Source organism: Neoarius graeffei, chromosome 2 (assembly GCF_027579695.1).
Source record: "Neoarius graeffei isolate fNeoGra1 chromosome 2, fNeoGra1.pri, whole genome shotgun sequence".
In the NCBI taxonomy this organism is placed as follows: domain Eukaryota; kingdom Metazoa; phylum Chordata; class Actinopteri; order Siluriformes; family Ariidae; genus Neoarius; species Neoarius graeffei.
Genome location: NC_083570.1, coordinates 101,697,464 through 101,841,642, shown reverse-complemented (window position 1 = coordinate 101,841,642; position 144,179 = coordinate 101,697,464).

Below are 144,179 nucleotides of genomic sequence, written 5' to 3'. Positions count from 1 at the left end.
GCTGATAACACTTAAACGCTCAAGGACTGATGTCAGTAGTACTTTTTGTAAGGAACAACTTACAAAAAGTACTAATGTGGTCTAACGTGGTCATCAATGTTATGTAAAAATGAAAAAAAAATTGTTTATGTTCCCAATATGTTCAATTAGTAGTGGTTTGCAAGAGTCATTTCAATATGAAAAAGTGACAAAGGTTAAGGTTTGGATTGGAGGAAGGTTTTTTCCATTACTAGCAACTTTTATTCATCTAAAATCATATTTAATCCAAACACATCATCCTCATCCATTCCAATCTGTACATTACCTGAGGTTTGGTGCAGCTACTCCCCCCCACACACACTGTCACTCTGAGTTACATGTCAATCCTGAGGTCGAGATGCTGACCTCTTCTGCTCCTCGGACTCGCCTGATCCATCCTGATGCCCTATGTCTGGCTGGAGTCTCATCACATTGCCCCTGTAGAGGACGGCCCCATATGGACATTCAAAAGTCCCTCTTGGAAGATGCTCTGGACACTTATAGTAATGCTTTTATGGCTGAGGACTACAGTTGACTTACTGACTTTAGAACTGCAGTTGTCATGAACAGTTTTGCACTCAAGTTTCCATCAATGAACAGTTTATAACATCAACAAAGCAGACTTCATGTTAAAACTGTTAAAATGTTATAATCACGCTGCCTGTTATCACCCAAATGAGGATGAGTTCCCTTTTGAGTCTGGTTCCTCTCGAGGTTTCTTCCTCATGTCGTCTGAGGGAGTTTTTCCTTGCCATCATCGCCACAGGCTTGCTCAGTGGGGATAGACTAGGGATAAAGTTAGCTCATGTTTAAAGTCACAAAAATTCTGTAAAGCTGTTTTGTGACAATATCTATTGTTAAAAGCGCTATAAAAATAAACTTGACTTTTACCCTTTATCTTTTAACCTATAGCTAGAATTTATGTCTAGAATTCACATTATGTGCCTTAACAAGGCTTAATGATAATTGGGATTTTATTATCAAGTGTTCATACATCATTATTCATATGGGTGGTGGAAGTTTGTCTCAGTGGGCCTCTGTGCAAGCATTACACTTGAGTCCTACTCACGTTGCCTTTCCATTTAAAGTATTTTCATATGCATACTACTGTACCTTGACCACAAGCTGGCCTAGTGGTTAGCATGTCTGCCTCTTGACTGGAAGATCATGAGTTCTACTCGCGGTCAGGTCATACCAAAGACCTTTATCAAAATGGTACCTACTGCCATCTGCTGAGGCATGCTGCAATACAGATGTGAGTAGGGAGCCAAACTCTCATGGTTACCAGAGGACTAGCCTCCCACTGTAATCCTAGCTATGTAACAAGCAAGAGGCTGTGGGCTACTGAAACAGAGATCGGCACTGCCCAATGCACCTCAAGGGCCTGGTTAGTATAGGGACAGGAGACTGCCTGGGAAGACCAGGTCCTGGCATGGGAAGGGACTTTGAACTACCATACCTTTTTAATATTTTGTAAACTGGTAGCCCAGTAACACTGTCTACATCTGTACAATATCCAACATTATTATATATACACAGGACACTTTTTCAATGGAATAAAAACATGTATTCTCTTCTTGTGGGTTCCATTCATCTGGTTTGATAGCATGCAATATTGTTAGCATATTGCTTATCCTACATGTATTACATCCCTCTACCTAATGGAGAATGAGCATTGAATATGGTTTACGATATTGCATGGTTGTCAAGACAACATGACGTCACACATCAGAAATGTAAAACTTCTGTGCTAGTCAGTGACTGTGACAATTTGTAAATAAACATGGCCACCAGATTTGCTTCATTAAATACGGAAGAAGTTGAGAGAATTTTGAAAGAGAAAGATGTGTTGAACACTCAGAAGGAATGTGTATGAATAACAAATAATATTGGCTGGCTTTTTTTCATGGTATATCAGATATATTCCATTCAGCTACTCGTCTTAGACTCATTCAGTATCATGCTAGCTGAATGGAATATATCTGATATACCACGAAAAAAAGTCAGCCAATATTATTTAAATATCACAGCCAAGCAGAAAATAAGCATGGGTGCTAAGCAAGAAGCCACTGACCTAGACACACATAATGCAAACGTTTTATAATTCACACCCGCTGCACTATTTTGGCACATTTTAGAACATTGTGACCTTACTCATCTCATCTCATTATCTCTAGCTGCTTTATCCTGTTCTACAGGGTAAATGCAACTATCAACAAATATTTATGACTAAATCTTGCTTATCTCAAAGAACACAGGGTGCATGTGAAATGGGAAAAATGCTGCCTCAGGACACACCGGGGCATCAAGGACCATTCAAAATCGAACTCTTGTCTAACATGCCTTCAAACTGCCTCCACTTTTGAAAGCCACTTCAAATTATCTTTGATGCTGCCTATTACCCATAAATCTATCCAAGAGCTCCTTTAAGCAACTGGAAAAAATAAAAAGAATGGCAGATCAGACTTCACAGAAAACTGATTCTGTACACACAGGTTTTGGGGCTTTTTTTACCCAGATATTTTAAATGTTTCCAAGAAATAAACATTGTGCTCTCTTATAACCCTGTGACTGTAACCAAATACATTTATTTGATATGATCTGTAAGGCATCGGTTAGCCAACTAGCTAACTCATTGGATAGTTGCATGGTGTGCTGACGTCACGTTACCATAAATGCTATCCTAAATGGTCATTTGAAATGAATGTCCTGAGAAGATGCTTTCAGTTGAAAGTCCTGCCTTATGAGATACCGGTCTATTATGGCATCAAGGCAACAAAGCAACAATGTTCTGTTTCAAAAGCAGCCACAGTATTACTTACCTTATCTAACTCTTTAATTTACTCTAATATAAATAATGGAGTTTCAATACATGAAAATAAGATCAATACATCTTTACATTTAGCAGACGCTCTTATCCAGAGCAACATGCAACATACCCAGAGCAACCTGGGGAGCAGTTGGGGGTTCGGTGCCTTGCTCAAGGGCATTTGAGCCATTCCTGATGGTCCAGAGAGTAGAACTGGCAACTTTTTGGTCCCAAAGATACTTCGCTAACCATTAGGCCATGGCTTAACCCCTAAACTGCAGCTGTTTGCTATGCAATTATCTGTTGCATTAAAAGTACTATGCTATTAGCTTTTTGCTAACTTGGTTATAATCGTTTACCCAGAATTAATTGTCTGTGCTTTACCATATCCACTTCTTTTTTTCCCCACTTTCTTTGATTTTCAACTGCATTTTTATCATTGAAATACTTTTGCCAATTATTCTGACAGCATGCTGCACTTGTAGAAATGAATACCTATAAGCAAAGTACAGTGTTTATACCTATAAACAAAGTATTTGGATTGACCCCTTGCAATGTAAATTATGTGATCAAATTAGACATGGTGTATTGTGCTAATTTCCCTCTATAAAATCAGGGATTATCTTTTGACATTCCACATCATCAGCACAAAATAATTCAACATGTAATATTTCATGAATAAAACATTTTCAGTTGTATGTAAATTTGCTATGCATTAGTGATGTGAGACGGTGTTGGTGCTTTTGCTGAAGTGTCCTCATAGAGCTTCCAGCTGGGGCAGCACATGGTAGTCATCATGCTTCAGCTAAGACCACTTGGAACTCATTCGCCTCAGGTGCATGAGTGTTTCTTCTTATTGTTTGTGTGTCTGTGGTGAGAATATTATGTTCTCAGTGCCCTGGTGCAGAGGCTAGGTTTAAGTGAAACCTTGGAAACCGGTATTAAAGAGTCATTCAGACATCTGCTCCATTTGTTTAATAGTTAAAACCAAAGAAAATCCAAAAAATATACTCTGCAAGTGCCCTGATACAGTGCCTTGCAAAAGTATTCATCCCCCTTGGTGTTTGTCTTGTTTTGTTGCATTACAAGCTGGAATTAAAATGGATTTTGGGGGGTTAGCACCATTTGATTTACACAACATGCCTACCAATTTAAAGGTGCACATTGTTTTTTTTTTTTGGTTGTTTTTTTGTCACAAACAATAATTAAGATGAAAAAAAAACAGAAATCTGGAGTGTGCATAAGTATTCACCACCACCCCCTAAAGTCAATATTTTATAGAGCCATCTTTTGCTACAATTACAGCTGCAAGTCTCTTGGGGTATGTCTCTATTAGCTTAGCACATCTAGCCACTGGGATTTTTGCCCATTCCTCAAAGCAAAACTGCTCCAACTCCTTCAAGTTAGATGGGTTGCGTTGGTGTACAGCAATCTTCAAGTTATGCCACAGGTTCTCAATTGGATTGAGGTCTGGGCTTTGACTAGGCCATTCCAAGACATTTAAATGTTTCCCTTTAAACCACTCCAGTGTAGCTTTATCAGTATGTTTAGGGTCATTGTTCTGCTAGACAGTGAACCTTCGTCCCAGTCTCAAACCTCTGGCTGACTCAAACAGGCTTACCTCCAGAATTGCCCTGTATTTAGTGCTATCCAGCTTTCCTTCAGTCCTGACCAGCTTTTCTGTCCCTGCAGATGAAAAACATCCCCACAGCATGATGCTGCCACCACCATGCTTCATTGTAGTGATGGTGTTCTCAGGGTGTTGGGTTTGCGCCACACATGGCATTTCCCATGAAGGCCAAAAAGTTCAATTTTGTCTCATTTGACCAGAGAATCTTTTTCCATGTGTTTGGGGAGTCTGCCACACGCTGTTGGGCAAAATCCAAATGTGATTTTTTTTTTTTAAAGAAGTGACTATTTTCTGGCCACTCTTCCACAAAGCCCCACTCTGGCTTAAAATGGTCCTATGGACTGATACTCCCATCTCCACTGTGAATCTTTGCAGCTCCCTCAGCATTATTGTTGGTGTCTTTGTTGCATCTCTGATTAATGCCCTCCTTGCCTGGTCTGTGAGTTTTGGTGGGTGGCCTTCTTGTCAGGTTTGTAGTGGTGCCATATTCTTTCCATTTTGCTATAATGGATTTAATGGTGTTCCCTAGGATATTCAAAGTTTGGGATATTTTTTATGACCCAACCCTGATCTATACTTCTCCACAACTTTGTCTCTGACTTGTTTGGAGTGCTACTTGGTTTCCATGTTGCTTGCTTAGTAGTGCTGCAGAGTTAGGGTCCTTCCAGAACAGGTTGATTTATACAGATCACGTGACACTTTGATTGTACACAGGTGGATCTTAATCAACTAATTATGTGACTTATGAAGGGAATTGGTTGGACCAGCTCTTATTTACGGGTTTCATATGAAAGGGGGTGAATATTTATGCACACTCCAGATTTCTTTTTTTTTTTATCTCAATTATTGTTTATGTCACAGTAAATAAATAAATAAATAAAATTTAAAAAATTGCACCTTTAAAGTTGTAGGCATGTTGTGTAAATCAAATGCTGCTAACTCCCAAAAATCCATTTTAATTCCCGCTTGTAATGCAACAAAACAGGACAAACACCAAGGGGGATGAATACTTTTGCAAGGCACTGTATGCCCTTCACATACATTTTAAATAAAAATAAAACTTTATAACAATAATTTACCCATTTTAAAATTTACAATATTGCTAAGAATAGGCTTCCCTGGGCACGGACATTTGCACTGAAACCGGATATTCGCTTGTGACGTAACTTTACACACTAGCACACTGTTTACCTTAGTAACGGCTGATTAGTAAAAATCTAATCAGAAATTTTCTGTAACCATGTGATTTTTACTGGCAACAAAATACACATCAACAGACTTCACTTTTATGAAGTGTAAATCTAACTCAGCTACTTAATGCATACGCAGTACTGATACAGATACTATTAAACAATGGCTGTTGTCATAGAACAGACACGATTCTTGCCATCTAAAAAGATCACTATTCTCAGTGAATAAAAACAAACAAAAACATGTTGCATAAAATACAAGGAAAATTTTATTTTTTTGAAAAAAAAAAAAAACCACTGTGAGTAGCCAGTGATGGAGTGTTTATGGGTGGCAAAACAGCTGCCCACTGCTCTGGGTATGTGTCTGCTCACTTCTGTGTGTGCATGTTCACTGCTTCAGATGGGTTAAAGAAGAGCCTAATTTCCTCTCGGGGATTAATAAGGTATACAGTGCCGCTAGGGCCTGGGATTGAGATATCTTATGTATGTAACCTTGGCCAAGTGCATTTGACAGATTGCATTATTACAGTAATGGAATAGTCTGAATTATCGCCCACCTTACTGCCTTTCTTTTCTTCCTGTTTCTGTAATCTTTTCACACATGAAGCATTCCACTGTGAAGTTGTCTTCGCAAAGCACCTTGTGCTTGCCGAAATGAAATTTGTCCACAGTGCAACCGGTGCTGATGAAATGCAGCCATTTTGGCGCTTGTAATAGACGCTTATAAAAGCAATATCCTTTGTACAGTAGGCTTGGGGAAGTAATGGCCTAATGGTTAGAGAAGCAACTTTGGGACCAAAAGGTTGTTGGTTTGATTCCTTGGACCAGTAGGACTGGGTGAAGTGCTCTTGAGTAATGTGCCTATCCCCCCAACTGCTCTAGCAAGAGAGGAGGTGCACCTTGTGTCTGATTAACCAATGAAAAACTGATGATGTGGTTATTGTTTTGGGCAAGGAACCCAGCCATTACAAATAAATAAAGGATTGGGGATTGCAGAAAACAGTTTCCCTTTGTAATAATTGGGCTTATTTTTACACCCAATCGCTTGACACTGGGGCATCTTCAGGGTTATTTACAACAATATAGAAGCGATGTATCCACTCAATCTAACCCTATCCCAGCTGACTATGGGCAAGAGGTGGGGTACACCCTGGACAAGTTGCCAGGTCATTGCAGGGCTAACAAATAGAGAGAAACAACCATTCACACTTACGGTCAGTTTAGAGCCACCAATTAGCCTAACTTGCATGTCTTTGGACTGTGGGGGAAATCAGAACACCCAGAGGAAACCCACTCAGACACAGGGAGAACGTACAAACTCCATACAGAAAGGCCCCTGTCAGCCACTGGGCTTGAACCCAGGACCTTCTTGCTGTGAAATGACTGTACTAACCACCATGCTGCCCTCTTTTAGAATTTTGCCCCAAAAATTCTACCTTGGCCTCATCATAACACATTTTGCCACAGGGTTTGTAGCATTTAGCAGATGCTCTTATCCAGAGTGACATACAACATACCTAGAGCAGTCTGGGGAGCAGTTGAGGGTTAGGTGCATTGCACAAGGGTATTTCAGCCATTCCTGCTGGTCCAGGGAATTGAATCAGTGACCATTTGGGCCCCAAGCTGCTTCTCTAACCATTAGGCCATGGCTTCCCCCACAGCTTGGATGTCTTTTCTTGAGAAAGGGCTTCTGTTTAGCCACCCTACCCCACAATCCAGATGTGTGATGAATACAGGAAACTGTTGTCACGTGCAGAGAATGAATATCTGGTATCAGTACTTACCAGATATTCCTGCAGCTCCTTTAATGTCCCCGTAGATCTGTTGGCAGCCTCGCTGATCAGTTTTCTTCTTGTTGTCCTTTTGGAAGGACGTCCTGTTCTTCATACATGTCAACCTTTGGACAATCAAACCTGTATAACCAACCTCCAAAATCCGTATTTCCCTTATAAAATCCATATAAGATGCAAATTAAAATAATTTACCTAAAATTTGAATGATAATTAACAATGATATATCCAAGTTACTTTTTATTCAATATTAATAACAATAAACCTTCAGAATGAATACAAAGTTCCAATGTTCAACAAAAACACAAAGTGTCACTCTAATGTTCTGAATTGTACTCCATGACAGCTTTTTTTAGCAGTCTGCACCAATACTCACTAGGCTGCATGTCACAGCAAGTGTCTGTGTTGATCTTGCCGGAGTGCCCATTCAGAATCTTTTCAGTCGCTAGTGAAAGTCGCTCAGGTGGAAATACGCGTTTCAAACAAAATACTTCCCGGTTGGCGGGATTCTCGCAATGTGGTGTGCGCATGATCAAAAGTGGAACGAAGTCTCGCTACCACAAGATAACGTGTGATTTCATAAGACTCTTTACTGGCTGTTTGTGCTTTCTGTGGTGTACAGTACATTTGTAAATGTTATGCGCTCTTTTATCATCGTGGGATTTGATTATCCCAGCGGGCACAAGACCTCTAAACAACATCTAATAAACGTCTAACTTAAACCTCTAAAAGTTGTCTAGTAAACGTCTACCATGGAATTCTAGTATACGTTTAGGACTAGACGTCTAATATACGTCTAAGTTTAGTCCTCTATTAAACCTCTAAGTTTGGTCGTCTAATATACATCTACGATTTACTTGTTTTAGACATCTAAATATGAACGTTGCTTAGTCGTCTAATTCAGGCTTAAAATATCTCATTAAATAGCAAATGAAACAGAACGACAGGTTAAAGTAACAGTATTTTATTTATACTCCTAATCAAAGAATCAAAAGCCAACCTTACATAAAACATACATACAAGCTATCATTACATAGCAATATATCAAATATTTCAGTGCTTCAAACATACATACAAGCTATCATTACATAGCAATATATCAAATATTTCAGGAAAGCACCAATTCCTCACTAAATCAGTCTCTAAAAAATAAAGTACAAATTTTATATAATTTTAATTAGTTTTACATGTAGATCTACACTTTAATACAAGGTCTTATGTAATTTTTTTAAACAAGAAAGTAGATCTAGTTACTGTATACATGTAGATTCTATGTATTCACAAGCAAAAACACAACTTAATACAAAAATATGGAGTTTAGTAATGGCAACTTTTTTCTCTGTCAAGTAGTCAACTAAATACTAAGCTTAATATGTGTTTTGAGACTGAAGGTTGTTTACCTGTATTATTCTTGGATTTGCTGGATTCTTCTTCTTGTAATTTTCTTTGGTGTATTTCAATTTCTGCACTCACGTGTGTTTGCCTGCATTTCCGCTCATGCGCTGTAAGTGACGTAGTTATTAGATATGTTTTCGACGTCTTTTAGCCATCTCCTATGCAACCTCTATGCAACGTTTATGGATAGTCGTCTGTGTGGCGTCGAGTAAATAACTATAGACGTTTAGACACTGTTTAGATGAGCATTAGAGGAATATTCGACGTCTAGGTGCCGGCTGGGATAGCTCTAAATAAATATTGAAGTTTTTTTGAAAGAATCCGTATAACTTTATTTGTACGCCCGTATACTACGTTTATTGAATCAAATCTGTATAAAATACGGACATTCCGTATAGGTTGACATGTATGTGTTCTTGGTAATGCCACTGTGGTGCCCCACAGTGGCATTACCAAGGTTTGTCCACTTCTCAACGATGGCTTCAAGGTGTTCCAGAGTACAGCTAATGTATTTTTGACAGTGAGATCCAGTACTTGCTTTGTAAAAGTGTTGCAGACCTCAGCAGTCAGATGAAACCAATAAAATCCCACAGAAATAGTTAGGAAGCCATGGCTTAATGGTTAGAAAAGCAGTTTTAGGACCAAAAGATCACTGGTTTGAATCCCTGGACCTATATAAATGGCTGAAGTGCCCTTAAGCAAAGCACCTAGCTGCTGCTCTGGGTATGTTATACATCATTTTGGGTAAGAGTATCTAATGGCCCTTTTCCACTACCCTTTTTCAGCTTGCTTCAGCTCACTTCAGCTCACTTCAGGCCGACACGGCTCACGTTTCGACTACCAAAAAACAGCACGACTCGGCTCGCTTCAGCCCTGCTTAGCCCCTAAAACTCGCACCGTTTTGGAGTGGGGCTGAAGCGAGCCAAACCGAGCCGAATGGGGCTGGGGGCGTGAGCAGACACTCCCCTGTGCACTGATTGGTGAGGAGGAGTGTCCTCACATGCCCACACACGCCCCGCGAGCACGCTGGGATCTGTAAACACCGCAAACCCGGAAGAAGAATAATTACGAATTACGAGAATTTCTGAAGCCTTATGCGCCTCGCCTCATCTATACGCTCTTGCCAGTATCTGTTGGCGTTGTCGGTGACAACAAGCCACAGCACCAAGACCAGCAACACTAATGACTCCATGTCCTCCATGTTTATTGCTTACTATTCGGGTTGTGAGACTACCGCTTAAAAGATCACTGATGTCACTGTTTGCGCCGCTTAACGACATCACGTGACGTCCACCCACTTTCGCTAACTCCACCCAATGTGTCCACCCACTTCCAGCCAGCATGGTTCAGCGCGGTTGTAGTCGAAATGCAACTCCAACAGCCCCACTCAGCTCGACTCAGCCCGACACGGCTCAGCCGCGTTTGTAGTGGAAAAGCGGCATAAATGCCATTAAAGCTAGATGGCCTTTTGATTTCATAAAATTGGTGAAATTTAGTTCCCTCTGAAATGTATTCATTGTGATATATGTTTATTTCTGTGATATCTCACAAAATATCAAGCCATTCTGTGGCCGGGAAGTTATTTAATTTGAGGGGATTCCCTAGCAAGTAATGTGCATGAAATTGCTCACTTCACGCAGTCAAGCAGACAGAAGAAGTCCGTGTGCACATGCGCTGGTTTACCACCTTCTTCTTTTGGGTTTTATGACAACTAGCATCCACAACGTTGCATTACTGCTATCTACAGGTTGACCTTTGACTGTGCACTGACAGTTCCATCATTCTGTCGCTAAACAAACAGCTGATCACACCGAGGTGCTCACTGACAGCCAGTATTTATTAGTTTGGTCCTGCGTTTCCTTTCCTTCACAAAGTAATGTCTTTTCTTCTCACTTTACTGTAGTCGGTCTTCCACATTTCATTTACACACTCACATCCTCTGTTCTCCTCTCCTGTTTCACATTTGTATCCCACAATGCTTTGCACGAATGGGTAAAGCCCACCATGTGATGCATAATGTAGTATCTTGAATTGAGTTATGGTGAAGCAGGAAAAAATAGTGGAGAATTTAGAGCTACGTGGCCCAAAATTCATTAGTTGTTCTATTAAGGGAAAAAAATGAATAAAATTGGAAGTCTGTGATTCAAATTCAGTAGCTTTCAGTCCACTAAACAAAAATAATTGGGTGTCAGGAAAATTCTTTTTATGACTTACACTTGAAAAATCTGAAAGGTGGTCTACCTTTAATGTAATGATTTTTTTGGGTGGTTAATCAGTATCAACAGGTATATGAACATGACTTTGAAAGTGCTTGGTTAATTCTGTGGACAGTCACATACACCATTCAAAAAGAGTGTGCACACTGATACAGCCAGCTTATTTTATTTTTTCCCATTTTCTTTTCCCTGTAAAACATATTTGTTGCTAAATCACATCAAAGGTGCAAAAAGATCTGCTGTGAGTTATCTTGGTTTCTTTCTTTTTCATTACAAAAAGCTGCAATCATAACAGGGGTGTGTAGGTGTGTAGTTGATAAGGCACAGCTTCAAACATCATTAGATCTGTTTAAGCAAGGGCTTTGGCATTTTTATTCTGCTATTTAAACACATTCTATATTAAACCTGTTTAATTAGATCACCTGACAGCAAATCACAGGTGTATGCTCGTGTTCCATGTATGAGGTCCTGCGTCAAGAGAACATCACCAGTACACCTCCAAGAATGTCAGCAGCTTTAATTAATTTATCACACTGAGAAATGAATAAAAATGAATGTTTGAAAGTGAGGCTCACAAAAGCAGTACGTTGGAAGATTTAGTGCTTGGAAAATAAAAAGATTTTTATGCACACATGCACATACACCAGTACATCTGAGGTATAGGAGTTGATTAAATCATGTTTTAGCTTTATAACTAACCTCACATACTGCACATCTGATTGGACAGTACATTACTCAGCCTTAGCCATGACTCAAGACTGTGTATTTTGCTATGTGGTCTTACAGAGCTTGGAAAAGGTGTTTGTTTTTTTGGGGGGAGCTGCAAAATAATGAAAGCTGTACTCAGAATTGCAGCTAACATGAGACTCTGCAAACTAATTAACTCAACTCTTCAAATTATTGTCTTAAACAATGGTTCACTTTGCTTAAGTACTCACTTTCACAGGTCTGCTTTTGTTAAGTTGAAGTTTTTGAAACTGAACACAAAGATTAAAGAAAGATAGAAGTTTATTGGTGTTCTATTGATGATATGTTATAAAACCATGACTTTTGTCTTTAAAGGGATAGTTCGGGATTTTTGACATGAATCTGTATGGCATCCCCATCAATAGTATTGTGCAAACACACTGACTTCCCACCGACAGCATCCTGTGAGTCCAGTTCTTGTCTAGTTTTGGTCCAGACGAAAGTAGTCCGGCATGTTTGTTGGGGTCACGAAAGTAAAACGTTTTTCTTCTCAAAACAGTATGTGTTCAAAAGAGTGATATATTTGCATCACAAAACCGTTGCCAAATAAAAAGTCAGAAATCGAAATCGCTTGGCACTATTTTCTCTCCCTTCTTATCACTGCGCGCTGCCGCCAGGTGACAGCCACGGCTGTTTCATTCATTGTTTACTGCTAGCAAAGTTAGCGACAACAACATGTCTGACTACGACAGCGACGTTGAAAACATTGACTTCATCTCACAGCCAAAGGGATATCTTTATGAACCCGAATATACAGATGAAGAAATTCGCCAGATGGAGTTAGAACGGGCAGAGAGAGAAAGGGTGGACAGAGAAGTGGAAGAAGGTGAAGCTGACTTTGTTCAAGCATACAGGTAAGTTTGGATAAACTTCTGAGCCGTAGGTTGATCACATTTGTCCCTAAACAAATATGAACACCTCTTAGAGAAGCATGAATAATGCAATGCTTAACCTGTCCTTTGGGAAAACAAAAGCAATTTCGCAAATGTACAAGAAAAACTTTACTTTGCCCAACAAAACACAAAAAAATAGTGATCATAGCAATAGCAATAATTTCAGACTGTTTGTATACGTATAAAGTTGAAAATGTGTAAATACAATCTTCTTTTTTTCTTTTAGGGGACCTTGAAGTGTTCCACAGCTCTATGCTGAAGTACGCAGAGAAGAGGCACCACTTCACATATGTCACAATGCAGGCAAGGCTCCAACTCAGTGTTATTGACCACAACCTCAATGTTGGCCGTCAGCATGACCTTACTCAGTCTGGTAAGTATGAAAGACACACACACAGATATATATATATATATATATGTATACATTACACCTTTTGTCATGCCACTGGATAAATCAGCACTTTTCAAACTAGGAGTTACCAGACAAAAATCATAATATCCCTCTGTCAAACCACTGGACTTTGAAAGGGCTAAAACCAACATTACAGTAAATATATAGTATAAATATATAATTGTGTAGTATATATATATATATATATGGCGGCACGGTGGTGTAGTGGTTAGCACTGTCGCCTCACAGCAAGAAGGTCCTGGGTTCGAGCCCCGGGGCCGGCGAGGGCCTTTCTGTGTGGAGTTTGCATGTTCTCCCCGTGTCCGCGTGGGTTTCCTCCGGGTGCTCCGGTTTCCCCCACAGTCCAAAGACATGCAGGTTAGGTTAACTGGTGACTCTAAATTGACCGTAGGTGTGAATGTGAGTGTGAATGGTTGTCTGTGTCTATGTGTCAGCCCTGTGATGACCTGGCGACTTGTCCAGGGTGTACCCCGCCTTTCGCCCGTAGTCAGCTGGGATAGGCTCCAGCTTGCCTGCGACCCTGTAGAAGGATAAAGCGGCTAGAGATAATGTGATGTGTGTGATATATATATATGGTATATGTAGTATACTATAGTGTATGTAGTATAAATATATAATTGTTTTTCCTGAGAATTTTGTCGTATTCAGATTTATGACTTTCATCTTAGTATTTTGCTTTTGTATTTTAGAGTTACTGCTTTATTTATGTAGTCATTCCTCAATTCACAGGCCACACAAACCACAGTGATTCAATTTCATACCAAAGTAATGAACATGAACATGAACCATCCTCATCATTCTTGTGTCCCGTCCCTCTCCTCATTCCCAGGAAAAGAAAAGTACAATGTTATTCACGCCAAACAATCTAACCAGTGGATTGTAAGGAAGCTGTATGAGCCAACAACTCAGGATTTCCGCAAAGAATTGGTGGAACAGGTCATTCAACGGCGACTTGACAAGAATGTCAGACTTGGAGATCCAGTGTTCCACATCCATCCTCCAGTCACAATACCAGCCAACATTGCTCCCACTCCAAAGCCAAACAAGGATGATTTGGTTACAGAACATGTGTCACGTTTTCCAAAAAAACAATAAAGTTGTTGGTGTCTGAGACTGAAAAAGCCCTGTTTGTGGTTGCTTACCTTTACCAAGCATTTTTCAGGCCATGCTGCTTTTTGTATAACTATGTGTAAACGTAATAGTAATAACCATAACATCTGATGTCTTTGTGAACATAGTTTTATTGAACAGGACAGAAATCTGTTTCTATTTTGTATGTTCGATGTTGTTTCAAATAATTTTCCATAGAAAGGGTAAATGTAACAATGTAGAAAATGTACAGTAAAACTTTACAATTTTAAAGATCTAAAACAATTGCAGTGCATCCACTGACTCTTTGAACCCTGCATATTGTCCATTTGGTGATGGATATGTTCTTCTTATTAGCTCCACCACACAGGAAGGAAGAACTCTCCTGTTGCCGGGACCAAGCTTCTCTCCTTTCAGGGCCCATTCTAATACAATGCGATAGGCAATCAGCCTGTACTGTCTGAAATAGAAAACAACATAACATAAATAAGCAACTTTTTGCCAGGAATGTATGCATCAACATATCTGGCTATGGCAGAATTTGGTTGCTGGTGGCATTTTATATACATATATATATTATAAGTACACTGCTGGGACATAGGGGCGTAACCTTTGGGCCCACCCTAAAATAATTTGCATTAGGTAATTGTTTGGGACAGAAGGCTTTATTGTGCAGACAAAAGAAGGTGCTAAATGCTGGGGGCAGGAGGAGACGGGGAGTCTGATAGCTTGATCCTGTGAGGACAGGAGATCATGCCAATTGCTGGGGGCTGCCATTTAGGCCAAGACATTTATTCCTGAGCACAGTAGGATACAGACATGTTGAGGCTCAGGTCTTATAAAGCTCTGATACAAATATGAAGTTCTAAGAACAAAAATAACTTGGGAATACACAATAATAACACATGAATCACCATTAAAAATGTTATGTAAAAGATTATCATTATTACTCATATTCCTTCAATGTCTGATGTGTACACCCATTTGTTGTAGTCTTGTATGACCTGGACTATACTAACTAAAGCATACAGTATGCCAGAATAAGTCATTGCTTGATCATGTGTACAGTTTACAAGGTTATAAACATTTAACTAACAAAACACCTGTAGGCTACAACATGTAAAAAAGGAGTCAACACTTACTCTGAAGACAACTGACCATCGGGTACAGCTGGCCTGGGACGCTTCTTCCAGTTAATTTTAGGAATGTGGAAAAACGTCTGCAAGACACCAACATTCAGGAGTGCAGGGAAGTCAGTGTGGTTTGTGATGCAGACAGCAGCTGGCACGCTGGCCTCCTCGTCAATTGAAAGGTCTTGCATCTGTGGCATGATGAGATCCCATTCGTGGCAGCAGTAGCACTCCACCTCTGTCTGCATTACTTCACATTTGGAACAAGTACACCACCATTTGTCGGTCACCCGGTGTCTCGCGGCTCCAGCTTCACCTTCTTCCACTTCTCTGTCCACCCTTTCTCTCTCTGCCCGTTCTAACTCCATCTGGCGAATTTCTTCATCTGTATATTCGGGTTCATAAAGATATCCCTTTGGCTGTGAGATGAAGTCAATGTTTTCAACGTCGCTGTCGTAGTCAGACATGTTGTCGCTAACTTTGCTAGCAGTAAACAATGAATGAAACAGCCGTGGCTGTCACCTGGCAGCAGCGCGCAGTGATAAGAAGGGAGAGAAAATAGTGCCAAGCGATTTCGAGGTCTGACTTTTTATTTGGCAACGGTTTTGTGATGCAAATATATCACTCTTTTGAACACATACTGTTTTGAGACGAAAAACGTTTTACTTTCGTGACCCCAACAAACTTGCCGGACTACTTTCGTCTGGACCAAAACTGGACAAGAACTGGACTCACAGGATGCTCTCAGGGGTAAGTCAGTGTGTTTGCACGACACTATTGATGGGGATGCCATACAGATTCATGTCAAAAATCCCGAACTATCCCTTTAACTTATAAATATCGAATGTGTCAAATTTATTGGTAGCCTTGATGCACCAAATTGTTGGAATGGAAAATAAAAATTGCTTACCAAGTCATGTGCAAACACATCATCCATAGTTTATATTATAGAAGAATTGTGTAATATATGGGTCATTGTGGGTGGCACGGTGGTGTAGTGGTTAGCGCTGTCGCCTCACAGCAAGAAGGTCCAGCTTCGAGCCCCGTGGCTGGCAAGGGCCTTTCTGTGCGGAGTTTGCATGTTCTCCCCATGTCTGCATGGGTTTCCTCCGGGTGCTCCGGTTTCCCCCACAGTCCAAAGACATGCAGGTTAGGTTAACTGGTGACTCTAAATTGGCCGTAGGTGTGAATGGTTGTCTGTGTCTATGTGTTGGCCTTGTCCAGGGTGTACCCTGCCTTTCGCCCATAGTCAGATGGGATAGGCTCCAGCTTGCCTGCGACCCTGTAGAACAGGATAAAGCGGCTACAGATAATGAGATGGGTCACTGTAGAATTCCGAGTACATTTCATGTCTCCAAGATAAACTTATTTTCCAAAAACAAGATCTTTATTGAATCAGTTTTGACCAATAATGCAAATGACAGACTTTCACCAACAGCAATGCTTGATGTACAACCCCGATTCCAAAAAAGTTGAGACAAAGTACAAATTGTAAATAAAAACAGAATGCAATGATGTGGAAGTTTCAAAATTCCATATTTTATTCAGAATAGAACATAGATGACATATCAAATGTTTAAACTGAGACAATGCATAATTTAAAGAGAAAAATTAGGTGATTTTAAATTTCATGACAACACATCTCAAAAAAGTTGGGACAAGGCCATGTTTACCACTGTGAGACATCCCCTTTTCTCTTTACAACAGTCTATAAAGGTCTGGGGACTGAGGAGACAAGTTGCTCAAGTTTACGGATAGGAATGTTAACCCATTCTTGTCTAATGTAGGATTCTAGTTGCTTAACTGTCTTAGGTGTTTTTTTGTCGTATCTTCTGTTTTATGATGCGCCAAATGTTTTCTATGGGTGAAAGATCTGGACTGCAGGCTGGCCAGTTCAGTACCCAGATCCTTCTTCTATGCAGCAATGATGCTGTAATTGATGCAATATGTGGTTTGGCATTGTCATGTTGGAAAATGCAAGGTCTTCCCTGAAAGAGACATCGTCTGGATGGGAGCATATGTTGCTCTAGAACCTGGATATACCTTTCAGCATTGATGGTGTCTTTCCAGATGTGTAAGCTGCCCATGTCACGCGCACTAATGCAACCCCATACCATCAGAGATGCAGGCTTCTGAACTGAGCGCTGATAACAACTCGGGTCGTCCTTCTCCTCTTTAGACTGAATGACACAGTGTCACTGATTTCCATGAAGAACTTCAAATTTTGATTCATCTAACCACAGAACAGTTTTCCACTTTGCCACAGTCCATTTTAAATGAGCCTTGGCCCAGAGAAGATGTCTGTGCTTCTGGATCATGTTTAGATACGGCTTCTTATTTGAACTATAGAGCTTTAGCTGGCAATGGCGGATGGCACGGTGAATTGTGTTCACAGATAACGTTCTCTGGAAATATTCCTGAGCCAATTTTGTGATTTCCAATACAGAAGCATGCCTGCATGTGATGCAGTGCCGTCTAAGGGCCCGAAGATCACGGGCACCCAGTATGGTTTTCCGGCCTTGACCCTTAAGCACAGAGATTCTTCCAGATTCTCTGAATCTTTTGATGATATTATGCACTGTAGATGATGATATGTTCAAACTCTTTGCAATTTTACACTGTCGAACTCCTTTCTGATATTGCTCCACTATTTGTCAGCACAGAATTAGGGGGATTGGTGATCCTCTTCCCATCTTTACTTCTGAGAGCCGCTGCCACTCCAAGATGCTCTTTTTATACCCAGTCATGTTAATTACCTATTGCCAATTGACCTAATGAGTTGCAATTTGGTCCTCCAGCTATTCCTTTTTTGTACCTTTAACTTTTCCAGCCTCTTATTGCCCCTGTCCCAACTTTGAGATGTGTTGCTGTCATGAAATTTCAAATATATTGAATACAATATCAGTTTTTGAGATTTTTAAATTATTGCATTCCGTTTTTATTTACAATTTGTACTTTGTCCCAACTTTTTTGGAATCGGGGTTGTACATTTTAGACCCAATTTATCCATAAAACATTAACTAAATGCCTCCCCCCACATTATCAGCTGTCTTCGACTTCTGATTCATACATTCAACTTGAATAAACATGGAGATTCAGTCTAACAATCTGTTTGAGGCTTATTCTATTAACTTATAAAATCAATTGCATAGGAAGTCTATTTTCTATATTATGTGAAATTTCAGTCATAAAAAAATTATCTGTCTGGAGTTTGTCAACTCTGTTATAAAACCACATAAAATCCACAAAGACTTAATAAGCATGACACCTGCACCAAGAGATGTCACTTCCTCCAGCAGGAAACTTCAGAAATGCAGCAAGGTATATTCTGTTTCTTCTCTCATTAATTAAAAAAAAATGTTGAGGATTTTACACCAACAGTAGATTAATTATTTGTCAAATCTGTTCGTGATATTGGAGTAAATCTCATTTAAAGACCCCCCCCCCACACACACACACACACACACACTGATTAAAATCCATAAAATTCTGTTTTTATACATGCCGTGTGGTAGCTAGTTTGAGAGACACAAAATGGTTGGGGGGGGGATCATGGATTCTTTTAATGGATTGCCCAGTTTGATGACAGTTGACAATGACTAACAGTCAACACTTGAACTGTACCCGCAATTATAGAATGGGCCATATGTACAATCTTTATATAAGTAACAAGGGGCACAGTATTGAAAAATGAGTGAATATAATGAAAGATATGGAGCATTTTATATCTAGCCTGGTTTTGCTTGGAGGACAGAATGAACTCTGAGAGAATGTTAAATGCAAATAAATACACACAAAAAGGCACAAAATCCATCTGAAAGGTGTTCATTTGAAATTAGTCTTAAACGAAGCATCCATCTGTTTCTCATTACGCACCAAGTAAACAATTTTAGAAGTTCATTTACAAGCACCCAGTAATAAAATCTGCACTCAATGAATTTATTCAGCCTATTAGAACATAAATCATCTACTGCCCCATCACACAAAGTGTCCCTCAAGGATTAATCTCCACTCCTTTCCTTTTCATAATATATCAGGTTGTGTGCAAGAGTTTGGGCACCCTGATCAAATTATATACAGTGGATATAAGAAGTCTACACATCCCTGAAAAAGTGGCAGGTTTTTGTAAAGCAAAAGAATGGCAAAAATAAAGTCATATCTTTCCCCATTTTAATGTGAAAAATTGTGAAAAACAAACTTTCTAGGAAAAAAAATCCAAAAACTTACAATAACCTAGTTACACACCCATAAACACCTTTTGATTTTAATACACTAATCAGTCTTTATGGATAAGAGTCTATCAGCACATTTTGACTTGTCAATACTTTCCCAGTCTTTCTTGCAGAAAAACATTCTAGATCCATGAAATTATCAGTGCATCTCTGGGGCAGATCCCAAAGGACTAGAGACCAGAAGTTTAAGCTGTGACACATGGAAAGTGGGGTGAATACATCACATGGTAAGTGGTAATGCCAGTCTGAGGGAACATGGATTAATTACCTTGCTGATGAGGAAGGGTCCTAGGCATCTGGGGGCCAGCTTATGGGAGACTGTTCTGAGTGGCAGATGGCACGTGGAGAGCATGACTCGCTGCCCCACCCAGTAGGTGGGGGCCTTAGAGCGGTGTTTGTCGGCCTGCCTTTTGGATGCTAGGGCAGAGAGAATGAGTCTTCTCCTGGCCAATGCCCACGTCCTCCTGTAGCAGCATATGAAGGTCTGGGCTGAGGGTATGGCAACCTCCTCCTCTTGGTTGGGGAAGAGTGGTGGTGTTAAAAGCTGTCTTCCACTCATTCCCCTCCCTGATCCTGACAAGTTGGTAGGTGTTGCGAGAGTCCAACTTGGTGAATATCTTGGCTCCCTGGAGTAGTTCAAAGGCTGTAGTCATGAGCGGTAGGGGTAGAGGTGCTTGACTGTGATGGCGTTGAGACCTCAATAGTCAATGCAGGGGCGGAGCAACTTGTCCTTTTCCATGAAGAATCCCACCCCTGCTGGGGAGGAGGAAGGGTGGATAATCCCAGCTGCCAGAGACTCGGAGATGTACTTCTCCATGGCTTGCCTTTCAATGGGAGAAAGAGAGTAGAGTTGCCCTTTGGGTGGCACCATCCCAGGCAGAAGGTCAATTCCACAGTCATAGGGTCTGTGAGGAGAGACTCACAGACTGCTTGGGTCTTGCTGAAAACAAGTCCAGGTATTCCGGAGGCATGTGAGAGATCGGGAAACTCGCTGGCTGAAGGCTGCAGTGGTTTGGTGGGAGGCAGAGTGGAGTTCAGGCAGGAAGCCAGGCAGGAATGGCTCCAGCCTCGGATGGTATTATAGGCCCAGTTTAGGTGAGGGTTGTGCTGCATTAACCAGGGTAATCCTAGGATGATGGGAATTTAATGCCTTAATGGCATTGGACAAGCTATGCAGGAACGTGTCGACCTGGGCGCTCTCGTTCCAACCGCACGATACCACCAACATGCGGAACACGATAGCGTAGTCCGAGGTAGACTGGGACCCCTGCCGCAGCTCCATGAGCTCTCTAGCAACCTCCCGGCCAGACAGAGAGCAGTCTAAAGTTCACCTCATCTCCTCTGAGAAACTTTTGAAACAGGAACAAAAGGGTACTTCGGTGTCCCACACCGCTGTTCCCCACTCTCTGGCCTTGCCAGTGAGGAGCGTGATTATATATGCTACCTGGGAGCATTCTGTGGGGAAGGCCAGAGGTCGCAGCTCTAGGATCAAAGAGCATTGAGATAAGAATGATCTGCAAGTACCTGGTTCTCCATCGTAGGGCTGAGGCACTGGAAGTCTGGATTTGCGGAGAAAAGCAGTGGCAGGAGCTGAAGTAGGAGATGGCTGGGCAGGGGTAGGCATGGTTTGATAGCACTGCATCTGTGTGGTGAGGAGGTTGAGTGAGTTGGACAGGGTGGCGAGGTTCTGGGTGATCTGCTGGAGGTCTTGTTGATGGGTCCTGAGGAGAGTCCCTTGCTGCTGGATGGCCGTTCTCAGACAGGTGAGTTCCGCTGGATCCATGTTGGCCAGAACATACTGTTAGGGGTGGTGGAGGTGTGGTGAGATAAGGATTCACAAGCAGAACACAGACAGTAATCCAATAAATAAGGCGATTTAATCCAGGGAAAAGGGCATGGCAAAAAGGTGAACAAAAAAATGGCAAAAATAGTCCAGGTAAAAAGACAAACTTGAAAAATCATGAGACAGGCAAGGACAAAAACGCTAGAGCAAAAAAAACATAAACAAGAAAAAATCCTTAGTGCAAAAACCATGAACTAGAAAAATAGCTTGAGCAAAAAAAAAAAAAAACCTTGAACCACAATAGAGACAGAGAAACAGCTAGAATAGCTAAACAAGACATTCTGGCAAAGTCAGAGTCTGAGAACGGTGTATTTATAGGCAGCAGTGAAAACCAGTTAGTGAATACGGGTGGGACAGAATTCCCGTCCCGGATCGGCGCTGACGTGAGAGATCCGTAATCTCTGGAGTGGATGTCTGGGGTGGAGCATGACATGGAAAGATTGATTAGATTAGATTAGATTAGATTAGATTAGATTAGATTAGATTAGATTAGATTAGATTAGATTAGATTAGATTAGATTAGATTAGATTAGATAAAACTTTATTGATCCCTTTGGGAGGGTTCCCTCAGGGAAATTAAGATTGGGGAGGGTTGTGTCAGGAAGGGCATCAGGTGTAAAAATCTATTCCAAAAAAGCAAGGGGGTTGAAAATCAATTGGGGCTTTGCCCTGTATTCTTCTCCTGTCACAAACTACGCGACAAATTAATTGGCAGGATCAGAGTCTGGAAAAGATGGATTTTTGTCTTGATGGTACTGTTGGCTTTTTTCCATAAGCACCACTTGAGCGAAGTGAATGCAGCTGTTGCCTGCCCAATTCTGCCAATTTGGTGGCAGAAGCTACTTTCTTCTTCTGGAACAGTGACCCCAGTTCACTTCATCACTTCACTAGTTTATGTCAGATGCCAATTTGCATGAAGAAAAGTCACAAACCAGTCTGTATGGGTTTTGGTGGAGTTCACAAACTCTTCAAGCATCTCTTACAGTCCGCTCAATGTGAACTTCTACCCTATAAACAACAGGTCTTCCAGCACAGCATATTTCATTCACCACTCAGAGCCACAAAGCTACACAGCAGGATTGATTTTCATTTCATTCACAAAAATGGCAGGATTTCATTCAGTCTTCCTGAAGTGCAGTGTGTCACAGTACACACTCGTATGTTGTATTTCTGTATGTTGTTCAGAAACAAGTGAATGTGTACGAAAGGTCAAAAAACATCCATCTATCCATCCTTGCATCCATCCATTATCTACACCTCTTATCCATCAGGGTCACAGGCGAAGCTGGAGCCAATCTTCTCAAGTGAGAGGTGGGGTACTTTACACCCTGGGCAGGTTACCAATCAATCATAGGGCTAACATAGAGACGAACAACCATTCACACTCACATTTACACCTCTCATCTCATCTCATTATCTGTAGCCGCTTTATCCTGTTCTACAGGGTCGCAGGCAAACTGGAGCCTATCCCAGCTGACTACGGGCGAAAGGCGGGGTACACCCTGGACAAGTCGCCAGGTCATCGCAGGGCTGACACATAGACACAGACAACCATTCACACTCACATTCACACCTACGGTCAATTTAGAGTCACCAGTTAACCTAACCTGCATGTCTTTGGACTGTGGGGGAAACCGGAGCACCCGGAGGAAACCCACGCGGACATGGGGAGAACATGCAAACTCCACATTTACACCTATGGGCAATTTAATGTAGTCAAAAAACATAATAAAGATAACTAGAAAAGCACTCGGAGAGTGCAGACCTCCGCCAAGCAGCTCATTTCACCACATATTGAGACTTACACCTAAAATCAAATCAAATCAAGTTTATTTGTATAGCGCTTTTAACAATAAACATTGTCGCAAAGCAGCTTTACAGAATTTGAACGACTTAAAACATGAGCTAATTTTATCCCTAATCTATCCCCAATGAGCAAGCCTGTGGCGACGGTGGCAAGGAAAAACTCCCTCAGATGACATGAGGAAGAAACCTCGAGAGGAACCAGACTCAAAAGGGAACCCATCCTCATTTGGGCAACAACAGACAGCCTGACTATAATATTAACAGTTTTAACAGGTATAACCCTCAACTGTCCTCATGGGGCCGTCCTTCACAGGAGCGGTGCGATAAAACTCCGACCAGACACAGGGCACCAGGATGGATCAAGCAGGTCCGAGGGGCAGAAGAGGCCAGCATCTCAATCCCAGGATCAACATGTAACTCAGAGGGACAGATTGGGGGGGGGGGGGGGGGGGGGGGGAGAGAGAGAAAGAAAACACAGGTTGTTAGGTATGCCCTAAAAATGACAAGTATTAAATCTGTGTGGTAGGCTCGCAGAGACAAGAGTCTTTACATCAGGCATAACACACAACAATGGCATGTTAAAATGAGATACTAATTCTCACATACGAGATATTGTGTCATACGTGTGAGATAAAAAGTCAGAAAAATTATGGCTGTCTCTGTCTGAAGCACAGCGAGCTGCAGCAGTCTCTGGTTCAGCTTCAGCGCACATCTGTCTCATATGCTCAGCACTCTGTTTTCTCCTTTGCTCTGCTGATCTAGACTTGGAGCGAGGCATGGCTGAATAGACCACTGAACAAGTTTTCTACTCAAGGCTTCCTCGAGCAAGTTTTCTACTCAAGGCTTCCTGTTGCAATGTTTTCCTCTGGTAATGGCGATAAGCTGTGAATGAAGATGGCTGTAAATCGCTGATGAAGACTTTCTGCCCAAATGTTCTTGTTGTGTTGTCTTCTAGTAACTGCTTAGCTGTGAATGAAGAAAGCTCCCAGTGCTGTCCTTTATATATCATTGTGAGATGCTGATATCAGCACTGATATCACCATCTATATTCAGCAGTATATTTAGGATAATAAAAATAGGTATCAAATTTTTCATTGTAATGAGTTTCGTTGTTACATCAGTATACTTGTATCACTATTACTTCAAAAGTTATTCGCAAGACAATGATATTTCCATAATGGCGGTTTGCTTCTGGATCTAGCTCCATAGCTATTGAAGATACATCAAATCCGTTGACATACTACTCAGCAGAGTCTTGGCTACAATTTGGTGTTGGTTGCATGTCTGTATCTTCATTTGTTACCTAACAGCATTAAAAATTCTAATGACCCACTCATTTTTGTGTGTTCTGGATCATTGTATCCAGAATTTTGTCTGGATCCGGATCAAACTTTGATACTTTATAGAGCTCATGGAGATCCTTTCATGTATTTTTTCACCAAACACTCTGGTCATTTGTTATGGAGTTATATGCACAAATTCCAAAAATGGGCCTATCTCGCAATGATAAAGAATCCTTTAAAAAAATCCGGGATCCAGAAGGTGATCCGGATCACCGCCAAAATTTAATGGATTGTTACTTGTTCCCAGTCACACCTCTGGAAAAAAATTCAGAGCAATCCGTTCATAACTTTTTCCTTAATGTTGCTAACAGACAAACCAACCAACAAACAAACCAGCGCTACCGAAAACATAACCTCCTTGGCGGAGTTAATTATTGTGTAGGTATGCATGCATAACATGGTGAGGATTGTTTTGGTGACCCATTGGGGATAATTTTTGTGTTCTTCTTGCTGAGGCAGTAGTGCTGTTTGCCAAAGTATAGATAATAACTACTGAGTGATTACTTAGAGAAGAGTGGATAATAGCAGAAAAAAAAGAAAAGCAAATGCTTGAATGATTTGTGTATGTTCTTTCCTTTTACTGAAAGACCATTTATAAATTAATTGGCAGGATCAGAGTCTGGAAAAGATGGATTTTGGTCTTGATGGTGCTGTTGGCTTTTTTCCATAAGCACCACTTGAGCAAAGTGAATGCTGCTGTTGCCTGCCCAATTCTGCCAATTTGGTGGCAGAAGCTACTTTCTTCTTCTGGAACAGTGACCCCAGTTCACTTCATCACTTCACTAGTTTATGTCAGATGCCAATTTGCATGAAGAAAAGTCACAAACCAGTCTGTATGGGTTTTGGTGGATTTCACCAATGCTTGAATGATTTGTGTGTGTATGTCCTTTCCTTTTACTGAAAGACCATTTACACAAACAGAGGATTAGTGTAAAGTTAGTCATCTTGAAATGGATGACGGAAGTAAGGTTTTGGACAGTAATCAAAGCAATTCTGAGTCTATAGAAATTAAACACCATTTGTGTTTGCTACTTCATACAGTCCACCATTTTGGTTTCTTTTGGTTCATGCTTCTAAAGTTTAAGTAAAATGAATTTAATTACTACTAAAAATGACCAAGAATTTCTCTAGGTAAATATATTTAACAGTTATTCCACAAAATTGAGTCGTACATGAGCTGATAGCTGATGAGGCACATAGTGCCAAGTTGGCTATAAGCCATGTACAATGAGATTGAGTGGAATAACTTTTATTCTATCCATGTTCACTGGATTTTGAGAAACTGAACATTTTAATTTTTGCAAATTTGATAAATAAAAACTTTATACAAAACATCCGATAAAATCATTTCCACTCGGGCAGACATCTTAAAAACCTATCGATGGCTGCACAAATTTACTTTAGTGTTGTCTTTTTGTTGAAAGTGCCATCTTGCTGTTGTGCTGAGGTATAGAATAGCTTTAGACATTTATTTAATTCTTCCATGGATATTTCAGTTCTGTAATTTTCAAATTTCTTTGAGCTTTTGAACCAGTCTAAAAAATTTCAACAAATTTTAATGCTTAAAGATGAAGAATGTAAACAAACTGGCGAAATGACAGCAGCAATCTGTGAAAAATGCAATAATAATTATTGAAAAATAAAAAAGATACATTCTTACCATCAAATACCTTCGTTCCATATTTTGCTGCTTTTTTGTATTTTGGGGGGGTTTGTTTTCAAGTAGAGTTTTTATTTCATCCTCAGTCGGTTCAGCAACACACTTTGCCATTTTGTTTTTCTCTATTCACGCTATAAGAGCTGATATCCTAGTAGTAGAGTAGCCAATCAGAGCATGTGATTGCTCATATCCAATGAATGTGGATAGGTTTATTCTGAGCATTGCTTTGGGCTACTACTTCTACAAAAGTAGAAGAGGTCAAAACATAGAAACAGAGAAAATGTAAACCTTCCTTCATACAATTATTAATTTTCCTTCCACTTGTCCAGGTGGAGGTCATGGTGGCCACAGGCTGAGAAGGTCAATACAGACTTATCCCAGCCTGAGATTTCAGCTCCTCCTGAGGGATCTCCAGATGTTCCCAAATCAAGTGTGAGAGCTAATCTCTCTAGCAGGTCCAGAATCTTCCCCAGGTTCACCCTGTCCAGTGGGACACGCCTGATTCAGGAGTCTAGTAGGGACTGGATGGCTGTGAATGGAAATAGACTGCTGTCTATGTGATTTTTTTTTCTTTTGGGAAAGGGCTGTTGTAGCTATAATATTCTCTCTCTGTCATTCCCACTGGTTTGATTTCATCTAATCTCATCTCATGGAGTTTATTGATGGTTAATGTATATCAGTATTTTGGCAATATTATAACATTGTTCTACTTTTGAGCCAGAGATATCAATACTCTGTTTTCTAGGGCAGGAACTTGAGACAGCAGGGGCAGCAAGCACCAGGGCAGCTGACAAGCATCATGTGCTCATGTTTTTGTTTTTCCTCTAGTCTTTGTCCACCCATGTCCTGTCATTGGTTTGTTATCTGACTGTGTTCATATGCTTTATGTTAGTCTTTGATTAGTGTGTTGATGTATGCCCTGTTGTCTCATCTCATCTCATCTCATCTCATCTCATCTCATCTCATCTCATTATCTCTAGCCGCTTTATCCTGTTCTACAGGGTCACAGGCAAGCTGGAGCCTATCCCAGCTGACTACGGGCAAAAGGCGGGGTACACCCTGGACAAGTCGCCAGGTCATCACAGGGCTGACACATAGACATGCAGGTTAGGTTAACTGGTGACTCTAAATTGACCGTGAGTGTGAATGGTTGTCTGTGTCTATGTGTCAGCCCTGTTGTTTCAATTTTTCAATATTGTTTTCTTTCGTATTTTTTTAATACTGGGTGCAGTCATGGCCTGAAGGTTAGCAAAGCTGCCTTGGAACCAAAGGGTTGCTGGTTCAATTCCCTGAACCATCAGGAAAAATGTGAGGGGAGCTGAGTGAATGAGCAGCACTTTCCCCTCCCTCTGTATCATGGCCAATGTGCCCATGAGCAAAGCACCTAACCCCCAGCTGCTCTCTGGGTGCTGTAGCATAGCTGCCCACTGCTCTGGGTATGTGTGTGTGCTCACTGCTCACTTGTATGCATGCATGTGTTCACTGTTTCAGATGGGTTAAATGCAGAGGAGGAATTTCAATGTGCTTGAGTGTACATGACAAAAATAAAGGCTTCTTCTTCTTAACTTTAAGTTCAAGTCCGAGCTTTGTTTTCTTCTTTCCCAGTTTGTTGTTTTTCTTGTCGGTTTTGACTCATGGATTTCCTGCCTATGTTTTTTGAATGTGGAGCTCATGAAATGTACAACTATAAAAGGTATAAGGAACAGATCTTTATGAGGTATAGGGAGGAGGAATTACAATAACATTCTATTGATAATATAAGTGTATATATGTGGGTATGGGTACATATATATATATATATATATATATATATATATATATATATATATATATATATATATATATATATATGCATAATTGTATAAAATATATAAGCATAATATGCATAATTATGATATGGGTGTCTGTGTACATATGGATGTGTATAATTATAGGTATGTGAATATGTATGTACTGTATATATGTATTGTATGCATAACATAAGTATTTGTATATATGATTTGATTTGGTCAATATTATACCATGTTGGTATGTTTTTTTTTGTTTTGTTTTGTTGATTTTGCTTTCTTTTGTATATATAGTTTATTATGGTGGAAAGTGATGTTTGATTAATGGTGGTATAGAGGGTTAGGATTTGATAAGTTATTTACTTCTTCCTAATCCTTTCCGAACATTATTATGTTACTGCCTTGTGGCTACGCTATTCTGTTTGTTTATGACGATGTTTTGATGATTACATTTTTTATTTTTATTTTTTGTTGTTTTTATAACTTCTTTACTGTTCGGAATCAATCAATCAATCCCCACTATGGACTCTATGCCTCATCCCATTATTCAGCATAGGGGAGAGTGGGGTAAGATGAGCCACTTTTTACATTTTTCATCATAACTACATGTTAAAGCCATTTTTGCTTCCAGTCTACACACCATACCAAATTTCAAAGTGTACTGTTACTATCTGAGCAAAAAACAATTGATAAGCTCTTATGGTTAGAGTGATATTACCTCTTGAAAAAAAAATGTCAAGTGGCTCAACTTACCCCATGCACGGGGTAAGATGAGCCACTGTGTGGGGTAAATTGAGCCAACACAAAACATGTTAGGTTAACAAAGTAAACAACTTTTATTATTAGAAATGCAATCAATGAATCAAGTCAAGTCAATCAAGTGGGGGATAGGGCCGTTGCATAGAGAAGGGGAGAGGAAGAGAGAGGTGATAGAACGAGATGGGATAGGGAGGGATAGATAGATGGATAGAGAGAGAGAGATATGCGTAGATAGATAGAAAGAGGGATGGTTAGAGAGGGAATGAGAGATATACTATATTATAGAAATTACTAAAACAGTAGAACAGTGCCAAAAGAATCTTATTTCTTTCAGTAGGTTAAAACATTGCTAAAACATGCAGCAATCATTCCATCAATCATTCAATCATTTCATCATTATTCAATGTTCCAAGCGTTCAAATGGCAAGGGAACACCATTTGCCTCTCCCTCCGTGCTGTCCCCCCAACAGTAAAGGGGCGGGGCAATTTTTTCACAATATCCTGTCTTGACAGGACAGCCTCATCTTTCTCTTTGAAGACAAAGGTTGGCTTTCTTGCAGAGCCATGCCATGACCGGCTTCTTTTGAGAAATCTTGCCTCTATTTCGAAGACATCCAATTTGATTATCTGGCCAATGAAGAAATGCACTTTCTTCTTCCCCGTGTATTTTGCCACAACATAATCCCCCACATCTAACAACTGGTCTTCCTCATCTGATGTCATATATATATATATATATATATATCACATCACATCACATCACATTATCTCTAGCCGCTTTATCCTTCTACAGGGTCGCAGGCAAGCTGGAGCCTATCCCAGCTGACTACGGGCGAAAGGCGGGGTACACCCTGGACAAGTCGCCAGGTCATCACAGGGCTGACACATAGACACAGACAACCATTCACACTCACATTCACACCTACGGTCAATTTAGAGTCACCAGTTAACCTAACCTGCATGTCTTTGGACTGTGGGGGAAACCGGAGCACCCGGAGGAAACCCACGCGGACACGGGGAGAACATGCAAACTCCACACAGAAAGGCCCTCGCCGGCCCCGGGGCTCGAACCCAGGACCTTCTTGCTGTGAGGCGACAGCGCTAACCACTACACCACCGTGCCGCCCTCTATATATATATATATATATATATATATATATATATATGTTGTTGTCATATATGACCAGTAAATGTGAAAACTTAAGTGTCATCCATATTGGGTAAGCTCAGCCATCAATGGGGTAAGTTGAGCCAGTGTCTCAACTTGCCCCACATCTAATGGCTCATCTTACCCCATGGCCACCATTTTGTAGAAAAATGCTAATAAAGGGGATTAGGCTAATCAAAATTATTTTTATTAGCATTCATATCATAGCTTAGAAAGCCACTAACTTAACCCTAATGTGTCTAAATATTATTCTACTTTTGTCTTCTCTAAATCATCTTCACTGTGGACAAACATGGAATTGACTTAGAAAGCACAAAAACACATTTTTATAAATATGTCCCTCACCTAGTTTGACATGTGGTGCTCCTCTCCACAAGTGTAAGTAAATGGTCCCGGCCCCCTTTGAATGTGGTCACATGGTCACAATTGTTTACTGTTTCTTAGAAACAGGGGGTGGCTCATCTTACCCCCTGGCTCATCTTACCCCGCTCTCCCCTACAACAGAATGATAATGAGTAACAACTTAATAGGCGTTACACACAGAGAATGAACGGATGAATAAACAGCATCTAAGTTCAGTGGTGCCAGTTTGATGTCTGTTAAACAGATTTTTGCCTTGATTTGGATTTCAGTAAGAGGAAATGTTTATTCCGAGAAAATGAGGAAAACTTAGCAGAACTGAGTCAGCACCCTAGGAAGCCATAATGATGGAATAAAAAAGATGATAATAGCTCTTGCGCTCTCCTGAATGTCTGAAGTCATGACTCATAAACACGCACACACACACACACAAATACACAACATATTTGTGTGATAACATGCTAAAAAGTATAAGTTCACCCAAGTAGCAAAACAGTGGAAGGAAATTAGCCACTTACCTTGAAAAACAATCTTAAAACCCACTTAGTTTCCTGTCTATGGACCAAGAACAGCTCTCTTAATCAGACTGAGTATTTTTTTTTTTTTCAATTTTAAAGCAAGTACAAGCAGAGAAAGCTGTAAGATTTACATATTTGTTCATGGCATTTAGTAGACACTTTTATGTAGATAGGACTAGTGTTTGCCTTTGTACGTCATGATGATGCAGATGTTTCCTTACTGTAAACTCATTTAGAGTCATTTAAAAGCCCAAAATACACTTTAACCCAATATAAAAATATTTAACAATTATTTCATGAAATTGAGTTGTACTTGAGCTGATAGCCGACGAGGTGCGGCGAGCAGAGTCAGCTATAAACCATATATGACGAGATTGAGTGGAATAACTGTTTTATTCTATCCACATTCACTGGATTTTGAGAACCAGACCATTTTTATTTTTCTCATCTCATCTCATTATCTCTAGCCGCTTTATCCTGTCCTACAGGGTCGCAGGCAAGCTGGAGCCTATCCCAGCTGACTACGGGCAAAAGGCGGGGTACACCCTAGACATGTCGCCAGGTCATCACAGGGCTGACACATAGACACAGACAACCATTCACACTCACATTCACACCTACGGTCAATTTAGAGTCACCAGTTAACCTAACCTGCATGTCTTTGGACTGTGGGGGAAACCGGAGCACCCGGAGGAAACCCACGCGGACACGGGGAGAACATGCACACTCCGCACAGAAAGGCCCTCGCCGGCCACGGGGCTCGAACCCGGACCTTCTTGCTGTGAGGCGACAGCGCTAACCACTACACCACCGTGCCGCCCATTTTTATTTTTTGCAAATTTGATAAATAAAAACTTTACATAAAACATCCAAGAAAATAATTTCCGCTTAGAATGTAAACAAATCGGCGAAATGACAGTAGCAATTTGTGAAAAATGTGATAATAATAAATCTTGAAAAATTAAAAAAGATATATTCTTACCATCAAATACTTTTATTCCATATTTTGTTACTTTTTTTGTATTTTGGGGGGGTTTTGTTTTCGAGTTGAGTTTTTATTTTGTCCTCGGTTGGTTCAGCAACATGCTCTGCCATTTTCTTCTTCTTCAGGGTTTTTTTGTGGTTGGCAAACCAACTTCAAGGTGCATTACTGCCACCAACTGGGCTGGAGTGTGGAACAGGAGCTATTGAGGAGGGAAAAAAACTAAACTATATTCTTTTAGCTATTTCGGTTTCTTTTAAATGCTTGATGATAAAGTGATATCTGACTTGATGCAGTCGGCCATTTTGTTGTTCTCTACTCATGGTATATGAGCTGATATCTTAGTAGCAGAATAGCCAATCAGAGTGTATGATTGCTCATATCCAGTGAATGTGGATAGAATAAAAAATATATATACATATAGCTCACAGACAACACAAATGTAAATTTCCAAAGGTCTGTCTGCATTAAAATAAATTAAAGACTGTCCTTTCCTTAAATTATAATTTCTTTCTTAACATATACAGGCTTATGTGTACACTATGTCTATCCGTTATGAATCACATCTTCCTGTTTCTCTCTAAATCAAATGGTGTGTGTTGAGTGATGATAGGTTTGACCATTGTATGGATGATTGCAGGTTTGTATAGACAGTCTATCATCTCTGACATCTTTCTAAATATCTTCAGCTGTGTAGCATTTGCTGTGCAGCATTGAGGCTTGATAAAAGACACGTTGCAATTATCTGCGTATATGTGTTTGTTTCCGAATACTCCAAAAGGTCTCACCTTGGATATGTGCACCCATGTAAGCTGATGGTTAATCATGTGATGAATGAAAACATATAATAACCGCAATGTGAGCATGTGAGTCAAAACACTGTAGCACTGTAGCTGAAATTCAGTGGCTTTGTTTTTATGTCCTGAGGTATGCAGGGAATTAATTTCTTTGAAACCAATGCTTCATTTTAGATTAATCAGAATGAGAGAGAGAGAGAGAGAGAGAGAGAGAGAGAGAGAGAGATAAAACGGGACTCTCAGAAGAATTCATGATGAATCTTCTTATTTGAAATGGACAACAAAAGTGTATCACAAATCTCATCTACATACCCAAAGGCTAAGATAGACTTCTTTTGGTTGTATCTGTTGTCCATTTCTTTCTTTCTTTTTTAAAAATTGTTTTCATTTGTATTGTGCTTTTTTCCCCTTTCAGCAAAACAGTTTTTGTGTTTTTCTTTGCTTTTAAAGTGCCAAGGTAATCCCAGGAGCTTTTAACGAAAACCTGCACAATTCGAAAAGAGCACTTCCGAGGACCATCAATATGCACAACAAATGATTCGTCTTTCTTTCCATCCACTACCTTATTAAATTCATGCGACACAGTTTCATTTATAATGAAATCATGAACTCAGTCAAACTTCAGAATAAATTTGAATGATGGCACAGAGCAGCCTTGACCTCCTTCCCTGCATCCATTACAGCAGGAAATACCAGTGCATACAGAATGCTGTTGGGGGAATCCAGGCCAGGGGGTGCGACAGTATCAGAGAGATTGTTTCTGTTATTCAGGATTTGCTGAATGCCCACTAGCATCACCCTGACCCCCTGTTCACATCATCACATCGCAAGATAAGCACAATGCAACAGAAAATCACGCTGCAAGCAGAATACATACGGTGATGTGTCTTGAGGCTTCAGGTCAGATACATAACTGACAAAGAAATAAACACAACACAGGAATTAATCTGCTTTAAGGCCTGGTCCCATAATACCAATAACTATAATGATAACTATAAATAAATCTATCCCCTGCAGTTTATGTGGTTGGTGGTCACACCAGACTGATAACGATCCCTATAGCCCAGGCCTGGGTTTATCCGTATCGTTGAGATTGCTTCTGGAACGATTTTTTTCCAGGCCTGGACCTGATCCCATAAAACATAAAACAATCAGGTAATTGTTTACATGTGACGCTATCTGAGCACATGCTATTTTCCCCAGGCATCTTTGTACATCCTTGTTGCACAGGGTGCATCAGTTGCCCCCTAAAAATGAAAAGTTCCTCCGATCATGATGCATTTTTGTTTTTATGTTCCTTTTGGTAAGAAAACACACTGGGTGAAATATTTTGACAAAATTCAAAAGTTTAATGGTGGCACCAGGAGCTCAAAGTTATGGAAAAAGCTGCTATTTTATGACTTTTATGACAAAATTTCGATCACTTTTCATGAAACATTATGGCACCTTATAGAGTATACCAAATATCTTAGATACACATTTTAACCATTCTTTGGTAGAACGACTTGTGTGCTTAGGGTCGTTGTCTTGCTGCATGACCCACCTTCTCTTGAGATTCAGTTCATGGACAGATGTCCTGACATTTTCCTTTAGAATTTGCTGGTATAATTCAGAATTCATTGTTCCATCAATGATGGCAAGCTGTCCTGGCCCAGATGCAGCAAAACAGGCCCAAACCATGATACTACCACCACCATGTTTCACAGATGGGATAAGGTTCTTATGCTGGAATGCAGTGTTTTCCTTTCTCCAAACATAATGCTTCTCATTTAAACCAAAAAGTTCTATTTTGGTCTCATCCATTCACAAAACATATTTCCAACAGCCTTCTGGCTTGTCCACGTGATCTTTAGCAAACTGCAGATGAGCAGCAATGTTCTTTTTGGAGAACAGTGGCTTTCTCCTTGCAATCCTGCCATGCACACCATTGTTGTTCAGTGTTCTCCTGATGGTGGACTCATGAACATTAACATTAGCCAATGTGAGAGAGGCCTTCAGTTGCTTAGAAGTTACCCTGGGGTCCTTTGTGACCTCGCTGACTATTACACACCTTGCTCTTGGAGTGATCTTTGTTGGTCGACCACTCCTGGGGAGGGTAACAATGGTCTTGAATTTCCTCCATTTGTACACAATCTGTCTGACTGTGAATTGGTGGAGTCCAAACTCTTTAGAGATGGTTTTGTAAACTTTTCCAGCCTGATGAGCATCAACAATGCTTTTTCTGAGGTCCTCAGAAATCTCCTTTGTTCATGCCATGATACACTTCCACAAATGTGTGTTGTGAAGATCAGACTTTGATAGATCCCTGTTCTTTAAATAAAACAGGGTGCCCACTCACACCTGATTGTCATCCCATTGATTGAAAACACCTGACTCTAATTTCACCTTCAAATTAACTGCTAATCCTAGAGGTTCACATACTTTTGCCACTCACAGATATGTAATATTGGATCATTTTCCTCAATAAATAAATGACCAAGTATAATATTTTTGTCTCATTTGTTTAACTGGGTTCTCTTTATCTACTTTTAGGACTTCTGTGAAAATCTGATGATGTTTTCAGTGATATTTATGCAGAAATATCGAAACTTCTAAAGGGTTCACAAACTTTCAAGCACCACTGTATGCTGTGCAACAAACCACAAATCACAGCATTTGATAGCAGCTGTGTATTGCAGATGTGTGATTTACTGTGCCCATACTCAGCAGACTGCATGTTCCAGTTGAAATAGAGATAGAGAAATGCATGGGGTCCATTTTTATCATGTTTCTCCTAAATTAGTCCATTTGCTACTAAATTTACTAAAAGACATGGTGAGGATGTACTTCATGAAAAACGTTTCCTGCTGGTTCCTCATTATGTCTCATCTTGTCTCACAAAAGGCTGTGATGCACAAACCTTTCTCTGCAGAGAGTGATCTCCTCATCGTACTGGCACACTGCACGGCTTGATCCTTCAACACTGCTGCAATAAAAATGCACTTTCACGACTGGAAGCGCTTCATCAAATGCTATGAATTAGTCTGTGTTTCTTAAAGCAGATTCAGAGCTTTGAAGGGTTCCCTGGGATTCTGCAAATCAAAATGAAGATCGTCATTCATGTATCATCATCCTGCAGTTATATTACAAAGCTTACACACACAGACATGATTTACTGATGAATCCTCCACATTAGGAAGAGTGACTAACTAAATAAGCTGAAATTAAATCTAACACTAAACTGGGTCTGACAGCAGGAGCAGGGTTGGAGTCATTGGAGGGTTTGAACCTTGATTCAAATCCAGGTGATCAATCAGCTGAAATTTCACTGAGAATCCAGTCTGTGTTTGGTTCCCGTCCCATCTCAGTACAAAACCTGAATAAATAAACAATCCATTAAACAAAAGAGGGTTTTTTTTGTTTGTTTGTTTCTCAAAGGCATTCAGGAGTGAAAGAAAAGTGAAAGAAAGGAGATAGCTTCCCAATCTACAAATGCCAAAAAGACAACAGAAAGCTTTCTAAACAACCTGAAAATGTCAAGGGAAATCCTGAAAGAAAAAAAAGACAGATTGAAGAAAATAAATGCACTTTATGGTATTTAAAATATACAGAAAGAATGCTCTAAATGTACTAAAAAAGCTATATAGTGAACTAAAACACGAAAGCATTAAATATCGTATATTCATCTAAAAAAGTTGCAAGTAAATGTTCATATATATATAGTGTGTGTGTGTGTGTGTGTGTGTGTGTGTGTAAAATTTTTATGAAATAAAATATACATTATAGGGTACATACAGTATATAACTACATACTTTCTGCAAGCTATACTTAAATCTCAAATTTAGTTTAATTTAACAAAAATACACAATTCAATTATATTTTTAGCAAAATTAATTAATGCATTTTAAAACTTTTTTACACATTATTATACACAAATGTTTGTCTTCAGTGATCGCTATAATATTTTATCTAACATAAAATATGAGTTGTTTTTAATTACAAAGTACTTCACACAATAATTTTGCATAGATTTGATAGTTTCAAGACTTTGTGGAGCATATGCATATATTACAGTACTGTGCAAAAGTCTTAGGCAAATTTAAGAAATGCTGTAGACCAAAAATTACTTAAAAATAATGAAATTAAATGTTTCAACATAAAAAAAAATACGATAAACAGCAGTACACAATAATAAATAAAACAAAGTAGTTGAAAAAAACCCAGTAGTCTCAGGTCCAGTGAGTGCAGTTTTATAAGGAAATGATCTGTAGGTTTTACTGAGCATCTTACAGAACCAGCCACAGTTCTTCTGGACACTTTGACTGTCACACTCACTTCGTCATTTTTCACCAAAACCCAGTAGCCTTCATTATGTTTTCTTTTTTAATCTGAAAAGTGCTCTCTTATGTAATATGCTGCTCAGATACATTTTTTTTTTTCTGTAACATTTAATTTTATGCTGGAAAATGAATGTTTGGACTCTAAAATATTTTTGTACTGACTCAATAATGTAGAAGTTATCAAATAGAAATCTATAATAAAGTGTGTATGAAAAAATAGGGTGCCTAAGACTTTTGCACAGTACTGTATATATAGGATATTACATGGTTGTGTGAAAATATGAAGCTTATCTTCAAGTGGTGAATATATTCATGAGTGAGCGTGTTTTTCAACATCTGTCCATCCATTATCTGTAACCACTTATCCTGTGCAGGGTCGTGGGCAAGCTGGAACCTATCCCAGCTGACTATGGGCAAGAGGCAGGGTACACCCTGGACAAGTCACCAGGTCATCACAGGGCTGACACATAGAGACAAACAACCATTCACACTTACACCTACAGTTAATTTAGAGCCACCAATTAGACTAACCTGCATGTCTTTGGACTGTGGGGAAAACTGGAGCACCCAGAGGAAACCCATGCAGACATGGGGAGAACATGCAAACTCCACACAGAAAGGCCCCCATCGGCCACTGGGCTTGAACCCAGAACCTTCTTGCTGTGAGGCAACAGTGCTAATCATGACACCATTGTTCTGCATTATTATTATTATTATTATTATTATTATTATTATTATTATTATCACAACTTCTACTGTTCCTGTTTAGGGGGAAAATCCCGCCTAATTTTGACATCTTCTGTCCTTGAAAATGACTAATACCGCATATACCTCCAGGCCCTGTATAGATCTCCAGATGAAAGGAAGTACACAAGAAATGCTGAAAATAATTCTCCTCTGGAACTCAAGATAAGCTCCATCAGAAAGGTATGACGCATACATACTCATATGTACACAAACAGGATGCTATCAGCTCCTATATATATCTCTCTCTCACCCCATTGCTCTCTACAGTTCAATTGTTTAGTATAATAATAACTTTATGTAGTGTTGCTGCCTCACAGCCCTCCTTTCCCCCCTTTTCCTCCAGTTTCCTTCCACCTCCCAAACAGCTGCCAGTCAGTGAACCCTTTGAAATTTTCTAAATTTCTGCGTAAATATGACCTAAAACTTCAGGTTTTCACACAAGTCCTAAAAGTAGATAAAGAGAACCCAGTTAAACAAAAGAGAAAAACATATTATTTTTGGTCATTTATTTATTGCATATCTGTGAGTGACAAAAGTATGTGAACCTTTGCTTTCAGTACACAGCAAAATCTCCAGTGTTGAATTAACACCCAGAGTGTTTATATAGGTCCAACTGGATACAAATTAACTCTGAAAGTGTTAATTCAACACTGAGGAATTTGCTGTGTATCTGGTGTGACCCCCTTGTGCAGCAATAACTGCAACTAAACATTTCTGGTAACTGCTGATCAGTCCTGCACACCAGCTTGGAGGAATTTTAGCCCGTTCCTCTGTACAGAACAGCTTCAACTCTGGGATGTTGACGGGTTTCCTCATATGAACTGCTCGCTTCAGGTCCTTCCACAACATTTTGATTGGATTAAGGTCAGGACTTTGACTTGGCCATTCCAAAACATTAACTTTATTCTTCTTTAACCATTCTTTGGTAGAACGACTTGTGTGCTTAGGGTCGTTGTCTTGCTGCATGACCCACCTTCTCTTGAGATTCAGTTCATGGACAGATGTCCTGACATTTCCCTTTAGAATTCGCTGGTATAATTCAGAATTCATTGTTCCATCAATGATGGCAAGCTGTCCTGGCCCAGATGCAGTAAAACAGGCCCAAACCATGATACTACCACTGCCATGTTTCACAGATGGGATAAGATTCTTATGCTGGAATACAGTGTTTTCCTATCTCCAAACATAACGATTCTCATTTAAACCAAAAAGTTCTATTTTGGTCTCATCCATCCACAAAACATTTTTTCCAACAGCCTTCTGGCTTGTCCACATGATCTTTAGCAAACTGCAGATGAGCAGCAATGTTCTTTTTGGAGAACAGTGGCTTTTTCCTTGCAACCCTGCCATGCACACCATTGTTGTTCAGTGTTCTCCTGATGGTGGACTCATGAACATTAACATTAGCCAATGAGAGAGAGGCCTTCAGTTGCTTAGAAGTTACCCTGGGGTCCTTTGTGACCTCGCTGACTATTACACACCTTGCTCTTGGAGTGATCTTTGTTGGTCAACCGCTCCTGGAGAGGGTAACAATGGTCTTGAATATCCTCCATTTGTATACAATCTGTCTGACTGTGGATTGGTGGAGTCCAAACTCTTTAGAGATGGTTTTGTAACCTTTTCTAGCCTGATGAGCATCAACAATGCTTTTTCTGAGGTCCTCAGAAATCTCTTTTGTTCATGCCATGATACACTTCCACAAACATGTGTTGTGAAGATCAGACTTTGATAGATCATTGTTGTTTAAATAAATCAGGGTGCCCACTCACACCTGATTGTCATCCCATTGATTGAAAACACCTGACTCTAATTTCACCTTCAAACTCACTGCTAATCCTAGAGGTTCACATACTTTTGCCACTCACAGATATGTAATATTTGATCATTTTCCTCAATAAATAAATGACCAAGTATAATATTTTTGTCTCATTTGTTTAACTGGGTTCTCTTTATCTACTTTTAGGACTTGTGTGAAAATCTGATGATGTTTTAGGTCATATTTATGCAGAAATATAGAAAATTCTAAAGGGTTCGCAAACTTTCAAGCAACACTGTACATGTCCCGAACTAATCTGAATCAAGATTTCATAATTTATTACTAATTTGTTTATAATCTGTACATATGTGTCCAGAAGTCAAGCTAAATGAAGTTGTGGAATTTGATAATTCTTCTATGATGAGTTTTGGATCTCAAAATGCAGTATGAACTATTTTGAGAAGCTTTCTTGTTGTATTTTACATAATTTTGAGAAACATTAATAAATTAATGGTCTCAATTGTCTTCAGATGGAACACAAAAATCTTGAATAAATGTAATACCTGCCCTTTGGTGGTTTATTTGTGCATGAAATCATTGTTCACGATGTAGCTTTAAGGCTAAACAAATCACACTGAGGAAAAAGTTATCTATTTTTTATAGATATTGTTCCGTAATTTAATCTTTTATGTCGAAATGTCTTATGCATATTCATGAAAGTAAACCTGCACCTAGGCAAGACAAGGTCTGTTATACTGCTCATATTAAATACATCGCTCTCTATAGACCTTTAGTAAATCAGTGTGGTATCAATATCGCATGCATTTTTACACACACAAGCCTTTAGAAATTCACAGTCCTCATGTGATTACTGGAACATTTCTGCTTTTAACACTTGCCAAAATCCTTGATTATAAAAACATATTTTGCTCATAACTGTATAGAAGCAGTGTATAGATTCTGATCACTGGTCTTTGCCTTTCATAAAATGCTCAAATTTACCATGAACATTGCATCTTTGTATTTTTCATAGCCATAATAAATAACTGTAATTATTGACTGTCCACATTCACTGGATATGAGCAATCATGCTCTGAATGGCTACTCTACTACTAGGCTGTCAGCTCATATACTGTGAGTAAAGAAAAACAAAATGGTGGAGTGTGTTGCTGAAGCAACCAAGGATGAAATGAAAAGTCTACTCAAAAACAAAACCCCAAAAATTGGTATCAAGTATTTAAAAGAAACATATTTTCCCCCAAATATCTCCTGTTCCACACTCCAGCCAAGTTGGTGGCAGTAATGCACCTTTAAGTTGGTTTGAGAACCACCAAAAAACCCTAAAGACAAAGAAAATCCCACCAAAATTAAAAATAATTATAATAATAAAATAATAAAAGTATTTGATGGTAAGAACGTATCATTTTTTATTTTTCCAGAATTATCATTGCAGCATTTTTCACAAATTGCTCCTGTCATTTCGCCAGTTTGTTTACATTCTAAGCAGAAATGATTTTGTCAGATGTTTTGTATAAAGTTTTTATTTATCGAATTTGCAAAAAATAAAAATGCTGTGCTCCTCAAAATCCAGTGAATGTGGATAGAATAAAACAGTTATTCCACTCAATCTTGTCGTGCATGGCTTATAGCCAACTTGGTGCTCCATGCCTCGTCGGTTATCAGCTCATGTACGACTCAATTTTGTGGAAAAACTTTTAAATCTATTTGTGTAAATTACCACTTTTTAAGAATTATTAGTTTGGCTCTTTTTAAAATATTAGTGCATTTTCCATACCATGGATGCTAATGTGCTAACTGTTAACATGCACCATTATGACCCTGCCTGATGTCCAAACTGTCTAAGCCAGCTTTAGAGGTGGCCAATTATTGTTTTTTCTCTGCTCTGCCAGACTAATTACTTGTAAATGAACAGAATCAGATATTTTAATAAAGTGTAAAATGTTTGGGCAGATGACTAACACTGATGTTCTTCTATCACATGCTGTACAAATAATGAATTCCCTCTGGTTCACAGACTTTCATGAAAATTCAACATTAAAAAAAAAAGGAGACAGCATCCCACTCCATCCCCTCAGCTACAAATTAAAATCCATTTTACATCCAAGAGTAGCCAAAGGTGATGGAATAAACCCAGAATTTATTATTATTATTATTATTATTATTATTATTATTATTAATTAAGGCTAATTTTTCTTGTACAATATGTGTGGAGTGAGGAGCAGTATTAAGCCCAGCACCACTACTTTACAACAATAATAAATACATAACTATGACACTATAAATTAATAACATCCTCCATATAAAATCCATGATTTATATTATTTTTTGCTGTTTACATGAAGAACATCATAGGAGACAGCAATAGCAATACTTGTTTTCAACAAGCCTGGGGCTGGGATTATGTATGTCCATGTGATGAGTCTGCTTCTTCGGTGGTGTGGTACAAAGGTTAGACTGGGGAGGATCTCCATATCAATGTCCCACAATTTTCGGAGGAATTTCACGAAACTTGGCAGGATTCTTTGTTATATGTCGGTAATATCTCATCTCATCTCATCTCATTATCTCTAGCCGCTTTATCCTTCTACAGGGTCGCAGGCAAGCTGGAGCCTATCCCAGCTGACTACAGGCGAAAGGCGGGGTACACCCTGGACAAGTCGCCAGGTCATCACAGGGCTGACACATAGACACAGACAACCATTCACACTCACATTCACACCTACGGTCAATTTAGAGCCACCAGTTAACCTAACCTGCATGTCTTTGGACTGTGGGGGAAACCGGAGCACCCAGAGGAAACCCACGCGGACACGGGGAGAACATGCAAACTCCGCACAGAAAGGCCCTCGCCGGCCCCGGGGCTCGAACCCAGGACCTTCTTGCTGTGAGGCGACAGCGCTAACCACTACACCACCGTGCCGCCCCCTGTCGGTAATATGCATATTGCAATTTCGTTCAATTCAGTGACATTTTACCAGAGTTATGGCATAGTTGCCAGCGGTGGATAGTGTACTCTCAGAGCACGCTTGTTTGTTGTTGTTGTTGCTGTGGGAAGGGTCCCGAGCAGTAAGGCAACGAGAGACTGAAGCTACACAGTTTTTTGACCTCTTTCAGGATATCTCTCTGCAGATTATAAAACTTAATTTGCAAATGAAGATTTGTTTTGTATTACCCTTTTTGAGTAGAAGTAAACTGGTTAACTTTTATGCGTGGTCCTGTGGTATTTAATTCACTTTTTTTGGATGTGAATAAAGATACAGTGGAAACCTACATCATGATTAATGTGGATCTGCACCTTCCATATATCAAGAGGATATATTCACAGGCATACAGCCTCACACATCCAGACAAAAACCATTAATCTGTGCAGATATTATCAAAGGCATTTAACAATGCGATTAAATCTGCACTGACATAGATGTCCAGTTATTTAAACATTGTAAAACAAAGCCTCTGGAAAAAAAAATGTACTGATGAGTGTACGTGCAAAATTGGCTTTCATCCTTTGTATAGTACCAGTCAAAAGTTTGTACACCCCTACTCATTTATAGGTTTTTCTGTATTTTGACTCTTTTCTATATTGTAGAACATACTGAAGACATCAATATTAGGAAACATATGGAACATGTATGGAATTATGTGGTAAATAAAGAAGTGTTTAAAAAATATGTTTCATATTTTGGATTCTTCAATGTAGCCACTGTTTACCTTGATGACACTTTGCACACTATTGGTATTAACTTAAGTGTCAGTAATAGCGCATAAAACCTAAGTTCAGAGCGGCCTCCAAACATGGCCGCTATGGACTACAATTCCCAAGCACCACAGTGCCCCTCCTCTCCAGAGTACTAGATCACACCCAGTTCCCATTTCTCAATAATCATCTCCTCTATATAAACACTACTGCATGTTGGCCTAGTGGTTAGCATGTCCACATCTCGACCGTGAGACTGCGAGTTCAATCTGTGACAGATTGGTGGCTTGCCCAGGGTGTACACTGCCTCTTACCCAAAGTCAGCTGGAATTGGCTCCAGCTTCCTCCTGATGTATAAGCAGTATAAATGAGACTATCAATGACAGTGTAGCTCACTCCGGCCCTGTCTAGGATAATATACTTCTCATTCACTCCACTCTTTCTCATACAATACATAACTCATCTCTCAGCACTCTATCGTATGCCTTCTCCAGGTCTACAAACACATAATGTAGCTTTCTCTGGCTTTCTCTGTACTTCTCTATTAATGTTCTTAAAGAAAAAATTGCATCCGACGTGCTCTTCCTTGGCATAAACCCATACTGCTGTTCACAGATTGCTACCTCTCTTCTCAATATCACCTCCAATACCCTTTCCTATAGCTTCATGGTGTGGCTCATCAATTTTATTCCTCTGTAATTACTGCAGCTCTGTACATCTCCCTTATTCTTGTATATTGGGACTAGCACACTCTTTCTCCATTCATTTGGCATTTTCTCATTCTCTAGGATCTTATTAAACAATCTCGTTAAGAACTCCACAGCCATCTCACCCAAACATCTCCAAGCCTCAATCGGGATACCATCTGATCCGACTGCTTTCCCAGTCTTCATTCTTTTCATGGCTGCCCTCACCTCATCCTTACTAACCAACTCTGCTTCCTGATTTGCTGTCTCCAACGAATCTGACCTTTTCTCTCTTGGAGTCTCCTCATTTAATAAATCCTCAAAGTACTCTTTCCACCTTCTTAATACACTCTCTTTGTCAGCACATTTCCATTTACATCTTTCATCACTCTTACCTACTGTACATCCCTTGCTTCCCTGTTTCTCTGCCTAGCTAGTCTGTACATGTCTTTCTCTCCTTCTTTGGTCTCCAGTCTTTCGTACAACTCCTGGTATGCATCTGCTTTCGCAATCTGCTTCTTTTATCCCATCTTCTATCTCCATTTTAAACAACTTGTCTGAATTATTTTAAATGTATATTTTTTAGTCTTATTTATTACTGTGTTTTAGTATTGTGGCTATATTATGTTTTTGCTGTATTGTTGTGTGTCTTGTCTTGTCTGCTGGCTGCACAAATAATTGCCCTTTGGGGACAATAAAGTTACCTTTGACCTTTGGCTACCACTCTTTTTGCCTTCTGTCTCATCTCTCTGTATAACCACCTGCTTTCCTCGTCTCTTTGATCATCCCAATTCTTCTTTGCTAGCCTCTTCTCTTTTATAATTTCCTGCACTTCTTTGTTCCACCACCATGTCTCCTTGTCTTCCTTCCTCCTTCCCGATGACCACCCTAGTACCTTCCTTGCTGCCTCTCTTACTAGTATAGAAGTAGTATCCCAATCTTCTGGCAGACTTCCATGACCACTCAATGCTTGTCTCATTTCTTCCCTAAACTCCTTCTGTTAGGGTTTTGCTGGGATTCGAACCTGGTTCGTTGGTGTGATAATCCAGCAAACCCCCACTAGGCCACCAGGGGGATGACTCAAATGCAGAGGCGTAAGTAGAAAAAGTATCCAAAGGTTTATTAATACTATATACACTATATACAGGGCAAAACAAAGAGTATAATCCAATACTGGGAAGACAAAGGGAAAAATAAAATATCAACAGTTCAAAGTCCAAAAAGGAAAAGGCAAAAATGCAAAAGCTCAGAAGATCACAAAAAATAAAAATATCCAAAAGGTACAAAACAAAAGCCAAAAAACCAGAAAAGCAAAGTACAAAACAAAGAACACGGTACAGAGGAACCTGGAGATAAACATAACAGCACAAAGACTCCGTGACAAGAGGACTGAACTCAGGGGTATAAATACACAAACTAATTAAGGACACAGGTGAAGATAATTAGGACTAAACAGGCAATTAACAAAAACACAAAACACAGGAACAGTGGCGGCCTCTAGAGGCCAAAATAAACATGACACGAAAAGGAAATAACAGCGGCCTCTAGAGGCCAAAACAGTCCTAGTCCTAACACCTTCTGATGATCAACCTCTTTTAGTTTCCACCACTTAATCTTCGGTTCCACTATTTCATGCTTCCTCTTTTTCACTTTCAAGCTCATCCTGCACACGACCACTCGATGTTGTCTAGCTACACTCTCCCCTGCCATCACTTTACAGTCTCCAAACTCCTTCAGGTTACCCCTTCTGCAGAGTATGTAGTCCACCTGTGTAGATCTTCCTCCACTCTTAAACATCAACCTGTGCTGCTTGTTCTTCTCGAAGTATGTATTGACTATTGCCAAATTCATCCTCTTTGAAAAATCAACCACCATTTGCCCTTCCACATTTCTCTCTCTTACACCATATCTGCCCATCATGCCCTCATCTCCTCTGTTTCCCTCGCCAACATGTCCATTGAAATCTGCTCCTATCAGCACGCGCTCCTCCCTCAGTATACTTTCTACCACTTCATCCATCTTTTCCCAGAAAGACTCTTTCTCTTCATTCTCACATCCAACCTGTGGGGCATACACAGCAAATTCCTCAGTGTTGAATTAACACCCAAAGTGTTTATATTGGTCCAATTAGACCAATATAAACACTCTGGGTGTTAATTCAACATTGGGGAATTTGCTGTGTATGCACACACAACATTGATTACCACTCCTTGAATCTCCAACTTCATGGACACGCCTGCCCCCTCTCTTTCTCCTTCTCCGTTTTGGTGCAACAGTAGCACATTTTCCACTGGCACCCTGTTGACCAACAGTACAGGAGGCGATCATTGTTAACCCGGGCCCCGACCGATCCGGTATGGTATTTCTCTTTTCATTCCACATGTTAGATTCAGCACAGTTTTACGCCGGATGCCCTTCCTGATGCAACCCTCTCCAATTTATTCGGGCTTGGGCCCGGGACCAAGAGTATGCTTATGCACCCCCAGTGGCTGGATTAGTCCATAACTTCAACTTCATTCAATGCTTAATTACAATCATTAATGAAGTCCATAACTTCATTAATGATTGTAATTAAGCAAATCTGGGTAGAAGTTATATGCACCCTAGGTACCCCTACCTTCAAGCCAGAAAGAATCAAAATTGGTGAAGAATTAATGAAGAAGAAGCGATTTGTATGGAAACTCCTCATTAGGGCTTAATTACTCCATATCTTCATTATTAATTGAAATTATGTAAATTTGGGTAGAAGCTATATGCATCCCAGGCAGACCTACCTTCCTGCCAAAAAGAATAAAAATCAGTAAAGAATTGAGAGAGAAGAAGTGATTTTCATGAAATGTGGATGATGTCGGAAGGACGATGGACAGACGATGGACAACACATGATGGTATTAAAAAATTTAAGATTGTTACTGGCCATTTGCATGAGATTTTTAAAGAAATATTCACTTGCAAAAAATTTCCGTTCACTTGCAAAAAATGTTCAAACATTATTTCCAGTGTTCTCTGTGCTTGTAAGGAATGTCATAGTGAGATGTCTTGTAGAGAAGATACAGAGAAGGTTGAGATCCCTCTGGAATGGTGTGGTATATAAGGTGGTCATTACTGCCTTCCATGGATATAATGCATAGACAAATGTCTAACTCCTCAGATAAAGCCAGGATCTCCACATGATCACATTCCATCACAGTGACTTGTACTTCCTGAGTACAGTAAACCTTTAAATCTGAGCTTCCACAAAGTTCTGGAAGAAATTGGCATGGTTATGTAGGTGTGCCAAAGTGAGCAGCCTCAGGTACTGGACCATGCTGTCTGAGTTAGTCTGGTCATTAAAAAGGCTTAACAAAGTCTCTTCACAGGCATCTGTTTCAAGTCACTTCAGTACACTGTTAAAAGTGTTAAATAATTCTTTAAAAGCACTTTCTGTGGGCTGGATGAACTAATAATGGATGACTGGACTCCTTATCTGTCCAAAGAACTCCTGAGGAACTTTTTCTATGATTTGACTTTTTTACTAACTTAATCTCTAAGCTGAGCCTATGGTGACACAGCACATAGGACTGCCATCTCACAGCTCCAGGGTCCCCGGTTTGATCCTGAGCTCAAATGTGTACATGGGTTTCCTCTGGCTTCCAAACACAAACCAGTAGATGAACTGGCTACTCAAATTTGCCCCTTGGTGTGAATGTGTATGGGCATGGAGCCATGGTCCCATCCAGGGTGTATTCCTGCCTCACATTCAGTGTTCCTGGTATAGCATCCAGATCCATCACAATCATGACCAGGCTAAAGAGGCTATTGAATATGAATATAGGAACTAACAATTCTGAAAAATTCATAAATAAATAAGTGATTAAGGTAAAGTAATACCAAGGAATTGAATAAAGGAGGGAAATGTACACTGTAAACCCGAATAAGTTGAGTTTACTTAAAAAAATTGAGGAAAGTGGTTGCCTTAAAAAAAATAAGTAATTATTAATGATTGAATTGAGTACCTTAAACTTACAATCTTCTGGTAAGTTTAAGGTATTCAATTCAATCATTAATAATTACTTATTTTTTTAAGGCAACCACTTTCCTCAATTTTTTAAAGTAAACTCAACTTATTCGGGTTTACAGTGTAAGTGTATACTTAAAAAGTGTTTATTTGATAGCGTTTCCAATATGTTTACAACAGAGATTGCAATGCAGGCATACAGGAAACTAGTAGCAACAGGGGAACAGTAAACACCTGACAAATATAAGGTAAAGGAGACAGAATGACAAAAAAGTGCAGACATCCTGATGAGCATATTTACACTCCAAGAAGTTTGGCCAAAGAGGTGCATGGTGATGACATTGTATAAATCCGTGCACTAACTGACTGAACTGCAGTACTGAAATTTCTTTAAGACTGCAAACATGGAGTAGTAATTCAGGAACTAATGCTGCCCATGCACTTGAACTTTTTTTCCTTCTTGTTGCCCAGGGCAACTGATGCAAGTCAGTATTTTAGCCAAAGATGTCATCTATGGTTACTCACTCAGCCCAAATCTGCTCTCGCATAACAAATATATAGACATAGATTTTTTTTCTTTCTTCAGGAATAATTTTTTTTTAGTTTTCTAATGTATACGCTCTGTATACATACAAACTTAAACATATACTCAACTCTCAGTTAAATGTTCTCACTGCTTTTGATAAATGGTATACAATGGCTAATAATATGCTAATTACAGCTGAATGAGTGTGATAGAGCTCTGACGTATAGCAGTATTCAGAAAAATACAGTGAGAGTGAGGAACAGTTTGTGGCTCTGCTAAGAACACTTCAATTATGCTAACTTATGCACTTATGCTAATCTTAATGCTAATACACTGAGATTTGCGTAACATTAACATTCTTTTCCCTACATCATTACTGAGAGCTTTGACTTGGCCAACTGTACATTCAGAATAGAACAGAAGTTTATACGTAATACTACTTTGTTCATATGTATGACCTGGAAAAAAAATTAAAAACTTTCAGATGATGACTTTTTGACGTTTTGTACAATAAATAGCTCAGACTTTTTTTTCTGAACTGAAATATGTCCATCTTCTAATACATTACATTACATTACATTACATGGCATTTAGCAGATGCTCTTATCCAGTGCAATGCACAATAACTGCAAAAGTCAGGTGCACAAAGTGCCGAACTTCTAGACAAGCAAGTTCTAGTGCCAACTGAACAAGTGACAGAATAACGCTTATTGTAATATTTTGTTGAAGTACCAACAATCAGCAACCAGCCAGGGAAAAACAATTCAACCATACAAGTGAACTAACAAAGTACAACTAAATAGAGAAAAACAGAGCTCAAACAGCTAACCCCAGGCTAGGCAGTACACAGCCTGAAGAGGTGAGTCTTCAGTCTGTGCCTGAAGGTGGTCAGGGAGTCAGCAGTTCAGACCTCAGTGGGAAGGTCATTCCACCAACGGGGAACCAGGACAGACAGCAGTCTTGAGTGGGCTGGGTAGGAGTGGAAAGGACAAGGTGACCAGCAGTTGCGGAGCATATGGATCTGTCTGACATGTAGGGGCGGAGCAGACTCTGGAGGTATGCTGGCCCTAACCCCTTGACAGTCTAGCAAGCTAGCACCAATGTCTTAAATTTGATTCGAGCTGCAATAGGTAGCCAGTGCTACCAGTGCAGTAAGCAAGCAGAGGAGTGACATAGGAAGAATGAGGGAGGTTGTAGACCAGGTGGGCTGTAGCATTCTGGATGAGCAAGGATGTATATCAATCAGAAGTTCTGGTGTTTTAAAATCTTGTTAACCCCAAAAGTGAAAAGGGAAATGTGCAGTCCAACTGCAGCACTTTAAGGTGACACCTTCATAATGTAAATTTTATAATCCTCCCATTACTAGCATGATGTTTTTGCAATTTTCAGTTTAATTCTCCTCATCTCATCTCATTATCTCTAGCCGCTTTATCCTGTTCTACAGGGTCGCAGGCAAGCTGGAGCCTATCCCAGCTGACTACGGGCAAAAGGCGGGGTACACCCTGGACAAGTCGCCAGGTCATCACAGGGCCGACACATAGACACAGACAACCATTCACACTCACATTCACACCTACGGTCAATTTAGAGTCACCAGTTAACCTAACCTGCATGTCTTTGGACTGTGGGGGAAACCGGAGCACCCGGAGGAAACCCATACGGACACGGGGAGAACATGCAAACTCCACACAGAAAGGCCCTCGCCGGCCACGGGGCTCGAACCCAGACCTTTTTGCTGTGAGGCGACAGCGCTAACCACTACACCACCGTGCCGCCCAGTTTAACTCTCCTAAATATGTTATTTTCTATGCCTAGTAACATTGTTAATAGCCCAAGATTGGTTCGACTGAATTGTCCCTTTTATAAAAAAATTAAATAATACCACCATCATCATCACCACTACTACTACTACTACGCTTGACAGCACACTGCTGCACTGATGAACCTCCCATACATTTGTATGGCAGAACAGCATGTTTTTGTTTGGCCTTTAAAGATGTTTAAAAGTGTTTAATCTTCATAAAACTAGTGTTGATTCAAGAATAAAGAACATACAGTGGTGCTTGAAAGTTTGTGAACCCTTTAGAATTTTCTATATTTCTGCATAAATATGACCTAAAACATCATCAGATTTTCACACAAGTCCTAAAAGTAGATAAAGAGAACCCAGTTAAACAAATGAGACAAAAATATTATACTTGGTCATTTATTTATTGAGGAAAATGATCCAATATTACATATCTGTGAGTGGCAAAAGTATGTGAACCTCTAGGATTAGCAGTTAATTTGAAGGTGAGATTAGAGTCAGGTGTTTTCAATCAATGAGATGACAATCAGGTGTAAGTGGGCACCCTGTTTCGTTTAAAGAACAGGAATCTATCAAAGTCTGATCTTCACAACACATTTGTGGAAGTGTATCATGGCATGAACAAAGGAGATTTCCGAGGACCTCAGAAAAAGTGTTGTTGATGACATGTTGTTGACATTTTTGAAAGTGAATATACTGTATATAGAGCCCCCATGGGGGCCTCTAAATAAATAAATAATAAATACACAGCCACTACGTTTGCACAAGCCAGTGCATCCTTAGTGTCAGTCCCAAGCCTGGATAGACCGAGGAGGGCTGTGTCAGGAAAGGCATCCAGTGTAAAAATCTGTGCCAAATCCAATATACATTTCATAAATTGGGTAAGATGATCTGCTGTGTTGACCCCTAATGAGAGCAGCTGAAAGAAGATGATTGCATAGTGATTTTATTTAGCATATTTCCACACCCTCTTCCTGAAATAAATTCCTGATGATGTCGCTGGGGTAGGGTTAGGATTTATACCCTTTCATTTTCCTTAATTCATGCCAAGCTGAACAAAAATCAACCATATTGCCCTTCCTATTCATGAAGTCAGACTAAAAAAATGGCTTGCCAATAAACATCTGCATGAAATTAGTGTTTTCATCACATACCTTTATGCAACCTGACAAAACAAAATAAGAATGTGGCAGGGCATGACCCATAATGAAATGATTACCTTTAAGAGTTGAACAAATAATGTTCATTATGGGGGACTTTAATCATTGCAACCCAAACAGCGCACTATCTGGGTTTCAGCAATATGTTAAAAACAACACTCGAAAGGACAGATTACTGGACAAGTGTTTTGGTAATATAGAGAATGCATACGTTGCTAAAATCAGGCCTCCGCTCTCAAACTCTGATCATAACATCATTCAATTAATCCCCGTGTTTAAACCAGCTATTAAAAAAGGCAAACCAATCATTAAAACAGTCAGTGTGTGGGCGGACTCATATAAAGAGGAACTGAGTGGTTGTTTCTTTGCAACGGATTGGGACGTCTTCCACCAGGAGAATGACTTAGACTATAAAGTGGACGTGATTACGGATTACATCAATTTTTGCGTCGAGACGGTGATGCCGAAGAAAACCATAAAAGTTTACCGCAATAATAAAAAGACTATGTTACCCCAGACATTAAGGACTGCATTAAGCATAAACAACGTGCCTTTCGGAATAATGACGCATTAGAACTAAGGAGCACCCAAAAAGAACTGAAATGGAAACTAAGGGAGGCACGGGAACAATATAGACTAAAGATCAAAGAAACTTTCCTAACAAAGGACACAAAAAAGCTGTGGGACTGTATAAAGGACATGACAAACCTAAATAATAGGGCAATGACACTTAATGTGTGTAATGAAAAGGAGCATGTCAATGAGTTAAATTTATTTTATAAAAGGTTTGATATTGTGGATGATGGGAACAGGGCAGTTAGCCTATCATGTAACGTCAATGCTAACAAAATAGTTATTGGCACTTCTGCTGTTGTGAAGGCATTCAGGGTTTTGCGTACGAGGAAAGCAAGTGGGCCAGATGAGGTTTCTCCATTAATCCTTCATGATTTTGCTCATGAACTTGCACCAGCTTGGGGCCCACTGTTCCAGCTCTCTGCAGACACATATTGTATACCCTCAGGTTGGAAGAAAGCAGTAATAATTCCTGTACCTAAGAAATGTTGTCCACGTGAGAATAATGACTTTAGACCTGTTGCGTTAACATCAGTGGTAATGAAGTCATTTGAGCGTATAATGCTGGGTGAGTTAAGAGCACAGGTCCAACATCTCCTTGACCCCTATCAGTTCACTTACAAAGATAGGAGAAGCACTGACGATGCCTTATGCACTACATCTCACCTCATACTCAAACACCTAGAAAACACAAGGGCATATGCTAGATTACTTTTTATGGATTTTAGTTCTGCATTTAATACAATTGTGCCTCAAATTCTTTTAGAGAAGTTACAACGAATGGAAGTCAGCCCTGTAAGGATAAAATGGTACCATGCATTTCTCACTGACAGAACACAACAAGTCAAAATTAATTCTACACTCTCTGACACACTGACAATCAACACTGGAGTCCCACAAGGTTGCGTGAGTTCTCCTCTGTTATTCACTTTATACACTAATGAATGTAGAAGTCACTACACAAACAATTACATTAAGTTTTCAGATGACAGAGTTATTCTTAGTCTGTTGACACAGGATTCTGATGCATCTGTCTATCAGTCAGAAATAGACAAGGTTGTGTTGTGGTGTGAGTCAAATAACTTGGTTTTAAATGTGAGCAAAACAAAAGAAATCATCTTTGACCCCAGATTCATAGGTAACCATAATTTGGTGACACTAAAAGGGGGGGGGGGGGGCAGTGGAGCAGGTATCCACATATAAATATTTAGGTGTTTTATTTGACTCTCAACTAAAATGGTGCCAGCATGTTGACTTTTTATGTTCAAGGATCAGTCAGCGTCTTCATTTTCTGAGGAGGTTGAGAGTGTTTGGCATTGAGAAAGATATTATGATGGCCTTCTATAGGGCTTCCATTGAATCCATCATTAGATACGGCATCATAATATGGTTTGGGAACCTGTCTGTTAAACTGAAAGCTCAATTGCATACCCTTATTAAGAGAGCTGGGAAAATAATGGGCATGCCCCCTCCCACATCATTGCAAGCTTTATTTGATGAAGCAGTAAGGAGACAGGGACTGAAAATATCAGGGGATGAGGAACATATTTTGCATGGCGAATATGAAATGCTACCCTCAGGAAGGAGATATAGGCTCCCAAACTGTAAAACAAATAGGTTCAAACTCTCAATGGTTCCTTGGTCAATTAAACTATTTAATAGAAGGTTTTAGTGTGGTGTGAGTGATAGTGTGTGTGTGGGGGGGTAGTATTTTTAGGTTGTGGTGTAATTTTATGCAATCATTTTGTTTTATGTGTAATATTTATTATTATAATGATATCTCTCTGAGCAATGTCTGTGCTAAGTAGCTCAGGGAAATGGTTGCGTGCAATACCTATGGACTACAATACAAGGGGCTGTCTGTTTTTGGGGGGTGTGGAGGCAGATGAACTAGGCTGTATCTATGTTTGCATGTTACTTGTTTAGTATGCTACATTTATGTTATATGTTTCTGTAAAATCACACTCTTGTTTGCCCAAAACAAATTTCTCTCAAGTAGAGATAATAAAGGCTTATCATCATCATCATCAATGTGATGTTTAAATTTGATCCCAGCTCTCTTAACCATGGAACATATGCCTTTAATTTGCTGCCACAATTACATGGTGTTCATCATGGAGATTCACTGAGCTATAAGAATGATAAAAAAAAAATTGTGGTCTGTAGGTTCTATCACTTATCAAAGAAAGTCAACAAAAAACAAGAAAATGTTCAAAACAATTGTTATATATATTAAATTCTTAAAGTAAAAAAAGGATGCATTAGTATTGGATTTGGTAATGTCCAGAGGTGGACAAAGTACCCCAGTTTATTACTTAAGTCAAAGTACAGATCCCACTGGTTAAATGTTACTCCAATAAAAGTGAAAGTTGTACGGTCAAATTTTTACTTAAGTTAAAGTACTTAAGTACTTGCTTTTAAAAATACTTAAGTATTAAAAGTACATTTTCTGTCAACGCACTGTTGTATTATTGCCATAATGCTTACAAAACCTAATGCCTCTAAAGCAACTGACTGGATTTACTGACTAGCTTGTAGAACCTGTAGAGCTGAAGCTCCATCTGACATGCTAGCAAACTCTTTTCAAAGTCAAAATCATATCGGGTAGCTAATGTCACTAGAAAAGAAAGATTTCTACATTCTGTTTATTTGGCAAGCTTATGCTAAAGTTAACATTATTCATGTTAGCGTAACTCTGTTTTTACATGCTAACTAAGAGTGTCCAAGTTAACTAGCTATGTGCTATCGTTAGCCATGGACAAGGCTGTAGCAACTTGGCAAGCAAATCCATAGAAAATAATATGACTAACCAGACTGCATAGCTACTGCAACATTATTGCTAGCTCTAAAAGCACAGGCAACTTCATTGCAAGCTTGGAATAAAATGTTTACATATCTCAATATGCTTCTGCAGGTTGGACGGCGAGTTTTTGTTGGCTGTGATGTGGTTCATTTTTGTCAAACTAAGCAAACATTTAAAATGAAACAAACAAATCTTTATTCCTTTCTGAAACCTGAAACATGGGTTCTAGGTATAGCCATGAGTGCGTGCATTCCCCAGAAGAACTGCCTCCTTCCCTTCTGCCATCAACTGATCATGTTCAAATAATACTGCTGAGAAATTGAACTTGATTTTATACAGTCTATGGACATGACCCTAGTGATTACTGATCGGCTGTCTCATTGTCACCTGTGAAAAAAAAACAATCACATTTTATAAAAGAAAACAAAAAACATCCACTTTCAAAGCTGCTTCCTAGTATCGAGTAACAAGGACCTTGATATAGAAATGTAGTGGAGTGAAAAGTACGATATTTGTCTTTCAAAATGTGGCAAAGCAGTAAGGGAGGGGAGGTTGAGTCCCCAACATATACAGTAGCCCAACTACGCCACCCCAGAGAACAGTTATAGATCAACTCCCCAGGGACCATCAGAAACGAACTCCCAAATGAACACCCACACAAGTTCAAATGCACTAGACAGTAGACGTGAATTCCATAAACTAAATGAATGTATTGACAATAAAACAAGGGAAAAGGGAAGGGGAGGAGCCTATTAAGAAGAAAGGTCTGACGACTCACAGTTAGGCAAAATACGAAATTAGTTATTAATTTATATATATATATATATATACAGGGAGTGCAGAATTATTAGGCAAATGAGTATGTTGACCACATTACCCTCTCTATGCATGTTGGCCTACTCCAAGCTGCATAGGCTTGAAAGCCTCCTACCAATTAAGCATACCAGGTGATGTGCATCTCTGTAATGAAAAGGGGTGTGGTCTAATGACATCAACACCCTATATCAGGTGTGCAAAATTATTAGGCAACTTCCTTTCCTTTGGCAAAATGGGTCAGAAGAGGGATTTGACGGACTCAGAAAAGTCAAAAATAGTGACATATATTGCAAAAGGATGGAGCACTCTTAAAATTGCCCAGCTTTTGAAGCATGACCATTGAACAATCAAGCGCTTCATTCAAAATAGTCAACAGGGTCGCAAGAAGCGCGTTGAAAAAAAAAGGCGCAAACTAACTGCCCGTGAACTGAGGAAAGTCAAGCGTGAAGCTGCCAAGATGCCACTCGCCACCAGTTTTGCCATATTTCAGAGCTGCAACATCACTGGAGTGTCAAAAAGCACAAGGTGTGCAATACTCAGGGACACGGCCAAGGTAACAAAGGCTGAAAAACGACCACCACTGAACAAGACACACAAGATGAAACGTCAAGACTGGGCCAAGAAGTATCACAAGACTGATTTTTCTAAGGTCTTATGGACAGATGAAATAAGAGTGAGTCTTGATGGGTCAGATGGATGGGCTCGTGGCTGGATCAGCAAAGGGCAGAGAGCTCCAGTCCGACTCAGACGCCAGCAAGGTGGAGGTGGGGTACTAGTATGGGCTGGTATCATCAAAGATGAGCTTGTGGGACCTTTTCGGGTTGAGGATGGCGTCAAGCTCAACTCCCAGTCCTATTGTCAGTTTTTGGAAGACACCTTCTTCAAGCAGTGGTACAGGAAGAAGTCAGCATCCTTCAAGAAAAACATGATTTTCATGCAGGACAATGCTCCATCACACGCATCCAAGTACTCCACAGCATGGCTGGCCAGAAAGGGTCTAAAGGAAGAAAGATTAATGACGTGGCCTCCTTGTTCACCTGATCTGAACCCCATAGAAAACCTGTGGTCCCTCATCAAATGTGAGATCTACAAGGAGGGGAAACAGTACACATCTCTGAACAGTGTCTGGGAGGCTGTGGTTGCTGCTGCACGCAATGTTGATCGCAAACAGATCAAAACACTGACCGAATCCATGGATGGCAGGCTCTTGAGTGTCCTTGTAAAGAAAGGCGGCTATATTAGTCACTGATTTGTTTTTTTTTTTTTGAATGCCAGCAATGTATATTAGTGAATGTTGAGTTGTTATATTGGTTTCCCTGGTGAAAATAAATGAGTGAAATGGGTATATGTTTGTTTTTTGTTAAGTTGCCTAATAATTATGCACAGTTATAGTCACCTGCACACACAGATATCCTCCTAAGATAGCTAAAACTAAGAAAGCCCTACTCCAACTTCCAAAAATACTCAGCTTTGATATTTATGAGTCTTTTGGGTTCATCAAGAACATAGTTGTTTTTCAATGATAAAACTAATCCTCAAAAATACAACTTGCCTAATAATTCTGCACTCCCTGTATATATATATATATATATATATATATATATATATATATATATATATATATATAGCCACTATTAAAAACATCAACAGGACTCGATGAGTGGGAATATGCAGTGGAAATGGGCTCCACAAAACCAATAGATGCGGCTAGGCGGGGCTTACCTGAAGGGGGCAGTCTATCCACCGGCGTGGGCCTACCCCAAAATCACACCACTCGTGCAAGCACGCAATAAAGTGATTTCTGTGAAATGACACACACGCACAGGAGCACAACACTCAGTAGCACAGCACACCATGAATGCAGTAATCCGGACCCACCACCAGGGGCCTACCGCCTCCTTTTTGGATCACCCACACCTGCCAATCAAAGAACCAGAAAGGACAGATAAAAGACTCCACTCTGAACTAATTTTCTTCTACATGACCACCACTGTCAATCATGACATCATTCTTTGTTACCCCTGGTTACAGCTTCACAACCCACTAATCTCATGGCAAAACAAGGAAATTCTCCAGTGGTCCCCCATCTGTTTTTAGAACTGTCTCTCACATCCCCAACTCCATCTTTCCTCTACCTCAGTTGAAAGTCCACAACCTGATTCCATGGAGAATGTTCCAGAGTGTTACCTGGACCTGAGAGAGGTCTTTAGCAAGGGGAAAGCCTGTGGGCTACTGCCGCATCAGCCTTATGATCGTGCCATCAATCTTCTACCAGGCACATCACTTCCACGTGGTCGCATCTATCCCCTTTCTCAAAAGGAACACTCTGCCATGAAAGAGTACATCCAAGAAGCCCTCAAACAGGGTTACATATGTCCATCTAAGTCACCAGCATCAGCGGATTTCTTCTTTGTGGAAAAACGAGGTGGTGGCCTCCGACCCTGCATAGACTATAGAGAACTTAATCAAGTCTCTGTCAAATATACCTATCCTCTTCCTCTTGCCCCATCTGCCCAAGAACAATTTTGATCCACTAAGATCTTCTCCAAGCTCGACCTATGCAGTGCCTACAACCTGATCAGAATCAGGAAGGGCGATGAATGGAAGACCACCTTCAGCACAACCGCCGGCCATTTTGAGTACAGGGTAATGCCCTATGGCCTTTATTCAGCACCAAATGTGTTCCAGTGCTTGATTGGCGACGTGCTATGGGACATGCTAGGCAAGTTTGTGATCGTGTATATCGACGATATCCTGACTTACTCTCCCAATGAGAAAAGTCGCCTGGAACATGTCAGAGCCATCCTCCAGCATCTATTAGTCAATCACCTCTCTCTATGTGAAAGCAGAGAAGTGTGAATTTCATCAGAATCGAATCTCTTTTTTGGGCTACGTCATCAGTGCAGAAGGAGTCAGCATAGGTTCCTCCAAGGTATCTGCAGTCACATCCTGGCCAGTACCCACATCCATAAAGGAGCTTCAACATTTCATAGGCTTTGCCAACTTCTACCATGGCTTTATTAGAGGCTTCAACACAATTGCTGCTTCCCTCACAGCCCTGCTCATGAAGGAACCCAAACATCTCCACTGGAACCCTGCAGCGGAAGAAATCTTTAATCACCTCAAGAACACCTTCTCCTCCGCCCTGGTCCTACAACACCCTAACCCAACCAAGCCATTCACGGTCAAAGTAGATGCCGCTGATACAGGAGTAGAAGTCTTGTCCCAATGCTTTGGCGAGAGACACAAGCTTCACTCAGTGGCTTTTTTCTCTAAGAAACTTACGGTACCTCTGCAGAAAGGAATTATGATGTCAGGAACAGAGGACTGCTCATCATCAAACTCGCTCTCAAAGAGTGCAAACACTGGCTGGAGGGAGCCATGCACCCATCTGTGATACTGACCGATCATAATAACCTTGAATATCTCAAGAAGACCAAAAGATTTAACCCATACCAAGCCAGATGGGCACTCTTCACATGTTTTAATGTCACAATCTCATTCCACCCAGGGTCAAAAAATACCAATGAACTCACAGCCATGGACAAGCCCAATCAGTCTTCCGCCTGGCCTCCTTTATGTCCCGAAGCACCTCCGAGGGCAACTCATCACCTGGGCTCACACATCTCCCACCACACTGTAAAAAAAAATAGTTGAGAATACTTGAAATTTCAAGGCAACAGTCTGCATTAAGAATTTTATGTTTTGCCAATGATGTGCCCATGATAATCCAAACTATGATAAAACTGTTATCTTTATTAAGAATTCTTAATTAAGTCAATTTTCAATTCCTCATTCTGCCAACATAGATTTCTCTTTTTGCTGAACAGTGGCATTCACAGTAGTGCAAAAAGGCAATCACAATTTTTTTTTTTAGATTTTTTCACCTCTATTTGGATAGGACAGCATAGAGACAGGAAATGAGCGGGAGAGACGGGGAGGGATCAGGAAATGACCTCAGGTCGGAACCAAACCCAGGTCCCCGGATTTATGATATGGCGCCTTATCCACCTGAGCCACGACGCCCCCGAGGTTATCATAATTTATCATAATTTATCATTAAACCATACATGCCTTTTTTCATTGTTCTACACAATTACAAAAATTTTTAAAACCCACATCGTGGGTATGGCGTCGTGGCTCAGGTGGATAAGGCGCCATACCATAAATCCGGGGACCCAGGTTTGATTCCGACCTAAGGTCATTTCCTGTCTCTACACTGTCCTATCCAAATAAAGGTGAAAAAAAGCCCCCCACAAAAGTCTGATAACCTCAATTGCCTTTTTGTACTACTGTGAATGCCACTGTTCAGCAAAAAGAGAAATCTATGTTGGCAGAATGAGGAATTGAAAATTGACTTAATTAAGAATTCTTAATAAAGATAACAGTTTTATCATAGTTTGGATTATCATGGGCACATCATTGGCAAAACATAAAATTCTTAATGCAGACTGTTGCCTTGAAATTTCAAGTATTCTCAACTATTCTTTTTTTACAGTGCATGGAACATCCTGGCAGCCAACGAACTCATCAAATGCTTAGCAACAAATACTAGTGGGAGAACATACTCACTGAAATTAACCAGTTCATCACCTCCTGCTCTGAGTGTCCCCAGGTGAAAGTCCCATGAAACCCTCCCGCTGGTAAGCTTTGTCCTCTCCTGGTATCTCAAAGACCCTGGTCCCATCTAGCCATCGAGTTCATCACAGACCTACCTCCCTCCCAGGGCAACACCACCATCATTGTGCCAATTGACAAATTTTACAAAGCTCTGAAACTCATTCCATTACCCGGCATTCCCATGGCACTCCAAACAGCTGAATTACTCTTCCAACAGGTGTTCAGGTACTTTGGCATCCCTGAGGACATAGTCAGCGACCGGGGTCCCTAGTTCATCTTACGCTTATGGACCTGTTTTATGGAACGGATAGGAGTTTAAGTGAGTCTCACATCTGGGTATCGTCCCCAATCTAACAGCCAAATGGAATGGGCCAACCAAGAAATCGGATGCTTTTTAAGAATCTTCTGAATGAGGAACCAGGGGGACTGGTCTCAATTCCTTCCATGGGCCGAGTATGCACAGAACTCACTCAAACACTCCGTTATGCAGCTAATACCCTTTCAGTGCGTGATGTTCGTCATTCGTATTCGAATAGGACCAAGACTTCTGATCACTGGGGGTTGGGATGGGTACGAAGATGGCTGATGAGACCAATCTTGGCTGAGAAATGTCTGTCGCAATGAGGGCAGGGAATCCTTGGTGTCTGGCCAGGTTGACAGGTAGCGCTTTGTCTCTCTTTCCTCCTCATGCGGCTCTGCTCTTTGTCGCGGATGCATTTGTTTTTGAAGGCTGTTACTCCCGAGCTGACAAGCGAACGCCACGCAGACCGGTTCTCAGCACACCTTTCCCACGAAGAATTCGGGATCAAGCAGTGTTTGAGGGCTACTTTCAGGGTGTCTTTGTAATGCATCTTTGGACGCCCCAGTGAGTGCTTGCCTGTTGACAATTCGCCATATAGCAGTCTTTTCGGGAGGCGACTGTCATCCATGCGACGGACATGACCAGCCCAACGGAGCTGAGAGCGTAGGAGGATGGCATGGATGCTCTCAGACTCAGCACGCTTAAGAACTTCGGTATCGGGCACTTTGTCCTGCCACTTGACGCGGAGCAATGCTCTTAGACACCTCAGGTGGAAAGCATTGAGCTGTTTGGCATGTCGGCTGTAGACGGTCCATGTCTCACATGCATAGAGCAAAGATGGTAACACAACTGCTCGGTACACTTTGAGCTTAGTTTCCAGGCTGAGCCCACGACGCTCCCACACATTCTGCTTCAGGCGGCCAAACGCTGTGCTTGCTCTAGCTATTCTGTAGGCCACCTCTTCATCAATGTTAGCTGAGCGCGAGAGAGTGCTTCCAAGGTAGACAAACTTTTCTGAGACTGCTAATCTCTCGCCATTGACTTTGATGTTTGGTTCAGTGTAGGGTGAGCCTGGTGCTGGTTGGTAAAGGACTTCAGTCTTCTTGGAGGATATTGTGAGGCCAAAGTCATCAGAGGCTTTGGAGAAGAGATTCATGCTCTGCTGCATGTCGTGATGGGTACTGGCATTCAGTGCGCAGCCATCAGCAAACAAGAAATCACGGGCTGTGTCATGACATACTTTAGTCTTTGCCTGCAGTCTACGGAGGTTGAATAGGTTGCCGTCAGTGCGGAAATGGAAGCCAATACCAATATCACCATCTCTGAAGGCGTCAGATAGCATTGCGGAGAACACCATGCTAAAGAGAGTAGGAGCTAACACGCAGCCCTGTTTCACGCCATTGGAGACAGGAAAGGGCTGCGAGTATTCACCATCATCTCGTACCCTTGCGTTCATGCCGTCGTGGAATTGCCGAACCATCGCAATGAACTTAGCTGGACAGCCAAACTTGGCCATGATCTTCCATAGACCCTCATGGCAGACAGTGTCAAAGGCTTTTGTTAGGTCCACAAAGGTAGTATAAAGTCCAACGTTCTGTTCCTGACATTTTTCCTGGAGTTGTCGGGCTGCAAAGATCATGTCGGTGGTACCGCGGCCTTCATGGAAACCGCACTGGCTTTCTGGAAGTAAGCCACGTTCCAGATGTGCATTGAGGTGATTGAGCATGATCCTGGCCAGGATTTTCCCCGCAATGACAAGCAAGGAAATGCCACGGTGATTATCGCACGATTTTCTATCCCCTTTGCGCTTGTACTGGTGGATGATAGAGGCGTCTTTTTGCTCCTGCGGCAGTTTTTCCTGAGTCCACATGGTGTTAAACAGACTAGTGAGGCTCTGCGTCAGTTTGGAACAGCCACAGGCATAGATTTCTGCAGGGATAGAGTCAGCACTAGGTGCCTTGCCGCTGGAGAGACACTTAATGGCATTTGTGACTTCTTCTACAGTTGGTGGATCAGCCAGTGACTCATCAATTGGAATCTGAAGCAGTCATTCAATGGCTTCTTCATTGATGTTCGAGGGGCGGTTAAGGACATTTTCGAAGTGTTCCGCCCAACGCTCAAGAATTTTCTCCTTGTCCGAGATCAGTGTGTTTCCGTCTGCGCTGAGGAGAGGGGGCGAGCTGGATGAGGTTGGACCGTAGACAGTCTTGAGGGCACTATAGAAGTTCTTCATATCTTTTTTGTCGGCGAATGCCTGGATAGAATCGGCTTGTTGACTGTACCAGTCGTCTTGCATGCGCCAGAGCTCAGTCTGAACTGTGTTTTTGGCCGCGCGAAAGGCATCCCTTTTAGAGACAGATGTTGGATCATCAAGGAGTGCACGATGGAGTTTCCGCTTCTCTTCGAGAAGTGACTGGATGCGAGTGTTGTTTTCATCGAACCAGTCCCGGTGTTTGCGGACTGATTGGCCTAAGACATTAGAGGCTGCATCATAGAGAGAGTCGCGGAGGCTGGCCCATTCAGCTTCCACATCGGCATTGGGGCTGACGTTGGGGGGTGGTAACTTCTCTTGCGGCACATCAACGAGCTGTTGTTTCACCGAGTTGTTCTTGAGCTTCGTGACGTTCAGACGTTTTGGTACTTTGATGCCTTGAGGCCTCCTAGGTTGAGTAATGCGGAGGTTCAACTTGGAGATTAGCAAGCGGTGGTCTGTCCAGCATTCCGCGCCACACATGGTCTTCGTGACTCTGACGTCCTGCCTGTCCTGTTGTCTGATAATGACGTAGTCAAGTAAATGCCAGTGCTTGGAGCGAGGGTGCATCCAGGACGTCTTGTTGCGGTTAGGCAGGCGAAAGACCGTGTTGGTTATGAGGAGATCATTCGCGGCGCACATCTCAAGCAGGAGTAGGCCATTGCTGTTGCATTTGCCAATACCGTGGTGCCCCAGTACTCCCTCCCAAACTGTGTGGTCTTTCCCAACTCGGGCATTGAAGTCACCAAGGATGATGAGATTATCAGTACGCAGCACTGCTGCAATGGCATCCTTCAGATCTTCGTAGAATCTCTCTTTCACCTCGTCAGGATTTGTCATAGTGGGGGCATAGGCACTTATCAATGTGGCACATTTCTTCTTCGAAAGGGGGAGGCGGGCTGTCATCAGCCGGTCATTGATCCCTTTTGGGCGAGCAGCCAGCTTCTGGAGCAGGTTGGACTGGATGGCAAAGCCAACTCCTGCCTCTCGTCGTTCGTTCTGACTTCGTCCGATCCAGAAGAAAGTGTAGCCAGCAGACTCCTCTGTCAGTTCTCCTTCCTCAGCTAGACGTGTCTCACTGAGGGCTGCGATGTGCACATTATAGCGAGCAAGCTCACTGGCGATGAGGGCGGTTAGTCTCTCTGGTCTGTTTGTGCCGGCACAATCAAGAAGGGTTCGGACATTCCATGCGCCCAGGGTGACAGCTGTCACCGTAGGTGTTTTGGTTCTCTTCTTTGTCTTCTTACCGCTGGTATGGGACCCCCGCCAGCCGCGGCATGCTGGCCAGGGAGAGGTGAGACAGGCAATTTTTGGGGCACCTTTTCTAGCCCCTTCCCCAGGCTAGGGGGGAAGCAGTGCTGTCCTAAAAAGGGCTGCTTCGTCGCTCAGGTGGCTGCCGAATTCCAGTGCTGTCTCATTCGCTGGAAAGCGACCCTACGGCCTGAGCCGCCTGACGTGTAAATTTGTGACTACGACTGCCAGTGAGTCCACACCTGTCGCTTCACCACTCGTCTATCGTCGTAGGACTTGGAGGATGTGAAAACATATGAAGTCTTGGCTTGCGCGTGAATTGGATTAAAGTGAGGGAGACATGCGCTGAATCAGCCTCACTCTCTTGTCTTGGTACGCCGGATCCAGTGGCAAGACAGAGTCAAGACGGCTGGGGACGTAGCAGGATGCAGGCGCTGCCGGAAGCAGGCAACTATGCCAAACAACTGCCTTCGGGGCACCACTCCGGTTTTTCTGTCAGGGTTGACTCCCTTAGCCTTTGGCTTTTCCGGGCCACCCACAAGGCAGTGGGGCTAGATGTCGATAGCTGGGGCTGAGACAGGATAGTACTGGGCTACAGCTTACCAGTAGCAGGTGATTACCTGACCTGACATCCACTTTCAGTGCGTACTTGGCTACCAACCACCCCATTCCTCTGGGACCATGCACCGGCACAGGTACAAGCAGTGGAGGACTGGTTCTCTCATAGCCAAGCCATATGGGAGAAGGTACATCAATGCATAGAGATCGTTAACACCAAATACAAGGAATACACAGATGATAAACACAGAAGCAACAACCCAGATTTCTCTCCAGGTGACAGAGTATGGGTCTCCACAAGGAATCTCAGGGAGCCCAACACTTGTCAGAAGCTACAGGCATGCTACATCAGCCCATTTAAAGTACTTCGGCATATCAGCGACGTCTCATACAGGTTAGAACTCCCCCCTCACAGCCAGATATCCCCCACATTTCATGTTTCCTGTCTGAAACCTGCAATTCTGGGGCCTCTTGCTGAGAATACTCCAGTCCAAGAGCACCCACCACTAAGCCTACAGTAGAAGGTGAGCCCATCTACCAGATAAACAGAATACTTGATTCCAGATGCAGAAAAGGTCAAGTAGAGTATCTGGTAGACTGGGATGGCTATGGACCTGAGGAATAAAGCTGGGTGGGAGCCAAGGACATTCTGGACCCTCTGCTAAAGCAAAAGTTTCATGCACAACACCCTGATAAACCTGCACCTGGGGAAAAGGGCGCCCCAGGAAGAATTTGGCTCCCAGGGGGAGCTTCTTGGGGGGGTTCTGTCAGTAAAGGCATTGAGAATGACAGTGCTAGTCAAACTACAAACATGGCCACTCAGAACTACAATGCCCAAAGAGCATAGCTCCCTATGTCACCGGCTTATTGAAATCAGCTGTCGTTCATTCACAACTCATCAGCCACACTACTTAAGCCTCTCCCTCACACACCTTCAGTGCACAGAAAGAGACAATGCACTGGAATTCTATTAACACAGTACCAATCCATAGTCCTAGTACTTTCTTCTGTCTCCTAGTTCTAATTTATTTTGGTCAATTTCCTCTGACTGCACATTTCTGTCCTGTGATCACAAGTTTACCATAATTTTCCCCTTTTACTGCTCATACTGCCCACATTGAGATATATACAAACCCTCTCTGATGTCCAGAAGTCACATGGCTTCATTAACATCAATGAAACTCTAATGAAAGATGAAACTTCAATCATCACTGCACACACTGAAGGACACCACATCACAAACCACCATGTTTTCATACTAGAGCGTTAGGTAAAGAACCCCTGATTTTTTTTTCCCAACAAGGACATCCTTGCTTAAGAAAACCATTTGGTCTTCTCCATAGCCTCTGACATTATCACAGTGTTCATCTGGGCATTGCAATGCCTGCTGTGTGCAAGAAGCTGATTGGAAGTAAACAGTTTTTGAAGGAGACTTGATTGCTTCCCTTAGCTGGAGATGAAATTGCTTTGGAGAATGTGTAAGTGGGAGAAAGTGGGTGTGTATTTTCTGACAGAGAGAATGCCATCAGTTCAACACTGTAGAGTTAATTCAGCACTCAGGGCATTAGTTAACACTGTGGTAGTTAATGAAGGTGTTTGTTTCAACAATTCTGGAATTAAAGTCCCCAAAAAATGGCTTATTGGCTGTACTTAGATTCTGTATGTTGATATATTTCCTTCTGAAACCAGACGTCAGAGTGACGTTGTGTTGAAGTTCTTGATTTATTTGCATAACAGCTATTATTTGATCCATATTCACTAGATATGAGCAATCATGTGCTCTGACTGACTACTCAACTACTAGGCTAACAGATCATATACCATGAGTAGAGAAAAACAAAATGGTGGCATGTGTTGCTGAACCAACCAAGGACGAAATAAAAACTCTCGAAAACAAAACCCCAAAAAATACAAAATTCAGGGTGCCCACTCACACCTGATTGTCATCCCATTGATTGAAAACACCTGACTCTAATTTCACCTTCAAATTAACTGCTAATCCTAGAGGTTCATATACTTTTGCCATGCACAGTAATACTGGATCATTTTCCTCAATAAATAAATGACCAAGTATAATATTTTTGTCTCATTTGTTTAACTGGGTTCTCTTTATGTACTTTTAGGACTTGTGTGAAAATCTGATGATGTTTTAGGTCATATTTATGCAGAAATATAGAAAATTCTAAAGGGTTCACAAACTTTCAAGCACCACTGTAAACCAAAAATTACATTATTTAAAAAAAATATGAAAAAATTAATATGCACTGGATGTGAAATGTCTGAGTGAAACATACAATGAGAGTAAATAAATATTTGGACAATTTTTACTATCCATCCATCCATTATCTGTAGCTGTTTATCGTATGCAGGGTCACAGGCAAGCTGAAGCCTATCCCAGCTAACTATGGGCAAAAGGCGGGGTACACCCTGGACAAGTTGACAGATCATCACAGGGCTGACACATAGAGACAAACAACCATTCACACTCACATTCACACCTATGGTCAATTTAGAGCCTCCAATTAGCCTAACCTGCGTGTCTTTGGACTGTGGGGGAAACCAGAGCACCTGGAGGAAACCCACACAGACATGGGGAGAACCTACAAACTCCACACAGAAAGGCTCTTATTGGCCACTGGGCTCAAATCCAGAACCTTCTTGCTGTGAGGAAACAGTGTTAACCACGACACCACCGTGCCACCCTGTGGTGGGTGTATGTGTTTGTGTGTGCATTTTTTTTTGCATAAATGACTTTTTGTTGTTATTTACTATCAGTTCAGTGTGTATATCTGCTTCATATTGACAAACTCATTATGCTTTGTAAATTTTGTCAAAAAAATAATGCATTAATTTAAAAAAAAAATCAAAGTCCTTCCCATGCCACAAGGCACATTGGGTGGTGCCGATCTCCATTTCTATAGCCCTCGGCTTCTCGCCTATTACAGTGTTTTGCGAAAGTATTTATCCCCTTTTGTGTTTGTGTCGTGGGGGTGATGGTATTATGTGTATTGTACTGTTGTGATTATTTATGTGTTTGTTATCATTTAATGGGGGCTGAGCAAAGTGAGAATGACACTGGACTTGATACAAATGTTATTTGTGGCAGTTGGACTGACGAATGCGACAATGTGGGGGGAGGTTGAGAAACTGTGCTTAATGTTACAGGTGCCACTGTGATTGGAGTCTCCGTTGAGACGTTGCAAAGCATAATAAGCCGCAGCTGTGAGCACTTATGGCAGGGGAGTCCAAACTGATCCATAAAGGGCCGTGTGGCTGCAGGTTTTTCATTCCAGCCATGCAGCAGCACACCTGACATGGCTCATTCAATCAACTGAACTGTCTTCACACGTCAAATACTTGCAGCCACACCCACCCTTGATTAAAGGGTGGGTGTGTCAGTTGATTGAATAAGCCAAATCAGGTGTGCTGCTGCATGGCTGGAATGAAAACCTGCAGCCACACAGCCCTTTATGGATCAGTTTGGACACCCCTGACTTACGGCCACTTTCGGTGCGGGGCTACGGATTGGCTGGAGCCATAATCAGCGCATGGATAAAATGGCTCATTAAACTGCAACGCAGGTCATTCTTTTCTTTGTCCCGGACTGCCGCAACACAGAGGGTGGTACCGGATCCCCGCTTGCCAGAACTGCCAACGCCGAAATTTTCTGCTCTGCCGCAACCAGGAAGGGACCGCTCCATGCTGGTTTGCCGAGGAGGAGAGGCTACGTGTAGACGACGAAAGGAATGATTATCCTGCGCACTTTAATTAAATTAAAGGAACGGTGAATTCCAGCTGTTTACTGAGCGAGTGTGCTTAACCTTTGTGCTGCGAAGTACTCAGACAATTGTTTATTCCTGACAGATACTGTGGTGGCAGCGGCGACTGGATTGGGAGTTCTGGGTCTCGGGAGCAGCGTCATCGCGCTGAGCGGCCGTACATGTGACGGGTGGTACAACGCGGCCGTCAACTTAAGAGTCAGCCTTGCCATTGAACTGAATGCCGGTTCTCGGTTTGCATTACCAACAACTCTGGGCGGAAAGACTGAGTATTGCTATCTAGGACTGGGTGGGTCTTTGTGGGGGATTATCGAGGTTTTTTTCCCTTGGGGTGATTTTTTTTCTTTTTTTCGGTCAGAAGGGGTTCCGACCGAACGGACATTTTTTTCTTTTACATTTTTTCCTTTTCCATTTTTTTTTTTTAATTTGACTTTTAGGGTCCTGCGTCTACTCGCCGGGGCCTGGGTTTGGGGGTAGTGCAAACAGTCTGTTGGCAGGCCTGAGTGGGTTACTGAACACGTGTGGAGTGCTACTGGTTTGACCTTTTTTCTTCTGCTTGGCCTTTTATATGGGGGGGGGATTTTCTGTGTATTTGCCTGCATTTCATAACTAAGATTGCTGTGTATTGATGTGTGCATCTACTTGTCTTGGTTGCTGTGTATTTGGTGTGCATTGCTCCACTGCTTGAAGTGCTGTGTATTTATCTGTGTGTATTTGGTGTGCATTGCTCCACTGCTTGAAGTGCTGTGTATTTGCCAGTGTATTTCCCCACTGTATTGGATTGCTGTGCATCTGTTGACTAATTGGGACTGCTGTGCATTTGTCACTGTTTTTTTTTTAAGGTTTTTGCTGTGCCAAACAACTGCTGTAGCTTACTACCTCTTTTTTCAGCCCATATGGTGGCAAGACTGAATTTTACAAGTAAAACATTGTAAGTTTTATCTGAATGATTGCTTCTGTGTAGTGGTATGTGTCTTGGGATTTCTAGCCTGGTGTGTGCCTGCGTTAGGTGACACTACTTTTGGTGTAGTCAGCAGGATCCCAAGACCTCCCACAACATGGAACAAGCCACTGGGTCAAATAACAGTACGGGCAAACGTTTAGACCAGAGGCAAGTACAGTGAATGCAGTAATGATGCCATGGTTCATGGGGGGACCCTGGATTCCTAAGTTTAGTGGGTGTGGCAGCGGGGGCGTGGTCAAGCGCCGGTCTGTGACAGGAGGGCGGAGTCAGGGAAGGTAAGTGACAGAATCACTTCACCTGAGATCAATTAACCTGTGTTTGTGTGTCTTCCCAGCAACCACGCCCTATATAAGGAGAGAGAGAACAGAGGAAGGGAGCTCTCTCCTGCACCAGATGCCTTGTGTGTGTGTGTGTGTCTGGGTGTATGTGTGCTTAACCTGAAAAGGGAACACAATAAATAGCTTTTTTTGAACCCAGTTCTGTCCTGCCGTACTTCTGTGCTCCACCCACCTGCTCTGACCTCTACAGTGGTGCCGAAACCCGGGACTGGAGCACAGCAGCCCCATGGAGTCCTCCCCGTTTGCTGAACTGGTCCACGCCCTTGCCACGGCCCAGCAAAGCCAGCACCAGGCGCTACTCACCCTCCGAAAGGAGCAAGAAGAGCGGTTCGAGGCCCTGGTGTTGGCCCAACAAGAAGATCGACAGGCGTTCCGGCACCTCCTCGCGTCGGCGGGGTCCACCAGCGCTCCTGCCGCGGGCCCGTCTCCCCTCACTGTCACCAAGATGGGCCCGCAGGATGACCCCGAGGCGTTCATCACGCTCTTTGAGCAAGTCGCCGAAGCCTCGGGGTGGCCGATGGAGCAGCGCGCGGCGCGCCTCCTCCCCCTGCTCACGGGAGAAGCACAGCTGGCCGCGCTACAGCTCCCCGCCGACTGCCGGCTGGCCTACGCGGACCTCCGCCGGGCCGTCCTCCAGCGCGTGGGGCGCACTCCAGAACAGCAGCGCCAGCGCTTCCGCGCGCTGCGCTTGGAGGAAGTCGGCCGGCCGTTCGCGTTTGGCCAGCAGCTCCGGGACGCCTGCTGGCGGTGGCTGAGGGCCAACAACCGCGACGCCGAAGGAATCCTCGACCAGGTGGCGCTGGAACAGTTCGTCGCTCGCTTACCAGCAGGAACGGCGGAGTGGGTCCGGTGCCACCGCCCGGCGTCGTTGGATCAAGCAGTCGAGCTGGCGGAGGACCATCTGGCGGCTGTCCCGGCGGCAGGACAGCAGATGACATCATCTCCTCTCTCTCTCTCCCCCTCCTCCTGTGTCCCGTCCTCGCCCCATTCCCCCACCGCGGAGGCGGGGGCCGGCTCCTCCCCAGCCGGCCCGGCGCACCCGCGGTGCCCTCCCGTTTCTCCCTTCTGTGTCTGTCTCTCCCCCACCTCAGGTGAGTGAGCCCCAGATCACCGGTGCAGAGGGAAAGCCCGGGCCGGTTTGCTGGCGCTGCGGGGAGCCGGATCACCTTCAACAGCAGTGCACAGCAATGGAAGTGGGCGCGGTGGTTCGGATCCCCGACGCGCCAGAGGCCGCCCTCGATCGGGCCGGAGCGTATCGCATACCGGTGAGTATCCAAGGGGCTACATATCAGGCGTTGGTGGATTCTGGTTGTAATCAGACCTCAATTCGCCAAAGCCTGGTTCAAAACGAGGCATTGGGGGGAGCACAAGAGGTGAAGGTTTTGTGTGTGCACGGGGATGTTCACCGCTACCCTTTGGTGTCGGTCCACATTATTTTCAGAGGGGAAAAATTTATAGTGAAGGCGGCGGTTAATCCCCGCCTTACCCACTCTTTAATTTTGGGGACGGATTGGCCGGGATTTCGGGGTTTAATGACGCGCCTAGTAGAGAGTGGGTCCTGCCAGTTGACAGGGGGAGGTCCCGGTGTCGCTTTGGCGGGAGCAGCTGTCACAGAGCCGTCTACGTCATCTCCGCGTCAGAGCGAGGAGCCGCCGGCTCCTCCTCTCTCTATTGGGGAATCCCTCGCGGATTTCCCATTAGAGCAATCGCGAGACGAGACTCTGCGGCATGCGTTTGACCAAGTGAGAGTAATCGATGGTCAAACGCTCCCGCCGAACGCCACCCTGTCCTTCCCTTACTTCGCGATTTTGAAGGATAGATTATACAGAGTGACGCAGGACACTCAAACTAAAGAGCGAGTCACGCAGCTTTTGATTCCAAAGAGCCGCCGGGAATTGGTATTCCAGGCGGCTCACTTTAATCCCATGGCTGGACACTTGGGGCAGGATAAAACACTAGCCCGAATAATGGCCCGATTCTATTGGCCGGGGATTCGCGGCGATGTCCGTAGGTGGTGTACGGCATGCCGCGAATGCCAGTTAGTAAATCCAGCGGCCATTCCAAAAGCGCCTTTGCGCCCTCTACCGTTAATCGAGACCCCGTTTGAGAGAATTGGGATGGATCTCGTCGGGCCATTAGATCGGTCAGCACGAGGGTACCGCTTTATATTAGTTCTAGTGGACTATGCAACGCGATACCCGGAAGCAGTGCCTCTGCGCAATATCTCAGCACGCAGTATTGCAGAGGCACTCTTCCGCGTCATCTCCCGAGTTGGAATCCCGAAAGAGATTCTGACTGACCAAGGCACTACGTTTATGTCACGAACACTGCGCGAACTGTATGGGTTATTGGGGATAAAGCCGATCCGCACCAGCGTGTATCACCCACAAACGGACGGTTTAGTGGAACGGTTCAACCGCACCCTCAAAAATATTATTAAGAAATTCGTAAGTGAGGACGCACGTAATTGGGACAAGTGGCTCGAACCCTTGCTGTTCTCAGTGCGAGAGGTCCCCCAAGCCTCCACGGGGTTCTCCCCGTTCGAATTATTATATGGGCGTAAGCCGCGTGGCATCTTGGACGTGCTGCGGGAAAATTGGGAGGAGGGACCTTCACAAAGTAAGAACGAAATTCAGTACGTTATGGACCTGCGCGCAAAACTCCACACGCTCACCCACCTAACTCAGGAGAATTTGCGGCAGGCCCAGGAACGGCAAGCCCGCCTGTACAACAAGGGTACGCGCCTTAGAGAGTTCACACCGGGAGATAAAGTACTCGTACTGTTGCCCACGTCGAGCTCCAAATTGATCGCCAAGTGGCAAGGGCCCTTTGAGGTCACACGGCGAGTCGGGGACGTCGACTATGAGGTGAGGCGAACAGACAGGGGTGGGGCGCTACAGATCTACCACCTCAATCTGCTAAAACTCTGGAACGAGGAGGTCCCCGTGGCGTTGGTGTCGGCAGTTCCGGAGAAGGCGGAGCTGGGGCCGGAGGTTCAAAAAGGGACATTGGCATCACATACCCCTCCGGTCCCCTGTGGAGACCACCTCTCCCCGACCCAACTCACGGAGGTCGCCCAGTTGCAGGCCGAGTTTTCGGATGTGTTCTCGCCCCTGCCCGGTCGCACTAACCTCATAGAACACCACATAGAGACGCCCCCGGGGGTGGTAGTGCGTAGCCGCCCTTACAGGCTACCCGAACACAAAAAAAAAGGTGGTTCGGGAGGAACTTCAGGCCATGCTCGAAATGGGCATCGTCGAGGAGTCCCACAGCGACTGGAGCAGCCCGGTGGTCTTGGTTCCCAAGGCGGACGGCTCGGTCCGGTTCTGTGTGGACTATAGAAAAGTCAACGCGGTGTCTAAATTCGACGCGTACCCAATGCCTCGTATTGATGAGCTGCTCGATCGACTAGGCACAGCTCGTTTTTACTCGACACTGGATTTGACGAAGGGATATTGGCAGATCCCCTTGACTCCATTATCCCGGGAGAAAACGGCCTTTTCCACACCGTTCGGCTTACACCAGTTCGTCACACTTCCGTTTGGGCTGTTTGGGGCGCCCGCTACGTTTCAGCGGCTGATGGACAGGGTCCTCCGGCCCCACGCCACCTATGCGGCCGCGTACTTGGACGATATTATCATTTATAGTAATGACTGGCAGCGGCACCTGCAACACCTGAGGGCCGTCCTTAGGTCGCTGAGGCGGGCGGGACTCACTGCCAACCCAAAGAAGTGTGCAATTGGGCGGGTGGAAGTACGGTATCTGGGCTTCCACTTGGGCAACGGGCAGGTGCGTCCCCAAATTAATAAGACAGCAGCGATTGCGGCCTGCCCGAGGCCCAAGACCAAAAAGGGGGTGAGACAGTTCCTGGGGCTGGCTGGCTATTATCGTAGGTTTATACCTAATTATTCGGACGTCACCAGCCCGCTGACTGACCTCACTAAAAAGGGGGCGCCAGATCCGGTCCAGTGGACGGAGCAGTGTCAGCGGGCTTTCTCTGAAGTAAAGGCTGCACTGTGTGGGGGGCCACTTTTACACTCCCCTGACTTCTCTCTCCCTTTTACGTTACAGACGGATGCGTCGGACAGAGGGCTGGGGGCCGTTTTGTCCCAGCAGGTGGAGGGGGAGGACCGCCCGGTCCTGTACATCAGTCGGAAGCTGTCAGTGCGTGAGGGGCGCTACAGCACGATTGAGAAGGAGTGCCTGGCAATCAAGTGGGCGGTCCTCGCCCTCCGTTACTACCTGCTGGGGCGCCCTTTCACCCTCTGTTCGGACCACGCGCCCCTCCAGTGGCTCCACCGCATGAAGGATGCCAACGCGCGGATCACCCGTTGGTATCTGGCACTCCAACCCTTCAACTTCAAGGTGGTCCACAGGCCGGGGGCGCAGATGGTCGTGGCGGACTTCCTCTCCCGTCAAGGGGGGGGGGAGTCGGCTGCAGGCCGGACGGGTGCCCGGCCTGAGTCGGGCGGTGGGGGTATGTGGCAGCGGGGGCGTGGTCAAGCGCCGGTCTGTGACAGGAGGGCGGAGTCAGGGAAGGTAAGTGACAGAATCACTTCACCTGAGATCAATTAACCTGTGTTTGTGTGTCTTCCCAGCAACCACGCCCTATATAAGGAGAGAGAGAACAGAGGAAGGGAGCTCTCTCCTGCACCAGATGCCTTGTGTGTGTGTGTGTCTGGGTGTATGTGTGCTTAACCTGAAAAGGGAACACAATAAATAGCTTTTTTTGAACCCAGTTCTGTCCTGCCGTACTTCTGTGCTCCACCCACCTGCTCTGACCTCTACAGTGGGAAAGGAGGGTCAACTGTATTTGAGGAATGGCATGGACAGATGGAAGTATTCCTGAGAGCACAAGGCCTGAGCGGACAACAACGGGTGGACTTTATCGTGAGCGCCTTAGAAGGTGAGATGAAGCAAGTAATTCAACTAGTGGCACCCACTGATAGAGACACTGATGTTAAGGTATTTGATGTTTTAAAGGGCTTGTATGGTCGTACTGTGTCTGTTGCTCAATTAAGAGCCCAGTTTTTCCAGTGCCGGCAGGGCACCGAAGAGGGATTGGGGGCCTTCACTCTTTGCCTCCGTGAACTACATCATCAGTGGCGAACAGTAGATCCAGGCCCAGCAGAGGGGGATGACGAGATGTTGCGGGCCCAGTTCTCTATGGGGCTTCGACCTAGCCCAGCTCAACAGGAGCTACAGTGCCAGCTACGAAGGAGGCCAGATATGACATTTGCCGACACCTGCAAGGAGGCCAAAGCTCTGGAGAAAGAGATGGGCCTAGGGGACGTTCAGGTCTGCCAAGCCCACATCTTGGAGCCAGCTCCTCCGGCTGCGGCACAGAACTTAAGCTGGCAGTAGTGGAAAGACTCCTTGAAGGCGGAACTTCAGAAAGAGCTCAAAGACCAAGTGGCTGCTCTAGGCAAAACCCTATCCGACGACCTACGAAACTTTAGCCGGAGGGCCAACCCACCTATAAGGGAACGTCATAACCCAGCTGCCACTGCACCTCCATCTAGACCACGCTCCAGCAGAGGTGCTCAGGGGGAGTCTCAGCCCTACCGGTGGGATGCTCAGGGGAGACCAATCTGCCGGGACTGCGGGGAGTCTGGCCATATCCAGCGGTTCTGCCCCCGACGCCAACGCCCAGAGTCTTCGGATTTTTAGCACCCTCGGTCGCTGTGGGGCGAGCCACCGAGGAGGCCACAATGACCACCACAGTGAAGAAGCCCTCCATGGTAGGAGAATGCCCTGAAGTCGAGGTTAGTGTTAGAGGTAAAAGAATTCCCTGTATCTTAGATACGGGATCTCAAGTTACTTTATTTAGTCATAGTTTTTTCCGGAAGCATTTCTGTACAGATGAACTGCGTGATGCAGGGGAGGTTCCATGGCTGACTTTGAAGGCCGCAAATGGGCTAAGCATCCTGTATGTGGGGTATACTGTGCTAGATTTTGAAGTGGGGGGAGTACAGATTTTAGACAAAGGGGTGGTGATTGTGAAAGATTCATGTCTGGGGGCAGACTGTGGGATATTGGGAATGAACATTAGTGCTGATTGTTGGGCACAGGTCTTCCAGGGGACCCATCCAGGGGAGGCAGTGTTTAGATCCACCATCAGCCTGAGGGCAGGGGCCACCTGGACCGAAGCTTTTGCAGCCTGCAGATGGGCGTTGACAACCGCACCGGGGCTTTTACTCCAAGGTGTTGCAAAGCTGGAGCCCCAGCCACCGGTGATACTTTCCCCTGAAATGGAGGTGATGTTGTGGACGCAAGTTCCTCAAGGTAAAGATCTGGCTGACTGTTTAGTGATGGTGGAGGATTTAGACAATGGGGACAATGAGTGGCGGGTGGCCCGAACTCTCAGTTGGCTGCGCCAGGGAAGACTGGCTATTCATCTGTGTAACCCTAATCCTTTTCCTGTTCAGCTACCCCAGGGCCGTCCGTTGGCAACTGTGGTTCAGTTGGCAGCTGATGAAGTGCATGGGCAGAGTGAGCTGGTGCTGACTAGCCCTGAGCCGGCAGTAGTGGAAGTGGCGGTGCAACCCATCCAGGTTGAGGAAGCGGAACACCATCCAGTGTTGGCACTACAAGGGGAAGGCCTCACTGGAGACCAACAAGACAGGTTGACTGCTATGCTGCGAAGGTGGGCCCCTGTGTTTTCTGCAAATGAGGATGACTTTGGGCATACCAAGGCAGATCTACACCAAATCCCCACTGGGAGTGCACCACTAGTACGGGAGCGCCATCGGCCCGTCCCACCGAGCTTGTACCCTGAGCTGCGTGCGCTGTTGCAGGGCATGTTGGAGAAGGGTGTTGTGAAGGAGAGTCCAAGTCCGTGGGCTGCTCCTGTTGTGCTGGTACGGAAGAAGGATGGCTCCTGGCGCTTCTGTGTGGACTACCGTAAATTGAATGCTGTAACACACAAGGATGCCTACCCTCTCCCCCATATAAAGGAGTCACTCACCACTTTGAAGAAGGCGACATGGTACTCCACCCTGGATCTGGCATGCGGGTATTGGCAGGTCGAGGTGGACCCTCAGGATCAAGAAAAGACAGCATTTGCCACCCCACTAGGGTTGTACCAGTTTGAGAGAATGCCCTTTGGCCTATGCAATGCCCCTGCCACATTCCAGCATCTCATGCACCATTGCCTAGGTAACCAAGTAAATGATTTCTTGTTGGTTTACCTTGATGATGTAATTGTGTTCTCTCCCTGTTTCGACAGCCACTTGTCTCACCTGGAACAGGTCTTTGAATGCCTTAAGTCCCATGGCCTCAAGCTTCAGCCACAGAAGTATTGCCTGTTTTGGCAGGAGGTGTGCTACCTCAGGCATATAGTCAGCAGGCGTGGGGTGGCTACGGATCCGGAGAAGACCGCAGCAATACAGGACTGGCCGGCCCCCAAGACTGTGAAGCAAGTGCGGTCATTTCTGGGCTTTGCTGGCTACTACAGGCAGTTCATCCCTGGGTTTGCAAACATAGCCGCCCCTCTACATCGCCTCCTTGAGGGCACAGCTGGAGTTAAGTCCACCCCCGTTCAGTGGGGGGACTCCTGCCAGGCGGCCTTCGACCAACTGAAGGGAGCATTGCTGGAGGCCCCAATCCTTGCATATGCAGATTTCAGTGTGCCGTTCCGGGTCTACGTCGATGCGAGTCTGGAGGGGCTGGGAGCAGTCCTATCTCAAGTCCAGGATGGTCAAGAACGTGTGATTGCCTATGCGAGCCATAGCCTGCATCCAGCCGAGCGAAATGATCACAACTACAGCTCGTTTAAGCTGGAACTGCTGAGGCTTAAATGGGCAATCACCGAGAAGTTTAAGGACTACCTTTGGGGGGCAGAGATAGAGGTGTTTATGGACAATAATCCCCTGGTCCACCTGGCGACAGCAAACCTAGGCGCCACTGAACAGAGGTGGGTGGCACAGCTTGCCAATTACCGTTACACGATCAAGTACTGCCCTGGGTCGAGAAATGGGAATGCAGATGGCCTGTCCCACTGGCCCGGGGAGGCAGAGGTGTGCGCTGTCCAGGCCACCTCTAGACTAGTATCGTGAGAGGATGCCACTGAACCATCTGAGCCCAGTCCTGAGGTTGTTGGGCCAGAGTTGCTCCTGACAGACTGATGGAGGAGAGCACAACAAGCAGATCCTTTCCTCCATCAGCTGTGTGCATGGAAGGAACAACGGGCCAGCCCTACAAAGGAAGTGCATTTTACCTTGTCCCGTCCAATGCAGAAGCTGCTGGCTGAGTGGGAGGAGATTGAGATCCAGCATGGCATTCTGGTGCGCTGGGTGAAGGAGCCAGACTCCGGCATGGAAGCCTGCCAAATCCTCGTGCCCACTGCAGAAGCCAAGGAGGTGTGGCGACAGTATCATCAGGCCTCCAGACATGTCAGCAGTGAACGGACCCTGGGGCTCCTACGACGGACGTTCTTTTGGGTTGGGATGGCCACCAAATGCAGCACTTGGGCACAGGATTGTGTTGGGTGTGCTCTGAGCAAAGTCAGACCAGAGGTGAGGGCTCCCTTGCAGTCCATCCAGACTACCTATCCCTTCGAAGTAGTCGGGCTTGACTATTTGTCCTTAGGGAGGCCAGCAGACACCTACCCCTACATCCTGGTGATCACAGACCTGTTCTCTCGATACGCTGTTGCTGTGCCCACTCGTGACCAGACCGCCCAGACGACTGTTAAGGCCCTATGGGGCTCCTTCATACAAACATTTGGCTGCACTGAATGAATTCTTTCTGATCGAGGGGGAGCGTTTGAGTCAGAGCTGATGCAGCAGCTGTGTGCCCTGTATGGGTGTGTCAAGAGCCGGACCACCCCATACCATCCCCAGGGCAACAGGGCTGTTGAACGCTTTAATCAGACACTCCTCTCCTTGTTGAGCTCCCTGCCAGCTGAAGAGCAAGCCCAGTGGCCTTCTAAGTTGCCTGTACTAGTGCAAGTATATAATAACACCATTCACAGTGCTACAGGACTAACCCCTTACTTTGTAGTGTTTGGCAGGCATGCTCGGCTTCCAGTAGATCTGTGCATGGATGGTCGGCCCCCACAAGAACGTACCACCCTGGAAGGGTGGGTTCAGCGCCACCATCAGACGCTGACTATGGCCTATCGGCAAGTCCAAGCCTACACCCAACAGAGACAGGCCTGGGACCAGACCCACTACAATGCCAGGGCTAGGGCCACGGCACTGCTTCCAGGGGAGCGGGTGCTCATTTGGAACTTTCGGCGTCGTGCCCGGGGCAAACTGGAGCCAAGGTGGGTCCCCTCCCCATTTGTGGTTCTTACACAGGTGCGGCCTGGACAACCAGTTTATCAGATATGGCCAGAGGGTAAGGAGGGACCCATATGGACCATGCATCGAAACAACCTGAGACCCTGCCCTGCTGGACTGCAAGCTCCAATGGACCCTCCAGCTAGAGTAGAATCAGAGACGCTCAATACAGGGATTACGATGCCAGTTTGATGGCCAGTAGTGGCAGTGCTTGCGCCTGTGCCTATGCCCATGCCCCCCTCAAGGACTGAATCTGAGGAATCTACAGCTACTGAGATGGCTCCTGAGCCCCCTCCGGTATCCCAGGGGAATGAGGTTAGTGAAGGGTCTTTGCCTCTGGTCAGATGGTCGCAACGGTCCAATTTTGGGTTGCCCCCACATAGGTATGGGGATTGAGGGGTCGAGGGCGACCACCGATTTAGTGGGGGGGGGGGAATTATGTCATGGGGGTGATGGTATTATGTGTATTGTACTGTTGTGATTATTTATGTGTTTGTTATCATTTAATGGGGGCTGAGCAAAGTGAGAATGACACTGGACTTGATACTAATGTTATTTGTGGCAGTTGGACTGACGAATGGGACAATGTGGGGGGAGGTTGAGAAACTGCTTAATGTTATAGGTGCCACTGTGATTGGAGTCTCCGTCGAGACATTGCACAGCATAATAAGCCGCAGCTGTGAGCACTTATGGCCACTTTCGGTGCGGGGCTACGGATTTGCTGGAGCCATAATCAGTGTGTGGATAAAATGGCTCATTAAACTGCAACACAGGTTGTTCTTTTCTTTGTCCCAGACTGCCGCAACACAGAGGGTGGTACCGGATCCCCGCTCACCAGAACTGCCAACGCCGAAATTTTCTGCTCTGCCGCAACCAGGAAGGGACCGCTCCATGCTGGTTTGCCGAGGAGGAGAGGCTACGTGTAGACGACGAAAGGAATGATTATCCTGCGCACTTTAATTAAATTAAAGGAATGGTGAATTCCAGCTGTTTACTGAGGGAGTGTGTTTAACCTTTGTGCTGCGAAGTACTCAGACAATTGTTTATTCCTGACAGATACTGTGGTGGCAGCGGCGACTGGATTGGGAGTTCCGGGTCTCGGGAGCAGCGTCATCGTGCTGAGCGGCCGTACGTGCGACGGGTGGTACAACGCGGCCGTAAACTTAAGAGTCAGCCTTGCCATTGAACTGAATGCTGGTTCTCGGTTTGCATTACCAACAACTCTGGGTGGAAAGACTGAGTATTGCTATCTAGGACTGGGTGGGTCTTTGTGGGGGATTATCGAGGTTTTTTTCCCTTGGGGTGATTTTTTTTTTCTTTTTTTCAGTCGGAAGGGGTTCCGACCGAACGGACATTTTTTTCTTTTACATTTTTTCCTTTTCCATTTTTTTTTAATTTGACTTTTAGGGTCCTGCGTCTACTCGCCTGGGTTTGGGGGTAGTGCAAACAGTCTGTTGGCAGGCCTGAGTGGGTTACTGAACACGTGTGGAGTGCTACTGGTTTGACCTTTTTTCTTCTGCTTGGCCTTTTATATGGGGGGGATTTTCTGTGTATTTGCCTGAATTTCCTAACTAAGATTGCTGTGTATTGATGTGTGCATCTACTTGTCTTGGTTGCTGTGTATTTGGTGTGCATTGCTCCACTGCTTGAAGTGCTGTGTATTTACCTGTGTGTATTTGGTGTGCATTGCTCCACTGCTTGAAGTGCTGTGTATTTGCCAGTGTATTTCCCCACTGTATTGGATTGCTGTGCATATGTTGACTAATTGGAACTGCTGTGCATTTGTCACTGTTTTTTTTTTAAGGTTTTTGCTGTGCCAAACAATTGCTGTAGCTTACTACCTCTTTTTTCAGCCTGTATGGTGGCAAGACTGAATTTTACAAGTAAAACATTGTAATTTTTATCTGAATGATTGCTTCTGTGTAGTGGTGTGTGTCTTGGGATTTCTAGCCTGGTGTGTGCCTGCATTAGGTGACATTTGTCCTGTTTTTTTTTGTTTGTTTTGTTTTGTTTTGGGGGGGGGTTGCATTACAAGTTGTAATTAAAATGGATTTTTTGGAGGGTTAGCACCATTTGATTTACAGAACATGCCTACCACTTTAAAGGTACAAGTATTTTTTTTTTTTATTGTGACACAAACAATAATTAACATGAAAAAAACAGAAACCTGGAGTGTGCATAGGTATTCACCCCCTTTCGTATGAAACCCCTAAATAAGAGCTGGTCCAACCAATTCACTTCATAAGTCACATAATTACAGTTAGGTCCATATATATTTGGACACTGACACAAATTTTGTTTTTTTTTACCTGTTTACTGAAACATATTCAAGTTATAGTTATATAATGGACATGGACATAAAGTCCAGACTTTCAGCTTTCATTTGAGGGTATCCACATTAAAATTGGATGAAGGGTTTAGGAGTTTCAGCTCCTTGACATGTGCCACCCTGTTTTTAAAGGGACCAAAAGTAATTGGATAATTGACTCAAAGGCTATTTCATGGGCAGGTGTGGGCAATTCTTTCGTTATGTCATTCTCAATTAAGCAGATAAAAGGCCTGGAGTTGATTTGAGGTGTGGTGCTTGCATTTGGAAGATTTTGCTGTGAAGAAAACATGTGGTCAAAGGAGCTCTCCATGCAGGTGAAACAAGCCATCCTTAAGCTGTGAGAACAGAAAAAACCCATCCGAGAAATTGCTACAATATTAGGAGTGGCAAAATCTACAGTTTGGTACATCCTGAGAAAGAAAGAAAGCACTGGTGAACTCATCAATGCAAAAAGACCTGGACACTCACAGAAGACAACAATAGTGGATGATCACAGAATAATTTCCATGGTGAAGAGAAACCCCTTCACAACAGCCAACCAAGTGAACAACACTCTCCAGGAGGTAGGCGTATCAATATCCAAATCTACCATAAAGAGAAGACTGCATGAAAGTAAATACAGAGGGTTCACTGCACGGTGCAAGCCACTCATAAGCCTCAAGAATAAAAAGGCGAGATTGGACTTTGCTAAAAAAACATCTAAAAAAGCCAGCACAGTTCTGGAAGAACATTCTTTGGACAGATGAAACCAAGATCAACCTCTACCAGAATGATGGAAAGAAAAAAGTATGGCGAAGGCGTGGTACAGCTCATGATCCAAAGCATACCACATCGTCTGTAAAACACGGCGGAGGCAGTGTGATGGCTTGGGCATGCATGGCTGCCAGTGGCACTGGGTCACTAGTGTTTATTGATGATGTGACACAGGACAGAAGCAGCTGGATGAATTCTGAGGTATTCAGAGACATACTGTGTGCTCAAATCCAGCCAAACTGATTGGTCGGCGTTTCATAATACAGATGGACAATGACCCAGAACATAAAGCCAAAGCAACCCAGGAGTTTATTAAAGCAAAGAAGTGGAATATTCTTGAATGGCCAAGTCAGTCACCTGATCTCAACCCAATTGAGCATGCATTTCACTTGTTAAAGACTAAACTTCAGACAGAAAGGCCCACAAACAAACAGCAACTGAAAACCGCTGTAGTAAAGGCCTGGCAGAGCATTAAAAAGAAGGAAACACAGCGTCTGGTGATGTCCATGAGTTCAAGACTTCAGGCAGTTATTGCCAACAAAGGGTTTACAACCAAGTATTAGAAATGAACATTTTATTTACAATTATTTAATTTGTCCAATTACTTTTGAACCCCTGAAATGAAGGGATTGTGTTTAAAAAATGCTTTAGTTCCTCACATCTTTATGCAATCATTTTGTTCAACCCACTGAATTAAAGCTGAAAGTCTGAACTTCAACTGCATCTGAATTGTTTTGTTCACAATTCATTGTGGTAATGTACAGAACCAAAATTAGAAAAATGTTGCCTCTGTCCAAATATTTATGGACCTAACTGTAGTTGATTAAGATCCACCTGTGTGCAATCAAAGTGTCACATGATCTGTCACATGATGTCTGTATAAATCAACCTGTTCTGGAAGGACCCTGACTCTGCAAGCTACTAAGCAAGCAACATGAAAATCAAGGAGCACTCCAAACAGGTCAGAGACAACGTTGTGGAGAAGCATGGATCAGGGTTGGATTTTTAAAAATATCCCAAACTTTGAATATCCCAGGGAGCACCATTAAATCCATTATAGCAAAATGGAAAGAATATGGCACCACTACAAACCTGACAAGACAAGACTGCCGACCAAAACTCACAGACTGGGCAAGGAGGGCATTAATTAGAGATGCAACAAAGACACCAATGATAACACTGAAGGACCTGCAAAGATCCACAGCAGAGATGGGAGTATCTGTCCATAGGGCCACTTTAAGCCATACACTCCACAGAGCGGGGCTTTATGGAAGAGTGGCCAGAAAAAAAAGCCATTGGTTAATAAAACACATTTGGAGTGTGTCCAACAGCATTTGGCAGACTCCCCAAAATCAGGGAACAAGATTCTCTGGTCTAATGAGATTAAAATTGATCTTTTTGGCCATCATGGGAAATGCCATGTGTGGCACAAACCCAACACCCTGACAACACCATTCCTACAGTGAAGCATGGTGGTGGCAGTGTTATGCTGTGGGGCTATTTTTCATTTGCAGGGACAGGAAAGCTGGTCAGGACTGAAGGAAAGATGGAGGGCACTAAATACAGGGCAATTCTGGAGGAAAACCTGTTTGAGTCAGCCAGAGGTTTGAGACTGGGATGAAGGTTCACATTCTAGCAGGAAAATGACCCTAAGCATACTGCTAAAGCTACACTGGAGTGGTTTAAAGGAAAACATTTACATGTCTTGGAATGGCCTAATCAAAGCCCAGACCTCAATCCAATTGAGAATATGTGGCATAACTTGAAGAGTGCTGTACACCAATGCAACCCATCTAACTTGAAGGAGTTGGAGCATTTTTGCCTTGAGGAATGGGCAAAAATCCCAGTGACTAGATGTGCTAAGCTAATACAGCCATACCCCAAGAGACTTGCAGCTGTAATTGCAGCAAAAGGTGGCTTTACAAAGTATTTACTTTGGGGTGTGAATACCTATGCACACTCCAGATTTCTGGGCTTTTTTTGTTTGTTTGTTTGTTTGTTTTTTTATCTTAATTATTGTCTGTGTCACAATAAAAAAAAATAATAATAATTTGTACCTTTAAAGTTGTAGGCATGTTGTGTAAATCAAATGGTGCTAACCACCCAAAAATCCATTTTAATTCCAGCTTGTAATGCGACAAAACAGGACAAACACCAAGGGGGATGAATACTTTTGCAAGACACTGTACATAGCTAGGGTCATGGTAGGGGGGTGGCATGTTGGTGTAGTGGTTAGCACTGTTGCCTCACAGCAAGAAGGTTCTGTGTTTGAGCCCAGTGGCTGACAGGGGCCTTCCTGTGTGGAGTTTGTATGTTCTCCCCGTGTCTGCGTAGGTTTCCTCCAGGTGCTCCAGTTTCCCCCACAGTCCAAAGACATGCAGGTTAGGCTTAATTAGTGACTCTAAATTGACCATAGGTGTGAATGTGAGTGTGAATGGTTGTTTGTCTCTATGTGTCAGCCCTGCGATGACCTGGCGACTTGTCCAGGGTGTACCCCGCTTTTCGCCCATAGTCAGCTGGGATAGGTTCCAGCTTGCCCGCAAACTTGCACAGGATAAGCGGTTATGGATAATGGATGGATGGTTATGGTAGGGGGCTGGTTCTCTTGTAACAGCGAGAGTTTGTTGGCCTAGTGGGTAGTGTGTCCACCTCTCAACTGGTAGAGTGTGAGTTCTACTTGCAGTTGGGTTATACCAAATACCTTCATAAGAATTGTACTGTACGTCCTGGCAATTGGAGAGGCAGATGTGAGTAGGGAATCAAACTCTCACAGATGTATTCATAAGCATCAAGAAAGATATGTTTAAAAAATTATATTGGTCAGGAAAAAATATTCAGGCAGCACAAATTAGTGGAGTTTTGCAAACATGTTGGTAATCACAGCTCTGAGATGGCTATGATAAGAATTAAGTTGCTTTTTGCAGTATTATGGTTCAATTTTGGTCCATTCCTCTTGGCAACTCATCTTCAATTCCAGAAGGTTATGAGTATCTGCCTGATGAACTCACAGTTTCAAAATCCTCCATAAATTATCAATGATATTCAAGTCAGGACATTGGCTCGGCCATGCAAGGCATTCTTCAGTAATCATGGCCATATGTTTCCCCAGATCCATTTTCTTGGCTGATGAAATTAAACTTTCCTCTAATATATCCCACTACATTACTCCATTCATGTTTCCTTCTATGGCATGTAATACCCCAGTATCAATTGCAGAGAACTAAATTCAGTTCAATTCAAAATACAGGACTTTATTCATCTCCAAAGGGGCAATTCAAGGCAAATAAGTAAGCAAACAAAATGAACAGAAATTTCATCTACACATACAAAAACAAGACAAAAATACTGACAATCTAAAAAATAGGTACCCTATGGGTACATGTGGCTACTGCTTATAAATAAAATAGTTTTCTGATCCCATGTCCATACAGTTAATATAGCATACATACATGTTCTCAGTTATACTTGCCTCATCTCTTGGAAGCATCACCAAGCTGTGAGTAGCATCAGGGCTTGTAGTATTTTGGTTATCAATTTTGTTTACTGTGTTTTGTTCAAAAAATGAAACTATATCTATTTTCAAAGCAGTAAGAAAGGACTTGTTCATGAATTGTCTTATAAGCATTATTTAGCACTAATGAGCACATTTTGTTTCACAAGTGTAAAGACTCTAAAATTAAAAAAAGAATAAATTAAAAATTAAAGCAAATAGCAGAAGTTTGATATTGGCTTTTCAATATATCTGCTAAAAAAAAAAACTTACAAAACCTTTCATTTGACCTTTCAGAAGGACCAAACAAAAGCTGTGATAATCAAAAGGTCAATTTTCCTAAAATAAACACCACTTGCTTGATATCGAATCAGTAGCCTTGGCGAACCACGGGGTGAATTTTGTTTATCTTTTTATCTGCCGATTATCTTCTGCTACCACGAAGTTATAACGAGGTTTCTCTTATTTCATTTCTGGTTCTGATTGGTTCCGAAGTTTATCAAGAAGTAAAACGGGTAATCAAACTTGATCAGGATAAGTGCTGATTGGTTACGAAGTTTCGCTATTGCTACACTCATTCTTACATTCTTACAACATGATGACATCATTCTTGTGTACCTTTGATAATGCGAGATCAACTGTTTGTATTGCGAGATCAGGATTTGCCGTTCTGGTGACTGTAATGCTTATACAAATGCACAGTGTGCTATTGTTACACTCATTTTTACATTCTTACCACATGATGACATCGTGGCTACTGCCTCACTTCACTTCTATGAGGCAGTAACTACAAAAATACAAACTTAGAAATTACAAAAAAAAAAACCAAGTATGTCACATTAGAAGAGATTGGATAAAATTAAAATGAAGTTAAAGTGCAAGTGCCTTCATCAAGATAAACTGACCAATCTTTTGCACTGTTACTGTTCACCAGTCTGATGGCTTCTGGAATAAGTCCCATATCGTGATACCCCATGCTTCACTGTGGGTATAGTGTTCTTGGGATCATAGATCAGGTGCCATTTATTTTTGTATTATTTACTATTTACTGTTTGATCTCAAATGCATTAAGAAGGCAAGAAACTTGTCCACTAATTATCTTTTGACAAGGCACACCTGTTAATTGAAAAGCATTCCAGGTGACTACCTCATGAAGCTGGTTAAGATAATGCCAATAGTGTGCAAAGCATCATCAAGGTAAATGCTGGATATTTTGAAGAATCTAAAATATGAAGCAATTTTTTTTCACTTATGTTTGTTTACCACATAATTCCATATATGTTCCAGATGTTATTTCATAGTTTTGATGTCTACAGTATTGTTCTACAATGTAGAAAATAGTCAAAATAGAGAAAAACCTGTGAATGAGGAGGTATGGCAGTGATTGGTTCAGCTGGCAGTAATTCTTTTAACCCTAACTGAGGCAGTGAGTAGCTTCTCATTTCTTAAACAAACATGTCAGAAGAGGTATCCTTTGGTCAGGAAAAGCATGTTACTGTGTTTCAGAAGGTCAGGTTATTGGCCTGCATCAAGCAAAGAAAACAACTAAGGAGATTACTGAAATGAGTGGAATTGGGATAAGAACTGCCCAACGCATTATTAAAACCTGGAAGGATAGTGATGAGGCGGCACGGTGGTGTTGTGGTTAGCACTGTCACCACACAGCAAGGAGGTCCTGAGTTTGAGCCCAGCGGCCAACGAGGGCCTTTCTATGTGAAGTTGGCATGTTCTCCCCGTGTCTGCATGGGTTTCCACTGGGTGCTCCGGTTTCCCCCACAGTCAAAAGGCATGCAGGTTAGGCTAATTGGTGGCTCTAAATTGACTGTAGGTGTGAGTGTGAGTGTGAATGGTTGTTTGTCTCTGTGTCAGCCCTGCGATGACCTGGTGATTTGTCCAGGGTGTACCCCACCTCTCACCCATAGTCAACTGGGATAGGCTCCAGCTTGCCTACGACCCTATAGAACAGGATAGGCGGCTACAGATAATGGATGGATGGATGGATGGATGGATGGATGGATGGATGGATGGATGGATGGATGGAGGACAGTGATGAACCATCAATTTCATGAAAGAAATGTGGTTGGAAAAAATCTTGACTGACCATGATCAGAGATCACTTAAATGCTTGGTGAAGTCAAATCGTAAAAAAATCGACAGTAGAACTCATGGCTGTGTTTAATAGTAAAATTAAGTGTATTTCCACACTCACAATATGATGAGAACTCACAGGATTGGGGCTAAACAGCTGTGTGTCCATAAGAAAACCACTTGGTAGTGAAACTAATCAGGAGAAAAGGCTTCAATTTGCTAGGGAGAATAAAGATTGGACTCTGCAGCAATGGAAAAAGGTCATGTGGTTTGATAAGTCCAGATTGACCCTATTTCTGAGTGATGGGTGTGTCAGGGTAAGAAGGGAAGCACATGAAGTGATGGAGTCATCATACATAGTGGCCACTGTATGAGCCTCTGGAGGCAGTGTTATGATCTGGGGTTGCTTCAGTTGGTCAGGTCAAGATTCAGCAACATTATGGGGCAATAAAATGAAGTCAGATGATGACCTGAATGTACTGAATGACCAGGTTATCATCACATCAATGGATTTTTTTCCCCTGGTGGCATGGGCATAAAATTAGGGCTCAGATTGTGAAAGAGTGGTTCAGGAAGCATGAGGAATCATTTTCACACATGAATTGGCCACCACAGAGTCCAGACCTTAACCCAATTGAAAGTCTTTGGGATGCTGGAGAAGACGTTACAGAATGGTTTGACTCTCCTGTTGCAAAGTCAAGATCTCAGCAAAAAATGAACACAACTCTGGACGGAAATAAATATTGTGACATTGCATAAAGTTTTTCAAACAATGCCATGGTGAATCCATGCCATAATCAAAGCTCAAGGCAGTCCAATGAAATATTACAGCTGCAGTTACTCTCATTTTAAAGAAGCCTGATTTAGATCCAACCTCTCTGTCTAATTATGGATCTCCAACCTCCCCTTTTTATAAAAAATACTGGAAAGAGTGGTTGCTTCACAACTTCATTCCTTTCTCAATGAAAACTATCTGTATGAGCTCTTTCAATCTGGTTTCCACACACATCACAGTACAGAGACTGCTCTCCTGTGAGTGGTAAATTACCTCCTCCTGTCTGCTGATAATGGTTCACTTAACATTCTCATTCTCTTTGACTTATCTGCTGCATTTGACACCATCAATCATGACAGACTCATCTCCCATCTGTCAGATATTGGTATCACAAACATAGCCCTTCAATGGTTTCAGTCCTACCTCACCAACAGATGACAGTTTGTCACACTGGGTTTACATAAGTCCTCCTATTACTCATGGTGTCCCCCAGGGGTCTGTTCTTGGGCCCTCCTTTTCCATATATACATCCTGCCCCTTGGCCAAATTATTCGTAACCATGGTCTTAACTTCCATTGCTACGCTGATGACATCCAATTATATCTCACTACATCCTCCCCCACTGACCCCCCTCCCAGTTCCCTCAATTACTGTCTATCAGACCTAAAGTTGTGGATGCAAAATAATTTTCTAAGACTTAACACAGATAAAACAGAAATCATGCTTATCGGCCCCAAATCTTCATTGTCCAAATCCTCCAGTTTCAGTCTTAACATCAACAGTGCACTTGTTAAATCTTCACCTATTGTTAGAAACCTTGGAATATTGCTTGACCCCTCACTCAGCTTTGATCCCCACATTAAATCCCTCACCAAGACTGCTTTCTTCCACCTCCGGAACATTGCCCGCCTTCTCCCCTTTCTTTCCACCAGTGATATTCAAACATTGGTCCACTCCTTCATTATGTCCTGCCTAGATTATTGTAAGTCAAGTCAACTTTATTGTCAAATATGCTATACATGCTCGACATACAGCACAGATGAAATATCAGTCCTCTCTGACCCACGGTGCAAACAGGCAATGCAATAAATAAAAATAGAATAATTGAAAAAAACAAACAATATAAACAGTATAAACACTCTAGATAAGATCTAGACATAGACTAAACACTCAAACAATATAAACAGTATAAATAAACAGTATAAACACTAGATAAGAACAAGACGTGGACTAAACACTCAGACAAAATAAACAGTGTAAACACTAGATAAGAACTACACACAGACTAAACACTCAAACAGACAGTATAAACAGTATAAACACTCTAGATATGAACTAGGCGTAGACTAAACACTCATATATATATATATATATATATATATATATATATATATATATATATATATATATATATATATATATATACACACACACACACACACACACACACACACACACACAAATTGGTTCAAATAACCAAACAGTCAAGGGCACTTGAGGTATAGCAGGTAAACATGAAACATGAAATAAGCAGTATAAACAAACTAGCAACTGTTAAGATGAGGTAGTGCTGAATAGTGCAAATGAGCGAGGTAAAATGAGATGTGCGGTCCCTGAGTTCAGTGTGTTAATTAACTCCCTTCTTATTGGCCTCCCTACTAAATCCCTTCAAATATTACAATACATTCAGAACTCTGCAACGAGACTCCTCACCCATACCAAACCATCTGCTCATATCACCCCCATTCTTTCTCAGCTTCACTGGCTACCTCCCAGCAAACACAAAAACATTTATATAACGTTGTATAAACGTTTGGCTAACGTTTCAGAAACGTTACAAAATAATGTTTATAAAACGAAAATTTGTGGACAATTTTTTCGTTTTACAAACGTTTGAAAAACATTCTGGAAACCATCATACAACATTCTGGAAATGTTTCAGAAACGGTTTTTAAAACATTGTATAAACGTTTCTTAAAACCATTTAAAAACAATAGTAAAACGTTTCTTTAATGTTTTAGAAACGTTATTAGAAACATGTTAATACCTGTTAAACTTATAATATAACAACACATTTTTGTTATTGCACTTAAGTTTATTTCATTCCTCTTTGCAAGTTCAACAAAACCGATTTGAGAGCAGAGTTTTTTTACATAGACAATATTCACATTTACATATAAAGCCCTCATGAACAGCAAAAATGATAAAGACACTAGTATTAAAAATTTATCTAAATTTATTAAAGAAGCCTTGCTACTAAGAACCAAAACATTAAAGTTAACGCAATCATAGCAAATGCGCAAAATCAGTTAAAAGTTGAAATAAGCAACAACAGCAACACGCTCAAAATGGCACTACTTCTGGTCCCTGCGCCTGCACAAAGACGTAGGTCGCGCAGGCACAGGGAACCAGTGAGCAAAATGCCAGGGCCAAAAGGGCGTGTATTTTAGCAAATATAAAACGACGAATGGTCGTCTATCCAAATTATTCAAACCATACTTGATAATTACGAGACTAGAGCCACACATTTAATGATTTATCTATCTATCTAGATCTACATCTAAAAAATATTTAGCTAGATCGAAGGGGTTTTTTTTCAACGTTTATTAAACGTTTATACAACCACTTATTTTCCATAAAATTATTCCCATGTTTTTTGATACTTTTTAAAAACATGTCATCATGTAGTGTTTATAATCACACAATTAATTGTAGAAATTTTAATATTATCTGTTTTAGCCAGAAGTCTCCGAATATGTATAACGTTTCATAAACGTTTCATAAACGTTTAATAAAACCTAACCTTAATGCAACCCAAATGAAACGTTTTATAAACGTTTTGTGTTTGCTGGGCTGTTCTATCCAGAATTAAATATAAAATCATACTACTCACCTTCAAAGCTCTCCATAACCTTGCTCCTTCTTACATCTGTGATCTCCTGACCCCTTATACTCCATCCCGCTTTCTCAGATCCTCTAGCTATAATCTCCTTGCTGTTCCTTGCACTAGACTCTCTACCCTGGGTGGCAGGTCCTTCAGTGCCATGGCCCCCAAGCTCTGGAATTCCCTTCCTCAATCTGTCTGTGACTGATCTTCTCTTCCTTTCTTCAAATCTCATCTCAAAACCTTTCTGTTTCATGAACATTTCTCCACCAGTGCATAAACTCACTACTCTTTAGCAACTCTTTGTTTTTGTTTTCTCTGACCTACAGAGAAAAGCGACCTTGAGTTTGAGAAAGGCACTATATAAATGTAACTTATTATTATTATTACTTTGCAACTACTTTTTTTTGGCCAAGCAGTGTATTTTTTAAAATATAGCATATGTTTAAGTTTTTACAAAGCCAAAAAACATGATGTTGAGGTTGTGTTTAAAAGTTTAGGTTTTCTTAAAGATCAGGTGCTTCTCTTGAGTCGCACTGTGTTTGCTCTCCAAGCTGTATGAGTGCTTGTTTGTGCTCAGCAATGAGATCTGACTGTTCTTTCAGCACTGTTGGGGTTAATTCAGCACTGCGTGTTTTGTTCTGCAGGTTGGTAATCTCCTGATTCTCGCTGATCCTCACTCTCTTTCAGGTCTTTTATGTGAGCCAGGTGAAAAGATTGGCAGCTTTTGCATTAAACTATCTGAAAAGTGTGTTCCCCGTGAGTCAGAACTCAAATGGCCTTGAGACACACACACACATACACACACACACACAGACCACATGCTTCCGGTGATTTCCTTTGAAAAATGATAATCAAGGTTATTTCCTACAAAGACCTCTTTTATTTCAAGAACACTGACATCAAAAAGTTTGAGTATCTGAGAGTTAGAGAGAGAGTAAATTCTTCCTGTTCTCCATCAGTGAAAGTGGGACAACCAACACACACACACACACACGTGTCACACATGGCATGAATGGTGCTGCAGAGTAGATGGAAAAGTTGAAAGGAAAGTCAATCATATTCAGGTTCTTTGTGATGTTTATTACATTACAGGCATTTAGCAGATACTCTTATCCAGAGCAACATACATTATACCCAGAGCAGCCTGGGGAGCAGTTGGGGGTTAGGTGCTTTGCTCAAGGGCACTTCAGCCATTCCTGTTGGTCCAGGGAATCAAACCAACAACCTGTTGGTCCCAAAGGGGTTCTCTAACCATTAGGCCAGGCACTAGACTTTAGATGTAGAATTCAGTTCAGTGGAGACGGTGTGTTTCCACTCAACATGTGCGAAACATCAATTCATTAGCAGATAAAGTCTATTTAATAAGTATTAGCTGAAGTGCTGAATAGGTGCAAAGTGTCATTTATTGGTGCTGAATTCAATCCGGTACATGCCCATCCTCACTCTGAACCAAATTCAGTCAGAGAAATATCCACTCATGAACAATTTCATCAGGAACATCTGTACATCTCTACATTCATGCAGTTATTCAATTGGGTAACAAGGGCAGCAAGGAAATTCATAAAGTCATGCAGATACGACTTAAAGAGCTTCACTTCATGTTTAGATCAAACATTAGAATGGGATGAAAATGTGAGTGATGTGGCATGGTTGTTGGTTTGAATATTTCAGAAACTGCTGATCTCCTGGGATTTTCACACACAACTGAATGGTGCGAAAAACAAAAAACATCCAGCAAGCAGCAGTTCAGTGGGCAGAAATGCCTAGTTGATAAGAGTTCAGAGGAGAATGATCAGATTATTTCAAGCTGACAGCAACTCATATACAGTGGTGCTTGAAGGTTTGTGAACCCTTTAGAATTTTCTATATTTCTGCATAAATATGACCTAAAACATCAATCAATCAATCAATCAATCAAAATGATCTAATATTAGATATCTGTGAGTGGCAAAAGTATGTGAACCTTTGCTTTCAGTATCTGGTGTGACCCCCTTGTGCAGCAATAACTGCAACTAAACGCTTCCGGTAACTGTCGATCAGTCCTGCACACCGGCTTGGAGGAATTTTAGCCCATTCCTCCGTACAGAACAGCTTCAACTCTGGGATGTTGGTGGGTTTCCTCACATGAACTGCTCGCTTCAGGTCCTTCCACAACATTTCCATTGGATTAAGGTCAGGACATTGGCTTGGCCATTCCAAAACATTAACTTTATTCTTCTTTAACCATTCTTTGGTAGAATGACTTGTGTGCTTAGGGTCGTTGTCGTGCTGCATGACCCACCTTCTCTTGAGATTCAGTTCATGGACAGATGTCCTGACATTTTCCTTTAGAATTCACTGGTATAATTCAGAATTCATTGTTCCATCAATGATGGCAAGCCGTCCTGGCCCAGATGCAGCAAACAGGCCCAAACCATGATGCTATCACCACCATGTTTCACAGATGGGATAAGGTTCTTATGCTGGAATGCAGTGTTTTCCTTTCTCCAAACATAACGCTTCTCATTTCAACCAAAAAGTTCTATTTTGGTCTCAGCCGTCCACAAAACATTTTTCCAATAGCCTTCTGGCTTGTCCATGTGATCTTTAGCAAACTGCAGATGAGCAGCAATGTTCTTTTTGGAGAGCAGTGGCTTTCTCCTTGCAATCCTGCCATGCACATCATTGTTGTTCAGTGTTCTCCTGATGGTGGACTCATGAACATTAACATTACCCAATGTGAGAGAGGCCTTCAGTTGCTTAGAAGTTATCCTGGGGTCCTTTGTGACCTCGCTGACTATAACACGTCTTGCTTTTGGAGTGATCTTTGTTGGTCGACCACTCCTGGGGAGGGTAACAATGATCTTGAATTTCCTCCATTTGTACACAATCTGTCTGACTGTGGATTGGTGGAGTCCAAACTCTTTAGAGATGGTTTTGTAACCTTTTACAGCCTGATGAGCATCAACAACACTTTTTCTGAGGTCCTCAGAAATCTCCTTTGTTCATGCCGTGATACACTTCCACAAACATGTGTTGTGAAGCCCAGACTTTGATAGATTCCTGTTCTTTAAATAAAACAGGGTGCCCACTCACACCTGATTGTCATCCCATTGATTGAAAACACCTGACTCTAATTTCACCTTCAAATTAACTGCTAATCTTAGAGGTTCACATACTTTTGCCACTCACAGATATGTAATATTTGATCATTTTCCTCAATAAATAAATGACTAAGTATAATATTTCTGTCTCATTTGTTTAACTAGGTTCTCTTTATCTACTTTTAGGACTTGTGTGAAAATCTGATGATGTTTTAGGTCATATTTATGCAGAAATATAGAAAATTCTAAAGGGTTCACAAACTTTCAAGCACCACTGTAAGCACTCTTTACGAATGTGTTGAACAGAAAAGCATCTCAGAATGCACAACACATCAAACCTTAAAGGAAATATCTCTCAAATAAACAAATTGAGCTCAAAGTTGGTCTTTGTCTGTCCTTTATTTAAAAAAAATCTGCATGCTGAATTTGTTCTTAATGATATAACCACTAAAGCGATGAAAATAGACGAGACTATTTTTTGTCAAGGAGGCCGCCATAATTCCGTCGTGTGTGATGTCATTTTCCATGAGCACAGTGGAGGTGTACTCTATAGCATGCTATACTAGACTATAGTATAATATTATGGTCTAGCATGACTTCTCTGTCAATTTCTCCACAAAAATGATGGCAATGCAGTATTAGAAAAGGAATCAAAATAAAGTAATGGCTAGTTTATTGCCTTTTTATTTAAAAAAGAAATATATTTATCTGCTTATCTTCTATCTGTTTGATGCATGACATGGTATGCTGTCATGCTGTCTGTGTTTTGTGGTGAAACAAAGTCGGGGTTACGTCTGGCTTCAGTTGTTGTTTCTGCCTCATGTCTTGCTTCTTCCCAGTGATATTTTTCATCCAAGTTCTCCTTCTGTAAAATGTTCACTGCACAACTTGCTGCTTTTTCCAGGAGTTAAGTTTTCTCGCTTTACTTGATGAAGCCACTTGGCAAAGCATCTTGGATCCAGGAGAGAATGAAGAAGATGTGTGGAATCTTACATCATGCAGCGCCACCCTCATTTTCATCTCCTAATACACTATATTGCCAAAAGTATTCGCTCACCTGCCTTGACTCACATATGAGCTTAAGTGACATCCCATTCCTAATCCATAGGGTTCAATATGACGTTGGTCCACCCTTTGCAGCTAGAACAGCTTCGACTCTTCTGGGAAGGCTGTCCTCAAGGTTTAGGAGTGTGTTTACAGTATGGGAATTTTTTACCATTCTTCCAGAAGCGCATTTGTGAGGTCACACACTGATGTTGGACGAGAAGGCCTGGCTCTCAGTCTCCGCTCTAATTCATCCCAAAGGTGTTCTATCGGGTTGAGGTCAGGACTCTGTGCAGGCCAGTCAAGTTCATCCACACCAGATTCTGTCATCCATGTCTTTATGGACCTTGCTTTGTGCACTGGTGCACAGTCATGTTGGAAGAGGAAGGGGCCAGCTCCAAACTGTAAAAACAGTCTGCATGCCTAGGTGCTTGATTTTATACACCTGTGGCCATGGAAGTGATTGGAACACCTGATTCCGATAATTTGGATGGGTGAGCAAATACTTTTGGCAATATAGTGTACATCCATGTATCTGGTTAATCCAATATGGCTGCACCCGGGGAAATGGCCCAACAGATTGATGTTACAACTTTAACATGTTTTTTAAGCTAAAGTCCGCTTTTTTTTTTTCATCTAGAACGTCTTGTATTAATGTATAATGAGGACATTTCATAACTCCATAATTTCAAAATTTCCTGATTAATCACTTCAAGACAGATAGGCTACAACTGCAGAAAACCACATCAGACTGCATTCCTGTCAGCAAAAAACCTGGAATCTGAGGCTACAGTGGGCACAGAGGCACTGAAACTGGGTTTGAGATGTTGTACCGGCTTTTCTGCTCACCATGGTTGTAAAGAAGATGGAAGGCAATGACAAAAGGCTGCAAATGAACCTCTGAATCATGAGGTGGTTGCTAGCCTGATGACATCATAAAGGGTTGCCTGGGAAAACAATGCACACGGTGGAATTTTGACATTTTCTATTATATGAAGCTCGAAATGCATTTCTTATTTGTGTGGTCAATCATAAGTACAGTTCGAGCCTTTTAAAGTCTGAAAAGGGAGAATTTGCATGTAAAACTTACACACACTGATTGTCCAAAACAATTGCTATTTATTGACTTAATTTTCCAGAATGCCATACATACAGTCCGGTGCAAAAGCCTTAGGCACATGTAAAGAACAAGAAATGCTGTAGACCAAAAATGGCTTAAAATAATGAACTAAAATGTTTCAACATGTAAAAAAAAAATACTATAAATCATAATGAGTAAGCCATAATAAATGAAACAAAGTCAATAGTTGGTGTGAGATGACCCTTTGCTTTAAAAAAAAAAAAAAGTAGTCTCAGGTAGAGTGAGTGTAGTTTTATAAAGAAATGAGCTGTAGGTTTTACTGAGCATCTTGCAGAACCAGCCACGGTTCTTCTGGACACTTTGACTGTCACACTCACTTCTTAATTTTGCACCAAAACCCAGTAGCCTTCATTATGTTTTCTTTTTTTAATCTGAAAAGTGGTCTCTTATGTAATATCCTGCTCAGATACAAACTTTTTTTTCTGGAACATTTAATTTTGTGCTGGAAAATGAATGTTTGGAACACTAAAATGTTTTTGTACTGACTCAATGTAGAAGTCATCAAATAGAAATCTATAACAAAGTTTGTATGAAAAAAATAAGGTGCCTAAGAATTTTGCACAGTACTGTGTGTCATGTAAAACATACAAGAATGTTATGCAAAAGCTGCAACATAAAGACTAAAGAGTGTCTGTTCTGGGCATGAAAGGAAATGAATAACTCTCCATACCAGGAGGTGGCAGTAGTCTGTCTTTGGAATCAATTAAAAAAATATATGATTCCACATGGATTAAACTGTATGCCAAATAGTGCCGAACAGTATCACCTGAGATAAAATGTTTTGCACGAGTAACTGATGCAGCTACGACTGATGCCTTGTTGTGGTTTCTGCCAAGATAAATGGAAATTGAATGTATTGATTTCACAAAAAATAGTCAAAAATGGCACAATAGCATCTAGGAAGTGGGCCTCATGGGTAATTACATCACATCTGTCCTAAAATTTACTAGAGGAGGTCATCCACCAGAATTCAATTAGTTGGTAAGGAGGACATTAGTCAAAGAATCAACTAAGAAGTCTTATCTGTTGTATCTAATGACAGAAAATGAGTAGTAGAAGCTGAGAAATGAGGTACTTTAAATATTTCAAGGCAGAATTGTTTGCTATGCTGAAGCTTTTTCACTTCTTTTGTCAAGACTAATCACAAAATTACAAAGAAAAATCAGCTCTGAATGTCAGTAAAAGCTTTGCACCATCACATGACCCCCATAGCACTGGTAACTATGCTGCCATGACTGGAGGCACGCTTGTAATGATTCATTCAGATTAGTTAGCTGTTATTGATTGGTATGGGAAGGTTTTGCTGCATTTTTGGATGTGCAAATCATTCTGAACGAAACAAAGACATCAGATTTTTTAATGTACCAAAAGTAATTCATCATCAGGGGAAAAAAACTAGAGAAATTTCTTAACTTAGAAGGGAAGATGGCTCATAAATATACAAAGTGCAGTGAGGTGCTTATTCTTATACAGAGAGATGAACATGAGCATAAAGCTACGGTCACACTACAGCTCACGATGCTTTGCAATGGGTTATTGATTAAAATGAGGCATTTTGGTGACGATACAGGGCGATATACAGGTGAGCCAAAAGCTGTGGTCACACAGCAGGCAAACACTTGACTGTCACGCTTTCGCACAATCACAGGTTCCAGTCATTATGGAAAACACCCAATACTGATTTGAGCACAATCAGCACGCATGTATAAGGACACAGAGGCTTTGTGAAGTATTATCACTGTCACATTTGTTTCGAGCCATGTTTATGACTCTGCTTTTGGTTTCATTTTTGTAAATATCATGCCTGCTAATAAACACTCTTCCTGCACTTAGACCCATCTAATGCCACATAAGTGACAGAATATTTGCAAAGTCTCTGTGAAAACAGTGTCCTGATATGCACGTAGTGATTGTGCTCAAATCAGCATTGGGTGTTTCCCATAATGACTGGGTCACAAGCACACGTGCACAATGTGCTCTGAAGGATCCCAGAATGTAAATGCACTTTAAGTCTCGGGGAAGGTGAGGCTGTGCCAAGCTGCTGTGTTGCTCATGTTCACTTCACTGTATAAGAATGAGCATCTTGCTGCAGTTCTAAAATTAAAAAAAAAAAAAAATTGGAATTCTTACTTTTGTGGAAATGAAGTGAGTATACCATAGGGTTTTTGAGCTCTCCATTCGACACCGAGTCCCACCAAATATTTGCAAGCCATTTTTCCCTCCTATGTTTTGAAATCTCTCATTTTTCCCACTGATGATGAAATACTTTTCATAAATTAAAAAATCTGTCTTTGTTTCATTCAGAATGATTTGCACATCCAAAAACACAGCAAAATCTTCCCATACCGATCATTAACAACTAAATCGTCTGAATGAAGCCCTTGTCATGGCAGCATAGTTACCATTGCTATGGGGGTCATGTGACAGTACAAAGCCTCTATAGCGGCTAGTTGAGAGTCATCATCACTGCCGTACCCAATCCAGGCTTGAGGCGAACCACGTTTGGTTGACTTGGCCACTAGAGTGTCCAGTTTCTTTCAGCGCACTCACCCACACCTATGGGCAATTTAGAGTAGCCAGCTAACCTAACTGTACAGTATGTCTTTGAACTGTAGGGGAAACCAGAGCACCCAGAGGAAACCCACACAGACACAGGGAGAACATGCAAACTCCACACAGAAAGGCCCCCATCGGTCACTGGGCTCAAATGCAGAACCTTCTTGCTGGGAGGCAACAGTGCTAACCACTACACCACTGTGCCACCCCTAGTTAAGATTATCTGGGCCTGAATACATGCTTCCACTGCCTCTTCCTAATCTTTCACAAAAAAGCTGAACACACTTAGAGGAGAGCACTGACTGCACTGACCTATATATGTTAGCTAAAAGACAAGCATGATCAGCTGGTCTAACTTTGATTGATGAAGAAAAGAGGAAGCCCATCCCTTTGACCCAGAGGACAATTATGGACACCTGGTGACAGATCGGTGTGGCGTCTCTGGTCTCGCAGTGTTGTCCTGAAGCCTCTTTTCTGTTTCAGGTTTTTTCTCAAAGATTATGATGATGTTCATCCTTTGGGGTAGAAGATGACCATGACTTCAATTTGGTGGGTGGTGGTTGTGGGTCCAGGGGTGACTGATGAGACCAATCCGGGCTTTGAAGGTACACCCACATGTCAGGCATGCATGGGTAGGTGCTGTAGTGGTGGTTGCGATAGTTTGAGCCTTCCATGCAGCTCGTTTCTTCTGGGCCTTGGTGATGCATTTCATCTCTGCTGCATGTGTACCACTGGTGAGCTTTGCTCACCATGCTGGATGATCCTGAGCAAGTGACTCCAGGGAGTTGAAATTGATTTGAAGTCACGACTTGCACGTGATTTGGATTAGAGTGAGGGAGAGTTGTGCAGCCATTAGCCATTAGCCCTTTCGTCCCACCCTAACTGGGTCCAGGGGCAAGACAGCTGGAGCTAGGTTGGGATGCAGTGGATGGCCAACAGTGTTCTACATGTTGCACTGTGCCCTGATCGTGCTCCACAAACACTGTGTTAGGTCCACCTTCCTGCCCATTAAACCACCAGGTGGTGTTCTCCTCCGTGCAGTCTGCCGAGTCCAGTCTTCGATTGTAAACCTGTCCAGGGGGAGCAAGGGGTTTTAAGTAAGTAAGTAAGTTGATCTTTATTGTCTCTTTGCAGAGAAATTTGTCTTGAGCATACAAGAGCACTGGCGTCACACATAGCATACACATCTAAAGACACCAACAAAAAACATCAGCAGTTACATTGAACATACAGTCCTCCCTACTGCCTAATGGCAGTCCTTGCACACACACACACACACACACACACACATACACACACAAATGCATCTACACACACACACACATACATGTCAAGTTATACGGCTTCCCCATATTTTGTACAGGAAAATGCAATTTTTTGGCTAATATGGCGTACACTGATTTTCATATGGGAAAATTACATTTTGTATCAGATATTTTTTCCGTTACTCTGAGAAGTTTCTTAGCATTCACCATTTATTTTTTCAAACAACATGCCCAATGAAACAGAACTATTTTCGATTTATGTGGTTTTATAGTTGCACGTGGTTTTTCTCGGTCATTTAAGTCCATCGGCTCGGACTGCCCAGACTTCTGTGACGGCTACCGAAGTTATTTTCTGCCCATTTCTCGTGGAACACAACATCCCACTGACTGCAGCAGACCAGTTTTTGCAGCTAGAGAAAAAAAAATGCTTCCCGATTCAAAGATTGCACAGGTTTTTTTTTTTTTTTTTTAAAGTTTTTCCTGTTTGCATGTAGGAATTCACTTCCTCCATTATCATGATAATTTAGGGAGGCGATACTGGGAGTTGCTGTTTATAAAACAGCAACTGTAGTTACCCGGCGATTTCTGGTTTTGCTTCCCTAAACATTTTAATTGCTGATAGACATTATATGTAGACACAGATGACCAACACCCGTTACTACCATCAGTCATCAGTAAACTGGAAAAGTACTGAATGAAGAGTAATGGTGGTAATGACCGTTGGTAACCTGTCTCTAAAATGTGTAGTAGGGGATGGAAGCAATTTAACACCATCTACATGTTTTCTGTGCTCTGATTTTCTTTTATTGACCAGGAAAATAATAGATGTATATTGGGGAAAGGTCTTCGATGTAAAAATTGTTCTGGGTGTTGCCAGGTTTCCAATGCTGAAACAGCTTTTTACTGCTTTGCTGTGCCTCTCACATAGCAATGCAGATAGTGAGAGGGCTTTTTCATTGGTTAGGAAAATTCATACTGACTACAGAAAAAATATGGCTTCAGACACATTAACTGCATATCTGCAAATTAAAATGAACTGTGATGAGGAGCTACAACTGCTACCCAAGCAGTGATATTATAGCTAGTGCCAAATCTGCAGCATCTTTGTACAACAAAGAACCATGGGCGCCGCCAGGGGGGGAAAGGTTAGAACAATTCTAGGGGCCCAGCACTGCCATGGGGCCCTTTAAGGGGCTGATAATATGCTTTTAATTATTTTAATAAGACTTTTGAAATAACAACAATGCCATGGGCGTCGCCACCATTGAATGTGAAGGGGACGTGTCCCCCTCACATTTCATAATTCTTCGTTTGGACCCCCCACATTTAACATAAAATATGAGTTCACCCGGGCGGCACGGTGGTGTAGTGGTTAGCGCTGTCGCCTCACAGCAAGAAGGTCCTGGGTTCGAGCCCCGGGGCTGGCAAGGGCCTTTCTTTGTGGAGTTTGCATGTTCTCCCTGTGTCCGCGTGGGTTTCCTCCGGGTGCTCCGGTTTCCCCCACAGTCCAAAGACATGCAGGTTAGGTTAACTGGTGACTCTAAATTGACCGTAGGTGTGAATGGGAGTGTGAATGGTTGTCTGTGTCTATGTGTCAGCCCTGTGATGACCTGGCGACTTGTCCAGGGTGTACCCCGCCTTTTGCCCGTAGTCAGCTGGGATAGGCTCCAGCTTGCCTGCGACCCTGTAGAAGGATAAAGCGGCTAGAGATAATGAGATGATGATGAATGAGTTCACCCAGCGCCGTTTCTATTGCTTCGTGAAAGAATCCATTCCACTTGATCGATAAGAGAATACACAGACCACTGAAAATCCACTCTGGGTTTTCCGGGCGTTCCCTACAACAGCTCACCGCGCGCGAGTGAATCTCAGCACGAGCACAGAAATGTTGGTGCAGCTGCTGGAAAGTGGAGGAGGTGACATCAGCCCCATTGCAACCTAACAATGTTTAGCTTTTGCTAAAACCTTATTCTTTTGTGATATGCCCTCAAAATTAATCCTAGGACACGTTAAATTAATATTCAACTAAACAGTGAAATAAGCTTAGCCTAATGGGGTATTCTTGGTTGATGATGAATTGTTTGCAGTATTTGCTCCTCCCCAGACACAATGGACATAAGGACATTCTTTACAAAGCAGCAGAAAGTCAGTCAGAATTTCCCCACAGGACAGGTTTTTTTTTGTCCCAATGGAAATGTTAGTGCAGTTAGCTGGCTAGTCAATGTTAGGAGATGTATCAGCTAGCTTAACGTTAGCTATCATTTAATTCAAACCCAGTAGGCCTGCCTTACTGTAATGCCAAGAATGAGGTCAAGTCTGCTCTGATGATATGTATTGATTCCTTGTTTTGTCTGGTCTTTGGCAGTTTTCTGGAAAGTAAGATGGGAAATCAGTGTATGGGGAAGGAATAGTAGAAAGGAAAGTGATGGAGAGAGATGGATGTTATTCCAGGTGGATTGTGAAGGAAAGGGGGATAAAAGTTATGAAGTGGTAGAAATTGTGGTGGCACCAATATAAGAAGGAGTTATATCTATAAATCTATTTGTTATACTAATCTGTAAATGTTACTGTAGTACCACCATTGCATGTAGGTTGACAAAACTGCACTTGTTCATTGTGTGAAGTTCTCTTTTATGTGTCATTGCTTGACCCAGTGTACTTTTGTGTTATGAAGACTGCATGATGCCATGCCATTTTTGTTATGAGTATCACTAAATCGGAAAAAAGTAAAATGCACCTACTAAAGTCACTGTTGGTGGTGAACAAAATTGCACCTGTTCTCTGTGTGAAGTTATTTTTTATGTGTCACCGTTGCTTGACACAGTGTGATTTTGTGTTATGAAGTTTGCATGATGCCATGTCATGCCTGTTCATTGTGTGAGATTATGAATATTCTTATTTTTAAACGTACAGTTGAGTGTCACTATTGCTTGGCCCAGTGGCATGTTGTGTTACATCTAAAACTAAATAGAAAACACAAAATAAAAAGTAAAATGCACCCATAAAGTCATTGTTGGTGATAAATTGTGTCACATTCATCTCATTATCTTAGGCGTAGCGGTGGGTTTAAAAACAGGCTGATGAATATGTGGACTAGTTGAATGAGGACTTATTGTTGAGTCTCTAAAATAGTCATTGAATTAAGTGACTTTTGTAGGTAAAATTAGGTGTTTAACAACCTGTTAAAAATACACCAGAATGCAGGAAATGGCATCTAATTAATTAAAAATTTTCTGGCGGAGGACCCCCCGCCAGTGTGTCCCCCCCACATTAAAAATGCTTCTGACGCCCCTGAACAATGCAATATTCCATCTGGTAAAATGAGCTAATTGAACAAGGTTGTCTATTTCTTGAGTTCTTCAACATATTGTCATTTAACCCTCCCCCTTTTGCGAAATGGTACGGTCTAGTTCTGGTAGAAGCACGATGCGTTAAATCTGTGTGCTGATCAGTGCAACGCTACTTGCTGCTGTGTTGCGGTGCAGCAGCCAGCCAGCCAGCAGTGGAGTGCGTACAGTCTATGATCGCTAAATATGAAGAGTGGCTGTCAAAAACGTAAAGAAAGGCAGCTGAAAGCTGAGAGGGACTGGAGAGGCAGGCAACTGGTCACTCAGTTTTTCCCAAAGAAAGGTAGCTATCGCTCACATGTGTGTTCAAAATATTAGCAAATGGTAAATGAACAGTATGAACGTGGTTGGATTAGCCTATCAAGAGAGCACTTTTACAGTTTGTACAGTGACATTTTTTCCATTTTAATAATTGAACTGACTTGTGTGATAAACAAGATGAAATATTATGTTATGCTGGTGCTAATAACTAGTGCTAATAACCAGTTTCATAACTAATGGGGTGCCCTAAATATGCACAGATTCAGCCTCAGGGGGACCTCCGCCCTACCAAACCACTGAACCCCCCTTTGGAGAAGGAGGTAAGCAGCAATACAACCCATAAATGCTTTAGGATTGAAGTTTTTAATGAGCGAGCGCCATATACATTTTGCTAGATTAAAGTGTTGCTAATAACGGTCCATGGAGGGGCAACCAATAGTCTAACTCTGCTTACGCTCAAATTTCTGTCTAGACACACTTTGCTTTGAACATATTCCCTTTTTGCAGAACAGTACACACAGCTTTCTGCCTAACACACAGCAATCCATGGGATTTCCATAGGTATTTTGATGCTGGGTAGAAAACGTTTTCTATGATTTATTAGCAGTCACATCACACATTTCACTACCAATTGTCCTAGCACATGAAGTCATGTGGCAAAATCTTGAATTTTCATTTGTGATTGTAAATGCACCAGAATTAGTCACTGACCAGTTTTCATCTAGTCCCTGGTAGGTTAATACACAAAATGTAATAACAAAGTCACAAACTCAAGGTCCATGGGCTATCAAAAGTCAAATAATGGCAATAGTGCAATTGTGACGAGGGTGGGCAAAGTTGGGGGGGCCAAAATTCTAATCTTTCATGGGGCCCAAAATTTCTGGCGGCGCCCCTGATTATATGCTCAAAAGCCTTCATTACTACACTGCAAAAACTGTTGCCTAGATCTAACTCAATAAAAATAAGGCAACATTTTCCAACCACTTTTTGTAAGTTTAGTCAACTAATGGTATTTTTGAGTAAGGAGAACTTAATAATATGCATTTCGATGTATGCAAAAAGATTAAGTTGGGTTTACAGAAAAAATCAAGAAATTGAGTAAAATAAATGTAAAAAACATCAGCATATTAAACACACAAGACTTAATTAAAATAAGTAACACTTAAATGAAAAAATAATTTTTGTACTCTCATCTCATTCATCTCATTATCTCTAGCCGCTTTATCCTTCTACAGGGTCGCAGGCAAGCTGGAGCCTATCCCAGCTGACTACGGGCGAAAGGCGGGGTACACCCTGGACAAGTCGCCAGGTCATCACAGGGCTGACACATAGACACAGACAACCATTCACACTCACATTCACACCTACGGTCAATTTAGAGTCACCAGTTAACCTAACCTGCATGTCTTTGGACTGTGGGGGAAACCGGAGCACCCGGAGGAAACCCACGCGGACACGGGGAGAACATGCAAACTCCACACAGAAAGGCCCTCGCCGGCCCCGGGGCTCGAACCCAGGACCTTCTTGCTGTGAGGCGACAGCGCTAACCACTACACCACCGTGCCGCCCATTTTTGTACTCTATTTTATTAATTTTTACCAATTCACCCTTTGTTTTATTATTATTATTTGTCACATGCATACTTCAAGCACAGTGAAATTCATCCTCTGCATTTAACCCATCTGAAGCAGTGAACACACGCGCGCACACACACACACACACACTCAGAGCAGTGGGCAGCCCAGAGCGCCCGAGGAGCAGTCAGGGGGTCGGTACCTTGCTCAAGGGCACCTCAGCCCAAGGCCACCCCATGTCAACTTAACTGCATGTCTTTGGATTGTGGGGGAAACTGGAGCACCCGGAGGAAACCCACGCAGACATGGGGAGAACATGCAAACTCCACACAGAAAGGCCCTCACCAGCCGCTGGGTTCGAACCCGGAACCTTCTTGCTGCGAGGCGACTGTGCTAACCACTACACTACCCTGCCGCCCATGAAAATAAAAACTGCTTAAAATAATTAGTTAGCATAATAATAAAAAAATCAAGACATATCAAATTCCAACCTTTATTAAATCATTACCATATCAAAACAGTGGCAATGAGCTGGACAGTATGAACAGTCAACATCCATATTTAGTGCATAGAATGCATGACCTCAACTTTTTAACGTGCTGCGTAGAACACCTTCACAGTACAGTTTTCTTTCTTTAACCGTATACATATTATTAAAACATTTTCACAAGCTATATCCAAACTGTGTCAATAAGCTGGACAGTATTAACAGTCAAGAACATCAGTATACAAGAATGCATGACCTCAGATTATTATGTGCTGCTTAGTAGAACATTCAGAGTACAGTTTTTTTACTGTGTACATCATATTAAAGCATCTTAACTTAAACAACTCACAGATCCACATTCAGGAACATTCGACAGTGAAGCCTGCCTACCCGGGCTTGTTCTTCCGTTGCTGCAGGTGGGCGGATCGTGACGTTTTACATCTGAAATAAACGTTTAAACTGAGTTTTGTTAAATCAATTTATGTTGAAGTCCAATAAAATTAATTTTATCACATAAAAAAGTTACAAAAATATTCACACTTTTTACTTATAGATAACTCAAAAACTAAAAAAGAAAAATAAATTGATTTATTGAAATAAATATACTTTTAAAAATAAAGTAAAATGGACAATACCACTGAAAGACTTCTTGCAGTGTATGGACGTTAGGGCAACAGGTCTAAAATCACTGTTATCCTTTGGGCAAGGTTTCTTGGGTACAGGAATAATAATGACTCTCTTCCCATCTTTAGGAATACTGTGTGTATCAACAGAAAGTTGAAATAAAGGGCTCCAAGCTGGAGCTAACTCACTGGCAAATGTTTTAAGGAGTAAGGCAGAAATACCATAAGGGTTGCTAGTGCTTGCTCAAGGCATCACCCCAGGCTAGTGGAGGGAAGGAGATGCCTTACTACTCCATTGCATGGCAGCCAAGGACGGCACATACCCACTGCCCTAAAACAGATTCTACACTAAAAAGATTCTTATCAAAGATTAGTCCTAATATATCAGGGTACCTTTCTCAGGAGGTGACTTTTCCAAGAAGTAAACAAGAAATGTAACAGACACTTCGAAGTTTTAACTTAACTTTAAGGTTGTCCATGTAATCCAGGAGTACATGAGGAAGGCTGATTCTGATTAGCTTACTCAGTAGGACGCAGCATAAGAAATGTATGACAAACATTTCAGACAAAGAAACGACTGCTTTGCAAAACTGGTGATCATAAAATGACTCCACGATACTGATTTTCTCCTGCACAGACTGATGGAGCACTTCCTGAACAATTTCACTTTGAACTAAAGAAGACAATCACATCTAGTTCACATGCTGTCTGCTGTACAGAAGTTCAACTCAAGTGGTAGAGCAAGTGGGAAGTCCAGGCAAGAGCGATAGCGCCCTCTAGAGGCAGACATTATAAGTGCACACCACACTGCTGCAAAACAAGATGAACATCATGACATTTCCACTCTGTTTCTTCTCCAGTCTGCGAATTATTTATTAAAGACATGGCAACATACAGCAGCTGTTTGGAAAAATATCTGCAGCCATGATAAATGGCACAGAGAATGAGAGTGGTCACTCTGAGGGATTTGGAAAACATAATCAGAAGGGGTGTGGGTGTGTGTGTGTGTGTGTGAGAGAGAGAGAGAGAGAGAGAGAGAGAGAGAGAGAGAGATGAAAATGTGCAGAGAAATGCAATACGTAGAGAAATGCAAAATGCAATGTGTAGAGAAATGTTCAGAAAGTGATGGAGGGGGAAGGAGAAATGGAGAAAATGAGATAGAAAAGGGAGAGAGAGTGTGACTGAAAGGTATATTCTGATGGAGAGAGAGAGAGAGAGAGAGAGAGAGAGAGAGAGAGAGAGAGAGAGAGAGAGAGAGCTTCTTTAACAGGACATCCGTATTTGGGCAATGAGCTTCCGGAGAGATTGTGTGACCAGTCTTAGCAGAAGGAGGGGTGAAAAAGAGAAGAAAATATGAATGAAGGTGTGTGTGTGTGTGTGTGTGTGTGTGTGTGTGTGTGTGTGTGTGTGTGTGAGAGAGAGAGAGAGAGAGAGAGAGAGAGAGAGAGAGATTTGTGTACTTGGGTGTAATTGCAATAGTGAGACTGTTCATGTTATCTTCAAAGTCCGCATTGCGTACCCCACTGACGTCACTGTGTGCACACACAGAGTGTAATGGACAGAGAGGCACATACCTGTACACACACAGGGTTTTGCAAAAAATGTAAATGCACACACAGATGCACATACACTTGCATGCACACTCACACACACTGGGCTGATTACAGTTATCAAGGGCATTTGTCTGAATGACAGCCCATTAACAGACAGAAAGAAACAGCCTTCAGGACAGAAATGAAATAGGGGATAGAGTAAGAGAGAGAGAGGAAGGCAGAGAAGTGAGGGATGTGCTGAATGGGACACCGCAGTGAACATCACAATGAGGAGACTATCAGACTGAATGAGAGCTCTGTGTGTCCTTATCACTAACGTCTGGTCAGTATTTGACGTCAGTACCTGATCTATCTCTCTCTCTGACACACACTCTTGTTCAGACATTCCACATGGCATGTCGCTATGGGAATTGCTCGCAACACCTAATTAGTCGAGAGCATGAGGGAGAAAGAGAGAGTGTTTTGGATGGCTTAATGTATGGACTGTAAAAACAATATATGGATTAATTAAACACCAGTGTTATTAATTTATCAATAACAAGTTATTGCAATACTGTGGGGCGGCACGGTGGTGTAGTGGTTAGCGCTGTCGCCTCACAGCAAGAAGGTCCAGGTTTGAGCCCCGTGGCTAGCGAGGGCCTTTCTGTGCGGAGTTTGCATGTTCTCCCCGTGTCCGCGTGGGTTTCCTCCGGGTGCTCCGGTTTCCCCCACAGTCCAAAGACATGCAGGTTAGGTTAACTGGCAACTCTAAATTGACCGTAGGTGTGAATGTGTGTGTGAATAGTTGTCTGTGTCTATGTGTCAGCCCTGTGATGACCTGGCGACTTGTCCAGGGTGTACCCCGCCTTTCACCCGTAGTCAGCTGGGATAGGCTCCAGCTTGCCTGCGACCCTGTAGAACAGGATAAAGCGGCTAGAGATAATGAGATGAGATGAGGTGAAATACTGTGGCACCACTGGGTCAACATTGTGTGGGTTAACTAAACACTGTTATTATTAATTCAACACCATGTTATTGAATTAAACACCATTTGCATGAGTAAAACAGTGTACAGATTCATTAAATATTGCTATCTTTAGTTATACACTGTGTTACGTGTATGTATAGACACACCAAAGGACACATGCAAACATTTATATTTTGTTACTTTTTCTTTATTTAACTACTGGTGCCTGCTGATGAGCAGCAGACAGTCCCTCCGTAAGGGTGGGGCGATCATTTTAATTGCAGTGATGGCGGCTCCTGAATTGTGTGTGCTGGGAATGGGGAAAATGGCGACGGTACAAAGAGAGTGAGATGTACAGATAAAGTCACTGCGCAAAAGTTACTTTATATTGATGAATAAGTCCGGGGTTGGGGGTACTTGGGGTTGTAGAGTCTCAGGCCTAACTAGCCAAGAGGGAGGTAAATTAGTTCGCCTCCACAGCAAGTGGGTTTTTTTTGTTTTGTTTTGCCTTTTTGTGTGTGTTTGTTTGTTTTCATTTTTGTTTAAGCTAGCTATTCACCTGTTTAAGCCATACTAGAAGAACAGATGCTTGTTTTTACTTCTGTAAAGCACATTGAACTGCCATTGTGTATGAAATGTGCTATATAAATAAACTTGCCTTGCCTTGCCTTGCTCATATGCCATTCCAGTCCCACTAACCAAACGGGGAATATAGGGACAAAGACACATGCACCCAGCTTTTATTGAAAAGACAAAAAAAGAACTGAATTAAAATTGAACAAAACCTGAACAGGAAGAAACCTGCATGGGCTCTTCATGCCTGTGGTACACCTGACGTAGTCTGACGTTGTGCCTTCAGAGAGAGAGAGAGAGAGAGAGAGAGAGAGAGTAGGTTAGCGTAACCTTGCCGAAAGGTTCGTCAGGTGCCAGACAAGTTCGGTTTGAGTTTTGTTTTCACACACACACACACACACACACACACACACACACACACACACACACACACACACTTCCGGTGGTTTCCTTTGAAAAATAACAATCAAGCTTATTTCCTACAAAGACCTCTTTTGTTACAAGAACACTGACATCAAAAAATTTGAGTATCTGAGAGTTAGAGAGGGTAAAATCTTCCTGTTCTCCATCAGTGAAAGTGGGACAACCAACACACATACGCACACACGCACGCACACGCGCACACACACACACACACACACACACACACACACACACACACACACATGGCATGAATGGTGCTGCAGAGTAGATGGAAAAGTTGAAAGGAAAGTCAATCATATTCAGGTTCTTTGTTATGTGTATTACATTACAGGCATTTAGCAGACACTCTTATCCAGAGCAACATACATTATACAGTACCCAGAGCAGCCTGGGGAGCAGTTGGGGGTTAGGTGCTTTGCTCAAGGGCACTTCAGCCATTCCTGCTGGTCCAGGGAATCAGACCAACAACCTTTTGGTCCCAAAGCTGCTTCTCTAACTCTTAGGCCAGGCACTAGACTTTAGATGCAGAACTCAGTTCAGTGGAGACGGTGTGTTTCCACTCAACATGTGCGAAACACCAATTCATTAGCAGATAAAGTCTATTTAATAAGTATTAACTGAAGTGCTGAATAGGTGCAAAGCATCATTTAGTGGTGCTGAATTCAATCCGGTACATGCCCATCTTTGCCCTGAGCCAAATTGAGTCAAAGAAACATCCACTCATGAATAATTTCATCAGGAACATCTGTACACCTCTACATTCATGCAGTTATTCAATTGGGTAACAAGGGCATCAAGGAAATTCATAAAGTCATGCAGATATGACTTAAAGAGCTTCACTTCATGTTTAGATCAAACATTAGAATGGGGATAAAAATGTATGTGGCATGGTTGTTGGTTTGAATATTTCAGAAACTGCTGATCTCCTGGGATTTTCACACACAACTGAATGGTGCGAAAAACAAAAAACATCCAGCGAACAGCAGTTGAGTGGGCAGAAACACCTAGTTGATAAGAGAGTTCAGAGGAGAATGATCAGATTATTTTGAGCTGACAGCAATTCATATAATCACTCTTCACAACCGTGTTGAGCAGAAAAGCATCTCAGAATGCACAACACATCAAACCTTAAAGGAAATATCTCACAAATAAACAAATTGAGTTCAAAGTCAGTCTTTATGTCTGTCCTTTAAAAAAAAATATCTGCATGCTGAATTTGTTCTTAACAATTTAACCACTAAAGTGATGAAAATAGATGGGACTATTTTTTGTCAGGGAGGCCACCATAACTCCATCATACGTGATGTCATTTTCCATGAGCACAGTGGAGGTGTACAAGTGCATGCTATACTAGACTATAGTGTAATATAATCTATATTATACTATAATAAAGTATAACCATGGTTATACTATATTATATTATATGGTCAGTATGATCATTCGTATTATCTATGGTATGGTCAACGGTATTTTCTAAGTGAGGTCAATGGTGATGATGTTCATCCTTCAGGGTCAAAGATGACCATTACTTCAATTTGGTGGGTGGTGGTTGTGGGTCTGGAGGTGACTGATGAGGCCAATCTAGGCTTTGAAGAAACGCCCACATGTCAGGCATACATGGGTAGCTGCTGTAGTGGGGGTGACAATAGTTCAAGCCTTCAGCGCAGCTCATTTCTTCTGGGCCTCAGTGATGGAGGTCAATGGTATGGTCTGTGTGAGTAACTTTCTCACATCTCTGCCAATTGACCCAGGATAGTCTGTTCTCCTGAGCCAATCATGGTATGCCTGTCCAATGTGAGAATGGATGGTTTTGTTTAATCAGTTTGTTATGTACGGTATGTGAATGTTGAATGTACAATACCACAGAATTATAAACACAGACCCATGAGACATTCATTCAGCCATTATCTATACTGCTTATCCATTGAGGGTCACAGATAAGTTGAAGCCAATCCCAACTGACACTGGGCATTATGCGGGGTACACCCTGGACAGGTCACCAATCTATCACGGGGCTCTCTCACAGAGAACAACACCCATTTACATTCATATTCACACCTATGGGCAGTTTGGAGTAGCCAGTTTACCTAATCCACATGTCTTTGGAATGTGGGAGGAAACCAGAGCATGCAGAGGAAACCTTTGCAGGGATGAGGAGAATATGCAAACTCCATGCAGAAAAGCCCCATTCAACTGGCAGGTTTGAACTCAGAAACTGCTTGCTTTGAGGTGCCAGTGTTAACCACTGCTCCACCATGTCACCCCCATGAGACCTGAATATACTGGGAAAGGACCACAAACTAGCCTAGTGATTAGTGTGTCTGCCTCTCGATTGGGGGATTGCAAGTTCTACTCATGGTCAGGTCATACCAAAGACCCTCATAAAAATGATACCTACTGCCATCTGACAAGGCACACTGCAATACAGATGTAAGTAGGGAGTCAAACTCTCATGGCAACCAGAGGACCAACCCCAACACCCCCCCCCCCCCACACACACACACACACAGTAACCTTAGCTGTACGGTATAGGCGAGAGGCCAAGGGTTATAGAAGCAGAAATCGGCAGCACCCGATGTGCCTTAAGGGCCTGGTTAGTACTGGGACAGGAGACTGCCTGAGAAGACCAGGTCCTGGCATGGGAAGGACTTTGACCTTTTTGATGATGGGAAAGGCATTTCTTTATATCAGATAAACATGTAAAAAAAAATCTAATTGACTTGGAAGCATTCTCTGTACAATAAGCCTGCTCTTCTGGTCACACTATCATTTCATGGTTTCCATTTCATACTTTCAAAATCTGCAAAAATTCACCCAGGAACATACACAATATGGAGTGATTTTGCTCAGTGGATGTTAAATCTTTTTCTAAGCTCACAATTTGCAGCTGTTTTGAATGAGATATCAACTCAGTTTGAAGCATTGCTCCAGCTGAGATACCATGCTTTTAAAGTTCAAAAGCAAACAAATGAAGCTTTCCATTCTGCCTGTACTGTGTGTATAGCCAATCACCATCATTAAGGGATAAGAGGTCTTAACCTGGGAGAATTAGAGACAACAGATATATCCAGATCAGTGTCTTTTCTCTTTGGATGATGAACCTTCTTCATGAAGCACTGCATGGAATGTTGGCTTGAATTGCTGGTGACAAACATACGTAGCATGGGACTGATTCCCATGAACCTTGTTGGAGACATATATTTATTTATAACCATCATTGCCACCTTCATTAGTATTACAGACAAATGCGTTCATGGAATACTTTCATCATTTGGAACAATACAAAACAATACAACAATGTTATTTGATGTTTTCATCTCATCTCTAGCCGCTTTATCCTTCTACAGGGTCGCAGGCAAGCTGGAGCCTATCCCAGCTGACTACGGGCGAAAGGCGGGGTACACCCTGGACAAGTCGCCAGGTCATCACAGGGCTGACACATAGACACAGACAACCATTCGCACTCACATTCACACCTATGGTCAATTTAGAGTCACCAGTTAACCTAACCTGCATGTCTTTGGACTGTGGGGGAAACCGGAGCACCCGGAGGAAACCCACACGGAGAACATGCAAACTCCACACAGAAAGGCCCTCGCCGGCCATGGGGCTCGAACCCGGACCTTCTTGCTGTGAGGCGACAGCGCTAACCACTACACCACCGTGCCGCCCTTATTTGATGTTTTACCTCATGAATTTTATTGTGGGTTTTTTTGTTGTTGTTCTTAAATAAACACATTTTAATTTTGATTCTTGCAACACATTTCAAAAAGTTTGGAATGTTCCTATTCCTTCTCTCAACACTTAAAAGATCTTTAAGGACTGAAGACACCAAGTGATGAAACATTTCAGGTGTTTTTTTTTTTTTTGTTAGTTTGTTTGTCCCATTCTTCCTGCAAACAGGTCTTAAGGTGTGCAACAGTACAGGGTCGTCAATCTCATATGTTTCATTTCAAAATTCACCCCACATTCTCTATTGGGGGCAGAGGGGACACACCCTCTTCTTCCACAGTCATGCCTGTGTAATGTGTGCAGAATGTGGTTTTGCATTGTTTTGTTGAAATCTCCATGGAAAAGATGTCATCTTGAAGGCAGCATATGTTGCTCCAAAATCTCAATGTACTTTTCCGCATTAATGCTCCATCACAGAAGTGTAAGTTACTTTTTCCAAGGGCACTGACACAACCCCATACCATGACACACCCTGGCTTTTGGACTTGTTCCTGGTAACAGTCTGGATGGTCCTTTTTGTCTTTGGTCTGGAGCACACAGTGTCCATTTCTTACAAAAAAAAAAAGACCTGGAATACTGATTCATCTGACCATAATACATGTTTCCACTGAGTGATGGGCCATCCCAGATGCCTCTGAGCCCAGAGAAGTCAGCTGGGCTCAGAGGCACAGTTAACATAAGGCTTCTTTTTTGCACAGTAAAATTTTAACTGGTATTTGTGGATATAACTCCATATTGTAGAGCTTGACAAAGGTCTGACAGAGTAATCCCAAGCTCATGTGGTTAAATCAGCTATAGATGAATAACAGTTCTTGATGCAGTGCCATCTGAGGGATCGGAGATCACAGGTATTCAGCTTAGGCTTGCGCCCTTTGCCCTTTACACACTAAAGTTCCTCCAGATTCCTTGAATAGTTTAATCATATTATGCACCACAGAGGGTGAAGTATTCAAATCCCTTCCTATCTTTTTTGAAGAAAATTGTTTTTAAACATTTTCATTTATTTTCTCACACAATTCTTGACAAACTTGTCTCTTCTTTGCTTCTCAAAGAAAAGGCATTTCCTGGATACTGATTTTGTACCTACAGTAATCATGAGTACCTGTTGGCATCACCAGTTTCAAATCACATCATTATTTAGTTGTTTTACCTCATTACTAGCCCTAAATTTCCCCTGTCCCAACTTTATTTGGAATGTCTTGCAGGTCTGAAACAAATGAATGGATGTATATTAATAGATGAAATGAAACTGGAGATGCTAAAGGCTTACGAAAGTACAGATGCCTACCAGTATTTCGAGGCAGGTTTTGTGCATGCTGGAATGTTACGGGAAATTCCTGATAAAGAAAAATATCTTATTATGAAAAGGTAAGCTCAAATGTGGACTTCTAACAGTAATAAACAAGCCAGGGCCTAGATCTAGCATTTTTTGTGGTGTTTAGCAGAGTCTACATTATCAGTACATAACAAACATGCTTTTATTTTTTTGTAATGCAGTAGAGCTGCTAAGTATGAGATGCTTGTGTATGTACCAGTGGATACTGAGTAGTACCAGACCATGCAACCTGTTGAAAACAGCACAGAGCTTTTACCTGGTATAATATGTTCTCCACACACATGGGAATGCTTTGTTAGCGTCCAGTCTTCCCATGGTGAAAAGTCAAAAGAGGCTAATCTCCATGCCTGTTATTACATCCAAAAGCACAACAGGTCTCTGGCATTGTTCTTTTGGATGTAGGTTTCTGTAGATGTTTGTTTATAATCTCTCGCATACACTTGTGTTGGTTGGTGTCAAACACAAAGTTTGCCCATCAATATGGCTGCATAAACAAATCCACAGTTGTGATGACGTCACGTGAAAGTCCTCCATAGAACAGGAAGTGGACTGGCTGGGAATCTGAACTGGCAATGTTAGCATCTGTTGGAATGGTTGGGTATTTTCCTAGGCTGCTGTAAGGAAATTCTTCAGAACAGAGTATTTTGCACTTTTGCATAACAAGCTGCATTTTTTAATATCATTATTAACTACAAGACAGAGGGAGAAAAAAGACACTAGTACAGGAACAACTAATAACTGCTATAAAGTAAGTGGTAATACATTACATTACAGGCAGGGTGGCACGGTGGTGTAGTGGTTAGCACTGTCGCCTCACAGCAATAAGGTTCTGGGTTTGAGCCCAGTGACTGATGGGGGCCTTTCTGTGTGGAGTTTGCATGTTATCCCCATATCTGCATGGGTTTCCTCTAGGTGCTCCGGTTTCCCCCACAGCCCCAAAACATGCAGGTTAGGTTAGTTGGTGGCTCCAAATTGACAGTAGGTATGAATGTGAATGGTTGTTTGTCTCTATGTATCAGCACTGTGATGATCTGGTGACTTGTCCAGGATGTACCCCGCCTCTCATCCATAGTCAGCTGGGATAGGCTCCAGCTTGCCTGTGACCCTGCACAGGATAAGCGGTTACAGATATTGGATGGATGGATGGACATTGCAGGTATTTAGCAGATGCTTTTATCCAGATCATTGTACTATGAACACACATACACATTCCCAACACCTGGGGAACAGTTGGGAATTAGGTGCCTTGCTCAAGGGCACTTCAACTATGGATTTTTCCTGACAGTACAGGAAATTGAACCAGCAACCTTTTGGGCCCAAGGCTGCTTCTCTAAACTTTTGGCCATGGCTGAATCAACTTGTTATTACATTCTGACATTACATCCTGCATTTCATTGGCTTTGTACCTTTACTCTGCACAGTGACAATAAAGTTGAATCTAATCTAGCAGATGATCTTATCTAGAACAACATACAACATACTCAGAGCAGTCCAGTGAGCAATTGGAGGTTAGGTGCCTTGCTCAAGGGCACTTCAGCTGGTTCAGGGAATCAAACCAGAAACCTTTTGATCCTAAAGCTGCTTCTCTAACCTTTGGGTTCCACAACTTTGAACACAGCTGCAGTATATTTAGGCCAATAATCAATTTTGGAGTAGTAACAGTAAGTCTGCTTTGTGTCAGGCCACATCACACCACAAAAAGACCAACAGAATTCCATACCACACATATGATTAATTTAGTCACATAAAACCCATGAACATGTATGTCATTTTTCTGTAAAGGATGGGAGTTCTTGATACTCAATCCGGATATTTTTAGCACCAAAAATCATTTTGTTTTTTTGTTTTTTCATTGATGTTTTCCCCCCGACCTGTGCAAATAAAGCCTGTCTCAAAGTCATGTAAAAGGCATCAGTCGAGCACGCATTTTTCTCTCTCTTAGAAAGAACTTCATGCCACTGAGCTTTTGTTAAGTACACAACAACACAATGTAGCCTACTATAAATAATAACAGAACACATAGTGCTGAAGTGAATATTGAGTGGAGGGTTTGCATGATTGCACCTCTGAGGTCGAGGCCTCGGCAGGAGGTAACAGTTAGTGTCTGATTAGCTTTCCCTTTTCCAGCATCAAAATCTTCCATTTTCTGCTCACTTTAAACACCATGCCAGCTCTGATTTTATCCTCTCTGTGTATGAGCTGGAGGAATCATGCTCCATTAGGAATGCCCAAAAAGAAGGAAATAATTTGACAGTTGTAAATTACTGCTTATCAGATATTAAATTGTTTGGTAATAAGGCAAAAAATGCTTCCTAACTTTTAATTTGAGACAGGTCATCATATCTTTAGAGGTTTGCTAGTCCTCAATGTTAGCCTTGAATTTATGGGCACGGTGGTGTAGTGGTTAGCACTGTCGCCTCACAGCAAGAAGGTTCTGGGTTTGAGCCCAATGGCCGATGGGGGCCTTTCTGTGCGGAATTTGCATGTTCTCACCGTGTCTGCATGGGTTCCCTCTGCATGCTCCAGTTTCCCCCACAGTCCAAAGACATGCACGTTAGGCTAATTGGTGACTCTAAATTGACCATAGGTGTGAATGTGAGTGTGAATGGTTGTTTGTCTCAATGTGTCAAGCCTGTGATGACCTGGCAACTTGTCCAAGGTGTACCCCGCCTCTTGCCTATATTCAGCTGGGATAGGCTCCACCTTGCCCGTGACCCTGCACAGGCTAGGCGGTTATGGATAATGGATGAATAACACAAATTTGTTAAAAGAGAAAAAATGCTGGCATTTGAACTCAATGATGTTTTTAACATGAGATAAATGACAGAAAAATCACAAATTGACTGTTGACAGACTTTGTCAAGAAGTCGTCTATTAGTACTTTGTTCTTAATCCAGTTGATATGGAAAGAACATTGCGCAGATATAGGCATTTAACTATAACTTTAGTTATAGTATGAGATAGAGATGTGCATCTGGGCTTGTATTCTGAAGGAATGCATGCAGGAGACAGCTCGCAGACAGATATGAAGCTTCAACCTTCCTGCAGGAGCAGACAGGATTGGTCAGCCTTTGTACAAGAGTGTAAGAGATTGTTCAACATTTCTGTAAGAGTGAAAGGGATTGGTCAACCTTTCTGCAGGAGCATATAGGATTGTTCAACATTTTCACAAGTAGACAGGATTCTGTCAGCATTCATGTAGGAGCTGGTGGGATTGGTTAACCTTTCAGCAAGTTTGCATGATATTGGTCAACCTTTCTCCAGCAGTGGATGGGGTTGGTCAGACTTTCTACAAGGGAGGGTGGGATTAGTCAAACTTTATGCAAGAGTGTAAGAGATTCGTCAGTGCTTCTGCAACAGTGGAAGGGATTGGTCAACCTTTCTGCAGGAGCATATAGGATTGGTCAACATTTCCACAAGTGGACAGGACTGATGAGGATTCACACAGAAACAGGTGGGGGGATTGGTTAACCTTTCTGACATTGTGTATGATATTGGTCAAGTTTTCTACAGGGAGGATGGGATTAGTCAACCTTTCTGCAAGAGTGTAAGAGATTGGTCAACATTTCCAGAACACTGGAAGGGATTGGCCGACCTTCCTGCAGGAACATATAGGTTTGGTGAACATTCTCACAAGTGAACAGGATTGGTCGACATTTGTGCAGAAGCAGGTAGGATTGGTTGACCTTTCTGCCAGTGTGTATGATGTTAATCAACTTTCTACAGGAGTGGTTGGTCAAACTGTCTGCCAGTGTGCATGATATTGGTCAACCTTTCTACAGGAGTGGGTGGGATTGGTCAAACTGTCTGCCAGTGTGTAAGTTATTGGTCAACCTTTCTACAGGAGTGGGTGGGGTTGGTCAAACTGTCTGCCAGTCTGTAAGATATTGGCCAACCTTTCTACAGGAGTGGGTGGGGTTAGTCAAACTTTCTGTGTGTATAATATTGGTCGTGACCTGGTGGCTTGTCCAGGGTGTACCCTTCCTCTTGCCCATAGTCAGCTGGGATAGGCTCCAGCTTGCCTGCAACCCTGTACAGGATAAGTGGCTACAGATAATGGATGGATGGATGGATGGATGGATGGATGGATGGATGATATTGGTCAACCTTTCTACAGGAGTGGGTGGGGTTGGTCAAACTTTTTGCCAGTATGTATGATATTGGTCAACCTTTCAATAGGGGAGAATGGGATTAGTCAACCTTTCTGCAAGAGTGTAAGAGATTGGTCAATGTTTCTGTTACAGTGAAAGGGTTTGATCAACATTTCAACAAGTGGACTGGTCAACATTCATGGAGAAGCAGGTGGGATTAGTTGACCTTTCTACCAGTGTGTATGATATTGGTCAGTCTTTCTACAGAAGTGGGTGGGGTTGGTCAAACTTTATGCAAGTGTGTAAGAGATTGGTCAACATTTCCATAACAGTGGAAGGGATTGGTCAACCTTTCTGCAGGAGCGTAAAACTTGGTCAACCTTCATGCAGGAGCAAATAAGATTGTTCAACAGTTCCACAAGTGGACAGAACTGGTCAGCATTCACACAGAAACAGGTGGGGTTGGTTGACCTTACTGCCAGGGTGTATGATGTTGATCAGCCTTGCTACAGGAGTGGGTGGGGTTTGTCAAACTTTCTGCCAGTGTGTATGTTATTGATCAAGCTTTCTACAGGAGTGTATGGGATTAGTCAAACTTTCTGCCAATGTGCATGATATTGGTCAAATTTTCTACAGGAGTGTGTGGGATTGGTCAAACTTTCTGCCAATATGCATGATATTGGTCAAACTTTCTAGAGGGGTCGATGAGATTAGTCAACCTTTATACAGGAGTGAACAGGGTTGGTCAACATTCCTGCAGGAGCAGTTGAGATTAGTCGGGATTTCTGCAGGAGTGTATGAGATTGGTCAACCTTTGTGCAGGAGCAGGCAGGACTTTTTCAGACAATCTATGGGATCAGCTTTTAACATGAGGCATTACATTACAATATAGATATTTAGCAGACACTCTTTTCCAGAGTGACCTACAGCAAATTCAACAATTTTTATCTGATCTGCATGTCTTTGAAATGCGAGGAAACCCATGCGGACATGAGGAGAACATACAAATTCCATACAGAAAGGCCCCCCTCAGTCATGAGATCTGAACCCAGAACTTTCTTGCTGTGAGGCGACAGTGATAACCACTACACCACCATGCTGCAAAAGGTACACCCACACACATAAGGATATTTTTGGAAAACTTTTTTTTTCTCTGTGTTTTGGCCTCTTGTCAACTCTGTTGACCTGGATGAAGAACCATGACTATGATATAAAGTGCAGGTATTTAGCAGACACTCTTATCCAGAGTGACGTACAACATACCCAGAGCAGCCTGGAGAGCAGTTGGGGGTTAGGTGCCTTGCTCAAGGGCATTCCTGCTGGTCCAGAGAATCGAACCAGCCACCTTTTGGTTCCAAAGCTGCTTGTCTAATCTTTAGGCCATGGCTTCCCCTATTGATTACATCCATATTCACACTCTTTCCTCCTTTTTCCTTGGGTAATCTTTATTTCTTTGATGCAGTGATTTATATAACTGATAACACGCAATAGCATGTCTAGACAAGTCCAAAAGAAGCAACATTTCCTCTGCCAAGTATATTTTTTTCAGATATCTGGTGCTTTCGTGGGTGTTATCTCACATAGACCATGCGTAGATACCAGTGTATAAATAGAGGCTTTACATATACCTTATTTATAGCTGAATGAAAATAGCAAATGAAATTGAAAAACTAGCAAATGACTGAATTATAGCAAATTATATATTAAACGAAATTTAAAAAATAGGCTATATGCTGGAATTTATATCTTGGAGGGAGCATCTTTGTTCTGTATTCTTTTTTTGTATTTTAACTTCTACAGCAATTTATCTGATTGTAACTTAATATATTACCAGGAGAAATTATTTTGGTAACACTTTCTATGAAAGCCACATCTATAATGAATTATGACATATGTTTATGAGTTATTATAGATTTTGCTATAATTATACATGAAAATGCATTTCTCTATAATACATTATGAATTGGGGGCGGCACGGTGGTGTAGTGGTTAGCGCTGTTGCCTCACAGCAAGAAGGTCCTGGGTTCGAGCCCCGGGGCCGGCGAGGGCCTTTCTGTGCGGAGTTTGCATGTTCTCCCCGTGTCCGCGTGGGTTTCCTCCGGGTGCTCCGGTTTCCCCCACAGTCCAAAGACATGCAGGTTAGGTTAACTGGTGACTCTAAATTGACCGTAGGTGTGAATGTGAGTGTGAATGGTTGTCTGTGTCTATGTGTCAGCCCTGTGATGACCTGGCGACTTGTCCAGGGTGTACCCCGCCTTTCGCCCATAGTCAGCTGGGATAGGCTCCAGCTTGCCTGCGACCCTGTAGAAGGATAACGCGGCTAGAGATAATGAGATGAGACATTATGAATTGTTAATAAAATGCTTTGTACAGATGTAATGTACACCTTGCCAATGTATTACAACTTGCATGCTGTATTATGTTAATTATAAATACACTGAGACCTATCTTGTTTTTTATGATTTATTGTTCTTCTTCTTCTTCTTCTTCTTTTTCTTGTTTACATTTCTTGCCAGAAATATCATACATCTTTTTTTATTTATTGTTGTATGTGTTGCAGCATGTATACTTATAAATGTATACTTGCGTTCTTATTTATATTTATAAATTACAAAATATAATAAAACTATTAAAGCTATTATAGCATCTTTATAACAAGTATATACTAGTGAATATAAGTAGCACTCATGAGCTCTGAGTAAAGTGAGACACATTTTAAAAGTATCAATTTCATTCTGGTTCAGACTCAACAAATTAATGTGTGAAACAACTTAAAAATGGTGGCTTGATCAAAATTGAAATGTCATACATTAGCAGTTCTCTTAGCTTGAATGTACTAACCCCATTTCCAGAAAAGTTGGGATATTTTCCAAAATGCAATAAAAGCAAAAATCTGTGATTTGTTAATTCATTTGAACCTTTATTTAACTTACAAAGAAAATATTTTCAGTAGTTTTACTGACCAACTTGATTATCTTTTGTAAATATAAACAAAGTTAGAATTTAATGTTTGTAACACTCAAAAAAGTTGTGACATGCATTATTACCATTGTGTTGCATCACCTTTCCTTTTAACAACACTTTTTAATCGCATGGCATCTGAGGATACTAATTATTGTAGTTTTGCAATTGGAAGTTTTGTCCATTCTTGCTTGATACAAACCTTCAGCTGCTCAATAGTCTGTGGTCGCTGTTGTCTGATTCTCCTCTTCATGATGTGCCATATATTCTCAGTAGGAGACAGATCTGGACTGGAAGCAGGCCAGTCAACCACATGCACACTCTGTCTACGAAGCCATGCTGTTGTAGCTCATGCAGAATAAGACCTGGCATTGTCCTGTTCAAATAAGCATAGACTTATGGGAAGAGACACTGCCTTGATGAATATGTCTCCCTAAAATCCCAATATGTGCCCAACTATATCAATGGTACATTCACACACATGCAACTCACCTATGCCGTGGGCACTGACACACCCTCTTACCATCACAGATGTTGGCTTTTACACCTTTCTCTGATAACAAACTGGATGGTCATTTATTTATTTTTATGGATCATTTTTCTCAATAAATAAATGACCAAGTATAATATTTTTGTCTTGTTTGTTTAACTGGGGGGCGGCACGGTGGTGTAGTGGTTAGCGCTGTCGCCTCACAGCAAGAAGGTCCTGGGTTCGAGCCCCGGGGCCGGCGAGGGCCTTTCTGTGTGGAGTTTGCATGTTCTCCCCGTGTCCGCGTGGGTTTCCTCCGGGTGCTCCGGTTTCCCCCAGTCCAAAGACATGCAGGTTAGGTTAACTGGTGACTCTAAATTGACCATAGGTGTGAATGTGAGTGTGAATGGTTGTCTGTGTCTATGTGTCAGCCCTGTGATGACCTGGCGACTTGTCCAGGGTGTACCCCGCCTTTCGCCCGTAGTCGGCTGGGATAGGCTCCAGCTTGCCTGCGACCCTGTAGAAGGATAAAGCGGCTAGAGATAATGAGATGAGATGAGATGTTTAACTGGGTTTTTTATCTACTTTTAGGACTTGTGTGAAAATCTGATGATGTTTTAGGTCATATATAAATATTGAAAATTCTAAAGGGTTCACAAACTTTCAAGCACCACTGTATAGTCACAAAGTACAACTGTGAAACCAGGAAATTCATTATAGTTTTAACATGAAGTCTCTTTTGTTGATGTTATAAACTGTTCATTGATGGAAACTTGAGTGCAATACTGTTCATGACAACTGCAGTCCTAAAGTTAGCAAGTCAACTGGAGTTCTCAGACATAAATGTATTACTGTAAGTAGTAACAACAGGCCATTTTTTAAAGTAGTTGTCATAGTGTTGTGTAATGTATCAAATTAAAGAGCGTGAAGATCTGAATTGAAAACTTGTTTAATTTTGTAAATATGTCTAAAAAAATTCTGAACATTTGGAAATCCAGTGTTTTATGTATAAAATTTCCATTTCTGCCCATTGCCCTAGTCACAAACCAGCAATCATTTTCCATTGCTTTAATTTTCCATTCATGAGAAAAAAACCTCAATCAGAAATTAAAAGACCAAAAAGCCAAAAAAAATAAAGAGATTTAGAATTTTGAGTATCAGGGTTAGAATTAGAGAGAAAGGCTTCTTCCTGCAGATCATAATTCTGCACCTAGAATGCTTAAAAGTAAGCACATCAATAAACTTGGTCCATCCTTTGTGTTTAAACTAGTGCTGTCAAAAATGTCGCGTTATTAACGCGTTAACTTGACTCAATTTTAACGGCGATAATTTTTTTATCGCGAGATTAACGCTCTGTGACATGATGCCACGCCCTGCACAGCCAGAGTCCTCTGCCCTCCCCCGAAGAGCCACAGTGCTCGGCTTAAGTTTCGTTTTCCCATCGGCGGCTCCAGCCCCACTTTGCAGTGGCTGTGACAAGACGTGTTATGCTCTGCAATAAAAAAAAAAAAACATTGGTACAACCAGTGTTCGAACTATGCCAATATTTTCGGGGGGGTCCCTTATTTTCCCTTGGGGGGGTGCTTGCGCTTGTCTCAGAGCGCGGCTCTCCATCGCGCGCTCACTTCGGATATGCAAATGTTTCCCGTTACACACGATTGCTATGTCAATAAACATCATTTTGCCAATATTTTAGAGACCCCCCAACATTTCCCAAATCATGTTTTCAAGGGATCTCATGTCTGTTTCAGGGGATCTCGGATCCCCCGTGTACCCCCGTAGTTCGAACGGTGAGCGAGCCAATTCACTTTTTTATGCTGATAAGAGAATTACAATGGTTTTTTTATGTGACAAAAATTTGCGATTAAATTGCGATTAATCGCGAGTTAACTATGACAGTCGCGACATTAATCGCGATTAAATATTTTAATCGCTTGACAGCACTAGTTTAAACATAAAAGCCAGAACTTAGCAGGTATGTTCACTTTAAATTGTGGACACCAAGCATGACTAATGATGGTAGTGCTCAAATGCACTGTGTATAAGAGGGTCAAACATTTCTTAATTCTCTTCAAAACAGTATTACTGATTTATACACCTTTTCATTTTTACTTCATGAAAAAAATAGGAAAATCATTATTTCGGAAGGATACAAATTTTTCTTCAATGAACCGATCTGGGCGGCACGGTGGTGTAGTGGTTAGCGCTGTTGCCTCACAGCAAGAAGGTCCTGGGTTCGAGCCCTGGGGCCGGCGAGGGCCTTTCTGTGTGGAGTTTGCATGTTCTCCCCGTGTCTGCGTGGGTTTCCTCCGGGTGCTCCGGTTTCCCCCACAGTCCAAAGACATGCAGGTTAGGTTAACTGGTGACTCTAAATCAGGGGTGTCAAACCTGATCCATAAAGGGCCGTGTGGTTGCAGGTTTTCATTCCAGCCATGCAGCAGCACCCTGATTTGGCTTATTCAATCAACTGACACACCCACCCTTTAATCAAGGGTGGGTGTGGCTGCAAGTATTTGACTGTGTGAAGACAGTTCAGTTGATTGAATGAGCCAAGTCAGGTGTGCTGCTGCATGGCTGGAATGAAAACCTGCAGCCACAAGGCCCTTTATGGATCAGGTTTGACACCCCTGCTCTAAATTGAGCGTAGGTGTGAATGTGAGTGTGAATGGTTGTCTGTGTCTATGTGTCAGCCCTGTGATGACCTGGCGACTTGTCCAGGGTGTACCCCGCCTTTCGCCCGTAGTCAGCTGGGATAGGCTCCAGCTTGCCTGCGACCCTGTAGAAGGATAAAGCGGCTAGAGATAATGAGATGAGATGAGATGAGCCGATCTTTCGCGGGTATGAGACAGCAAAGTGTTCAGCTAATTTTATTGGGAAAAAAAAGTCAAGATGAGAGATTTGACCACTCGGTGTGAATCATAAGTTTCAAGCTGATTGAACCAACAGTGAGCGAGCCGGAAGCAACAACAAAACACACGGACTGATGATGAATATCACTAGAAACCCCAAGATGGAATGGTGGTGCCCATGAGTTTGGTGTATTGCATTACACAACGTTAAAAAATGTTTAAAGAAAAAGTTCATCACAACACCACACAAAAGTAACAATATATTCCATAAATATGTTCTTTATTCTTAAATTGACACTAGTTTTATGTAAACACTTTTAAATGTCTTTAAAGGCCAAACGAAAACATGTTGTTCTCCCATACAAACGTGTGGGAGGTTCATCAGCGCAGCGGTGTGCTCTCAAGCCAACTGTAAGTGTCCAGAACCATCTTCCAAGTGCGACTTTCGACTGTCCATATGGGTTGTCCTCCATAAGTGTGATGAGATGAGACTCCAGCCAAACGTAGGGGATCAGGATGGATCAGATGAGTCCGAGGAGCAGAAAAGGTCAGCATCTTATTGGGGTCTCAGGATCAACATGTATTCATGTTATTGGAACTGCTTTCATTATGATGATTCATTTTATTTATCCTGATCAATCATCACCTACGTACCTTAATAAACCTGCCTCATATACAGAGCTGATAGTCAAACACATGACAGCATGCATGCAAACAGCTAGACTGTTGACTAGCATTTTCCAGTACACTGTTACTAATGAATGAATGAATGAATGAATGTGTAATCCCATGCATCAGTAAATACACCAGAATTATTATAGTTCCAGGGATAGCAAAACTTTTGGAGTCAGAGACCAGTTTAACTGTGTAATAAATTCCACTAACCCTCTCAGGACAGATTTATTTCAAGAACATAATCCAGACTTTCAAATATTAAGCTCATTACTTAAAAGTCTGCAATAATATTTGAGCTATTTATCAGAGCCATCAGAGCTTTTTATTCCTGAACGTTCCATTCACAGAACACACTTTTATTAAAAATTTCATTAGATTCAAGTTTATTTGTAGACCTACTTGATTAAACTTGTTCAAATGACCAGTAAAAAAAAGAAAGATAACTATAAGAAGTCAGTATTTTGATAATGGTTGGGTTATGATTTCAACCTCAGAGCAATTTAAAAAATTTAAGATGCCTGGCTAAAATTAATGGACACATCACTGTACCTGGACCACACTTTGAAAATGAATGTCATAGTTACATTGTGGTGTTAAAACACATTCATTAAAAGCTCCCTATATTCAATTATTAATTTTTTTTTTACACTCGTGTTGGACTTTCTTGATGACCCTAGAGCTATGATTGTTTTGGGTGATTAAAAAAAAGAAGGAAAGAAAAGCACTTGACATCACTTCTGAAAAGTTTGACTTTTTTTTTTTTAAGTTTTGGAAGAAGTCTGTTTCGATGAAACAAATCTCTAAAAGAGGCCATGTTACACACGCCTCCTTGTGGCTGCTTCCAGTAAGTTACACGTATAGCATGTGCTGGCGGTTGTGAAAAAAAAAAAAACACCTCGTGCGTCATCACAGACTGAAAACTCAGTGGAAAAAAAGGATTTTGAGGAAAGTGTCCATCAGTCTCAGTAATAATGCCTGATTAGTAGGTCTGTGTGCACTAACAGCTGCTCAACACCTTGATTTGGAGCGAACCCATGCAGGCTCCATTACTTCAGAAAGCACCACACCGTTAATGGCCTTGATGTAAGCAGAGATGTGGAGGTCTCACTGGCATGTGTCGGACTGCATCTGATTGTAGGAGACTCAACTGAAATCATTCTGACCTGCAGGGGACAAAACATTCACACAGACGGAAGATTCTGAACCTGCACACACATGTACACAAACCCACACTTTATGTGATACCCACAGGTTTGATAGTGCCACTAATGACTTGATGACTTCCTTTTCTCTGTGAACGCTGACGCAAATTCAGCATTCAGCTTCACCTGAGCATTTGAGTTACAGTTTCCTGGAAAAACACAGAATGTGCTCGAAACATAAACACACAAACATTAAATAGTATATACAAGGGGTGTAATGATACGCTCTGGTCATGATTCACAAACTGACTTCACAGTTTTGATTTGATTCTCAGAATATTTTGAACAAAACTTGAATGAGGAAAAATGATGACTGAAAAGACTGCTTGATTATTTCTGAATCATAAACAATGTGCATTTTTGTCTGTATGAAACTAAATAAATCAGAGGTTTAATACTGTAATCAACATGTACTCCATATTCACAATATCTTAAACATAAATAACTAACAATTTTCGCCAAAGGTGAGGTGACTATCAATGAATAATAACAGAGACGCAGTCTCTGTTATTATTGAAATAATATTGGCTGGCATTGAGTGGTATATCAGATATATTCCATTCAGCTAGCATGATACTGAAAGAGTCAAAGACGAGTAGCTGAATGGAATATATCTGATATACCACAAAAACACCAGCCATTATTATTATTTATTATTATTTATTATATTATTATATGTATAATAATAATAATAATAATACACTTTCTTCATGAGCATATCAGCATAATCGAAGGCAAACGCTAGCTTATCCGCAAGTTAGCGCGGCAGTGCAGTCATCTTCTAACCAGTGTAGCATTGAGCAGTAGTGTTAGTGAAGGTCAATGCTAGCACAGTAAAGCCAGTGCTATTAAGAGCAAGTAGCGCAGGCTAGCGACCAAGAAACTAAGATTTCTGTCTCCAGACTCTTCACTCAGATTTAAGTATTCATTTCCCTGTGTAATTTACTTAATTACTTTTAAAATCAACATTGACAGCTACACACAATGGAGCGACCTGGCAGCCAAAATTCTCTCAAAATCTTGCATTTTTAACAAAGCAAACCTGGCAGCCATGTTTGTTTACAAATTGTTACAGTCGCTCGCTAGTGCAGAAGTTTTACATCTCCACGGTGTCTCTTTTCCAGTTTTTTGATGCATGTTTTTCTCTTGTAAATATGCGTGAAGAATAGCTAATGAAGTTTTGGTAGCCTTTCAGGTGTTCAGCATGTCTTTAGTTTCAGTTTCCAATGTATTTATTTATTTAGCATTTAATTATAGCATAGCTAATCCTAGCAGTAGCACTGGATTAGCCTTGTCCTTTTTTTCCCCAGTGGACAAAGAAATGATTCTGTGCATGCGCAGCAGAAAAGTTGTCATTGGATATTTACATGAACTTGACATGTGACAACCATGCAATATCAAACCATATTCAACACTCATTCTCCATTGGGTAGAGTGACGTAATACATGTAGGATAAGCGATATGCTAACAATATTGCATGCTAACAAACCAAATGAATGAAACCTGCTAGAAGGGAATAGAACACGTTTTCATTCCATCGAAAAAGTGTCCTGTATGTTTAATAATTCCCGATATTTCACTCCGATTACATCACTCCCAGTGTTTCCCTGCTGACTAGATGTGTATTGTCAAAAGGTTGAACCCGTCTAAAATTAAAATTTTGATTAACTTGTGTATTTTTTGTGGATGTGTCCATATAATATAAAGAACATTACACAGTTGTGTGAAGATATGAAGTTTATCTTCTTGTGTTGAAAATATTTTCACTCATTTGCTTTGCTCACTCGTGAATATGTTCACCACTCGAAGATAAACTTCATATTATCGCACAACCGTGTAATATCCTCCATGAATAGAGTTGATCTGTGTGCAATTAAAGTGTAAAGAAAACTCAATATAAATATACCTGGAAAGTCCTACAGCATCATGAAGACCAAGGAACTATCAATCTCAGTGTGCAAAAGTCTTGAGACTGGGGTGGATAGAGACTGTGGCAAGACTTGAAAATCGCTGTTCACCGATGATCACCATCTCATCAGAGCTTGAGCAATTTCTGCTAAGAAAAGTGGACAAAATTATCAGGATTGGATGTGCAAAGTACTGGGGTAGGTTTCCCGATAACGTTGCACTTTAGGGCAAAAGAGCAAGTTGAGAGACAGTCTTAAAGGTGCCCTTCCACCAAAAACGTTTAATACTGGCTCTTTTTGAAATACCATAGTTCACTCCAAGTTGCATATGCATGCTGCATGTGAAAATGTAATTCTACTCCCATTCCCTGTATTAGCTTATGAAAGAAAATAGTCGAAAAAACGAGCGGATCAGAAAAAGCCATACGAAGTTACGTCACTTCGAAAATTAGTATTCATGGCCTCGACCACCTTGGCTTGCAACTGCCGATGGGAAGAAAGCGCGAGGAGAGAGACATAATTCGCCCCGAGGCGCGGCGCGGTGCTCCGCATCAGTTTCGTTTCTAACGGCAGCTCCAGCCCAACTTTGCACGCTCATAACTCGGCCAGGGGAGGTCCCAGCCTCCCCAGACTTGGCAGCCAGCAGCCTCTGCCCTCTCCCGAACGAAAGAGTGCTCCCAGGGCAGGCTAGCTCCGCACCATGGGACGTAATTCACCTAACCCTAGGTCCCAGCCTCCCCAGACTTGGCAGCCAGCAACCCCTGCCCTCTCCCAAACGAAAGAGTGCTCCCTGGGCGGGCTAGCTCTGCACCTCGGGACGTAATTCACTTAACCCTAGGTCCCAGCCTCCCCAGACTTGGCAGCCAGTGACCCCTGCCCTCTCCTGAACAAACCAGTGCTGCCAGGGCCCGTCAGCTCCCAGCCAGGGGACGTTATTCCTCCCACACCCCCCGAGGCGAGCTCCACTCCGTGCCTTGTGCCTTGATGAGAGCCGCTGCCGCAGGGATTATTCAATTAAATGAATGAATGAATGAATGAATGAATGAACGACTCCCTCCCAGTCGCACGCGCACATACAAACACACACACACACACACGTTCTGGTTGGGGAGAGAGCTCCCTTCCTCTGCTCTCCCTCTCCTCTTATAGGGCGCGGTGACTGGGGAAGACACACAAACATGTTAATTCCCATCAGGTGCAGTGATTCTGCCACTTACCTTCCCTGACTCCACCCTCCATTCACAGACTGCCACTCGGCCACGCCCCCGCTGCCACATCTACATTGTTATTGGTCAAAACATCGATGTCAAGACCATGATAGCTAATCAAAACAGTTTTTACAAAGACACCCACATCCACTTGTTCTAGCCCCTGGAGGTAGCGTCACAGTGCTGTTAGCCAATCAGAGGTAACATGTTTACATGTCATGAATATTAATGAGTAAGAGCTGAAATCCTGTCGTTCTCTCCCCACCCACTCTTCCACCAAACTAGAACAGCCTGAAACAGGAGAACCACAGCATTTTTTTCACTAAAACCGGCTCACAGGGCATTCATTCATACTAGAGACCACCGCACAATTAATGAAAAAAACGATGCAAGGGGACCTTTAAGCAACCAATCTTGTTTCTGTATATGGTTTTCCTGAACTCACTCGTAAGAAGGAGTCTTAAGATCAACTTTGCTAAGAGTGTCTTTGCAGTGCGTGTCCTCGATGTAGGCATTAGTCACTGCTAAAGGCATTCATACTGTAGTTGCTAAAGGCATTAGTAGTTGCTAAATCCAGTCAAGGAGGTCAGATGGTGTTCATTTTTAACCAAAAACCAGTGAAATATCTCATCTCATTATCTCTAGCCGCTTTATCCTTCTACAGGGTCACAGGCAAGCTGGAGCCTATCCCAGCTGACTACGGGCGAAAGGCGGGGTACACCCTGGACAAGTCGCCAGGTCATCACAGGGCTGACACATAGACACAGACAACCATTCACACTCACATTCACACCTACGATCAATTTAGAGTCACCAGTTAACCTAATCTGCATGTCTTTGGACTGTGGGGGAAACCGGAGCACCCGGAGGAAACCCACGCGGACACGGGGAGAACATGCAAACTCCGCACAGAAAGGCCCTCGCCGGCCCCGGACCTTCTTGCTGTGAGGCGACAGCGCTAACCACTACACCACCGTGCCGCCCCAGTGAAATATGAAGTGTTAAAATATGTTAAAATATTGTATTGTCATGAAGCATTACATATATAATGTCAAGTCAAGTCTAGTTTATTTGTACGTGTATAGCACTTTTAACAATAAACATTGTCGCAAAGCAGCTTTACAGAATTTGAATGACTTAAAACATGAGCTAATTTTATCCCTAATCTATCCCCAATGAGCAAGCCTGTGGCGACAGTGGCAAGGAAAAACTCCCTCAGATGGCATGAGGAAGAAACTTCGAGAAGAACCAGACTCAAAAGGGAACCCATCCCCATCTGGGCAACAACAGACAACATGACTATAACATTAACAGTCCTCACATAAAGTCAGCTTTGTTGATGCTATAAACCCCCCACGGATGGAAACCCGAGCGCAAAACAGTTCACGACAACCGTAGTCCCAAAGTCAGCAAGTCAGCTGCAGTCCTAAAGTCAGCGAGTCAACTACAGTCCCCAGCCACAAAAGCACTACTGCAAGAGTCCAGAGCGTCCTCCAGGCATGACCCCCAACTGTCCTCATGGGGCCACCCTCCACAGGAGCGATACAATTAGACTCCAACCAGACACAGGGCACCAGGATGGATCAGGCAGGTCTGAGGAGCAGAAGAGGTCAGCATCTCGATCCCAGGACCAACATGTAACTCACAGGGACAGATTGGGGGGAGAGCAAAGTACTTTGGTAGGTTTATATGGTAATTAGGGCCCGAGCCCTATGGGCGAAGGCCCTATTGTTCTTGTAAGAGTTCACTATTATTAGGGCCCGAGCCCTATAGGGCGAAGGCCCTATTGTTCTTGTAAGAGTTCACTATTATTATTCTTCCGTCTTCTTCTTCTTCTTCTTCTTCCGTCTTCTTCTTCTTCTTTATTTTTCTCCGCTGTTGGGCCATTTTCGGGGCGCTTGCCATGGCCGAAAACGCACGAAATTTGGCACCAGTTCCGAGAATTGCCACCGCTACTCAGAGCCAGAAGCCCAAACTTGGCCGGGGCTCAGGGCCTCTATAGCGCCCCCTAAGTCGTTGTGATTTTGGCCTCCCGCATTAAGGTGCCTGGGTGCCATGTACTTTGTAATACTGGCATGCCATTTGGTACGCATATGTATCTCACTAAGCCGGACAAAAATGTAATGCCAATGCATTAGCCACGCCCAACAGGAAGTGAAGTAATTTCACTTTTGTGCGAAATGCATGGCCACGAAGACGGCGCAACTCCTCCTAGACCGTTCATAGGAATGTCACCAAAATTGATACACATCATCTTCAGGCATGGCTGACAAAAGTTACTAAATACGTTTCACGTAGGATAAACCGTTCAGAAGTTATACGTCAATCAATTTTCGATGCAAAATTTTACATGCTTAAAAATTCATAACAAATCTTCTGATTGTTCAAAACTGCTCATACTTCACACGCAAATCACTCATTGGGCTTCTGACATGTTACCCAATTTCTGTGATATTTCGCCACTGGGGGCGCTATTTTTGGGCAAAAATTCCAATCTTTCCTCAAATTTGGTCAAACTTCACGGCCACCCTCTTACTACCTCCCATGTCATGTATACCACGTTTTGGAAATTTTCGTCCATGGGGGGCACTGTTTTTGGCCGACGCAATTGCTCCAAAACGGGTTTTTGGTAAATAATTCCATAATGCTTTTCCTTCACACCACTACCTTGTGATAGTACGTTGCTGTTGTAGACACTTTTTTTTCCAACTCATAATCGCTCATGTACAGCACAGCGCCACCTACTGACATGGGAAAAACCAAAAAATTTATTCTTCAAAAATCTATATCTCATCTTCTATTTACTCAATTGTCATCAAACTTCATACGCAAACTCTTCATAGCTCACCTGACGTCTACGCCAAATTTTGTGCACTTTCGCCCCTGGGGGTGCTGGTTATGGCAAAAATGATATTGCAGCTTCTGATTTGTCAAACTTGCCAAGCAAACTCTTTACAAGACCCTTTTTGGGGCGCTTGCCATGGTCGACAACGCACGAAATTTGGCTCCTTTTTCTTAGACTGCCACCGCTACTGAGAACCAGAAGCCCAGATCCAGGCGGGCCTCAGGGCCTCTATAGCGCCCCCTAACTCGTTGTGATTTTGGCCTCCCGCATTAAGGTGCCTGTTTGCCATGTAGTTTGTAGTAGTGGCATGCCATTTGGTACGCATATATATCTCACTAAGCCGGACAAAAATGTAATGCCAATGCATTAGCCACGCCCAACAGGAAGTGAGGTAATTTCACTTTTGTGCGAAATGCATGGCCACGAAGACGGCGCAACTCCTCCTAGACCGTTCATAGGAATGTCACCAAAATTGATACACATCATCTACTGACATGGCTGACAAAAGTTACTAAATAGGTTTCACGTAGCATAAACCGTTCAGAAGTTATACGTCAATCAATTTTCAATGCAACATTTTCCATGCTTAAAAATTCATAACAAATCTTCTACTTGCTCAAAACTGCTCATACTTCACACGCAGATCACTCATTGGGCTTCTGACATGTTACCCACGTTCTGTGATATTTCGCCACTGGGGGCGCTATTTTTGGGCAAAAATTCCAGTCTTTCCTCAAATTTGGTCAAACTTCACGGCCACCCTCTAACTACCTCCCATGTCATGTATACCACATTTTGGGAATTTTCGTCCATGGGGGGCGCTGTTCTTGGCCGACGCAATTGCTCCAAAACGGGTTTTTGGTAAATAATTCCATAATGCTTTTCCTTCACACCACTACCTTGTGATAGTGCGTTGCTGTTGTAGACACTTATTTTTCCAACTCATAATCGCTCATGTACAGCATAGCGCCACCTACTGACATGGGAAAAACCAAAAATTTTATTCTTCAAAAATCTATATCTCATCTTCTATTTACTCAATTGTCATCAAACTTCATACGCAAACTCTTCATAGCTCACCTGACATGTACGCCTAATTTTGTGCACTTTCACCCCTGGGGGTGCTGGTTATGGCAGAAATGATATTGCAGCTTCTGATTTGTCAAACTTGGCAAGCAAACTCTTTACAAGACCCTTATTAGGGCGCTATTATTATTAGGGCCCGAGCACCGTACAGTGCGAGGCCCTATCGTTGCCATGTGTCCAATTCTGTTCTTTGTCGCCATTGCGGGAGTAATGTCTCTTGCCGAAGAAGCTGTGGAAGGTCTTTCGCGGGGACGCATGCCCCCGCCCCCCTTGGCCGCTGGCGCGAGGGCCCGTCGAGGCCGCTTGCGGCTTTAATTTTTATTCTTCCGTCTTCTTCTTCTTCTTCTTCTTTATTTTTCTCCGTTGTTGGGCCATTTTCGGGGCGCTTGCCATGGGCGAAAACGCACCAAATTTGGCACCAGTTCCGAGAATTGCCACCGCTACTCAGAACCAAAAGCCCAAACTTGGCCGGGGCTCAGGGCCTCTATAGCGCCCCCTAAGTCGTTGTGATTTTGGCCTCCCGCTTTAAGGTGCCTGGGTGCCGTGTAGTTTGTAGTAGTGGCATGCCATTTGGTACGCATATGTATCTCACTAAGCCGGACAAAAATGTAATGCCAATGCATTAGCCACGCCCAACAGGAAGTGAGGTAATTTCACTTTTGTGCGAAATGCATTGCCACGAAGACGGCGCAACTCCTCCTAGACCGTTCATAGGAATGTCACCAAAATTGATACACATCATCTACAGACATGGCTGACAAAAGTTACTAAATACGTTTCACGTAGGATAAACCGTTCAGAAGTTATACATCAATCAATTTTCGATGCAAAATTTTACATGCTTAAAAATTCATAACAAATCTTCTGATTGCTCAAAACTGCTCATACTTCACACGCAAATCACTCATTGGGCTTCTGACATGTTACCCAATTTCTGTGATATTTCGCCACTGGGGGCGCTATTTTAGGGCAAAAAATCCAATCTTCCCTCAAATTTGGTCAAACTTCACGGCCACCCTCTTACTACCTCCCATGTCATGTATACCACATTTTGGGAATTTTCGTCCATGGGGGGCGCTGTTTTTGGCCGACGCAATTGCTCCAAAACGGCTTTTTGGTGAATAATTCCATAATGCTTTTCCTTCACACCACTACCTTGTGATAGTACGTTGCTGTTGTAGACACTTATTTTTCCAACTCATAATCGCTCATGTACAGCATTGCGCCACCTACTGACATGGGAAAAACCAAAAAATTTATTCTTCAAAAATCTATATCTCATCTTCTATTTACTCAATTATCATCAAACTTCATACGCAAACTCTTCATAGCTCACCTGACATATACGCCAAATTCTGTGCACTTTCGCCACTGGGGGCGCTATTTTTGGGCAAGAAATCCAATCTTTCCTCAAATTTGGTCAAACTTCACGGCCACCCTCTTACTACCTCCCATGTCATGTATACCACATTTTGGGAATTTTCGTCCATGGGGGGCGCTGTTTTTGGCCGAAGTAATTGCTCCAAAACGGGTTTTTGGTAAATGATTCCATAATGCTTTTCCTTCACACCACTACCTTGTGATAGTACGTTGCTGTTGTAGACACTTATTTTTCCACCTCATAATCGCTCATGTACAGCATAGCGCCACCTACTGACATGGGAAAAAACAAAAAATTTATTCTTCAAAAATCTATATCTCATCTTCTATTTACTCAATTGTCATAAAACTTCATACGCAAACTCTTCATAGCTCACCTGACATATACGCCAAATTTTGTGCACTTTCACCCCTGGGGGTGCTGGTTATGGCTAAAATGATATTGCAGCTTCTGATTTGTCACACTTGGCAAGCAAACTCTTTACAAGACCCTTATTGGGGCGCTTGCCATGGTCGACAATGCATGAAATTTGGCTCCTTTTCCTTAGACTGCCACCGCTACTGAGAACCAGAAGCCCAGATCCAGGCGGGCCTCAGGGCCTCTACAGCGCCCCCCGAGCACCGTTCAGTGCGAGACCCTATTGTTGCCATGTGTCCATTTCTGTGCTTTGTCGCCATTGTGGGAGTAATGTCTCTTGCCGAAGAAGCTGTGGAAGGTCTTTCGCGGGGACGCATGCCCCCGCCCCCCTTGGCCGCTGGCGCGAGGGCCCGTCGAGGCCGCTTGCGGCTTTAATTAGGGCCCGAGCCCTATAGGGCGAAGGCCCTATTGTTCTTGTAAGAGTTCACTATTATTATTCTTCCGTCTTCTTCTTCTTCTTTATTTTTCTCCGCTGTTGGGCCATTTTCGGGGCGCTTGCCATGGGCGAAAACGCACCAAATTTGGCACCAGTTCCGAGAATTGCCACCGCTACTCAGAACCAAAAGCCCAAACTTGGCCGGGGCTCAGGGCCTCTATAGCGCCCCCTTAGTCGTTGTGATTTTGGCCTCCCGCTTTAATGTGCTTGGGTGCCGTGTAGTTTGTAGTAGTGGCATGCCATTTGGTACGCATATGTATCTCACTAAGCCGGACAAAAATGTAATGCCAATGCATTAGCCACGCCCAACAGGAAGTGAGGTAATTTCACTTTTGTGCGAAATGCATGGCCTCGAAGACGGCGCAACTCCTCCTAGACCGTTCATAGGAATGTCACCAAAGTTGATACACATCATCTACAGACATGGCTGACAAAAGTTACTAAATACGTTTCACGTAGGATAAACCGTTCAGAAGTTATACGTCAATCAATTTTCGATGCAAAATTTTACATGCTTAAACATTCATAACAAATCTTCTGATTGCTCAAAACTGCTCATACTTCACACGCAAATCACTCATTGGGCTTCTGACATGTTACCCAATTTCTGTGATATTTCGCCACTGGGGGCGCTATTTTTGGGCAAAAAATCCAATCTTTCCTCAAATTTGGTCAAACTTCACGGCCTCCCTCTTACTACCTCCCATGTCATGTATACCACATTTTGGGAATTTTCGTCCATGGGGGGCGCTGTTTTTGGCCGACGCAATTGCTCCTAAACGGGTTTTTGGTGAATAATTCCATAATGCTTTTCCTTCACACCACTACCTTGTGATAGTACGTTGCTGTTGTAGACACTTATTTTTCCAACTCGTAATCGCTCATGTACAGCATAGCGCCACCTACTGACATGGGAAAAACCAAAAAATTTATTCTTCAAAAATCTATATCTCATCTTCTATTTACTCAATTGTCATCAAACTTCATACGCAAACTCTTCATAGGTCACCTGACATATACGCCAAATTCTGTGCACTTTCGCCACTGGGGGCGCTATTTTTGGGCAAGAAATCCAATCTTTCCTCAAATTTGGTCAAACTTCACGGCCACCCTCTTACTACCTCCCATGTCATGTATACCACATTTTGGGAATTTTCGTCCATGGGGGGCGCTGTTTTTGGCCGAAGCAATTGCTCCAAAACGGGTTTTTGGTAAATAATTCCATAATGCTTTTCCTTCACTCCACTACCTTGTGATAGTACGCAAACTCTTCATAGCTCACCTGACACATACGCCAAATTTTGTGCACTTTCACCCCTGGGGGTGCTGGTTATGGCTAAAATGATATTGCAGCTTCTGATTTGTCACTCTTGGCAAGCAAACTCTTTACAAGACCCTTATTGGGGCGCTTGCCATGGTCGACAACGCACGAAATTTGTCTCCTTTTTCTTAGACTGCCTCCGCTACTGAGAACCAGAAGCCCAGATCCAGGTGGGCCTCAGGGCCTCTATAGCGCCCCCCGAGCACCGTACAGTGCGAGACCCTATTGTTGCCATGTGTCCATTTCTGTGCTTTGTCGCCATTGTGGGAGTAATGTCTCTTGCCGAAGAAGCTGTGGAAGGTCTTTCGCGGGGACGCATGCCCCCGCCCCCCTTGGCCGCTGGCGCGAGGGCCCGTCGAGGCCGCTTGCGGCTTTAATTATTCTTCTTCCGTCTTCTTCTTCTTCCTTCTTCTTCTTCTTCTTTATTTTTCTCCGCTGTTGGGCCATTTTCGGGGCTCGGGCCCTATTGTTCTTGTAAGAGTTCACTATTATTATTCTTCTTCCGTCTTCTTCTTCTTCTTCTTCTTCTTCCGTCTTCTTCTTCTTCTTTATTTTTCTCCGCTGTTGGGCCATTTTCGGGGCGCTTGCCATGGGCGAAAACGCACGAAATTTGGCACCAGTTCCGAGAATTGCCACCGCTACTCAGAACCAGAAGCCCAAACTTGGCCGGGGCTCCGGGCCTCTATAGCACCCCCTAAGTCGTTGTGATTTTGGCCTCCAGCATTAAGGTGCCTGGGTGCCATGTAGTTTGTAGTAGTGGCATGCCATTTGGTACGCATATGTATCTCACTAAGCCGGACAAAAATGTAATGCCAATGCATTAGCCACGCCCAACAGGAAGTGAGGTAATTTCACTTTTGTGCGAAATGCATGGCCACGAAGACGGCGCAACTCCTCCTAGACCGTTCATAGGAATGTCACCAAAATTGATACACATCATCTACAGACATGGCTGACAAAAGTTACTAAATACGTTTCACGTAGGATAAACCGTTCAGAAGTTATATGTCAATCAATTTTCGATGCAAAATTTTACATGCTTAAAAATTCATAACAAATCTTCTGATTGTTCAAAACTGCTCATACTTCACACGCAAATCACTCATTGGGCTTCTGACATGTTACCCAATTTCTGTGATATTTCGCCACTGGGGGCGCTATTTTTGGGCAAAAATTCCAATCTTTCCTCAAATTTGGTCAAACTTCACGGCCACCCTCTTACTACCTCCCATGTCATGTATACCACATTTTGGAAATTTTCGTCCATGGGGGGCGCTGTTTTTGGCCGACGCAATTGCTCCAAAACGGCTTTTTGGTAAATAATTCCATAATGCTTTTCCTTCACACCACTACCTTGTGATAGTACGTTGCTGTTGTAGACACTTATTTTTCCAACTCACAATCGCTCATGTACAGCATAGCGCCACCTTCTGACATGGGAAAAACCAAAAAATTTATTCTTCAAAAATCTATATCTCATCTTCTATTTACTCCATTGTCATCAAACTTCATACGCAAACTCTTCATAGGTCACCTGACATGTACGCCAAATTCTGTGCACTTTCGCCCCTGGGGGTGCTGGTTATGGCAAAAATGATATTGCAGCTTCTGATCTGTCAAACTTGCCAAGCAAACTCTTTACAAGACCCTTATTGGGGCGCTTGCCATGGTCGACAACGCACGAAATTTGGCTCCTTTTTCTTAGACTGCCACCGCTACTGAGAACCAGAAGCCCAGATCCAGGCGGGCCTCATGGCCTCTATAGCGCCCCCTAACTCGTTGTGATTTTGGCCTCCCGCATTAAGGTGCCTGGTTGCCATGGAGTTTGTAATAGTGGCATGCCATTTGGTACGCATATGTATCTCACTAAGCCGGACAAAAATGTAATGCCAATGCATTAGCCACGCCCAACAGGAAGTGAGGTAATTTCACTTTTGTGCGAAATGCATGGCCACGAACACGGCGCACCTCCTCCTAGACCGTTCATAGGAATGTCACCAAAATTGATACACATCATCTACAGACATGGCTGACAAAAGTTTCTAAATACGTTTCACATAGCATAAACCGTTCAGAAGTTATACGTCAATCAATTTTCACTGCAAAATTTTACATGCTTAAAAATTCATAACAAATCTTCTAATTGCTCAAAACTGCTCATACTTCACAAGCAAATCACTCATTGGGCTTCTGACATGTTACCCAATTTCTGTGATATTTCGCCACTGGGGGCGCTATTTTTGGGCAAAAAATGCAATCTTTCCTCAAATTTGGTCAAACTTCACGGCCACCCTCTTACTACCTCCCATGTCATGTATACCACATTTTGGGAATTTTCGTCCATGGGGGGCGCTGTTTTTGGCCGACACAATTGTTCCAACACGGGTTTTTGGTAAATAATTCCATAATGCTTTTCCTTCACACCACTACCTTGTGGTAATGTCTCTTGCCGAAGAAGCTGTGGAAGGTATTTCGCGGGGACGCATGCCCCCGCCCCCCTTGGCCGCTGGCGCGAGGGCCCGTCGAGGCCGCTTGCGGCTTTAATTAGTAGTTGAAACTATTTTACATTTTTGGACAATATCATTTTTTTTTATTCCAAGTGTGTTTTTAATTAAATGAACAAACATCCACATGAAAGAATGAACAAATAATTAACTAATAAATAAGTAAATGTGTTCTCCATGCCTGCTAATTTCACTGTTACCCAAACATTCAGTCATGATTATTTCAACTGTTTTATATACAGTCAAGCCGGAAAGTCTGCATACCCCTTTCACCATCTCCACATTTTATTACGTTTGTCAAGTTATCTTAGGTTTTACTTAGTTCTTGCCCAAACTTGAAAAGAGTCTGGTCTGAAGGACGCAAAGGGACAACTCAAATCTTCCTTTACTTGTAGTTTATTGAGGTTTTCAGTTTTGTTTTCCAGGTAGATTTAGCAGATTGTTGTAATAGTTGATATCCTGCCACCTTGTGTTGGGTTTGTATATTATGCAATATACCCAGAATGCTGTTCAATTATTTTCTCTCTCAATAAAGATGGCTGCTTACTCAGCATAAACTTGAACATGGTGACCCCGAAATTTGAACATTGCGGCCAATAGAAGGGGATAACTCAGTAAAAATGTGTGCGTAATGTTTTGCAAAGGGGTATGTAGACTCTCTATTGTGTCTTTGAGCCGAATATCCTGCTAGACATCTTCGGACGAGTCAACCATGGCACAGCACTACAAACCTCAGACCCAAGTCGACTGGAATTCCAGAGATGTTTATAGTCAATATCGCATGTGGCGCAAAGAAGTCGAGCGAATTGTTAATGGCCCCCTCCATGAGGAATATGACGAAGTTAAGCTAAACCATGTATTTATATGGGCAGGTGCGCATGTTGAACGACTTTTTGAAGCCAAGCAAGCTGAAGACCCTGACTGTAAAGTAACCACGGTGGAAGAGCTGCTCAAATGCCTTGATGAAATCCTCACACACTCGACACACTTTCGCGAGGCCAGAGAGGACTTTTACAATGCAAAGCAGAACGTTGGTGAGAATACTACAGCATTTTACAGTCGCATTATTGAACTGCACAAACAAGCTGACTTTCCCGTGGGCTCCGATTTTCTCATTGTTGACAAACTAATTCATGGCTGCACTAATGTTGAATGCAAATGCAAGCTAATGGCTAAGGATAAAACAGTTACAGTAAAAACGTGCTTGGAGATGTTACGGCAATGTGTCTGTGGATGTAACAATGCAGCGTTTCACTGAGACACCAGTGCATGCAACGTACTCGCACGATCCATCTCGGAGTAGAGCCCTGCACTCCCGCGGGAGTCCCGTGGGACCCGCCACAAAGCAGTGTGGCGCGGGACAAATTTTGAAAGCTCATTGCGGGCGTGGGTGGGAGTGCACAATGCGGGCGTGGGCGGGAGCGGTGATAAGCTGCAGTCCTGCTAACTAAAAACGTGTTTAAAATAAAATTTATAAATTATTAATTTATGTCTATCATATATAATTTGTGCTGGATATTTTATTTGGCATTAATAAAAACATTTTAAGATGCCTAAATTTGCAGAGAGAGTCAGATTGCCATTGATCACCCTAACGGGCAATCCTTTGATCACTCTAATGACTCGCCGTTCACACCCAGCCTCCAGTGACCCACACTAACATGATGCGTCAATGACACCTTAGATGAGCTGGTCATCAGAATTCTGATTCTGATCCAGGAGAGGATAAATATCTCTCGTACATTTCCGATTCTTTTCCTCTTCCGTGTTTGAGATCTCCGATCATGGCAGAAGAGCAGAGCTCCTCTACTGAAGCTCACAGTGCTTCAAAAGTAAGTGCTGCTTTAAAAAGAGGTACATTTACCGTTAAAAAGTCAAGGGTCCTGAAATCGGACATTTGGAAATCATTCTCACTCGTGTACGACGCGGAGGGAAATCAGCTGCCCTTTGCTTGCTGTGATAAGTGCCAAAAGGTTCTGACATACTAGAATATTCTAGTTAGAAATGCTTTACAAATGTAAACTGGGTTAGCCTAATGTTTTGTATGGCTGAACAATAAATATACCAAATTTCCACTTGGAATTACGTGCTCGCCTGTATTTTTTTTATTGTTTATTATTATTATTATTATTATTGTTATTATTATTATTATTATTATTATTATAAGGCCATCCTTAAAAAAAATCCGTTTCCTGTCCACCGGGTAAGCAAAAACATTTTCAGTCGGGAGGGAGGGATTTTTTTATTTATTTTTATTTTTTTTTATTATATATGGATGGATAAGAAATCGCAATGCTGTGTTTGCTTTTTCTTTCAATACTTTTTTTATTACAAAAGCAGACACATTTAATAAAATGACAGTTTAATCAACTGAAACTTGTACAAAAACTTTAAGTTAGCATTTTAAATGCTGACTGCAACATTTGCAAAACTTTTACAAAGGTACTTAAAATGTCCGACACACGGACTTTTTGTAGTTCTAAATCAAGCGTTAGGCCTAGTTCGGATGAAATTACACTATTAAAATGATCACTGAATGATTTGTTTTTCTGAATCTTTACTATTTTGTTGTTCGCTAGAATACCATTTTGTGATTTCACACTTAAGCAAATGTTTGAAAACTCCGGATCTCCTTCCTTCATGGTGGCTGCCATTTTTTTGTGCCGCATGGCGCATGCGCAGAGCTGATTTGACAGGGCTTTCCACAAGCGCCGGCTGCGGCCACACAATTAAGTCCAGCCGGCTACTTTAATGACTATTTTTGTAGCCCACAGGCTCTAAATATTAATTTTCGATTTTAATAAAATTAAATGTTTATCTAACGGACTGACAATAATGTCAAACTGAACCGCACTCATTTAAGTTGTGATTCGCGCTGTTTGTACCGATAATAACCACAAATTCCCCGCCGACTTCATTGATCAGACATGCGGTGTGTGCGCGCGCACTCAGCGGAGGCAGTAGTGTGTGCGCGCGCACTCGGCGGAGGCAGTATGAGCCTTAGTGGAAAGCCCTGGGAATGCGTAAATGTCAAGTTCGAGTTTAGATTTACGAGCCCAAAAAAAATGTCGAAAAACCGGCGTTAAAAAAAAAAATTTCACCCGCACAAACGGCACTCACCCGGCCGGTGGACCGGAAACAGAAAATGTTTTAATAATGGCCTAATAGACACTGACGAAGGCAACAGCCGAAACGTTTGTCTCCTTCTGCTGCTAAAAACAACTGAAAAGAAATGTAACTAAAAGAATAAGTTCAAGAGTGCGATCCATCTCTCCTTTCACACTAATTATTCATAGGAGACGCACCACGGGAGAGCGCATACTTAAATGATTAGCCTACTTAAATAATTATTATTATTAGGTCTACATGTTGCCATTTCAACATTCCAAATTCAGAAACAAGGTAAATAATAACAAACGTGAATGTGAGCTGTAGATAATTATGCTCAAATCCACTCAAAGTAGGGGGCGGGGCACCATCACGCTGTGTCAAGACAAGAACTTTCCTGAGAAATAACACGAACGTCTGCATCATGCGGGATTTGCAGGCGGGAGCGGGACAAAATATGGCAGGCGCGGGCGGGAGCGGGACTGAAAATCATAATTCTTTGCGGGAGCGGGCCTGCACAATGCGGGCGCAGGCAGGAGCAGGACTGAAAAATCCGACCCGCGCAGACCTCTATCTCAGAGATCCCAGCAACGGGGAGGTAAGCCGAAAACGAAGCTCCCAGCAACCG